This window comes from Molossus molossus, unplaced genomic scaffold (assembly GCF_014108415.1).
Source record: "Molossus molossus isolate mMolMol1 unplaced genomic scaffold, mMolMol1.p scaffold_m16_p_2, whole genome shotgun sequence".
NCBI lineage: Eukaryota > Metazoa > Chordata > Mammalia > Chiroptera > Molossidae > Molossus > Molossus molossus.
Genome location: NW_023425355.1, coordinates 143,775,673 through 143,919,851, shown reverse-complemented (window position 1 = coordinate 143,919,851; position 144,179 = coordinate 143,775,673). Strand labels below are relative to the sequence as shown.

The following is a 144,179-nucleotide window of genomic DNA, read 5'->3' as shown; positions in this document are numbered from 1 at the left end:
TGAATTGGACTGCTCTAGGGACCTCCTGTAATTTGAATGCCACAGTATTTGACATTCTATGTTTGCCTTTGCTCACTCGGCAGAATTTCTATAAGGTCCACACTTGTTGTAGCAGGTATCAGCATTTCTTCTTCAAGCTGAATAACACCGCGTTGTGTGCATGGACCACATTTTTTCTACGCAGTCATCCATGGTGGATGTTTGGGTGGTTTGTACCTCTGAGCTCCTGAGAATAACACTGCTGTGAACATGGATGTACAAATACCTCCTCACGTCCCTGCTTTGCGTAATTTTGAGTACACATCCACCAACCGGGTTGTCGCACCATATGCTAATTCTATGCTTAGGTTTTCTGAGGAATCACCGTCCCAGTTCCACAGGGGCTGCACCGTTTATACTCCGACATGCAATGCACAGTTTTCAATTTCTCAACATTTGTGCCAAAATGTGCTATTTTGTTGTTTTGGTTGATAAAGTATAAGCTTTTAAAGTTCTTTAGTCACACTAGGACCGAGGAGACAAGGAGGGAAGAATTTATACTCTCCCAGAAGCTGCTGTCCTTCAAGATTCACTTTCATTTTTCTGTTGTTGTGGGTAATCCTCACTCGAGGATATTTCCCCATTGATTTTTAGAGAGAGTGGAAGGGAGGGAGGGCCGGGGACTGAGAGACATAGAACCATGGATGTGAGAGAGACTCATCGATTGGTCACCTCCTGCATGCTCTGTGACCGGAGCTGGGGGATGAAAGCAGCACCCCATGTATGTCTCCTTGATTGGAAATCAAATTCGAGACTCATTAGTGTGCAGGCCAACTCTCTACTACTGAGCCACACTGACCAAGTGTTTTTTTTAAAAAATTTTATGGGATATTGAGAAGGCCACAGATAGCCATTATTAAAATTAGCATGGGAGCCCTGGCCAGTTTGGTTCAGCGGTTGGAGCGTCAGCCTGCGGTACAGAGAGACCCGGGTTCGGTTCCCGCTAAGGGCATGTACCTCGGTTGCAGTTTGTCCCCGGCCCTGGTCGGTCGTGCGGGTGGCAGCCACTCGATGTGTCCCTTCACGTCGATGTTTCTCTCTCTCTCTCTTCCTCTCTCTCCCTCCCACTCTATCTCAACAAAAAATGGAAAAATGTCCTCGGGTGAGGATAAAAAATAAATAAAATAAAATTAGCATGGGAATTTTTTTATATGATATTCTTTTGATGTGAATACATGTCACCCAGTATTAGGACAGCAAAAAAGTACTGGGTCAACAGCAAGAACTTTATAGCCTGGGTATGTCATCAATAGCTCTGTGACCTTGAGTAAGTTGCTTAGCCTCTCTGTGCTCAATTCCCTCATCTATTAAGTGGGGACCACCATTGTATATGCACCATTGGGCAGCCATGAGGGCTGAATGTGTTAATATTCATAAGGTGTTGGAAGTAGGGCACAACCCATACAGAGCACAAGATACACGTGTAAGGAAGCTTTGGTGAAAGGAAGGGATACGTCTGGCTTGGTTCAGAGCCCCACATTGGCCCTGACCATACCTCTTCCACCTTAGGTGATTCATCTCACCTTGCGGAGTGTTTCCTGTTGGCTGGACCTTCCCCTCCTGTTCCAGATTTCCTGCTGCAGCAAAGAACACCAGGCATTCTCTGATCCTCCAGACGCTTGAGTCCTTCCACATGGACTGCTGGTAAGTGTCTAAATAACATCTATCGGGACTTTCCAATTTGGTCTTCGGAAAAAACCTGTCCCACCTCACCCGATGCAGACACAGACCCACTGAAACTTCCCCAAACTGGCATGCGTTCTTGCAAATGCCACCTTCTTCTACCTCACTCTCTGGCTCTGTGGAAACTCACTAGTCCTGGGGTCCATTCCCTCTGCCCTCTGCTGGCAAGCAGGTGTCATTCCTTCAGAGTGAGGTAATCAAATTGGCCGCCAACCCCACCCCATCTTGGTAAAGGAACTTCCCTAAGAGCAATACCGCTGGCCTCCTGCACTCAGAGGACTCATCCTCCAGGAGGCTGGCACAGTCGATGCCCTGCTGGGAACATCAGGCTTCCCAGCAGGGAGCTCGAGTCCGGAGGCCCCTAAGATCTGCTGCCTGAGCGCTGCCTACGGGATCCACTCTGAGCAGACCCCGCTTCACTCCCGTGTGTTAATCAGCAGAGAGAAGCCCTGGGAACATCATTTTCTGAGGAGGCCAGCAACTACGCCCAGCGGTTCTAATTGAAAAGAGATCTAAGTACGTTGGTCCACAATCTAGATTTTCTCCATAGTCCACACTTGCTTCATGCAAAATCTTTAGGGATATTGTAATCTTGTACTGGAAAAAAGCCAACATCTAAAGGTGGGACCTCAAGCAAGGCATGGGTATAAAAGTACACAGGGCTGATGTGTTGTGTGCAACATATTATAGATCTTCAAGGTCATGTTTATTTTTAGATAGGAATGTTCATATGCTATTCATTAAAAACATGAAAAATACAGAAAAATATGTAAATAAGAATAAAAGTTTCCCCCTCTCCACTGATCTCCCTAGAATGACTGCTTTTGTGTGTACCCTTCTAAATTAAAAAAATACTTATGTGTATATCTTTTATATATTTACAGAAAATTATATCTCTTTTTCTGTTGATACATATGGAAATAGCATATGTATTATTATTCATTTTTTGATTTTTTTTTTTGTATAATACAGAAATTTCTTCTGATAGTTCATTGTTCTAAGGGCCATATAATAGTCCACTGTATCCTGGATCAATCATAATTTTTATTTTTAATCCTCACCCAAGGATATTTTTCAATTTTACCTTCAGATAGGGATGAAGGAGAGAGGGAGAGAAACATGGATATGGGAGAGACACATCGATTGTCTGTCTCCTGCACAACCCCGACCAGGGCTGGGGACTGAACTCAACGAGAGGTACATGCCCCTGCCTGGAATCGAACCCATGACTCTTTGGTCTGTGGGCTGACACTCTAACCTCTGAGCCAAACTGGCCAGGACATGGATGTAACATCATTTTTAAGCATTCCTCTATCAATAGTCTTTTAGGTTATCTCCCTTTTTTTCTGCGATAAACAATGGTGAAACTAACATCTCATACATTTTATCAATTCCTATAAATGCCTAGGCATTCTCTCTTGGAATTGTAGTTTTTGGAGAAGGGGTATGAACTTTTCAACCTTTGAAAGATATCATCACGTGGTGTTTTAAAAATGCCTTGCAAATCAACACTCTCACCATGCTCATGGATTTCTCAGTATCTTTGATTATTATTTTATTTCTTTATATATTTATTTTTTTGTTTTTATCATCACCTGAAGACATTTTTTAAAAATTATTTTTGATAGAGTGGGAGGGAGAAATGGAGGAAGAGAGAGAGAGAAACATTGATGTGATGAGACACATCGAGTGGTTGCCACCCACCCGACCGCAACCGGGACTGGGTTCAAACTGCAACTTATGTATGTGCCCTGAGCAGGAACTGAACTCAGACTCTTCGGTCATTCTTACATCAAATATTTAGACTGCTAATTGAAGGCCAATATGTACATAGACCAATTAGGAATAACTTTTAAAATACAGAACAACACGTCAATATTTAGCATGGCTAAGCATGGCTCATTGCGTCTCTTTTTCTTTTGTCTTTGGTGTTCCTGCCTTGACTTCGTGATGCCTCAGCCTCGTCTTCAGTCAACCTGGATCGGTGTACTTGTTCTGCAAAAGGCTGGCCCTCATTCTCAGTTATTTGTTCTGGGCTCTCAGTTTAGGCCTAGCCAAGAGCACATCCTGGCGTGTGTGGGAGTTTGACAGCAACATTATTCCCATTATGTTCATTGGACTTTGGGAAACATTTTATTTTCAGACACTTAATGTGTCTGGCTACACGGTGAGTGTGTCCACGTACACCATGATCAACGAGAGCTGGGTCACTCCGGATGAAATCTACTATGCGCAGAACCTGGTCTTGTTGTCCAACTTTGTGACCCCAGTCGCCCTGGTGTTCGCATCACTGGCGGTCTGGGCCAGCTGGGTCAAAGCCCCATACCCAGATTTCTTCCGCCTGTGTTACAACATCGCTGCCTCACATCTTTTCTTCAGCTGTTTTTGTATCGCTCTCGCAGTTAGCTGGAATTTTGCTGTAGATATTTATGGCCAAACCACCCTTGAGTTTCCACCTAACTTTCTTGTCAGAAAAGAAATGGTGAACACTAAGCGCATATCCTACGTGCTGCCACTAGGTGTCACAGCGGCCTGCCTCTCGCTCATTAGTGCTGTTATCTTCTCTGTGGATAGGTGTTCCATCAAACCACTTCGTGAAATGAAAGTCAGAGCTATAGCCAAATATTTCAAAGCTGAGGTTTGAATGAAGGGCCTGCTCTTTGGAATGGCTGGCTGACGTTTCCTTGAGGGAACGTCCCATGTGCACGTCACCTTGTTGTATTCATCCAGTCATTTCCAATAAAACAGACTTGGTTTTCCATGGCGTGTGTGAAGCTTATATTCTCCTCTGCTGCTCAGTTCTGCAAACCTGCCCCTTTCATGCTCCAAACATGAAAATAATCATGTTTGGAGCTTAGAGATCTTTAAGACATTCTAACTGATTAGGTTACAAAAAGAGTTCTCCACCTCTGCACTAGTGACATTTTAGGCTTCCTATTTGGGGCTGGGGAGCCATGTGCAGGTGTAGGGTGTTTAGCAGCATCTGTGGCCTCCACCCTCTAGATGGTGATATCACAGTGGTAATGTAGAAACTTCAGACACAAAGAAAAATTCTTAAGGAAACCAGAGAGCAAACAGAAATTCAAGATAAAGAATCAACAGTTAGACCAACAAACCCCATACTTCTCAACAAAGAGCAAAAAGAGTAAAACAAATTTTACAAGTGCTAAAACAAAAACCAAAACCAACATAATGGCCAACCAATTTTATACCAAACAGAAAACAAACAAGAGACAGAACTTAAAGCAACCAGTGTGTGAGCAAGCTCAAATTCTTAGTATTTCTTTTTGTTAAAAAAGAGGCTTAATCATAGGTAAGCAGACCAGGAATCAAGTATCAAAACAACCTTCAACGTGAGCACTCAAATCGCCTGAAGGTTGAGTATGAGGAGAGAATGACCTCACCTTGATCTTTCCATGTCCCCTGTGCAGGACGCCGAGTCCCACACCAGTGGCAAAGAAGATGCTGGGTTGATTTTTGTCTTTCTTTGTTCTCTTCCGGGTACTCCACATTTTCTAAGCATAACATGTATTAATTTTTGATCATAAGTTATATGTAGTGTCTTTATCAATATGTAAAGAACACATCAGGATCCTGCTTTTCTACATTCCAGGACCATTCTTCTATTGTTCCGCTAGGTGGCAGCATAACACATCAAATAACAAGCAAAAATGGTTTCACATTATTTGGTCCGGAAGACAACGTAGCTGTTATATAGTTCAGTGATTTAAAATATTTTATTGGTTGATTGATTTTGTAGAGTGAGGGCGAGAGAGAGAGAGAGAGAGAGAGAGAGAGAGAGAGAGAGAGAGCGAGAGAGACAGCGAGCATGATATACATAAATAGAGAGATTTGTTGTTCCACTTATTTATGATTCATTGGTTGATTTTTGTAGGTGCCATGACGGAGAATCAATCCCTCACCTTGGGCAAAGCTCTAGACAACTGAAATACACAAACACATCAATACCTATTAAATTCATAAAAGCAAGTAGCAGTTGAGCATGGCCCTGTTTGGAATCTACACATTAGAAATGGATATGTAAATTCATATATTCATGTATATATATTATTCATTACAACATTTTTATCATAACAAGGAAGAAAACCAAAACTTGAAACAAGAGGCAGAGCTTAGAGCAACCAAAGGATCTGAACAGTCAAAGCACTAGTGTTATTTTTAAAGAGGCTTGATGATAGGTGAGCAAAGCAAAAATTAAGTGAGAACTAAATTCAATGTGATCACTCAAATAGCGGAATCATTGACCATCCGGAGAGAACAGCACCTTGATGCTTCTGTGTCACCTGTCCGGGAACTCAGCATCCTGAAGCAATGGCAAGTTACTGGTGATGTGTTTTTCTTTCTGCTTTTGTGGGCACTCTAAATTTTCAAAAGTGATCATGTATTAACATTAATAACAAATTATATATAGTATAATTATCAATATATAAAGAACACATCTGGATTTTATTATGTCTTCTCATTCCCAGAGCATTCTTCCATTTTTCCACTAGGTGGCAGCATAAGCACAACAAATACAGAGCAAGAATGGTTTCACTGCATTTCGTCAGAAATTGAACGTGGTTGGTATATAGTTCCATGTTTCATTTTTTAAATTATTGATTGGCCCTGGCCTATTTGGCTCAGCGGTAGATCTTCAGCTCAGGGACCAATGAGTCGTGTGTTTGATTTGGGCCAAGGACAAGTACCTCAGTTTCGGTTAGTCCCCGGCCCTGGTTGGAGCCGTGCAGGAGGCTACCAGTCGATGTGTCCATCTTATGTCGATGTTTCTCTCTCTCTCCGTTTCCCTCCCTCTCTCTCCTTTCCACTCTATCTTAAGATAAATAGAAAAATATCCTCAGGTGAGGATTAAAAAAATTATTGATTGATTGATTTTGGAGAGAGAGGAAGGGAAAGAGCAGGAGAGAGAGGCAAAGAGACAGACAGACAGACTGACAGACAGACTGACGGACAGACACAGGTAGACAGACAGAAACATTGATTTGTTGTTCCACTTATCTATGCATTCATTAGTTGAATCTCGTATGGGACCAGATGAGGGATCAAACCTGAAATCTTGATATATTGGAATGAGGCCCTAGCCATCTCAGCTACCCGCCAGTGCATTATCTATAAGTTTATAAATCCATGTAACTGCCCTGGCCGGTTTGGCTCAGCGGTTAGAGCGTCGGCCTGCGGTCCCGAGAGTCCCGGGTTCGGTTCCCGCTAAGGGCACGTACCTCGGTTGCAGTTTGTCCCCGGCCCTAGTTGGTCGTGCGGGTGGCAACCACTCGATGTGTCCCTTTCACATCGATGTTTCTCTCTCTCTTCCTCTCTCCCCCTCCCACTCTACATGAACAAAAAATAGAAAAATGTCCTCAGGTGAGGATAAAAAAAATAAAATAAAGTAAAAAATAAATAAATCCATGTAACCATTCTGCAAGACCCTGTTTGTAATTTATTGCCAAATTAGTTATTTATTTCACCAAGATATATATACATGTATGTGTGTGTGTGTGTATATATATATATATTCATATATTGTATATAAGATGTTCATTGCAACATTTTTATCATAATAATAAAAAAAACAAACAAAAGAGATAAACCAAAGAACCTATATACATATATGCATAACCAATGGACAGAGACAACAGTATGGTGAAAGGAGGGAGTGTGCGGGTTTGGGGAGTGGGGTGTTAAGTGGAAAAAAGAGGGACATCTGTAATGCTTTCAACAATAAAGAGAATTTTTAAAAAGTAATAAAAACAAACAAAAAACCTGAAACAAGTGACTGAACTTAAAGCAACTAAAGTACCTGAACAGGGTTAACTTGTGATATTTTTCAATGTCTTTATTGATTTTTTTGGCAAGAGAGAGGAAAGAAGAGGGAGAAAGATAGAAACATCGATTGGCCGCCTCCTGCACGCCCCCTACTGGGGATCCAGCCCACAACCAGGGCACATGCTGTAACTGGGAATCAAACCTTGGACCTCTTGTTGCTGGGTCGATGCTCAGCCGCTGAGCCACTCCGGCTGGTCTAAATTTTAATTTTTAAAAGTGGCTTGATGATAGGTGAGCAAAGCAAGAATCAAGTAAAAACTAAGTTCAAGGTTAAACCCAAAGAGCAGTGAAGTTGACTTTATACAGAGAGAACAAGTGCACCTTGATGTTTCCATCTCCCCTGCCCAGGAACTCGGAATCGTGAAACAATGGCAAAGTGACATTATTGGTGAGTTTTTTTCTTTCTACTTTTCTGGGTACTGTAAATTTTCTAAATTGCGTATGTATTATTTTAAAATAATAATTTCTATGTAGTAACTCTCGATATGTAATACACATGTGGATTTTATCCCTTATTCTACATTCATACAGCATTCTTCTAATTTTCCACTAGGTGGCAGCACATTAAATAAATAGCAAAAAGGGTTTCTTGGTATTTGGTCTGAAATTGAACATGGCTGTTATGAAGTTCAGCGATTTAAAACGTTTTTTCATTTATTGACTGATTTTGGAGAGAGCAAAAGGAAAACACACACGCGCACACACACACACACACACAGTGAGAGAGAGAGAGAGAGAGAGAGAGAGAGAGAGAGAGAAACAGACAGACGTCCATCTATTGTTCCAATTATTTATGCATTCACTGTTTTATTCTTGTATGTTCCCTGACCAGGGATCAAACTTGCCACCGTGGCCTATGAGGATGATTCTGTATCCAACTCAGCTACCCAGCCCAGGCTATACCTATTAAATTTATAAGCACATATACTATTTGAAAACAACCCTGTTTGGAATTTACACTATAGAAAGAATTGTGTAATTTCACCGATATATATGTATTCACATACTATATATAAGATGGTCACTGCAACTTTTATTAATCATAACAGAATACAAAATTAAAACCAAAAACAAAAGAAAGAACTTAAATGCAGTAGCTGACAGGTCAAATGACTAGTGACTTTGAGAGAGAGAGAGAGAGAGAGAGAGAGAGAGAGAGAGAGAGAGAGAGACAGAGAGAGACAGAGAGAGACTTGATAATAGGTGAGCAAAGCAAGAATCAAGTATCAAAAACACATTTAAGCCCTGGCCGGTTTGGCTCAGCGGTTGGAGCATCAACCTGCGGTACAGAGAGACCTGGGTTCAGTTCCCGCTAGGGGCACATACCAACCAACCAACCAACCAACCAACCAATTTTTGCCCTGGCCGGTTTGGCTCAGCGGCTGGTTTGGCTCAGCGGTTAGAGCGTCGGCCTGTGGACCAGAGAGACCCGGGTTCAGTTCCCGTTAAAGACGTACCTCGGTTGCAGTTTGTCCCAGGCCCTGGTCGGTCGTGCGGGTGGCACCTACTCGATGTGTCCCTTCACATCGATGTTTCTCTCTCTCTCTCTTCCTCCCTCTCCCTCCCGTTCTATCTGAACAAAAAATGGAAAAAAAAAAAGGAAAAATGTCCTCGGGTGAGGATAAAAAAAAAAAAAAAAACACAACACATTTAAGCCCTGGCTTGTTTGGCTGAACGGTAGAGTTTGGGCCCACGGACCAATGAGTCGCAGGTTCGATTCCCGCCCAGGGCATGTAGCTAGGTTGCAGTCTGTCCTGGCCCTGGCAGGAGGCAGCCAGTCGATGTGTCCCTCTCATGTCGATGTTTCTCTCTCTCTCCCTTCTTCTCCTTCTCTCTCCCTCCCCTTCTATCTGAAGATAAATAGAAAAATATCCTCACGTGAAGATTAAAAACCCCCGCACATTTAAGATTTGGATGCAAAAGGTAGAAAAGTTGACTTTATACGCAGAGAACAATTGCACCTTGATCTTTGTATTTCCCCTGGGCAGAAACTCAGAATCCTGAACCAATGGCAAAGTGAGATATGGGTGATTTCTTTTACTTGCCTGGGTACTCCATAAATATTCTAGAATGAGCATCTATTAATTTTTAATAACAAATTATATATAGTATATCACTATGTAAAGAACACTTGTGGATTTTATTCTACATTAACAGAGCATTCTTCCTTATTCCGACTGGGCAACAGCAAAAGCACATCAAATAAATAGCAAGAATGGTTTCATGGTATTTGGTCTGAAATTGAACGTCGCTGTTATATAGTTCAGTGATTTAAAAGAATGATTTTATTGAGGATTTGTTGATGTCCGCCATTCTGGCAGGTGTGAAGTGATATCTCGTAGTTGCTTTAATTTGCATCTCTCTGATAATTAGAGATGTTGAGCAGTTTTTCATGTCTCCTGGCCATTTGTATGTCCTGTTTGGAGAAGTGTCTATTCAGGTTCTCAGCCCATTTTTAAAGAAATGTTTTTTCTTGCCCTGTCCAGTTTTGCTCAGCAGTTAGAGCATGGGCTTGCGGACCAGAGAGTCAAGTGTTTGGTTCCCACTAAGGGCAAGTACCTCGGTTGTGGATTGTCCCCAACCCCAGTTGGGGTTGTTCGGGTGGCAACCAGTCGATGTGTCTCTCTCTCCCATCGCTGTTTCTCTCTCTATCTTCCTCCCTCTCTCCCTCCCGCTCTATCTGAAAATAAATGCAAAGATGTCCTCGGGTGAGGATAAAAAAAAATATATATATATATATATATATATATATGTATTTTCTTTATTGATTTTAGAGAGAGAGGAAGTGAAAGGGAGAGAGAGAGAGAAACATCAATGAGAGACAACATCGATTGGCCACCTCCTGCATGCCCCACACTGGGGATCGGGCCTACAACCTGGGCATGTGCCCTGACCGGAATCGTACTGCTGACCTTTTGGTTCATGGGTCAATGCTCAACCAGTGAGCCACACCACTGAGCCTCTGCCCATTTTTCAATTGGATTATTTGTTTTCCTTTTGTTGAGTTGTATGAGTACTCTATATATTTTGGAAATTAACCCCTTTGGCAAATATGTTCTTCCAGAGAGTGGGTTCCCTTTTCTTTTTTTTTTTTTTTATCCTCACACGAGGACATTTTTCCATTTTTTGTTCAGATAGAGCGGGAGGGAGAGAGAGGAAGAGAGAGAGAGAGAAACATCGATGTGAAGGGACACATCGAGTGGCTGCCACCCGCACAACCAACCAGGGCCGGGGACAAACTGCAACCGAGGTACGTGCCCTTAGCGGGAACCGAACCCGGGTCTCTCTGTACTGCAGGCCGACGCTCCAACCGCTGAGCCAAACCTGCCAGGGCCCCTTTTCATTTTGATGCTTCTTTCTTTTGCCATGTAGAAACTTTTAACTTCGATGTAGTCTCATTTATTAATTTTTGTTTGTTTGTTTCTCTTGCCTTAGGTGTTGTATCAGTGAAAATCCCACTACATATGGTGTCAGATTTTTCTGCCTACCTTTTCTTTTTTTTTAATTCTGTTTAAATTTTATTTTTGTTACAGACGTTTCTCCTTTTTTACCCCATTTCTGCCTACCTTTTCTTCTAGGATTTTTATGGTTGCACAGGTTACATTTAAGTTTTTTACTCATTTTGAGTTTATTCTTGTGTATGGTGTAAGTTGGTGGTCTAGTTTCATTTTTTTGCATGTAGCTGTCCAATTTTCCCAACACCATTTATTGAAGAGACTGTCTTTTCTCCACTGTATGCTCTTGCCTCCTTTGTCGAATATTAATTGTGCATACTATCTGGGGTCAATATCTGGGTTCTCTGTTCTGTTCCATTGATCTATATGTCTGTTCTTGTGCTACTACCAGGCTGCTTTGATTACTATGGCTGTGTAGTAGAACTTGATCTCTGGTACTATAATCCCCCCACTTTGTTCTTCTTTTTCAAAATTCAAATCATCAAACAAGTGTTGGTGAGGGTGTGGAGAAAAGGGGACTCTAGCACACTGCTGGTGGGAATACAAACTGGTGCAGCCACTATGGAAAACAATATGGCGTTTCCTCAAAAAACTAAAAATGGAACTGCCATTTGACCCAGAGTTCCCATTTCTAGGAATATATCCTAAGAAGCCTGAGACACAAACCTAAAAGAATATATGCACCCCTATGTTCATAGAAGCACTATTTAAAATTGCTAAGATCTGGAAACAGCCCAAGTGCCTATCAGTACATGAGTGGCTAAAGAAGCTGTGATACAATTTACACAATGGAGTACTATGCATCTGTAAGAAAGATCTCACACCCTTTGAGACAACATGGAGGGACCTGGAAAGTATTATGCTAAGCGAAATAAGCCAGTCAGAGAAAGACAAGTACCACATGATCTCTTATTTGTGGAACATAATGAACAAAATAAGCTGTTTACCAAAAGAGATCCAGAGTCATGGAAATAGGGAACAGACTGACAAACCTCAGAGGGATGGGGTGTGGGAGGGGTGGGAAGAGATAAACCAAAGAACTTATATGCATATATGCACAACCAATGAACATGGACACTAGGCTGGGGAAGGCAGGAGGGGGTGGGAGCGGGAAGGAGGAGGTCAATGGGGAAAAATGATATCTGTAATACTTTCAACAATAAAAGTAAATAAATAATTTTTTATTGATTGATTGATTTTGGAGAAAGAGGAATTGAGGTAGAGAAAGAATGAAAGAGAGAGAAACATTTTTTTCCCACTTATTCAATGGTCTTAGGCGACCCCTGTGAAAGGGTCGATCAACCCCTAAAGGGTTCGCGACCCACAGGTTGAGAACCTCTGCCTTAGGCATTGTATCAGTGAAAATTTTGCTGAGTGTGATGTCTGAAATTTTGTTGCCTACATCTTCTCCTAAGATTTTCATGAATTTAAAGTCACATTTAAGTCTTTTATTAATTTTGAGTTTATTCTTGTGTATGGTGTAAGTTGGTGATCTAGCTTCATTTTTTTGCATGTCCAATTTTCCCAACGCCATTTATTGAAGAGGCTGTCTTGACTCCACTGTATGCTCTTGCCACCTTTATCAAACATTAATTGAGCATATTGTCTTGGGCCAATTTCTGGGTTCTCTGTTCTGTTCCACTGCTCTATATGCCTGTTCTTGTGCTAGTACCAGACTGTTTTGATGACAATGGCTTTGCAGTATAACCTGATATCTGGTATTGTGATTCCTCCTACTTTGTTCTTCTTTTTTAAGATTGCTGTGGTTATTTGGGGTCTTTTTTGGTTCCCTATGAACTTTTGAAGTATTTGTTATAGTTCTGTGAAATATGTTGTTGGTATTTTGATGGGGATTGCATTGAATCTATAGATTGCTTTGGGAAGTATGGACATTTTAGTGATGTTAATTCTTCCAATCCATGAACAAGGTATATGCTTCCACTTTTTTATATCTTCCTCTATTTCTTTTTTCAATGTCCTGTAGTTTTCTGAGAAGCGGTCCTTTACTTCTTTGGTTAAGTTTATTCCTAGGTATCTTAATTTTTTTTGCCACAATGGTAAATGGAATTTTTTTTTCTAGTTTCTCTTTCTGTGTGTTCATCATTGGTGTATAAGAATGCCATCAATTTCTTTTTTGTTGTTGTTGTTTTTGTTTTTTTTTATCCTCATCCGAGGACATTTTTCCATTTTTTACTCAGATAGAGCGGGAAGGAGAGAGAGGAAGAGAGAGAAACATCGATGTGAAAGGGACACATCGAGTGGCCGCCACCCACACGACCAACCAGGGCCGAGGACAAACTGCAGCCAAGGTACGTGCCCTTAGAGGGAACTGAACCCGGGTCTCTGTGGACCGCAGGCCGACGCTCTAACCGCTGAGCAAAACCGGCCAGGGCAGAATAAGTCCACTTTTTTTTTCTTAATCCTCACCTGAGGACATTGTTCCATTTTTTTTTTTATTCAGATAGAGAGGGAGGGAGAGAGAGAGAGAGAAACATCGACGTGCCCTTAGCGGGAACCGAACCCGGGTCTCTCGGGACCGCAGGCCGACGCTCTAACCGCTGAGCCAAACCGGCCAGGGCCATCAATTTCTTGATGTAAAGTTTGTATCCTGCTACTTTGCCAAAGTCATTTATTAAGTCTAGAAAATTTTTGATGGAGTCTTTAGGTTTTTCTATGTGCAATATCATGTCATCTGCAAATAATGACAGTTTCACTTCCTCCTTTCCAATTTGGATCCCTTTTATTTTTTCTTCCTGTCTGATTGCTGTGGCTAAGACTTTCAGTAGTATGTTAAATAACAGTGGCAAAAGTGGGCACTATCTTGTTTCTGTTCTTAAGGGAAATGCTTTTAGTTGTTGCCCATTGAGTATGATGTTGGCTGTAGGTTTTTTGTATATGGACTTTTTTTTTTTTTATCCTCACCCGAGGACATTTTTCCAGTTTTTGTTCAGATAGAGTGGGAGGGAGAGAGAGGAAGAGAGAGAGAGAAAAAAAACATTGATGTGAAAGGGACACATCGAGTGGCTGCCACCCGCACAACCAACCAGGGCCGGGGACAAACTGCAACCGAGGTACGTGCCCTTAGCGGGAACCGAACCCGGGTGTCTCTGGACCGCAGGCTGATGCTCTAACCGCTGAGCCAAACCGGCCAGGGCAATATATATGGACTTTTTTATGTCCAGATATGAACCCTCTATTCCCACATTGCTGAGTGTTTTTATCAGAAATGGATGCTGGTTTTGTCAAATGCTTTTTTTTTTTTAGCATCTATTGATAAATCATATGGTTTTTATCTTTAATTTTGTTTATGTGGTGTATCACATTTATTGATTTGTGAATATTATACCATCCTTGCATCCCTGGGATGAATTCCACTTGGTCATGATGAATAATTTTTTTGATGTATTGCTGGATCCGATTTGCTAATATTTTGTTAAGGATTTTGGCATATGTGTTCATCAGGGATATTGGCCTGTAGTTTTCTTTAGTTCTTAGTGTCTTTATCTGGTTTTGGAATTAAGATTATGCTGGCCTCATAAAGTGTGTTTGGAAGTATTCCGTCTTCTTGGATTTTTTGAAAGAGTTTGAGAAGGATGGGTGTTAGATCTTTGAATGTTCAGAAAAACTCCCCCATGAAGCCATCCGGGCCTGGGCTTTTGTTTGCTGGGAGTTTCTTAATTACATCTTCAATTTCCTTTGTTGTTATTGGTCTGTTCAAGTTTTCTATCTCTTCCCAGTTCAGTTTTGGGAGACTGTGTGTTTCTAAAAATTTGTCAATTTCACCTAGATTGTTCTATTTGTTGGTGTATGATTGTTCATAGTATGTTTTGAGGATCCTTTGTATTTCTGTGGTGTTAGTTGTTATTTCTCCTCTTTCGTTTCTGATTTGGTTTATTTGGGTTCTCTCTCTTTGTTTCTTGGTGAGTCTGGCTAAAGGGCCATCAATCTTGTTTATCTTTTCAAAAACCAGCTCTTTGTTTCATTGATCCTTTGAATTGTTTTTTCAGTCTCTATGTCATTTATTTCTGCTCTGACTTTTACTATTTCTTTCCTTCCACTTGCTCTGGGTTTTTCTTTTTGTTTACTTTCTAGTTCTTTAAGTTGTAGGGTTAGAAAATCAATTAGAAATTTTTCTTGTTACTTGAGGTAGGCCTGTAGTGCTATGAACTTCCCTCTCAGAACTGCTTTCGCTGCATCCCATAGATTTTGTGTTGTTGTGTGTTCATTTTCATTGGTTTCCAGGAAGTTTTTAATTTCTTTCTTGATCTCCTTGGTAACCCATTCATTGTTTAATAACATTCTATTTAGCCTCCAAGTGTTTGAATGTTTTTGTTGTAGTTGAGTTCTAGTTTCATGTCATTGTGATCTGAGAAGATGCTTGATATGACTTCAATTTTCTTGAATTGGTAAAGACTTACCTTGTGTCCTAACATGCAGTCTATCTTCAAGGATGCCCTGTGTGCACTTGAATAGAATGTATATTCTGCAGCTTTCAGGTGAAATGTTCTGTAAATATCAATTAAGTTTAACTGATCTAGTTTGTCATTTAAGGACTTTGTGTCCCTATTAATTTTTTGTCTAGAATATCTATCCAAAGGTGTCAATGGGGTGTTAAAGTCACCCACTATAATTGTATTGCTATTGCTCTCTCCCTTGAGGTCCTCCAGAAGTTTTTAGATATATTTTGGTGCTCCAGTATTTGGTGCATATATGTTTACCAGGGTTATATTTTCTTGTTGAATTGATCCTTTTAATATTATGTAGTGACCTTCTTTGTCTCTTATTATGGCCTTCATTTTGAAGTCTATCTTGTCAGATATGAGTATTGCTACACCAGCTTTTTTTTCCTTTCTGTTTCCTTGGAAGATTTTTTTCCATCCCTTCACTTTCATCCTGTGTGAGTCTTTGTTGTGAGGTGGGTCTCTTGTAGAGAGCATATATATGGGTTGTGTTTTCTTATCCAATCAGCTACCCTCTGTCTTTTGATTAGAGCATTTCAGCCATTTACATTTAGGTTATTATTGATAGATACTTATTAGTTGCCATTTTTATTTTATGCCTGTGTTCCTCTTTCTCTGTGTGTTTCTTCTCCTTCTTACAAGAGTCCCTTTAGCGTTTCCTTTTTAAAAATTTTTTTCTTTATTGATTTTAGAGAGAGGAAGAGAGAGAGAGATAGAAATATCAATGAGAGAGAACATCGACTGACTGCCTCCTGCATACCCCCCACTGGGGATCGGGTCCACAACTTGAGCATATGCCCTGAACAGGAATCAACCAGCAACCTCCTGATGCAGGGTTGATGCTCAACCACTGAGCCACACTGGCCGGGCAGCATTTCTTGCAGCGCTGGTTTGGTGGTGGTATATTCCTTTATCTTTTTTGGTCTTTGAAGCTCTTTATTTCTCCTTAAATTTTGAATGATAGCCTTGCTGGATAGAGTAATGTTGGATTCAGATCCTTGCCTTTCATTACTTTGTACGCTTCAGAGCATGTATTAATTTTTAATAATAAGTTATATGTAGTATGTCAGCGTGTAAAGAACTCATCTGGATTTTATAAATTATTCTATGTTCATAAAGCATTCTTTTATTTTTCTACTGGATGGCAGTATAAGGACATCAAAGAAATAGCAAGAATGATTTCACAGTACTTGGTCTAAAATGAATGTACCTGATATATAGTTTAGTAATTTAAATTTTTTTTAATTTATTGATTGGTTTTAGAGAAAGGCAAAGTGAGAGACAGACAGACAGAGAAACATCAATTTGTTGTTCCACTTATTCATACATTCATTTGTTGATTCTCATGTGCCCTGACCTGGGATTGTACCCATAACCTTGGTTTATTGGGATGATGCTCTAACCAACTGAGCTACCTGGCCAGGGAAATATTTAATAAATTTATAAATGCATATAGCCATTGAGCATGACCCTGTTTGGAATTTACACTATAGACTATAGAATTAGTTATGTAATTTCACAAGATTTTATATATATACATATATATATATATATATACACACACACACACACACACACATACACACACATAAGATGTTCATTCAACATTTTTTATTATAGCAAAAGAAAAAAAATTAAAACAAGAGACAGAACTTGAAGCAACCAAAGTATCTGAACATGGACAAATTGTCAGTATTTTTTAAAGAGGCTTAGTGATAGATGAGCAAAGCAAGAATCGAGTATCAAAACCAAGTTCAAGATTAGCACCCAAAGAGCAGAAAAGTTGACTTTATACAGAGAGAACAATTGCACCTTGATTTTTCCAACTCCCCTGGGCAGGAAGTTAGAATCCTTAACCAATGGCAAAGTGAGATGGTGGGTGATTTTTCTTTGTTTGTTCTCTCCTAGGTATTCTACATTTTCTAGATGGAGTATGTATTAATTTTAAATAAGTTATATATAGTATCTTTACTGATATGTGAAAAATACAGGGTTTTATGTTATTCTATGTTCATAATGCATTCTTCTTTATTTCCACTTGGTGACAGCATTAGTATATCAAATAAATAGCAGAAATTGTTTCATTGTATTTGGTCTGAACAGAACGTGGCTGTTACATAGTACAGTGTTTTTTTAAGTTTTTATTTATTGCCTTGGCCGGTTTGGTTCAGCGGTTAGAGTGTTAGCCTGTGGACTGAAGGGTTACTGATTCAATTACTGGTCAAGGACATGTACCCGGGTTGTAGGTTTGATCCCCTGTCCAATTGGGGTCGTGTGGGAGGCAACCAATCAATGTGTCTCTCTCACATGGATGTTTCTCTCTCTCCCTCTCCCTCCCTCCCTTCTACTCTATCTAAAAATCAATGGGAAAATATCCTCAGGTAAGGATTAACAACAAAAAATAGTTTTTACTTATTGATCGATTTTGGAAAGAGGAAGGGAGAAAGAGAGAGGAGAGGAGGAACATTGATTTGTTTTTCCACCTATTTATGCATTCATTGGTTGATTTTTTTTTCTTTTAATCCTCACCCAAGTATTTTTTTTCCCACTGATTTTTAGAGAGAGTGGAAGGAAAGGAGGGAGGGGGAGAGATATAGAGAAACATCTATGTGAGAGGGACATATTCATTGATTTCCTCCCGTGCAGGCCCAACCACCCCAACAGGGTGGGGGATGGAACCTGCAACCCACTTAGGTGCCCTTGAATGGGAATCAAACCAGCCACCCTTAGGTGGGCAGGCCGACACTCTAACTACTGAGCCACAACAGCCAGGGCATTGGTTGATTCTTGCATGTGCCCTGACTGGGGATCGAACCTGAATCTTGGCTTATTGGGACAACACTTTAACCAAGTAATCCACTGGCCAGGGTAATATCTGTTAAATTTATAAATGCATGTAGCCATTGAACACAAGCTTGTTTGGAATTTACACTACAGAAATAGTGATATAATTTCCCCAAGATATATATATATATTCATATACTGTATATAAGATCTTCCTTGCCAATTTTTTTTATCATAGTATAAAACAAAACAATAACCGAAAACGTGACAGAATTTGAAGCAACCAAAGTATCTGAACTTCGTCAAATTACTATGTTTTAATAAAGAGGCTTGATGATAGGTAAGCCAAGCAAGAATAAAGTATGAAAACCAAGCTCAAGGTTAGCACCCCGATAGCCAAAACGTTGACTATATGGAGAGAACAACTGCTCCTTGATCTTTTCATTTCCCCTGGGCAGAAACTCAGAATCCTGAATCAATGTTCAAGTGAGATGATGGGTGATTTTTTTCTTGGTACTTTTATTGGTACTCTAAATTTTTTAGAATGTGCATGTAATAATTTTTAATAATAAGTTATATGTAGTATCTTTATCAATATGTGAAGAACACATCTGGATTTTATGAATTGTTCTCCATTCGTAAAGCATTCTTCTCTTTTTCCACTAGGAGGCAGCATAAGCACATTAAATAAAGAGCACAAAATAGTTTGAGATGTCTTTGGTCTGAAATTGAACACTGGTATTGTACCTATAGTTTAATGATTTTGACATGTTATTTGCACAAGCAAATTATTCATTCAATTTTTCATTTTTCAGATAAAATTACTATATACTTGTTGTAAAAATTGATCTATGGGAGAAAGCACAAGTCATCTGTAGTCACGTTACTCAAAAGAAGCCAAGCTTGCCAATCTGGTGTTTATCTTAATGTTTATAGCTATGTGATGAAAAGAAGAAAGCTGCACATTTTAAAAGAAAATGTACAATTGTTTTCTAATCTACCCTCTCACATCAAATATCTCTCCAGCATTTCCCTGTTTCTCTAAATTCTTAGATGTAGTGGTTCTTCAAGGTTGCCTGGTATTCTAGTCTGTGGAGACATTTTAGCTTGTTTAACTGATTCAAATTGGCCAGTTAGGCCATTTTAAGTGGCTTTAAATTATAAAAGCTTTCCCATGTTTAATATATGCATGGAAAAATATATTGGTCATCCAATGAATCACTACTCAAATTTGATATATTTCAATTTTTACTCTCTTTGCTTCAGATATTTAAAAAAAAATTTTTTTCCTTCTTTTATTGATTTCAGAGAGAGGAAAGGAGAGGGAGAGAGAGAGATAGAAACATCGATGAGAAAAAACATCGACTGGCCGCCTTCTGCATGCCCCCCACTGGGGATGGGCCCACAACCTGGGCATGTGCCCTGACCTGGAATCAAACCGGCGACCTTTTGGTGCAGGGTCGATGCTCAACCACTGAGCCACACTGGCCGGACTGCTTCAGATATTTTTAAGAAAGAAAAATTTACAGGTGGGGTTTACGGTCCCTCTATCCAATTAATTCCTGTCTTTCCATCCCAAAGTCACCTCTAATCTGAAGTTGGTATTTATTTTTCCTATCCTTGATCTCAGGCTTTAATTAGAAAATCTGTTTCGTAAGCAATATAGTATTGTTTGAGCTTTTTAGTTCTACACCTAAGTGTAATCCTGAGTGCATGTTCTTCATTCACTTAACATTATGATTTCAAGGTTTACCCATATTGATCTAGACCTAGTTCATTTTGCCTGTTCTATTATCACTTATAAATATAATTTATTAACACTCTACTATTGATAACCATATAGGTTGTTTCTAAAAATATGGGAATCTCTGCTCTTATGATGGGGCAGGTGTGCGAGGAGAATGAATGGTCCATTCAAGAAGGTGAGCCTTCTGTTCGCTGCACACTGCTTAGTCGCCCTCCCAAACGACTCCGGTTTATAATTCAGCCAGTCGTGAAACGAGCTCCATTTCCTCATATCCTCTGTGTGGTATGAGGCATGGCTTTCAGTATTTTCGAGGTTAAGCATCTGTTCGTGCTCATTAGCCAGCCGAGTTTTGTCTTTTGTGCATTTCCAACTCATAGCCTTTGCTTATTATCCGCTTGGGTTGTTTGTGTTTTTCTTATCGATTTGTAGATTTTTAATATATATTTCTGATTCAGATGGCGTCTCCACAGGAAGCACGCGGCATGCGCAAACCCGGTAATTGAAGGTGAACTTAATAGAGGGATTATTTACAAAAGCATGTGGGCAGGTTGGGAACACGCTGCTTGGGGTGGGGGTGGGGGGAGGGTGCAGTACCCAAAGTGGGCAGCAGGCAGCAGTGCTTAGTTCCTCGGGCCTGAAGTGGCCGTGCAAGTGTTGGGCAACAATTTTCCCAGGGTTTCTGGGCGTTTCCTCCTGGTCAGACTCCTCAGAGCGAAGGGCGCTGAGAAGCTTTGTTCCAGGATGATTGGTTGGCAGCCAGCCTTGAGAGCTGGAGATAGTGGACGCAATAAAGATAAAGAACGTAAAGAACGTGGCCCTCGGGGGGAAACACTGCAGGATCCAGAAGTCTCCTCCTTCTCATCCCGGAGACCTTTGCTCACCTTTGGGGAAAGAGACATGGAGAGCCCTCCCCTCGGCCCCTCGGGAGATTTGCCTGCATTCCGGATGGCGGCATCAGTCTGCAGGGGAGGATGGGCAGGCCTCAGCAGCCCTGATAACAGCCCGCTTCCTAACTCAGCGCTCCTCTCCCGGGGTGCCTCCTCCCACCCCGGCAGATGAACATGGGGCCCTGGTCACGTCGTCCTGTGGGAATCGGGGAGCTGGGTACCAACTCAAGCTATTGCTCTGGCTGCTGCTTTCTGCTGTAACAGAGTCTGTGTCTCTGACCAGGGCTCTGGTGCCTTCGCTCAGGCTGTGTCCCTGAAACTGGGCAAGCTGACTGGGTAGCTGGCAGGAAGGCAAAACCCCAGAGCCTTCGTAGTTTCTGACTTGACAAAGTGAGCAGAGCCCGGGAAATGTGAACAGGAGCTAAGTTTTGGTGGCGCAACCGGCCAGCTCTGTCCACAGGCAGGAGCCAGGGCAGTAAGCACACCCCAACTGCCTTCTGGGCCCCCCTGGGTGCTTTACCTGGAAACCAGAGGGCACAGGAGCACTGACTCAGTTCACACAGGTTGGCCTCGCAGGCGCAGAGCAAAGGGGGAGGAGGGCTAGAGGCACAGAAAAGCCTTTAGGCACAGTGAGTAGTTTGGTGCTTTGCAAATTTCTTCTCTTGCCCTGTGGTTTGCCTTTCCCACACAAAGATGGTCTGGTCGATCTTGGCTTTTTGGTACGTGATCAGACCTGCTGTATGTACGTACCTGTCCATATTGGTATATGTTCCATGTGTGTATTGACTAATTATTGTATGCTGGCTTCTGTGTACCCCCTGTAGCTCAAGGCAAACAGTAACAAGAGTAGTGACTAATTGGAGCAGGGTGTGTGTGTGCACGTGTGTGTGTGTGTGTGTGGGGGGTTGGATGAAAAAAGAAGAGTGGAGCTACAATAGTCCACAATAACAACAGGCTGTCGCAAGTGTTAGAAACCATGATTTCTTTGTTTTTTTTTTTTTGTTTTTTTTTTTTACCCTCACCCGAGGACATTTTTCCATTTTTTGTTCAGATAGAGTGGGGGAGAGAGAGAGGAACAGAAAGAGAGAGAAACATCGACGTGAAAGGGACACATCGAGTGGCTGCCACCCGCACGACCGACCAGGGCCGGGGACAAACTGCAACCGAGGTACATGCCCTTAGTGGGAACCAAACCCGGGTCTCTCAGGACCGCAGGTCGACGCTCTAACCGCTGAGCCAAACCGGCCAGGGCGAAACCATGATTTCTCTGGGTCAAACAGTCAGGTTGCATAGGTCTCTGTTCATAGGAAGACCAGATGCAGCTGTCTCCAAGGTTGGTTGGATCATCAACTTCATGATGGCATGATGGATCTGGCCTTGGCTATTTCTCTTCTCCACTATCCTTCTGACTTTTGATCATGTTGGGAGCGGGACATTTGTAGTTCCTGGTACTTCATCCAACCTTGACAATGTCAAGGGGAAGAGATAAATATCGTTGGAGGATTGTGTTTTTTGTTTTTTTTAATCCTCACCTGAGGATATTTTTCCATTTATCTTCAGATAAAGTGTGATGGAGAGAGAGAGAAAAACGTCAATGTGAGGGATACACATCGATTGGCTGCCTCTCACATGACCCCAACCTGGGCCGCGGACCAAACCGCAACTGAGGTATGTGCCCTTGTCCAGAATGAACCCAAGATTCTTTGGTCGGCGGCCCAACGCTCTAACCACTGAGCAAAACAGCCAGAGCTGGATGACTGTCTCTTAAAAAGAGAGAGACTTCTGCCCTGGCCAGTTTGGCTCAGCGGTTAGAGCGTCGGCCTGCGGTCCGGAGAGACCCGGGTTCGGTTCCCGCTAAGGGCACGTACTTCGGTTGCAGTTTGTCCCCGGCCCTGGTTGGTCGTGCGGGTGGCAGCCACTCGATGTGTCCCTTCACGTCGATGTTTCTCTCTCTCTCTCTTCCTTCCTCTCTCTCCCTCCCACTCTATCTGTACAAAAAATGGAAAAATATCCTCGGGTGAGGATAAAATAAAAAAAAATTAAAAAAAATTAAAAATAAAAAGACAGAGACTTCTTGCAGAAGCCCCATTCAGACTGCCATGATCCGTCAGCAGCTAAAGTTGGGTCACACTGGCTTTCCTGTAAACATTACTAACCAGCAGAAGTGACCAGCATGAGTCACGTTGAGTTGATTCTTGAAGCTGGAGAAGGAGTTGGCCTTCCCTTCCTCTTACACGCTGTGCAGTGCAGGGCTGCTACCCGAGCTACAGTGGGACTCTTTTAGGTAGAAAGGCAAGTGAGCGGATGCTGGGTAGGCAACCCAAAGCCTTCTCTACAGGGGTGACCGGACTAAAGTTAGCTCTCAAAACTAAATGGTAAAAACTGACAATCCAATTGGAAAACAGACAAAACACACGAAGAGATTTCACAGAAGAAGATCAACAGATGGCAAACACATGAAGAGATGTTCAACATCATTACCCATTTGGGAAATACAAATTCAAACTACAATGAGCTATCATTGCACACTTATCAGAAAGGCTAACATAAAGAAAAAAAATAGTGCCTCGGCTGGTGTGCCCAGTAGTTAGAGCATCAACCCTCAGACTAGAGGGTCATAGGTTTGATTCCTGGTCAAGGGCATTTACCTGGGTTGCAGGTTTGATCCTTGGCCCCGGTTGGGGTCGTACAGGAGGCAGCCATTCGATGTGTCTCTCTCGAATCAATGTTTCTCTCTCTCTCTCTCTCTCTCTCTCTCTCTCTCTCTCTCTCTCTCTTTCTCTCCCTCCCTGCCTCTCTCCCACTCTATCTTAAAACTCAATGGAAAGATATCCTCTGGTGAGAGTTAAAAAAAATAGTGAAAACACCAAATGCTAACTGGGATGTGGAAAAACCAGACCATTCATACATTAGTAGTCAAATGTGAAATGCTATGGCCACTCCCTGGCTTGGTGGGTGAATGTCATATCTTTTATTCTCATGATGGTATTAAAACCCCAGCCCTCAATAGTGAGGGTCTATATTGGGATACAGTCCCCTTCTGACTCAGGAAAGTGACGTTCCTCTCAGGCTAGTTCGTGGATTTCATATTTGTATTATATTTTATACAACATGTCTATGTATTTGTGGAAATATGAGGGGCATGGGATGCATTACTCAATCTGCCCAATCGCCAGAACTGAAAGTTGTAGTCTGTTTCCAATTATTTAATATTATAAATAATGCTGCGATGAATATCCTTGCCCATTCATCTTTACGCACATCTCTGGTTATTTTCTTTGGAGAAAAGCCTAGAAATGGTCAGAGTATGAACATTTTTAAGGTGTTTGATATATATAACGTCCCATTGCCAACCCCAAAGAATGCCCCACTTACATTCCCTGAGAATTCCTGTTTTCCTGCACCCTCTCTGACACTTGGGAACTTAAAAAAAAAAAGTACCATTTAGTTAGATAAAAAATAAAGTGTGAAAGCAGTATTTTTTACATTTTAACTGGTTAGAAAAAAAATCCAAAGAAGAATAAAACTGTGTGACACATAAAAATGAGATGAAATTCACATTTCAGTGCCAATAAAGACATTTTATTGGCACACAAACGTATCCATTCCCTTGTATTTTGGCTGCTTTCAAGCTCCAGCAGCAGATAAGTAGCTTCTACAGAGACCCATGGTTGCAACACCTAAAACAGTACAACCTGACCATTTTCAGGAAAGTTTTGCCAACCTTCGTTTTAGATGGAATCAGCCCATACACAGATGCATTGGAGTGTAGTCAGACAATGGCACTACCCATCGTGGAGACCCCATGAATGACAACTACACATAGCAATGGGAACGAATCTCCCAAATATCAAGTTGGAAAAAAGAAGCCAGATACAAAACAATATGGGTAGCATGCATCCTGTTGGTAGGACTTTTTGAAACAGGCGTGACTGACCTGCGCTGGTAGAAGTCAGGAAAGGGGTAACCGGGTGAGGGAGAGTTCAAGGATCGGAAGAGGCCATGGGGGCATCACAAGTGCTGATCTGGGCACCAACAAGATGGGGAGATCAATTCATGCAAATTCACTGAGGTCCACATTTGTGATTTTCTCATTTACCTGTAGGTAAGTTACACTTCGACCGAACTTAGAGAAAGAAACAGAAGTGAAGGGGGAGGAGGCACCCCTTGGCTACATCTGAGAACATATAGTCAAATAGAAGCCGGCCCGGATTGCTTCTGCATTTTCTCCCTTTCTGTTTCTTAGTTCTGAGTTAGGGGGAGGAACTCCTTAGAAAGCCCTCTTGGTGTTGGTAGGGCTATTCTGTGATGATCAGGAGGTAGGTTGGTGTTATACAGGGCTATACATTTCTCACAGATGTTTACTGCTGTGTAACAAATCACCTCCCAGATCAATGGCTTGAACAACAATATTTGATTGCGTGCCCGTGTTTCTGAGGGTCAGGCAGGGCTCAGCTACGTGATGGTCCTGCTCTGTGTGGTATCAGCTGCAGTCATGCCCTGCGCTGCACAGTTGTCCAGGATGGATGGTGCAGAAGCCTGAACTTCCAGAGTTTGGCTCCTCAGTGCTCCTTTACCCGTGGCTCCCTTGGGCGGCCTTTAGCACAGCGGTCACAGAGCAATCAGGCTTCCGACACAGTGGCTGACTTCCCGGAACAAGAATGTGAACGTACCAGTTCTCTGAAGCCTGGGGATGGAAGTCCTAGAACATCACTTCTACCATATGTGATTGAGCAAGCGAGTCACGTGGTATGTTCATTCCATGTGAGGAGAAATAGACCCCCCTTTCTTGATATGAGCAACAGAAATGAATTGGCAACCTTATTTAATCCACCCAGAACTTTATCTGGGGTGATGGTAACTGAGCTGGCTGGAGCTCACCGCATTTCCTAGGGTACTAGGGCCTCAACCAATTACCGTAGACACCCCCTGTCCCTCTCCATGTTATGGGAGACTTCCATCGACCCATCAATGTAACATGTTTATGTTCCAGTTACCCAAGTGCCATTGGCATGAACTCATTAACAAATACACACATCATTGAATAATCTGTAGACAGTTTATGGAACTAATTGAATTGGAACTGGTCAGCTTTTCATTTAAAATAAAGAAATGCTTCGATGTACTCTGTCGAGCATGAAACTCAAGCAACACAACATTACCATAACAGTGCTTGCTGTTACCTGAGCTGTGGTCTGGACCGATGCTCCCTAAACTTTAATGTGTCTGGGAGTCACCCGGGCTCTTGTTCAAAAGCACATTCCGAGTCCGTAGGTGCGGAGCGAGGCCTGATTGTGCTGCTCTGTGGACCACAAAGTGTGACGCTCACCGCATCGGGCACAATCAGACCACATTGTAATTCAGTCGGTCGGAGCTCAGTACCTTGCAAAGCACACACTGGCGCAAACACCCACTGGTTCAGTTGGCTTCGAGCTAAGCGGGTTCTTTATAAGGAACATAAATCAGTCTGTTAGGGATGAAAGAATTTCTTCAGATGACAACCAATCTCACACACAAACCTATAAATGGATGAGAACGTGACAAAGGCAGAAAATGAGATTCAGGTCCCTGCACAAAACCAGAAAGGCAAGCACTTTAGGAGGAATGTGACGTGAATCATATCAGACCTTATCAGCTCTGAGCAGGCTCTGGAGGGCCCAGCAAGGTTTCTGAGTTTGGGTGGAATGTATTTGATAAACAGTATTGGTATTTGATCATATTATTGACATAAGGTTGCAAAGATGGACTTGTGATTTTTTTTTTTAATGTAAGCACCGTAATTTGGACATTGTACGGCCCTTCAGAAGTGGCGATTACAGCTCTCAAAAGGGGTGTGTGTGAGTATGCACAAAAGAAGATTTATTCGATTTTACGCATTTGATAGTCAACTTATTTAAGTTACAAAGTCAAATGCTTAGTTTTTCGGTAACCTTTTAAGTTAGCCTAGAAACTTTATTATTCTTTTTGTTTTTAAATTTGTTTTTAAGCCTAGCAAATAACTGCAACCCCTTCTAAGGGGCCTTTGGAAAATACTCGATCCTACTTGAAAACTTAGGTAATTAAACACTTCCATAAATTTTAAAGTACACTGAAAACTCTTGGTGTACTGCACTCAGTTCTTTTAATCATTTCAGTTGTCTCAATGAACAAATACACTCCCAAGTATGCAAAGAACTTTTAAATCCAATACATCAAATTTATAAATATAATGAAACTTAGTTCTCTTAAAATCTGCTACTAGTGTATATAAAATTAGTTCTCAACTAAAATAACTAGCTTTTACTAATTGCCCAATTATACATTTGCAATGGCTTCCAAAGCTCAGAAATTCTTTGAAACTTTACAAACGCACCAAATGTCAAATAGACACGCATTCCTTCTTCGCCTCACACGTAAACCTTACGGTTTTGATTCTCTGAAAAGAAAGCTTCTGTACTTTTCCTAAATCCTCCTGGAGCTGAGAGACTCGCCCCCAGTACGATGGTAGTCACCATCTCGTGACTGACCTGCTTACACACCCTGGTTGGGGCTGGCCCCTGGCTAGATTCTTGTCAGTGACCCTAAGGGACCACTTGAAGCCTATTAATGATTGCTATGTCCACAATGCTCTGCTTCCCAGGAGGTGGTCTCAAGACCCTGACCCTTAGTTTAAAGCTGTACACATTATTGATTCTTCTGTGTACCCAGGGACATTTGTGGGACTGGCAGCTTGACCCTTGATTGGATTTTGCATTGATGTGATTCTCAAAATATGTACTTTCCCTCTAGCTCTAAAGACCTTTGCACTCCAAGAATCCTAAGATATCCTTTTATCTGCTAATAAGACCCTTGGAATCCATGGAACCTTTCTAGATGCTTTGATGAGATTGGGTTTGGATCTTGAGGCAGAATTTCCTCATAGTTGATGGTGTTTTCTTCCTTAGAAGGACTTCGTGTCTGGATGGCTTTTTTTGTGATTGCAGCAGGGACACATACTTTTTTGGACATTCCAAATTATACAGCAGTCCCTGCTCCCCCACCCCCATCCTTAGTTTTGCTCACTGAGCTGGGGGCCTTTGGCAGGTGCTTATGTCATGATGGTGGAGCCTCATGATGGGATCAATGTTCTTTTAAAAGAGACCCCATGGGGCTCTCTGTCCCCTTCCACCATGTGAGGACACAACCGGAAGTCTGTGACCCAAAACAGGGTCCTCAACTGGCCATGCTGGCACCTTGATCTCGGACTTCCAGACTCCAGAACTGTGAGAAATAAAATTCTGTTGTTTATAAGCTGCCCCGTGTGTGGTGTATAGTGAAACCAGCCTGCAGGACTAAGACAGGACCCCATCTTTTCATTTTATACTGCAAAATGGAGACCCCCAAATTATGTAGTCGGTCCTGAGTGGAGACAGCAGGAAAATCAAATCCAGCAAAAATCAAACTTTGCTTACAGTGTGATTGGCTGGGGGCTAGCTTTTTGTCCATTGGTACCTCTGTGCTAGGTGAGTCGGGCTGAACTTCATGCAGACATGGCCTAAAGCTGAGTGACAAACAGACCCAGGCTCTTTTTTCTTTTTTTTAAGGTAGCAGTTTGCTTCCTCATTTTATTTGATTGAATGACTGATTTTTAGAGAGCGAAGGGAGAGGGAGAGGGGGAGAGAGAGAGAGAGAGAGAGAGAGAGAGAGAGAGAGAGAGAGAGAGAAACATTGATCAGCTGCCTCCTGACATCGCCCACTGGTGATTGAGCCCACAACCCAGGTATGTGCTCTGGCTGGAAATCGAACCTGCAACCCTCTGGTGCATGGAACCCAGACCAACCAAGTGAGTCACACAGGCCAGGACCAGATCCAGGCTCTTAAATGTGCTTATGCTGGGTTAGTGTGAGCGTTTTTGCTCAGTGACAGGGATAGGGCTTAGCACCTCTTAGCTGAAAAATATGCCTCTATTATGAAGTTGAGTAGCAAGGACATGACCCAGATGGCTCTTTGAATCAATATTGTCAATCACTTTTCTTCTATGTCACACCCCACCCTCTTCTGTGTATGTTAATACTGTGCTTCGCAAGCTAATGGGGCTGGGCTGGACCTTTCAATGAGCTCCCCCACGATGCCCATGCTGCTGGTCCACGAACCACTCTGTGAACAGTATGAATCCTAGAGACAGAGCAGCTGGTGATGGATTTGAGAGGTGTGACGGGCAATTCATGTGTCAACCTGACCCGGCTATGGAGGGCCCAAACATTGGGTCAAATGTGATTTTAGCTGGACCTTTGAGTCAATAGACTAAGGACAGCAGAGGTGGGTGGGCCTCATCTGATCTGTGGAAGGCTTGATTAAAGCAAAAAGATCCCTTCTCCCTCAAGTGAGTGGGAGCTGCTCCTGCCTGACTGATGGAACTGGGCCATCAGTTTTCTCTTCTCCTGCCTTTGGACTTGAACTGAAATCTCAGTTCTGCCTGGGTCTCGAGCCTGCCTGCCTTGGACTGGACCTAGGCCATTGGCTGCCCCAGGTTTCCAGTTTGCTGACTGCAGATCTTGGGACTTGTCAGCCTCCAGAGTCACTTGGGCAAATTCCTTATAATGAATCTTTTTTTTTCTTGTTGTTGTTAATCCTCACCAGAGGATATTTTTTTCCATTGATTTTTAGATAGAGTGGAAGGGAGGGAGGGAGAGAGAGAGAGAGACAGAGACATCGATGTGAGAGAGACACATCAATTGGTTGCCTCCCACACACACCTCTACCAGGGCCAGGAATCAACCTGCAACCCAGGTATGTGCCCTTGACTGGGAATTGAACCCGCGACCATTTGGTGCTTGGGCCGGCACTCTAACTGCTAAGCCACACCGGCCAGGGCTCATAATGTATCTTGATATATATACACCCTATTGCCTCTGTTTCTCTGGAGAACTCTGACCACGACAGATGTCCGCTGGGATAGCCAAGCTTCAGTGGATGCCGGTAGGATCCCTCCCTTCAGTCGTGACAACTAAAAATGTCTCCAGACACTGCTGTATGTTCCCGGGGGGTCACAGTCACCCCAGTTGACAACCACTGATATATAACCACCATCTAGGATTGTTGCTCTAGGATCTAGTGGGGTTACATGTGTTCCATTCATGCTACGAAAGAGACTAATTTATAACGCTAGTGTCATCAAATGAAAAAAAAAAATTGTTAATGACCCAGAGACTGCTCATGTCTGTGTCGGCTAAATCTTCCTCCTTGTTTCTGTAAGCCTGAGACTTCCAAGCTGCTCTGTTTGGCTCATAAAGCAGAGGTCTGCAGTTTAAGAATCTGTTTTTCCAAATACACAGGGGACCAGAGTCATAATCCTAAACAGGAGAGAACGCAGCCAGGAGGAAGCGTTTTGTAGTAGGCTGGCTCATGGCAGCTGTGTCTTTCTGAAATCATGGTTCGCCTGGAATACATTTCCAATTGGCTCGTTAGCCTTTTGTTGAATATAACCCATGGGTTGGGAAGGAAAAGAAGTAAAAATGTAGCTTTGGGAGAGGAGACCTGGAGAGGAAGGAAGTGGGTGACTCCGAGTGTTCTAAGTTTGGGAGAGAAATTGGTCTAACATTTTTTAAAATCTGAATTTGAATAACCCAGGTACACATGGAGTCTGCCTACAATAGGATGGCCATGAACCGATTCCAAGGACGTTGCTTTGTTGAGAAGCCCACACAGCGCAGGACAGAGCACTAACATGGACCAACCGCACACTGCCTGTTTTTTTTATTCTCGCCCGAGGACATTTTGGGATATTTTGTTCAGATAGAGTGGGAGGGAGGGAGAGAGAAAAAACATTGACGTGAAAGGGATGAGTGGTTGCCACCCACACGACTCAACCAGGGCCAGGGACAAACTGCAACCGAGGTACGTGCCCCTAGCAGGAACCGAACCCGGGTCTCTCCAGACCACAGGCCAACGCTCTAACCACTGAGCCAAACCGGCCAGGGCCACACTGTCTGGTTTAACCACAGGGCTGGCTCTGCCGGAATGCCCTGCCTCTCTTAGCAGTGGATGATTAGGAAATGAGAAAAACTCTTAATCTCAAGACTGGACGCATCTACACAAATCAAGGAAGTCCCATTTGAGAAAAGCGCTCACAGTCTCCCTGTCCACACACAAGATCTAAACAAAGGCTTTTCCGATTACAAGTCAAATAAGTGTCTAAAGTTAAAGAGATAAAGGCATGCAATAAAGGCTAAGGAATAACCTCGCCTCTTCCCCATTCCAATACCTGAGCTTGGGGAAGGTGTGGATTTAGGGACCTTGGTATTTATCTCTTCCTTTGCAGTCCCTAAACCATCAAGACAGGAATTAGCAAGAATTACATCTAATCTCCTCCCAAGTGTGTGGATTTGCATTATTTAAATATATGGGAAGCGCCCATAACCGAGTAATTATTCCAGCATTTGAAGAATGCCAAACAATGAGCTATTTCTTCTTCAGACCCAATCTGGCCCATTTCCGTTTTCCTCTTAGCACATTGTACAGAATTACCCAATGTGTCACTTCCTAGAACACTCGATTGTTTACACAAGTAAGCAAGACTTCTTTGGCAGTATTTATTTCTCTCATTTTAGATGTGATGATTGCAGCCTCCACGGTGCTCCCTTTTCTAGCAGCCTCTCAAGCACTGAATGTCTCTAGATGCAATTTTGTACCTTCCTTTTTCAAACAAAGGTTACCCTATGGTAAGAGGGGTGGGGAGAGAAGGCCTAATCTAATTGAGAGTAAAAATCTTCAAACTCTGTGTTTGCTTGTCCGGCATGCAAGGAGTGTGTTGGATTTACTCCTTAACAAGCATTTGAAAGAAAATATTCTGCAAGGGGATTTCCCAGAGGGTCTGCAAGGAGGACAAGTATTTGCTATTTGCGTCTCCATTACCCAGAGCCTAAGTGGATTTTTCCTGAGCTGTTTTTCCATCAGAAGTTTTGGTGGGAGAAGAGGTCGCTGCAACGTTTGTACTTTTGCTGTTGGCAAGGCCGAGGTTTGAATATGGAGGCAATAAAGAATGCATAATTGTGCATTCAGCTAAGACTAAAGATTCCTTCCCCTACAGTGTTTTGTGTGCGTATGTGTTTTTTGTCCAACATGGAAAGCCCCGCTTCACTGTAAGAAAGACAGGCCTTATTCTCCCTAACAACACACACACACACACACACACACACACACACACACACACACACACGACTTCCTAATTTATAGCAAAGCTGGGGAGTTAAGAGTCCCTTCAACCCCCTACCAACTTCTCTTCCATCCCAACCCCTGCACAGGTCTCTCTTTTTTTTAAAATTACTTTTTCTTCGTTATTGATTTTAGAGAGAGAAGAAGTGAGAAGGAGAGAGCGATAGAAACATTGATGAGAGAGAACATCGATTGGCCGCCTCCTGCATGTTCCCCACTGGGGATGGGCCCACAACCTGGGCATGTGTCCTGATCTGGAATCGAACCGGCAACCTCTTGGTGCATGGGTCGACGCTCAACCACTGAGCCACACTGGCTGGACCCCTGCACAGGTCTCTAGGGACAATCAGCAGCTGCCTGGACAAACATTGCAAGTCAAAAGGACTAATGGTGTAATAGACAGGACTTGGTCACCCCAAGTTCTGGCCTCTTCCAAGTTCGCTCATTTCAGAAAGACAAATGCAATGGACCTCCTTAATTTATCTGAATCAGAGCAGTCCAGGGGCTGTGGAGAATGCTTCTTCAGTGAGGGCCTCAAATCTGTTGTCTCTGGCAGGCCATGTCACCCTCCTGAGTCCTCTATTCGTGTGCAAATGCCATTAGGGATACCTGCAGATGACGTTATGATGGTCAACAATTCATATTTGCTAAGTGCTTGGGAGAGAGCCAGCACAACACACTCTCTTAGGTCAGGCCTCCTCGAAGCCATGCCTGAGGTGGAGGTTCTCATGGGGTGCTGGCTGATGGGGGTATGAGAGGCAGACCAGGGCAGGGAGGAGCTAGCAAAGCCATGGTATCCCATGGCAGTTCTGGATTTCGAGGTGCACTAGAGTGTGTCCCACCAAGGAAAGGGGGCTGGGCTGCCAGAGTACAGACTGAGTCCCTGGGGAGTGGGCTGCTGTCCCAGACATCTGTCAGCCACAGCTAATCCTCTGAAAGGGTGCAGCCCCAGACTAGGAGATCTGGGTGGGGCGCTGCATCAGCTACGCAAATTGACAAGTGTTTGATGACAGCTCCTTGTGCCAAGGAATAAGGTCTCTAAACTTGGGGATCTGAAGAGCTCAACGTCAGTTTCCTCATCAAGATGTCTTCCTTTCGGTGTCACAAGGCCTCCTGAGTCCCCAAGCTGAGGTTGGCCCCTTGGCTTCATCTGTAGACAAGTCACAGTCATAAGTGCCTATTTCTTTGTCTAGTCTCGGACTTGGGCAGTGGGGAGTACACAGGCTCTGTCCTGTTTCCTGCAGCACCCCAACACCAGGACAGTGCCTGAACATAGCAGGTCTGCAGCGCGTCCTCGTCCTCGCTGCCAGTCTGGAGGACTGCATCACACCTGTCACCCTCAGTGAAAGACCTCAGCTCCTAATGGATGGAGCCTTCCCCACCCCTTCCTCTTTATGGACACTTTTTGTCTTGCCTTTCCTTCTGGGCGTTGTTGCCTGTGTGGGGGTGTTCTCTCTCTCTCCACCTCCCTCTGCAGAGACTGGCTGCACTCCAATACACTCTAGCCCCATTCAGGGCCATTTCCAGGGAAAGCGCCCAGATTTGTGACATTCTGAGATGACATGATGCCTGGGAGGGCCGGGATCCAGCTTCAGCCGGGCCATGTCGGGTGGTAAGGTGTCTGCAGGGGGGCAGGAAGAGAGGGGGAAAGAAGGCAGTGGCAGCCCTCTAGGTCATAAATCATGCCAATCAGCAGGGAAGATGTCAGTGCAGGGGCACTCGACACTGGGCATTCTCTGGAACTACAAAATCACTAAGTATTTGCTTTTCTGATACTCTCCCCACTTTCCCTTGGACATTTCCTAACCGTCCAGGTTTCACTAAAAGGACTCCAGTGATGGAATTTCCGGCCCAGAACATGCGGGTGGGGGCAGATACTTGCGCAGCGAGGGAGTTTCTGTGTTGTGGTGGGAGGAGGGGAGGAAAGGCCTTCCTTGGATAGGTCCCAATTAGCAGTTTCCATGCCTCCACATTCTTCTTTTAAAAACAACTTTCCCCTTCTAAAAGCAATATTACCATTTTACAAACAATTTGGAAGGTAAATAATTGTTTAAAAATCATCCCTCTGAAAGAATGCAATGACTGTGAGAATTTTGGACCGTTTCCCTCTAGTCTCTTCCCTTGTGTATCTCTCTTTGGATCCCTGTTAGTTTTTACTAGATAGTTTTGTGTCACTGTTAACAATGTTTTATAACCTCCTTGATATTTTCCTGCAGTTCCCTACTTTAAGTCTTGCGGCCAGGGATTTGGAGCACTAAGTAGCTGGGGGATTTGGAGCGAGAGAGAACCTCAACTTTGGACTTCAGTTTTCCCAGCTATGAGATGCGAGTGGAACATAAATTATCACTGAGGTTTCGTGTTTTAGGACTTGACCTGGCTTCCTCCCCAGCAGGGGCCTACTTGGGTCTGTGCTTAGACTATAGGGTCCTCCAGATTGGAAGATGAAAATGCTCAGGGCAGGTGAGGGGGCTGGGCCCAGAGTGGTGATTCTGGATAAGCCCTTCTGGGGCCCTCCCGGCAGGGACACCAAGTGCCCACCTGCCCAGCTCCCCACTTCCAGGTGGTCCTCTCTGCCCCACTCAAGAGGACCAGTCTCAGTTCCTCCTCCAGCTACCGAGGTCCCTCGGTCTCCCCTCTGGGGAGACCATCGTGGGTATTCTGGAGACCCAGGACACAGCTCCACTGCACCCCAAGAGGGCAGAGGGGAGGACCCCAGGCCTCGGGGAGTGGGTGAAGTGAGGTGACTACCCTCTCCCCCGGGAATTGTTTGGGCCCCAAGGAGTCAGCCCCAGACAGGCCGCGCCTGCATCCCGGGTGGGGCGCCGTCCTCCCGGCCCCCCTTCCTCTCCGCGGTGGCCCGGGGGCGGACGGACGCGGTGGCGCCCATCCTGGCCCCCGTGCGGTTTCCCGGCGAGGCCGGAGGAGGTGGTGGAGCGGGAGGGGAGAGGGAGGAGCGCGCGGGGTACTGGGGGGAGGAGTAGCAGTGGACGGGGGGAGAAGGAGCAGCCGGCACGGCGGAGGAGGAGAAGCGGCGGACGGGTGGGGGCTGAGGGTTGAGGAGTGGAGAGCGGAGGAGCCCCGGGGCAGACTGGAGGCGGAGCAGCTGGCGGAGATGGAAGAAGTCGCAGCGGGCCTGGGAAAGGAGCAGGAGGGGGAGGGGCCGAGGGCGGGGCGGGGGCGGGACCCGCGAATGCCCCGCCCCTCCCGGCCGGGCCGCGCCGCGCCGAGGAACGAAGATGGCCGGGCGCACCGCGGGAACTGAGGAGTCGCCGGCAGCAGCGGCAGCGGCAGCTTCGGGATTGTGACTCCACGCACGGCAGCGACTCCAGAGACGCAGGCAGAGCGGGCCGGCTGCGCGCACCGCGACGCGCCGGACCAGCGGGCGCCGGGCGGGCGCCGGTGCGCGGGCGCCGGGCGGAGGATGCACCGGGCGCGCCGGGCGGTTCCCCGCGGCCGCCCCCGCGCCTCGGGCGCCGGGCCTTAGTGCTGGCTGAGGAGGCGGCACGCGCGGGGCGGCCGGGCGGCGGGGCCCGCGCCGTCATGCCGTGGTTGAGTGGCGGCCGCCGGCGGCGGCGGGGACAGGCGCGCGAGGCCCCGCGGGAGCCGCCGACGTCCGCGCAGCCCCCGCGGGAGCCACCGCAGCCCGCGTCCCCCGCCGTGGTCCCCGCGACTTCCGCGCCCTCCGCGCTGCCGCTGCGGGGCCGGGAGAGCTCGGAGCTGCCGCTGCCCGCCGGCTGGGAGGAGGCGCGCGACTACGACGGCCGCGTCTTTTACATCGACCACAACACGCGCCAGACGTCGTGGATCGACCCCCGAGACCGGTAAGGGCGCCGGCGGGGCCCCGGGCCGGGACCTGGGCGCCCCATTCCTTAGGCTCTGGAAGAGGCTCGAGGACACCGGGAGGTCTCGGGTCTGGGCGACAAGCGGGGAGTCCCCACGCCCCCATCCCGGGGGCCTTGGCCGAGGATCTAGGCACCTCCTCTCCCGGCCTCGAGCCCCGGAGCATGCAGCCCCGGTCACCTCCTGGTCCCCACCGCGGCGGACACACGGACTGGGTTCCCTCACGTCACCCGGTGACCGGAGCCTGGGAGCTGGGCGCCTGGAATTTCCTCTCCCGGGGCTGACGGATGGCCCTCTTTTCCTTTTTCCGCCGCGGCCTCGCCCATCCCTGCCGGGCCTCTGCGGCCCACCGCCCCCGGCTTTGGCCCCGCAGGCACCGGCCCCGCGGTGGCCAGATGAGCTGTCACCTTGGAGCACAAACTTGCGCCCCAGCTGGGTGGTGTGGGCTCCTTGTCTGGCGGGTTCAGCCTAGTTTCTATCCAAAGATGAACGCCAGACGGGACACTTCAGGGGTTCCCAGTTCTTGGGGAGTTGGGAAAGCCTCTTCCCAACTGTTACTGGTTTTGTGGTTTTTTAACACACCCTGGTTAGTTATTCTCTAGCGCCTTAAACATCAAGTTAAAAATTCTGATCGAAACAGCCTTGTGTACTGCGGCCAGAATGGATTATGATTAGACCCAGATGCTTTGGGAAAAAACGAAAAACAAGAGTTGAATTTTAGGTTTCCTCTTTGTGCAAGATATGAATAGGGCACCAAGTTGTCTTATTATTCATGTAAATAAATCCTATGGAGTCAAAAAGGGATCCTTGCATTTAGGTAAGTTAATGTAATGATGCTTTTCTTGAACTTTTTCAATGGTTCAGCTGCTTTGGGAGAGATGCATTTTTTCCTGGAATTGGGAATTCTGTTGAAACGGAGTGTTTCCAGTGGTTATCTGATATCTTGTCCTGTCTGGAGCAACTTTTGGCCGTGGCCTGAGTGCCAGAAAGGAAATACTCTAGGCTTCCCAGTGATTTTTAGACTTGAAAAGGCCAAGTGTGGTGACATTGCTCCTGCTTCCTCCTACCTGCACAGGAAAGGCAGCGCTGCATGGCACTGGTGTTTGAAAATAAACTCGGGAGGAGGGAAGCTGCTGAATTGTTGTTTGAAGATTTTTCTGGGCTCAGATAGGGAAAAACAAAACAAAGCAAAAGCATTTCGGTTCCCTAACATTCTCTCTGAACATTGCAAACTCTGGACTCAGAAACTTAGATAATCCTAGCACAGTTATATGGGTTCAAAGGATGCTTAGTTATTTTGAAAATCAGGTGAGATCATATTATAATTTTAACCAGAGGCCAGAGCCACAGCTGTTTGATCAAGCCTTGGATGGTTCTGGAATTGCTAGAACTGCTTGGAATGTGGTGCCCTTTTATTCTGTGTGTGTGTTAAAAACCCAAACAACTGGAAAATGAACCAATTAAGAATACCGTTTTGCTTAGAAAAGGCTAAAGCTCATTTTATGAGGGTAATATAAAACAGTTGTGGTTACATTGGAGTGGGGATTCATGATGAAAAGTATAAACATACGATTTTCCCTTTTTATGATATGACCCAGGACATAGGTGAGCAGACCCTACAGAAGTCAGCTTGTAGAATTCTCCTTTCAGTGCATTTCGGCCACATTTCCTGTGTCTCTCCTTCCAGAAATCTGTGCTACTCAATGACATTCCCCCCCTTTGCAGACATCACTTACGTTAGAGATTTTTAAAAAGTCTTGTTTCTAATGCTCAAAGTGTCGTTTGAGTGAACAAAAGTGGATATTTTACATTTTTGGTAAAGTAAAAACATGTGTATACTTTTATGAGACATTGTTTTTATAGTGAGTGAAAATTCAGCAGGGGACAGCTTGCACTTCAGCTCCCATAATACCTTGCCCGAAATATGTATGGAATGTTCGGCAAGCCACAAACATTTAAGGGGAGTCTCTGAAGGGTGTAAATGGTGTAATAGTCATTCTTCTTCTTCTTTCAAAACAGAACCCTGCCGATTTTTATAGGTGACCGGTTATCCTTTCAAGTTGGAATTGTTTTATTATATGGAAAAAACTGTGTTGGAGCACATTTTCTCCATATGCATCTGACAGTTAAAACCCCCTTTGAGTCGCCTTTGATTCATATGATCAGAAAACGGTGTTCAATTATGCTGAGTGAAATAAGCCAGTCAGAGAAAGACAAACATCACATGATCTCACGTATATGTGGAATCTAATGAACTTAATAAACTGATGAACAAAACAGGTCCAGAGGCATGGAACAGACTGACAGATCTCAGAGGGGGGGGGGAGAGATGGGAAGAGATTAACCAAAGAACTTACGTACATATATGCATAGCCAATGGACACAGACAATAGTGTGGTGAAGGCCTGGGGTGGGGCAGGGACTGGGAGGAGGGGGTTAAGGGGGGGGGATTGGAGGACATCTGTAATACTGTGAACAATAGAATAAAATAAAATAAAAATGAAAAAAAGAAAAGAAATGAGGACTTTCCCCAAACTGCTTCCAAAGAGAGAACTGACGGGAGAGAGGCAAATAAATAGGTTTTTGAAGAAAACGAAATGGAAATGTTGGAGGCATTTCAATGGAGTAGGTTAGGTGCAAATTGTTGCTGACTTAAAACGGTTCATATATAATTTAGCACGAACTGTAATAGCATAAAATATACTCTGTAAGCAAAGTAACTGAAGTCTAAAGGTGGTGAACAGCCTCTTCTAGAGTTTTCTATTCACTCCGTTTATTGTTGTGTTTAACAGCATTTGATATCACTAGCTCAGGGTGTGCTGCTGAATTCCTGTAGCTGTGCTTTCTTTTTCAAGTCACAGCAGAGAGGTTGCCAGCCGAAGGAAACATCTTCACAGATGTGGCTGTAAACATCTCAGTATTTTCCAAACAATTCTTTTATTTTGATTCTCAACCCACCTTAGGTTTCAGCTTACTATCTCTGCAGATTAGTACTGGGAGTATAATTTTCATAGTTTTTGGAATCATTCCCCCAAACTTTCTTAAAACATATAGAGTTAACTCACCATTTCTGTGGCTGGTAGTTTCTGTGGGTGAGTCTTAGGTAGTATTCTACATATATTAACTCAGTTCAATGACCACTTTATGAAAAGGTATTTACCATTTAGGTGGAAAATATGGGAAGAACATTTTAGCCTCTTTTGCAAAAATCCAGTGCCTTGGACGGTTATAAATACATATGGGTGCGTCCTGAGGGGTTGTCCTATAGATGGACTCAGTGGGTGAAACTTCATGTTCTGTTGGGTCTAGCTCAATTTTTATTGCACCTTACTGGAAATGCCAACCTTGAGCAGCTGAAGAATGGTGGACCACATCACATTTGAGATTCAAACAGAGTGTAAATGATCATGATGAGGGTGGAAGGCCCAGATGATATCATAAGAAAAGCTTTTAGGGACCCATTTGTTCACGAGATGGATTTGACCTGTGCCACATGGAGAAATTTTGTGGTATATTAAAAGTCCTTTGGACAGGCTATTGCTTTATGGAGAAAACAATCCATGGTTTGGGAATTTGCCAGGTTGGAGCCCCACAGAACAGAGCCAGGTGACATCATTGATTGCTACCTTCTTGGAACGCTTATTTAGTATTAATGAATAGAACGTTTGCTATATTTACCCCGGAGAGTCTATTTTAGGATTATATAAACTTTCTGATAAACAAGTCATGATTTCTCCATTTTTCATTTATAGGTAGTGTTTGTAGGAACATGGGGGAGGTCTTGATTTTAAGGACATAAGGAGTGGACTCCTGCAAGAATGTCCTTCCATTTAGATGATCAACAAGCACTTCTTGATCTATTCTTGGTCTAGTATCTTTCTTTTTTTTCCTTTCCTTTTTTTTTTTTTAAGTGAATGGAAAAGTCATTCATTTCCAAAAATAGCTCCCGGATGTTTGGAAATCTCTTAAGTTTCCTTTTCTTCCCTTTCACTCTGATTTTGGAAGTGGAAGTAATGGGCTTCACCTTCTCTGATAGGTTCTACTTCAGGAGCCCTTGGGTCAAATGATGTGTTAAAGGTCACCTGGTGAGCCTGGTTAGCTGCTTCTAGCCCAGGTACTTTTGCTAATGTTGGCTGCCTTTAAATTGTACTGAGTTCAGTTATTCCGGGACTTGGAAGGACAGGAACTTGAGCTGTGCCTTCTGACCAGGAACCAGTGCTCTTTCCACTATGCCACATAATTTCCCAATCCCTGCTCCATCCATCCATCCATTCATCCATGCATCTGTCTCTCCATCCATGGATCCACTCACTGTTGTAAGCTTTTCAGTCTCAGGTACTCTTCCAGGGTTCAGGACTCCCATGATGAGCACCAGCAGACAGGTCCCTGCCTCCATGGAGCTTACCGTGCACTTGTGCCCTTCCCCCTAAAGCCTCACCATGCTGTTGCTGCCTCCTGGTTTCTCCCCGCTGGAATCCTTTGGGTCTGTGGTTATTGTGGACATATGTGGAGTGCTTACCAAGTGCCAAGTGCTCTAGGCATTTGTGTGGATGCTTTTACTCTGAAAGCTCACAAAAGGCTGCACAAGTATAGGTGGACAGGTGATGAATCTAGGCCAAGGGTGGGTGATTTAGTAAGCTTGCTTCTCATAGCCAATGAGGGGCAGCGTCTGTCCGACTCCAGAGTTCCGGCCTCCCTTGGCTAAGTCTGTGCCCCTTGCACCATGTTATACCCACTGGTTATTTTTTATCTTGCATTCATTGCTGTTTGATATTTAACCCCTTCCTATGGTAGGTAGAACAGTAACCCCCCCAAAGATGTCCATGTCCTAGACTCTGAAACGTATTAATAAGTTACCATCTATGGCAAATAACATTTGTAGGTGGGATTAAGTTATGAATTTTGAGATGAAGTGATTATCCAAGATTATCTAGTGGGCCCAGTGTAATCACAAGGGTCTTTACAAGAAGGAAATAGCAGGGTCAGAGTCAGAAGAGGAGACGTGACAGGAGAAGCAGATGTGGGGAGTCACGTGGCCATGAGCCGGGAAGGCAGGCAGGCAGCCTCTAGAAGCTGGAAGAGGCCAGGACCTAGATTTTTCCTTAGAGCCAATAAATAGAGTACAGCCCTGCAGACACCTTCATCTGAGCTGAGTAAAACTGACTGCACTTCAGACCTGTAGAGCAGTGAGATGATGCATTTGTGCTGTTTAAACCACTTGGTTTGTGGCAGTTTGTCACAGCAGCAGTAGAACACTAATGCACTGCATGTGTGTCTTCTCAGTGAGCGTGGAAGCATGTGGTCAGCTTGGTGTCTTTGATAACAACCCTAGTCGCTGACATTTATTGTGTACTTAGGTGGTATCATACTAAGCATTTGATTCCCTCTTTCTCCCAGGCCCCTCACAGCACCCCAAAGGGTCCTTATTTCTTGTGGACCGAGCCTGGAGTCTTGCTCACATTAGGCACCAAGTCGGATCTGATGAGTTTGCCAAATACAGGACGGTGGGCGGGGTGGATTTCCTAGAGAAGAGGCCAGTTGGAAACCATCAGCGGTTTTCACAGATGGTGATGGGCCTGAGCTAGAGAGATCTGGGGCACGGAGCCTAGAAAAGGCAAGGATTATGTCAGAGGAATTGTGAAGGAAACAAGAATTGCCCGGTATTTAGCTGATGCTTGAATTAAGGCAGGTGAAACCAGGAGGGGCCAGCGGAATCTTGCTGACACCTTAGGAGGAGCTGAGACTCCCCAGGGGTCAACCTGGAGGCTTCTATTAACCCCACTCATAAGCCTTGGCTGTTTTGGCTGCTACTGTTGGTTGTGTGTGTTCAGTGACTTGGGTACATAGAGAAGTGTGTTGAGTTGCTCACCTTACTGTGTTGATGATGGACAGGATCCTAAAAGGTATCCAGACTGGGCAGGTCAGGGCTCTCAGCCTTGGCACTGTTGACATTTGGGGCTGGGTATTTCTTCGTTGTGGGGTCATTCTGTGTATATTCGGATGTTTAACAGCATCCGTGGTCTCTGTTCATCAATGCCAGCAGCACACCCCTCCAAGTCACGACAACCAAAAGTGTCTTCAGATAGGGTGGGGCAATATGGCCTGGTTGAAAACCTTGAACTACTTCTGTCTACTTGGTTACATGATTCATGTTTAGGAGGTGGGTTTGTTTCAAGTGGATTGACAGTTACTGAGCTGTTACAGAATAGAGGGGAAGACCACAGAGGCCTGATTTCTGTGTTTCCATGAAGAACGAATGTTAAACATTTTTATATGAAAAACCCTGAATTTACTATGCCATAACAAATAGTAATACCAACATAGGAAATGTTGGGGATATATTTTAGTCAGAGCATATTCTTTAATTTGTAGAATAATCTCAATTGATAGTTACTCAGTTTAAATGGGTACACGTACACGGTAGAACAGAAAATGAATCTGAAGACTCCAGTGTTCTGCAGCAACCTAGAGAGCCGTCCTGGCCTTCTGAGTGTGTGTGGGGGGTATCAGTCTGCCTGAGATGCCCCCAGACATTCCGATCCCCTCTGCGGACAAAGAGTGGTGGGAGGATCGTGTCTGCCTTTGCTCAGACGCTTGAGAAGGACAGGGCAGGGCTGTCTTGAAGGCTGCCCATAGAGCTGTGGGTCTCTGGGGTTTTCCATCTGGAGGGTCCTCTTTTTTTTTTTTTTTTATCCTCACCTGAGGACATTTTTCCATCTTTTGTTCAGGTAGAGTGGGAGGGAGAGAGAGGAACAAAGAGAGAGAGAGAAACATCGATATGAAAGGAACACATCGAGTGGCTGCCACCCACACGACCGACCAGGGCCAGGGACAAACTGCAACCGAGGTATATGCCCTTAGCGGGAACCGAACCCGGGTCCCTCGGGACCGCAGGCCAACGCTCTAACCGCTGAGCCAAACCGGCCAGGGCTGGAGGGTCCTCTTTTTATTTCCTTAAAGCTCAAGGATCTGAGGGGGAGAGGGAAGGAGGAAGGGAGCGGGCTGGGCCAAGCCCTAGCGGACAAGGCCTGCAGTTCGCTGGGTGGGTCTTGAGCCAGGCCCAAGGTCTTCCTTCCGGTGACTCCCATGCACCAGCCTCAGTGCCAGCAGGAGGCAGAGGCAGAGGCAGAGGCAGAGCATGGCCAAGGCAAGAATGTTTCCAGGGCGCATGCAACTCAGGCAGGACCGCAGGTAGCCACTGCATGGGATGGATTCTTTCTGCCACTCAGAGCTCTGTTTGTGGGAAGGTGTCTGTCTCCAGTGTGGGGGAACCCTGAGTGTGTGGGTGGACTGGCTTTGCCCTGAAAATGATGCCCGTTTAAAACAATTGAGATATAATTCAGATATCACAAAACACACCATTTTAAAGTACTCAATTTAGTGGTTTTTAGTATATTCCCAAGGTTGTGCAACCATCGCTACTATCTAATTCCAGAATATTTCTATCATCCCCCAAAGAAACCCTGTACTCATGATCAGTACCTGTCCATCTCCATCAGCTCTTGGCAACCCTTCTCTGTTTTATGCCTCTCTAGATTTGCCTCTTCTGGATATTTCGTATAAATGGAGTCATGCAGTCTGTGGCCTTGTGTCTGGCTTATCTCACTAAGCATAATATTTTTGAGGTTTATCTGCATCGCAGCCCGGATCGTGCTCTATTTCTCTTCATTGCCAAATACTGTTCCACTGTGTGGCTACAGCCGCCCTGAGGTGCCCTCCCTGTTGAGGCGTTCCCTGCAGAATACAGGAAATAGCCATGTCTTGGATTCCATGATGTCAACTCCCAACTGTTTTACTCACAGAAAAATGACCATTCATATGTTTACAATGTCAAAATATAAACATGACCTCGTGTACTCTATGGAAAAAACGAGGTCTGGGCTGGCCATGATCAGCTGTTGTCTGCTCCGTTCCTGTGCTGTTGGCTTCGGCTCCTTGATGACCAGGAGTGGGCCTCTCCACTGGGGCGGTACATAGTCTACCTGGCGGGGGGACCTCAGGCATCTTGGCGCCCTCTGCACATGGGGCCCAGGCAGCCCCGTGTTTTCAGCTCTCCCGGGGATTACAGTGTGTAGCCAAGAGTCACAATCACTTTGTGCCAGGGCTAGTGGAAAATTGGTATAGGAGGTGCTGGTGTTTAACAGAATTGGAGTTGGAAATCTTAAAATTGAGAGACTTTATGAGTTTATTAATTTTCCTCTGCAAATTGGGCAAAGAAGATCATTGGTTTATTTCCCAAGGAGAAGGTGCCCTTGTTCTGTGGACCAGCTGGACAGACCTGCCTTAGGGTTATGGCTGTCATTTATCTAACTGGGCCACCTTTTAAACTCTTGGAGTTTCGCTTTCTTCCCATAGAAACCGGGGTCATTGTGGGGTGTGGTGAGGTCTATGAGCGAGGGAGCTGTGTGCAGAGCCTGGGTCCCACATACCAGCAGCCCCAGGTACCAGGCAGCTTGCATGGTTCGAGTGTAGCACACCACATTGCAGCCAGGTTGGAAAGCCGCTGGTCTGGAGGACAGATGAGGAAGCCCACGGCATGTGCAGGTGCAGAAGGAGCGCAGTGTGCATGCCTTAAGAGTGTCTGTATTCAAATTTGTTTGTGTACCTGTTTGGGGGAGATGGTGGTGGGAATGATGAAGATGAGGCCAGGGGTGGGCAATAGGTTTTCTATCCTTTTTCCTTTTTTGAACCAGGTGAATATATGAACTTTGCAAAAAATGAAACGAAGAAAACCGGGGTAGGTGAACAGGGTGGTATTATACATGGTGTGAATTTAAGAAGCCCCCCCCTTTCCTTCATCTAACTCTATGTCAGTTGTGTGTAAATTTCTCTGGTAAGTTTCTATTCCCTAACTTGAGCCTTACTTACACTGGCAATACAATTAAAGATGGGTATTTTTAATTTGTCACTGAAAATATCCATTTCAAAATGGTAACAAACAGCTTTTATTGAATACTGCATGAGAATTGCTCATCCTGTCTTTTTTGAAAAATTTCTCTTGTCCTCTTTTTCCTGGGTCTTCGGTGATTTTTGGAAGTGGCAGTTCCATTGGGACAGGTAGGCATATTTGAGGGAAGCCCGTGAGGGTTTGGAATTTGGGGATGGGGGGTTATGGGCTTCCTGGCCCAGGATGACTGGCAGACCTTGCTTGGAGGTCATAGAGCAGGTTGGGGTCATGTCCAGCCAGCCTGCCAGGCCGTCATGTCCACGATGGGGCCTGCCAGGCAGAGACCGGCTCAGTGACGGTCTGGCTGCGGTGCTCACGTTCACACCCTCCCTCCACTTTTCTTCTGTTCCCAAATATCCTTTGTGCATACTGGCCCACTTCTAAGAGAAAATTAACTTTTTATTTATTTATTTTATCCTCATCAGAGGACATTTTTTCCATACTTTGTTTAGATAGAGTGGGAGGGAGGGAGAGAGAGAGAAACATCCACGTGAAAGGGACACATCGAGTGGTTGCCACCCGCACGACCAACCAAGGTCGGGGACAAACTGCAACTGAGGCACGTGTCCTTAGCGGGTACCGAACCCGGGTCTCTCCGGACCGTAGGCCGATGCTCTACCCGCTGAGCCAAACCGGCCAGGGCAAGAAAATTAACTTTTTAAAAGAGGGAGTAAAGCTGTCCTGATAGGAAGCTCTTATGAAGCCTATTGTACCCATTTCTGAAGTTTAATGCACTTCATGTGACTGATAACCAATTAATGAAGCCAAAGCAGGGAAAAGCTTAGTAAAAATGAATCGTTCAGCATCCTGGTGACCAAATTGCTGCTTTGATTGAGTTTGTTTTTGCCACCAGCTGTGCTGTCTCCTGCTGAGCCGGCTCTCAATCCTCAGTTGGTGCTGCGCTCTGATGCACAGAAGTGTGTGGAACTGTGGGTGTCCTTTATTTTTAATTTTTTTTTCTTTATTGATTTGAGAGAGGAAGGGAGAGGGAGAGAGAGATGGAAACATCGATGAGAGAGAACATCAATTGGCCGCCTCCTGCATGCCCCGCACTGGGGATTGGGCCCATAACCAGGGCTGTGGGTGCCTTTTAAAATGCTCAGGCCCATGCCCTGGCCGATTTGGCTCAACGGTTAGAGCGTTGTCCTGTGGTCCAGAGAGACCCGGGTTTGGTTCCCGCTAAGGGCGCGTACCTCGGTTGCAGTTAGTCCCCGGCCCTGGTTGGTTGTGCGGGTGGCAGCTACTCGATGTGTCCCTTTCACGTTGATGTTTCTCTCTCTCTCTCTCTCTCTCTCTCTCTCTCTCTCTCTTCCTCTCTCTCCCTCCCACTCTATCTGAACAAAAAATGGAAAAATGTCCTCGGGTGAGGATAAAAATAAAATAAAATAAAATAAAATGCTCAGGCCCACAGGGACCAGGGTATTGTTTCTGTCACACAGAGACCCACTGAAGCATCCTCGCCATGTGAGAACGGCACCACGTGCAGCTTGCTTTCTCCTCCTAGCCCCTTCTCTACACCTCTGTTTATACACAAGAATAAACTCAAAATGGATAAAAGACTTAAATGTGACTCGTGAATCCATAAAAATCCTAGAAGAAAATGTAGGCAACGAAATTTGAGACATCACATGCAGCAGAACTTTCTCTGATACAACGCCTAAGGCAAGAGAAGCAAAGGAAAAAATGAATACATAGGACTATATCAAACTAAAAAGCTTCCGCACAGCAACAGAAGCATCAAAATGGAAAGGGAACCCACTGTAAGGGAGAGCCGATGATACATCAGATAAGGGGTTAATTTTGTTTGGGGATTTTACGTGAATGGTATTGCACTATCAATTGTTTTTCCTGTGTCTTGCCATTTTCTTTAATCCTCACCCGAGGATATTTTTTCCATTGAGTTTTAGAGCAAGTGGAATGGAGTGGGAAGAGAGGGGGGAGAGAGAGAGAAACATCGATGTGAGAGACACATTGACATTGATGGGTTGCCTCCCTCACGTGCCCCAACCAGGGCTGGGGACTGAACCTGCAACCCAGGTATGTGCCCTTGACTAGGAATCGAACCTGTGACCCTTCCATCCATGGCCAGCGCTCTAACCACTGGACAACACCAGCCAGGGCTGTCTTGCCACTCTCACTTAACATGTCTAGGTTCTGTTTCAACCATCAGAATAGAGAGCTACAGCATGTGACTATAGTTAACAGTACTGTAGTGTATATTTGAAAGATGCTAAGAAAGATTTTAAAAGTTCTCATCACAACAAAAAAAATTTTGTATCTGTGTGTGGTGATGGATGTTAACTGCCTTATTGTGGTGATCAATTCGCAATATATGCATATATCAAATTATGTTGTACACCTGAAATGAATACAGGGTTATATGTCAATTATATGCCAGTTTTAAAAAACAAGAAGAAGGAAGACACAGATCTACCACCATTCTTTTAAAAAATGTATTTTTATTGGGGTAAAATTTACAAAATGGCCAATTTTTAGCGAACAATTCTGTGACATTTAGTACAGTCGCAATGTTTTGCAACCACCTCCTCTGTCTAGTTCCAAAAATTTTTCTTCACACCAAAATTTTTCTGCACACCAAAAGTGACCCATGAGCAGTCACTCCCCACCCCCCAGCCCCTGGCAGCCAGCAGTCTACTCTCTGTCTCTATGGATTTGCCCGTTCTGGACATTTCACATAAATGGAATCACATGATACATGGCCTTTTGTGTCGAGCTTCTCTCACTCAGCATCGTGTTTTTGAGGTTCACCCATGTTGGAGGGATCTGGTTTTGTGCTTCTGATTTTGGTTTAATGCAGGGGATACACCACCTTGTGATCCTGCCTGAGGTAGCTGTGTGAACTCTGCCCAAGGGAGCAGCCAGAACCCTTTAAGAAAAATGAATTGAGGGTCAAAGAATGAGATCAACGTAATTGAGATTTTGGTTTCTTACTTTGAGAAAGAAGTATAAAATATTTCACATTTCTAAAGTTAGGGACAGGAAGCCAAAAATCGAACACATGGAAAGACAATAATCTAGATGCTATGTGTGTGCCTGTTGTGATGGAGCAAAACAAACCATAGAGATCACCTAGCCCTTTCCTCAAGGAGATGAGAAGGTGCCCAGAAACAAAAGACCGACATAAAATAGTTAACCCAGCGATGGGGCAGGTCAGCCCTGAAGTCGGGATGGGCAGTCAGCTCTTCCTACCTGCACCATGCCACTGTCGAGTCACTGAATTGCTTCGTGGCTAGATTTTTTTTTACATGTATAACGAGAATGACAATGTGTATCGTCATTCGTGGAAACAATATTTATTGAATGAAAACTCTTTCTCAAATGTGATGGCTGGCCCTAGGGGATCTTGGGACAGGGTTTTTCAAATAGTAGTAGCCCATGGGCTGAATCCAGTCCACCATCTGTTTATGTACATACAACCTGCAAGGTAACACTGGGTTTTCCATTTTGAACTGGTTGAATAAGAATCAGAAGAAGAATAGTATTTTGTGACAGTTCTGTCAACTCCATTTTCAGTGTCGGTAAATAAAGTTGTTCACGCATTTATTGTCTGTGGCTGCTTTTGTCCTCTGAGGACAAAGTTGAGTCGTTCAACGGGTGTTTGCAAGCTGAAAATATTTATTCTCTGGCCCTTTCCGCAAAACATTTGCTGACCCCCAGATCTTAGGAGAATATGGGGTCTAACCAAGGTAACCATTGGCCAGTGGGGGTGGGGAATGGATGGGGGAGGGGTGCAGATAAGAAGATCCCAGAGGTAAGTCTAAGCAACTATCGAGAAGGGGCTCAGAATCCTAAGAGCCAGATGGAGACCTTTTTAGTCAAGGAACCTGCAGTGGAATTTCTCGCCCCCATTCCCCCCAAAAGGATGTTGCACTTGTCATAAGACAGCCAGGGGAAGTTAGATCACTTAAATAACAGGCAAATTAAGAGTGCTGTATATGCTAAGGCAGGAAAAGAACCAGTTTTAGAAAAAGTTTCATTAAAAATATAGTTGGTTCTGGGATCTAACTGGGATTATTGGTAATGTATTGTATATTTGAAAGTTGCTAAGAGAGTAGATCTTAAGTGTTCTCACTGCAAAAAATGAAATGATAAGTATGTGATATGATGCTGCTATTAGCTAAGTCAACACATTGTATCCCTTAAACCCTCACAATGGTATATGTCCACTGTATAATTGCATCTCAAGAAAGCTGGAAAAAATGCAGTTACAAAGGTAGTGTTTAATGCTACAAAGAATTTTGGTTGCTGGGAGAATCAGGTATAGGAATTTCGTGGAACAGGGAATGTGTGGCGGCTGTATTTCGTTCTTGTTCTTTTAGCAGCCAAGCTGTGTACCTTAAGAGTATGTCTTTAGAGAAGCTTTAGATATGCTTTGAGAATGCCCATAGAATGTTATCAGTTTTTGTGTTTACAAACTGATGTTTTTTATTATTATTTAAAGGAAAAGTGGTGGGCGGTTGCTTTCTAATGGTTGGGTGGTTTGCGATCTAAACCTATACGGTTCCAGCACACGGTGGCCAACTAACTCTGCAGAGTTTTGTCACATTGTGAGTTTTCTTCAGAAGCGCTGTGACACCATTTTGTATGCTTCGGAAGGCATCTCAGATAGATCAGTCTGTGCTTGGTGTGGCTCAGGTCAATCCCAAACTGTCATCTCGTTAATCTCACTATTAAAAACCAAGACACCAGAAATCAAACCCTACCCCCTCCAATATCATAAACCTCCAAAATGTCACCATGCAGATGGCATATTGACAAAAATGTCAAGGATTACCAAAAATAGCTTCTTGAGTTCACATGTACTCAGGGGAGAAGAACAGAGCAGCATTTGCATTTTAAGTGCGACCGTGGTGGCCAGAACCAATAATTCCTGTTGGAGCAACTCCCAACCCTCAGCTCTATCTTGGGGCTTTAGACATACTTTTAATTTTTAAAGACGAACTCATGTACTTATCATGCCTTTCAAATTATTAATAGAGAGAATTATTTTTCTTATGCCATTTATCACCCAGCTCCTTTAAAAATATGGATCACTATACAGTTTTATATAAACATGTAATGAGTAAAATACTTGTTTTTCCTTAGTCATTGTCAACAACTTAGTACTAAATCTAGTGCCAGCTCAGTAAATATTTGGACTCCAAAGTCTGCATTTCCTTCAGATGGGCGCATTATTATCTTGTTATGTAAAATAGAGAGACATATCACTGTTCTTTCACCTGTTTGGAGTGGTTAGTAGCCACACTTTCATTGGGTAGAGTGGATGTCATCCCTTTTTGCACCATTGAAAATAATAGGCTAGCGTGGCACTTTGCAGGCAGATGCTACCTTGGTCATTTTTGGAGTTATAGAACCTTGTGGATTAATTCCAGCCAGGTGGTGGGGTTGGAGCAAGGGCTAAACTTGGACTCCACAGGAGGTAGTCAGTGTCGGTGGACAGATCATTGATTGTGTAAGAGAAGCAACACGATGCCTCTATGTCTTGTCTTTCTTTCCTGTGCTCTTGGGCGTTTCAGTGGTGTTTGATTGCTTTACCTCTCCACCTGGAGTTAAAGAAGGTGCCCTGGCATGTTCCAAGGTACTAAAATAAATGAAAATTGGGAAATTTTCCGTGAAGCAAACCAATGACATAATGGTACCTCAAGCATATGAGTTACTGGAATTGGTTTGGGGAAGAAGTTGGCTGGTAATGTTTGTGAAGCTAGGAGGTGTTAAGAAGTGGTTGGGTTTTTTTTTTCCCCCTCACCAAAAAAGCAGTCCTACATTCAAGTTCTCATTTTGTATTAATTAATGGGTTTCGAAGAAATTGAAGTTCTTTTTCTGTTTCGTGAAAGTAAAGGTAAAGAAGTGTGGCCACTATTCTATTTTTGTTGTTCTTAATTTTTACTGCAAGATATTTTTCCATTGATTTTTTTTTTGTTTTTTTTTTTTTTCCCCTTTCTCACCCGAGGATACTTTTCTCTTTATCATTAGATAGAGGGGGGGGGGGAGAGAGAGAGAGAGAGAGAGAGAGAGAGAGAGAGAGAGAGAGAGAGATGTAATAGAGCCACATCGACTGGATGCCTCCTGCACGACCTGACCAGGGCCGGGGACAAACAGCAACCAAGGTATGTGCCTTTGACCAGAATCAAACCCATGACTTATTGGTCCTCTGGCTGACGCTCTAACCGCTGAGCCAAACCAGCCAGGGCTCCTTTGATTTTTTTTAAGAGAGAGAGGAAAGGAGGGAGGGAAAGAGAGAGAGAGAGAGAAACATCAATGTGAGAGAGAGACATGGATTGGTTGCCTCTTATACCACCCTGACTGGGGCCGGGATTGAACCTGCAACCCAGGTACGTAGGCCACCATTCTTTTGAATTAAGTCTTACATTTATTGGAAAGTTAGAACAAAAGTCAGAACTCTCCACAAACCAGAAAAGTAAAGTGCAGGAGAAAGAGTGTCAATTGTAGTACAGTTGGTTTATAAAGGAGCAGATGAAGACCATGTACAGTGGATTTGTTGAATGAAACAAGAGATCACCATCTCTGATCAATATGAGTAAAACCAGAGTTCTGAAACACTTACGGGAACTACCTCCAGTGACAGAAATGGAACATCATAGGTTTGAAGCCACAGGCATCATTTCTGTTTCAAGGTCGGTCTTGCTCATCACGTTTCCACAAGAATCACAGACTGAATGTTGGCCATTGGCAGTCAGGTGGCCAGGTCCTTTCTGCCCGATGACATCTCTAACCACAGGTTGTTAGCCAGCTCATAGTTCAGTTATTCTTTTTTTTTCCGTTGAGCTGGCCCCAGCTGCAGCTTCACCTACCCCTTTGGTCCTTGTTGTTTCAAATAAGAGTCTGGTAACATTTGCCCTTCTGTGGTGTTTGTAAGGAGCACAGTATGGTTCGTTACTATTGAGGACACCACTGCGGTTTGTTCTGTGCTCATCTCTGTGGACCAAACTGTGAGTCCTTCCGTTGTTCTTCCGTTGTTCTGGGGGCATGGTTTTGAATTCATATATCGTCCTAGTTAGATTGCACTTGAGGGCTTCCTAGCTGCGATTCCCTTCATTTTCCTGAACGTTAAATATCCATTTCTGTTGTTTTAAAATGCATATATTTTTCAGAGAGAGGACGGGGCAGCATGCCATACTCTTTACCCTCCATACCCGTGGTGAGTGTTGCCTCAGGTAAGCTTCTGAGGTCTCAGCCACAGAAGTACTCTCATTTTTATATCATTTTCAAATTGCATGCTCTTCAATCCTAGATGCGTGTAAGATTCACCTGGGGAGATATATATATTCATATATTTGCATTTGCATGGACACACACACACACACACACACACACACCCTAGGAGATTCTGATCAGTAGGGCCCAGGAAGCTCCCTAATATTCACCTGCCCACCTTAGAAAGATTCAGATGAAATTCAATAACATAAAATTTACCACTAACCAAATGAAATGGTTAATTCAGGGTCATTTAGTACATTCACAGTATTGTGCAACCAGCACCTCTATCTAGTTCCAAAATAGTTTCACCACTGAAAAGAAAAGAAAACCTTGTACCCATTAAGCAGTCACTCCCCATTGCTCCCTCCTCCCCAGGCCTGGCAACTACCAGACTGTTCTCTGTCTCTATGGTTTGCTAACTCTGGACATTTCCTACAAATAGAATCATAGAATATGTGGTCTTTTGAGTCTAGCATAATGTTTTCTGGGTTCATCCCTGTTGTAGCATGGATCCAGGTTCATTCCTTTTCATGGCTGAACCATTGCATTATAACATAGGAAGCACTTGTTATTTTCTGGGGTTTTGGTTGTTTGCTTGCTTTAAAAAAATGGCCATCCTCTTGGGTGTAAAGTGGTATTTCATTATGGTTTTGATGTGTAACGATGGCATCTTCTTGTGTGCTTGGTGGCCACTTGCATATCTTGGAGAAATATCTATTCAAGTCCTTTGCCCATTTTTACTTTGGTTTGTTGGTCTTCTTTGTTGAGTTTTCGGAGCTTATGTATTCCGGTTACTGGACCCTGATCAGATATATGATTTGCAACTGGTGTCCATTTTTAAAATGTTCTCCTGGTGGGTTTGATTAGCAACCAGGCCTAAGAACCACTGATCTGGACCAGGGATTCTTGGGGTTTCCTACAAAACGCCCGGAAAACTTTCTTAAAAAACAAATGAACAAAAAAAACCCAAAATGCAGCCCCTTACTTTTAAGCTACCCAGGGTGTTCTGATAAGCCCCTCCTGTACCCCAAAACAAAAAACTGCATGGCAAAGAATGGTTTCATTAAGGTGACTGATGATCGAACTGAATGGGCATTGGAATAGAGAATCCAGCAGGTCCATAGAGAAGCAGCTGGCAGCAGCACTCTGCTTCCCCTTCCCCAGAAAGTTGTGTGCAGAGCGTTTGTGAAATGTGCAGCGGGCATGCTTGCATTATACGATGGCCTGGCCTCCCTGAAACACCACCAAGACTTGTCACGTTGGCAGGCCTCTTAGGACGTGACATTTTGTCCTCTCGTTTCTTCTGTGCCCTTGGGAAGGGCCCTGTGGTATTCACGTGGGACGGTGAGCTGTGCACGTATTTCTTTTTGGCTTCTTCTGATGGAGAGAGCACTGTTGGTGCTGGCTCAAAACATTGCTTCAATCATGTGAATGTGGAATGTTGCGGTTTTCCCCTCTGAAGAAAGATACCATCAGCCTCTTTCCCCTACTACACGTAGCCTTCGTCCAAAGGATGGCCGAGAGGGTGGGATGATTCTGGGGCTGGTGGGGGAAGCTTTCCAGTGAAGTTCTCATGTGGCAAGAAGCTGGGCATGGGGCAGGAGAGGGTGGGATCCTCAGGGTTCTCTGCTTCCTAGGAATCTCTTAAGAGAAAACACCCCGCAGATAAGGCTGCAGGTCCTGCAGCATCTTTTTTATTTTTTAGATTGGAAGGAAGAGAGGGAGGATGAGAGAGGGAGAAACATTGATGTGAGAGAGACACATTAATTAGTTGCCTCCCTGATGGGCTGGGGATCGAACCTGTAACCCAGGCACGTACCCTTGATCAGGAATGGAACCTATGGCCCTTGATCAGGAATAGAACCCATGGCCCTTCGGTGTGCCGGCCAGCAATCTAACTGCCGAGCCAAACCGGCCAGGGCGCTGCATTCTTTATCACTGCAGTGGGGCCTTTCTGGCGCCTGGGTTTCTACTGGCTGCAGGCCTTTCTTGTGCCTGGGTTTCTGCAGACTGTGGGTCTTTCTGGCGCCTGGGTTTCTATTGGCTGCAGGTCTTTCTGGTGCCTGGGTTTCTGCGGGCTGTGGGTCTTTCTGGCGCCTGGGTTTCTATTGGCTGCAGGTCTTTCTGGCGCCTGGGTTTCTGCGGGCTGTGGGCCTTTCTGGCGCCTGGGTTTCTGCGGGCTGTGGGTCTTTCTGGCGCCTGGGTTTCTATTGGCTGCAGGTCTTTCTGGTGCCTGGGTTTCTGGGGGCTGTGGGTCTCTCTGGCGCCTGGGTTTCTATTGGCTGCAGGTCTTTCTGGTGCCTGGGTTTCTGCGGGCTGTGGGTCTTTTTGGCGCCTGGGTTTCTATTGGCTGCAGGTCTTTCTGGCGCCTGGGTTTCTATTGGCTGCAGGTCTTTCTGGTGCCTGGGTTTCTGCGGGCTGTGGGCCTTTCTGGTGCCTGGGTTTCTGCGGGCTGTGGGCCTTTCTGGCGCCTGGGTTTCTACTGGCTGCGGGTCTTTCTGGCGCCTGGGTTTCTGCGGGCTGTGGGCCTTTCTGGTGCCTGGGTTTCTGCGGGCTGTGGGTCTTTCTGGCGCCTGGGTTTCTATTGGCTGCAGGTCTTTCTGGTGCCTGGGTTTCTGCGGGCTGTGGGTCTTTCTGGTGCCTGGGTTTCTGTGGGCTGTGGGCCTTTCTGGCACCTGGATTTCTACCAGCTGTGGGCCTGCCCCATTCCCTGAGTAGATCTTCTGCCCCAGCCCACCACCTGGACTCCCTCCCCATCTCTTGGTCTAAAATGACTTCCTTGCACAGAAACTTTGGGAACAACACAGGGACTTCTAAGAACAGATTTTGATGGGTGGCAAGGGAAAATAAAATATACCGCACAGGGGTTCAGTCCCATAGACAAGCATGTGTTTTCTGAAATTCCATGTCAGGGCAAAGGGCATTTTTGCCTGGGCAGTAGTTATAGGATCATTTCACTTACATGCAGAATCATGATTAACCTTCGAGAAAGAAGGCAAACGAACCTGTTTCAAATGACCTCCCAGTCAGCCCTACATTTCATGCTTATTCCCACGTGCTCCCTGTGCCAATTTGAAAAATCAATTACCGTTTTAGGACCCCTGTCTCCCTTGGGAGAGGAGAAGCCGACCCTAGGGTAGGTGTTGCACTGCAGCACGTGGAAGGAAGCACACCGTCGCGAACTGTATTTCATCCATGGGGTTCAGTGGCACTTTTCTTTTCTCCCCATCTAGCCAGAACGGAGCGTCCAGGGCTTGTCCTCTCATTTCCCAGAGCGTTCCCTGCACTTGGCAAATAGCAGTGCCATCACTCACCCCTGGGCGGGTGAATCAGTAATTATTTGATTACAGTTCTACAGATAATTTGAAATTTTCAAAGTGGAATTCTCAGTTTGAAAAGCAGGGGCTGGTTAAAATAGCTGGTCATGTGCTCCCAGTATATGGTTCCTGACTCCACTCACCTGTTAGCTTCCCTTCCCATGGAGGTGCCATGTGTGCAGGAGACAGATAACTGTTTACTTTTGAGCATCAGCCTAGACTTCAAGTTACAATAATCTGAAGAGCATTTAAAAAGTACTGTTGCCAGAAAGCCCGCAAACAAACACACGAACAAGACTACTGTTGCTCCTGCTGGACCACAAATCAGTTAAATTCAACTTCCTGGACCATTCCAAATGTCCCCGGTGATTGTCACTACAGCCAGGGTGGACAGCCACTCTCTTTATGGGACTCCATCTTGTTCACAGTAATGGATGACTATTTGTCAGTGGTTTCAACCCCTTCGTGAAACTTGGGCAGATAAGCCTTGACCTTGGAAACTAGAAATATGAAGTTTGTAAAGTGGAAAGAAAGGTCAAAAAGCTTGCCCGGACTGGTTTGGTTCAGCGGTTAGAGTCTTGGCCTGCAGACCCAAGGGTCACGGGTTTGATTCCTGGTCAAGGGCACGTACCTGGGTTGTAGATTCAATCCTTGGCCTCAGGGCCATGTGGGAGGCAACCAATCTACGTGGACACATCAGTGTTTCCCTCTCTCTTCCCTTCCTCCCTCCCTCCCTTCCACTCTATCTAAAAAATCAATGGAAAAAATATCCTCGGGTGAGGATTAACAACAACAACTACAACAACAACAAAAGGTCAAATAGCTCCAAATGCCATTGTTTTGGAGCATGAGATGGGGCTATGGGTTTGATATTTTGCTCACCATAAAAATAATATATATTCATGTTGAATTGCTTCCTCCTCTGAGCTCCACAGTTCTCTGTGCCCCTACCATTCAGGGAATTTATTGAGTAGTGGGCATTTGTTGTTTATTTGCTCCCTGGCCGAGCTGAATTCCTTGAGGTTAACTCCTGGCACCTACCATCTCAAATAGCTTTCCTGCAGTGAATTGTTAAACAAATGAGTAGCACTTGACAGTTTTCATAGTGTTTCTCCTACCGTGGGGTCCCCAAACTCTCTCATCCTTAGCCAAGATTACATGCCTGAGACCGCGAGCATCATTTGTACCAAGCTTCGTGCCTGCCTCTGCTTGGCAGGAGCTCCCTTACATGCCTTCTGTTTTCTGGGCCATCCGAGGAAGGATTTTCCCACCTCTGTGCCTCACCTAGGCATGGTGATTACAGACTCAAATGCCCACCAGGGCTGGGCCCCCAACAAATGGCCAGATGTCAGAGGTGGCAAGCTAGTGAGGGGCCCTGATCAGCTTTAGCCAGTTTCTGTCTTGGGGGACTATAATCCCTGTGTTCTAGCTCTTCCGATTTTCAGGAGAGTTAGAAATCCAGGTGTTTGTAATCTGAGTTTAAATGTTGGCAGCCTGTTGGAGTTTTGGTAGAACATTCTGAGGGCCAGCACTACAGGCCAGACTGAACATGTCAGTAGGCCGAGATGGCCCCTGGTGCCTTGGAGTCACGTGCTTCTAGCTCTTACTGCCTAGCTTGCCCTTCTCTGAGGCAGAGAGAAGCAGAAACCCAGGAAGTATTCAGTGATGACCACATTTGTCCTTGAGGCTCACAGGAAGAGGAGAAGAGAAGAGATCATGTTGGATTCTGGGTAAACTCCTTTTAAGACTTATTTTAAATAAACAGTTTCATCTAGCCCTCTACCTACAATTACTGCTCTGTTGGGTGTCTTCTGTAGTCTTTTTTGTTTTTGTAAACAAGGGAACCCAAACTTGATCATAAAGCAAGTAATTTTAGAGTCACCCTTTCTCTGTGACCAGTAACCAAAGCACTTATAAGTTATTAAGTACACTTTAAAAATGACCCCAGGTAGGCCTTCCAAGGACGGGAACTCAGTGTAGTGCCTGAGCAGAGCCTGGCATGTAGTAGGTGCTCAGTGGATAACTACCGAATGATTGTTGGTATGCTGTACTTTACTAGATCCTATCCTTATTGTCGGCCACTTGGCATGTTTCCTTTTTCTTGTTATTGCACATAGTACTGTGATACGCCTCTTTATCTATGAAGTTTGTACATATTTTAGGTCATTTTCATAGGTGGTACTATTGCCATTTGAGGCAGGGGAATTCCCTGTGGAGGGGTCTGTCTTGTGCACTGGAGGATGTTGAGCAGTATCCATGGTCTCCACCTATACTAGATGCCAGGAGCACCTCCCCTCAGCAATTGTGACAACCATAATGTCTTCAGACACTGCGAAGTGTCCTCAGGAGGCAAAAGGGCTCCCGGTTGAGAACCACTCTGCTAGTGCGGTTTGTGAACTGAAAGATGCCAATGTATTTGGAGATTTTGAACTTTAAAATTATGTTGCTTGGAGAAAATATTTCAGTGAACTGTTGTTTGCTGCCTCCCTCGACTCCCCTGTTTCACCCACTCTCCTTCCCCTGAGATCTCACTGCCCTTTGATTTCCATAGCAGTGCTGTCCTGTAGGGTGGTCTGTGATGGTGACATTGTTCAGTGCCTGCTCTCTTCAGTCCGGCAGCCACTGGCCACATGTCTCTCGGGTACTTGAACAGTGGTCAGTGCAGCTTCAGAATGGACTTTCCACTAGGCTTCTTCTTCTTTTTTTTTTAATCCTCACCCAAAGATATTTTTCTATTTATCTTCAGATAGAGTGGGAGGGAGAGAAAGGGAGAGAGAGAGAGAAACATCAATGTGAAAGAGACACACTGACTGGTTGCCTCCTGCACAACCCAGACCAGGGCTGGGGATGAACTGCAACCGAGGTACGAGCCCTTGATCGGAATCAAACCTGTGACTCATTGGTCCGCGGGCCAATGCTCTTAACTGCTGAGCCAAACCAGCCAGGACCCGTTGGACTTCATTTTAATGAATTTAACTGTAAATAGCCACATGTGGCACCTGGCTGCCACAATGGACAGTGCAGGAAAGTCTCTCTCTGTGGCACCCCAAAATGACCCACCCTTTTGCAAAGTGGCCCTGCTGAAAGTCCAATCACTAGCAAGTTTTGGGGCAACTTCTCCGTGGTTGCTATATGGTTACTATTGAGTTCGGCCCCTTCTTTTGTTACCTTTCAGTATCTCAGGAAAGTTATCTACAGAAAGAAAGCATGACTGAGATATGAAGGAAGCAGGCTGCCCTCCGGCCCTCTGAGCCTGCCTGGAATGTGTTTGCCTATGAATCCTGAGGGACCTGATTTGGGAATTCTGCCTTACAGGAGAGACCCAATGGGAGGAGGCAGTTCTCTCTTAACTCATAACATTCACTTCCTCCTTTTCAAGAGGCTTCCTCCCCACTGGCCTATCTAGATGGGTTTTTCATCTGTCCACCTGCCCCCCCATCCATCTGTCCCTCCCTCCCTTTCTCCCGCCATTCTTTTGTCCATCCTTCTGTTCATCCCTTGTTCATCTATCCATCTATCCGTCCATCCATTTTTCTTTCCATCCTTCTGTTGACCCACCCCCTGATCTAGCCTTTTACCTATCTATCCCTCCACCCATCCCTTTGTCCATCCTTCAGTTCATTCCTCCCTTCTTTTATTCACCCTTTCATGTATTCTTTTCTTTGTCCATCCTTCTATCAGTCCACCACTTCTTCTCTCCCTCCATCCATCCATCTCTCTATCATGCCATCTTTCCAACTGTTTGAGCCTAGTTCACTCCTGCTGTGGGGTCAGGGCCTGTGCTAGGTAGTGGGAGAGGGGAAAGGGCAAGACCTCTGTGATCCTTGACTTTGTGGTATGCAAAGTCTAGTGGGGGCACCTGAAGACACTTGTCCTTCAGTGGAGATTCAGAGCAGAGCAGAATTTTGAGAGCAGAGTAGCCTGGGCTTGTGGTGAGGTAGCCTCTCCAGGGAAAGGGGGCTGTGGACGCTGGGAGCCAGAAGATTAGTTAAGATCATTTCTGGATTTAGAGTACTGTGCTGGATTTTTGGAGGATACAAAGATAAAGGCCATTGTTCTCACAGTCTCATTCTCTGCAGTTGGATTGCCTGGCCATAATGTCCAAAAGCTAGGCAGGTGGACCCTTTGGTCTTTACTTCTCTCATGTCCCTTCTGCCATCCTGAAGCAGAACCTGTCACATGAGATTTGCTTCAGTGAAAGAACTCACAGTAGAGCCCTGATAGAGTGTGCCCTTCATACAAGGGCCCAAACAGTTCTGCACGGGTAATTAAGCAGTTCCCATTAACCTGTGGGTGCTTTTCCATGACAGTACTGAACTCTGCTCAGATGGCTCAGGCTCCAAGGGGCTTGGTCTTGGGGATGTGCATTGACAAATTTGACAGAACAAGTGTATTTCACAAAAATAGCAGGTTAGTTGTTTTAAGTGTTGCTTTCTGTTTTGGAGACAGTTGAGTGTTATGCTTTTAACAACCCAGAGTTCTACCCAGCCAGACCTCTGGTCCAGGACTTCAGGTAGCATCAACAGAGGGGGGAGACCAGGGCACAGTCATAGGCGTCTCTGCAGGGCCAGAGGGGTTTTAAAGATGGGAGAAATTTTTGGAGGGGCCTGGCCTGGGTCCTCCCAGGGAACTGTCTGTAACCCACGTGCACAGTCCTCCTGGAGGGGCACGGCCCAGGTCACCGAGCGCTAGGCTAGCCTTCGCCGGTTCGGGGCCTGCACACGTATTTCAGTGTTAGTACTTGAGAGGCTTAGTGAGGCCATGAATAGATGCAGAAGTTCAGCCAGAGCGGAGGGGTATGGGAGGAAGAACTGTAGTTGGTGCGCCTGTGGTGACATGCTCTGGCTTCGGTCCCCGTACTGTTGTCATGCAGTGTACTTGCTGTGCTCCTTCAGGAGGGAGACTGTGAGCATCTTTCCAGTCGTGAAGACTTTGGAGCTTACTGTTCAGCCACTCCATGAGGCTGCTCTCTCGAGTGTTGTTGCCCTCAGTCCTGCCCTAAGGATGTGTTTCTAACAATTCTTGTGGTTCCATATTAAGCAAAGTGACAGAGTCCCTGCACCAGTGCCTAATCTTTGGGGGGCAGCTGGCAGTGTTACAAGATATCCTGAGGCCAGCCTGGTCGCACCTGGACCACCTCACTCATTCATTTGTTCATGCAGCTGTGTGTCAGTGTGTCAGGCCCTGCTGGGGATGTGGTGAGAAAGGCAACAGACCCCGCTTCTGCCTCCTTGGGGGGGGGGGAGCGGTGTCTCTGGAGCTGGTGTTACAGATCCCTTTATACCCTTGATGAGTTATCCCTTGAACAGGTATGCATTTGAGCAGATACACTGCAGAAGACCTCAACTCAGTGCCTCATGATGGCTCTTGGAAAGGAAGCTATCAGGGTCATGAAGTATGTAGAAATGGTTCCAGACAACCGCTCATGTTCCCGACACTCTTCCATAGTACACCTGAGATGCTGCTGTGTACCTCGCCTTGCTCTAGGGCCTGGTGAATGGCTTCACAGCGGCTCAGGGATCTGGTCCCTCTCACTGCTTCTCTGGCCCAGCGCTCTTCAGGCCTCGTTTCCTGCCCACCCCTCCAGTCCCTCTTCCTGCTATCCACTTTCTCTGCAGCCCCAAAGGTCTTCCTACAAAGCAGATCTAATGAGAGCGTGCCCTGCTCTTTGTCAGGACAGCCTGTGCCTTTGGGGGTGGGGAGAGGCTTCTTTTGGCCATGCCCACCCTCCCCACCTGCATGGGGTCAAAGCAGGTCCTCAGTCCATCATTGTCATCTTCTGCCCTCCCCGGGCAGGTTAGAAGTGGCTTTGGTGCCCCTCTCTTGGGTGGGTCTGAGACCTTGACCACACCGCTGGTGAAATCAGCCCTTCCCCCAGGAGCTGTGCTCTCTACCTGGTGCCTCTTCCCCTGGGCGGGGAGCTGGGAGCAGGCATCCCGAAACTGGACTTGCCGGACTGGCAGCATTTTGCGAATATATGAGGGCAGCATTTTGGGTGTATGTGTAAGCACATTTTTCTGGGGAGGAGATTGACGGCTTATCTCGGGTTCCCAGAGAGATCCAAGACCTAAAAGAACCGCTGTCCCTGCAAGCTTTCTTTTCCTGGCACGTGTTACTTCTCATGAGCTTGATGGATGACTGAGTCTTAGATGTTCAGGCATCCCCCCCCCACAACACCCCATGCCTTTGTTCACGGACTCAGTTGGTGATGTATGCAAAGATGCATCTATAAAGAGTGGAATGCTCATGCCAAAAAAAAAAAAAAAACAGATTAAGTGACTGCTGAAAGTTGTTTTTGAGGGGAGGGCGGGGGGGGCAGTTAATTAATGCAGAAAAGGGTGGGTGAGAAAATCCTTTTGCTCTTACTCTTAGAAGCCTGGTGCAGGACTTTCTGTAACTGGGTATAACATGCAGGGCAGAGCTTGATCTTGGCGCTATTTGCAAAGCTGAAAGTGCGATCACAGAGCCCAGAGGACTGTGATGTTGCCACTGCTGTGCGCTGCTTCTTGTCTGAACAGATGGCCAGAAGCATCCTGGGTCGCCTCCCCCTGTGATGCCATTTCTAAAGAATGTGATTGTTGGGCCTTTTCGCTCCCCTCCAGGCCCATTTTCCTCCCCCATTTCAGTTGAATTTATTTCTTCCATCAATTGTTACTATTTGCCCCCCCAATCTTTCCTTAAAACCTCCCCTTTTAATTTTTAAATATCCCTTCCTGTCCATTACATTCAGTAGTAAGTTAAGAACCAAACTTTTCTAATGCCTTCTATTTGAAAGGACTGTGTTGAGACCCTCACCTAGCATTTGGCCATATTAAAAGTAAGATGGTGTCATCAACTTACTTACCTGTGCTGTTATGGGAGTAATCATTGGAAATTTATCAGGAGGGCAAAGGAGATAAAAAATGATTAAAACACAGAAAATGGTACACATCTGCTTATTATGGTTTCCTGTAGCATCTTCATTTCTAGTGTTTTCCTCGGGGTGGTGGTTCCTGCCTGATCAGCCCTTAGACCTGATTCATTTTTGCTTGAATGTTCCTCCCTGAGGTCAGTGGGGCTGCAGAGAGCTGCTGGGTACCCGAGCAGGCTTCTTCTGAGTGTCCGCTACCCACTCTTGTGGCCAGGACTCACCGCCTTAGGTGTGCAACCTGGAGCTCAGTTTCCTCCTCGGTAAATGGTGGTGGTGATAATGGACCCACCTCTTAAAATTGTGGTGCTGATGAAAGGAAACTCCCCTTGTCTGGCTGATGGCAACCCGGGCATTGCCCGAGGCTGGTAACCACTTTAGTGCTATGGGACCGGCTATGGCCACCAATAGGCATATCCTGGCCTTTCCAAGTACTGCTGACTGCTTCTGAAAGAGACAGTTTCGTGTCACCCACAACCAAAAGCACATTTCATGACAGTGGAGCTGGGAATTTGTGCATCAAAAGCACCAGTTGCATGTAAATAGCTTAACGTGAGGTGCCAGTGAAGTTGGCAATAGCACTGAAGATTTCTGGTCATTTTCTTCTTCTCCTAGTGTTTCATATGACTTGGAATCCTGAAATGTTTCTTCCAAATGTGAATGAAGTACTTACTAGGAACCTCAATGTGTGTGTGTGTGTGTGTGTGTGTGTGTGTGTGTATAACACAGCTTAGTGAAGTGTAATTTACATACCACCCAATTGACCCATTTTCACATAGTTTGATGAGTTTTACTAAAGGTATATAGCTGGTCGACCATCACCATGGTTTCGTTTTAGAACATTCCCATCTCCCATAATTACCCCTACATGTCCCCTTTCCTGCTCCACACCCCAGTGACCACTGATCTGCTTTCTGTCTGTGTATTTTTTTTTTTTTTAATCCTCACCCGAGGACATTTTCCCATTTTTTGTTCAGGTAGAGTGGGAGGGAGAAAGAGGAACAGAGAGAGAGAGAGAGAGAGAGAGAGAGAGAGAGAGAAACATCGACATGAAAGGAACACATCAAGTGGCTGCCACCCGCACGACTGACCAGGGCCGGGGACAAACTGCAACCGAGGTACATGCCCTTAGCGGGAACCGAACCCGGGTCTCCCTGGACCGTAGGCCAACGCTCTAACCGCTGAGCCAAACCGGCCAGGGCTTTGTGTGTATTTTGAAACACCGGCTTTTGTGGTTCCTCCTTGGAAAGGCAGCTTCCAGAAGTCAGACTCTCCTGGGAGTCCTCATTTCTCTGCCCTCCCTGCTGGATAAACTGCAATGTCTTCCTGGTGGCCAGCTTCCCCAAGTCTGGAGCCCAGGGAGGAGGAACCCCTCGGGTTCATCTGGAGGAGATTGGCTAGTAAAGGCTGGTGTGTGCATGGGGTGGGCAGCTGCGGAATATTGGAAGGTCCACTTTGGCATCTTCTTGTGAGGGCCCTCCAGCTTGCACAGACTTTTCTCCCCTAGCACTGTGCGTCCACCATGCTATTCCTAACTCGACAAGCCTGTATTTCCTATGGTGCTGGTAAACAGATCCTGAGCTCTGGTTACTCCTGTCTCTGAAGAGGAAACAATGTAGCCGTCATGCTGCAGCCCAGTCTCTCAGAGGCAGCCCCTCAAGCACAAATCTGCACACGTGCTCATGAGCACATATTCTCTTAAGACAACATCAACCCAAACAGCTCTACAGCTGCCGTAGACATAGATTTGGTGGAAGCTACACTCGCCATGGATCAGGTCCCGTCTGTGGCTCACCCTGTGTATGCAGTGGAGCACCTGCTGGGGCAGGTCAGAGCTGGAGGAGGCAGGCGCCATTCTAGCCCACAAGTAACAAACACTAGGGAACATGCGACGTCAACAGATAACCACTTAGAGCTTTCCTTATAGTTTTAATACATGTCCTGGGAGGAGAGAAAAACTGCTGAGGCTGGCCAAAGGAAGGACCTGCTTACTTCCCACTGGGGTAGGCTGGCGCTGGGCAGGAGGAGTCTGGGCCACATCTGGGAAGACACCTAAGCATCTGAACAGTAATCAAGGGAAGGGAGCACGGCAAAGGGAAAGAACCAGTCCCCTTTGGGCCATAGTGGCTTTGTGGGTTGCTGGGAATGCAGAGGGACCAAAGGGGGGGTGGGGAGCAAAAACTTCCCTGCCTGAGGTTTTCTGGTCTTAGAAACTTGGCTCTTTATGGTCCCCACTAGGGGCTTGCAGAAGATGGTTCTCAGGCCAGATATTTCTAAAGTGCTCTCAGTCTCAGCTGGCGGATTTTGCTGTGATCCTGCATGGATTCAAGCAACTGTAGGATTAGGTGAGAGCCCGGAGCTGTGCTGTCCGGTGCAGTAGCCAGAGCCACATGGGAGACTGAATGGTCGAGTCGTGGTGAGTCCAAAATGAGATGGACCGTAAGTGTCAAGCCATGCCGGATCTCAAACATTTCAGACAAAAAGGGATGCAAGATATACTCCTGTGTATAATTTGTATAATCATTACATGTTAAATTGATAGTTTTTTTTTTAATATATCGCGTCTGATAAAATACATTATTAAACTTAATTTCACCTGTTTGTTCTTACTCTGTGAAGTGTGGCTACTAGAAAATTTTGAAATAAGTTTGTGGCTCTTACTGTATTTTTATTGGATAGCACTGCCCTAGAAGATTCTCTTTACCAACTGGGCCGAAGTGTGTCTTTAGGTTACTCTAAGTTGTGTCGTTAGAGCTTATGTGTGGAAATGAAGAAAGTGTTTTCAGGACTGGGTACTTGATGAGGAATTCCTGTTCTGTTATTTTGGTGACAGAGGGACTCTGCTGGTGACGTGGTTTCCAGTATCATCATATTGGATATTACGATTTCAGCATATGAATTTGGGGGCACACAGACATGCAGCCCCTAGCAGCTACCCTCTACTGTGTTATCTGTTTTTGACTGACAGGCAGCGGTTAGAGAAAGGGCAGTGGAGGGTCCTGCGAGAAGCTTACAGGACGAGCTTGGAATGGGTGCACGTGACCTCTGCCTCACAGCCCATTGGTTAGAGCCCTGTGCATGAAGCTGCCCGTGAAGCTGGAGAGTGTGGTACATGTGCCGTAGGCTTGCCCTGGCCTTTTGTTTGTTTGTTTTGATAAAGAAAGTATGTTAAGAACCAATGTTTATACTTTTCTCTCTGCTCTCACCATCTGCTGCCCACCTCTAATTTTCTGCCATTTGGTATAGCTAATGGCAGATAGTCCAGGCCCCTGAGCCTGGCTGAGAGGGAGGGCATGGTCTCTCCACACTGGACTGCCACCCACTGCTCTTCCCAGCCTCTCTGGCCCTGAAGCCTCCCCAGTGGCTGTCTGTAGTTGGCAGAGTGATGACTTCCCAAGATGCCCATGTCCTGGTTAGCCCTGGAACTGGTGACGATGTTACCTTACATGGCAGAAGGGACTTTGCAGATGTATCTAACCAATGGATCTTGTGATGAGGAGATTATTCTGAATTCGTCAAGTGAGCCCAACGTAATCACAAGGGTCTTTGTGAGCGGAAGAGGGAGGCAGGAGAGGGAGAACCAGAGACGTGGCCTCCTGAGAAACCCAGCTGGCCATGGCTGCCTTTTTTTTTATCCTCACCCGAGGACATTTTTTTTTTTCATTTTTTGTTCAGGTAGAGTGGGAGGGAGAGAGAGGAACAGAGAGAGAGAGAGAGAAACATCGATGTGAAAGAAACACATCGAGTGGCTGCCACCCGCACAACCAACCAGGGCCGGGGACAAACTGCAACCGAGGTACGTGCCCTTAGCGGGAACCGAACCCGGGTCTCTCAGGACCGCAGGCCGACGCTCTAACCGCTGAGCCAAACCGGCCAGGGCCATGGCTGCCTTTGAAGGTGGAGAAAGCTGCCGTGGAATGTAGGCAGTCTTGAGAAGCTGGGAAGGGCAAGAGAACGGATTCTCCTCTAAAGCCTCTGAAAGAAACATAGCCTTACTGACACTTTGGTTTTAGTTCAGAGAAAGCAACCATTACTTCTGATCTTCAGAGCTGTAAGATAAGTCTGCGTTGTTTAAAGCCAACAAGTTTCTGGTACTCTATTACAGTGGCAAATGGAAACTCGTACAATCTGAAGCAAGTCTACTAGGGCAGTGAGAGGGAGGCAGGAAGGGCAGTGGATGGAGCTGGTCTCTGTGCAGTAACCGAAGAGGCTGTCCCAGCTGACGTAACCCTGTGAGGTTTGTCTGATCATCCCCATTTTCAAGATTAGGAGACTGAGCTCTAGAGAGAGATGATTTCATGGCAGTACATGGCTCCCTTGGAACTGGCACTCATCAAAGTGGCCCAGTGCTACTTCTAAAAGAGCCCTGCAGGATGCAACAGGCGAAGGGAATGAAAAGAAGCCTAGTGTTGGTGCCATGCATCATTCTCTCCGTTCTTGTGGACCCAAACTGATGAGAATTCAAAATGTATTCACTTTCTCTGCTGAGGCCAAGAAGTCATTTTGTTAAGGGGAAAACCGGCAATGGGAATATCTCTGAGTGGGGTTTGGGGCAGGGCAAGTGGGTGACTCTCCTGGTTGATGTTGCTCAGATGGAGAGATGGAGTGAGACCAGTGACAGCGGACCCAGAGGCCTTAAGATACAATATTAGAGCATGCTTTGAAGTGTGGGAACAGTGGGTACTCTGCTTATCAGTTCATTGCTTACCATGTTTTCCCAACTCCCCCACATTCTGAAAATGCTCTTCAATTTACTCTGTACTCCCTACCGACTTGTTCCTTGAAAGTAAAGCATGCTTGTGCCATATGGATTTATTCTGATTCCTTGAACAAATGTGTTAAAGATATCCCCAGAGGGTGATGAAAAAGACCATCACTTATTTCACTGGTAGGCATGTATGCTAATGGTCAAGCGTTTACTGTGAGCTCACATTCATTCTTTACACTAAAAAGCAGAAAATTGGAACATGCCTAAATGGATGACTTGAGGTGCCTGGTAAATAAATTATGGTTTACTGCGCACAATGGAAGGTTCCAGCATGGTGGAAAGTGCTGCTGACAAAGGGTTAAAGGGCTTGAAGAAACACACAAGTGAAAGAAATCAGTGTATGAAATTGTATCTGGTATGATATCAGCTGTGGATATGTATAGGAAACAGAAGGAGAGAAAATAAGCTAAAGTATGAATTCAGGGTTTAGGGATTGTGACTTTATCTCCTTTTCTTCTTACTTTACTGTCTGGATTTTTTACATTAAATTTAAGTTATGGAGAAAGGAGCTTCACATCCTTGACCTTGTAAATTTACTTCTGGGAATCTTTCGAAAAAAGTGATTATAAATACAGATTATGAGCTTTATATGCAGAGATGTTCCTTTCATCGTAGTTTTTAAATTGGGATATAATTTGCATGTTCAATGGAATTCACCATTTAAAGTGTAGAGTTGATTCATTTTTAGTATATTCACAAAGTTGTGCAGCTATCACTATTATCTAGTTCCAGAACATTTTTTTATCACCCCCAAAGGAAGCTCCCCATACCCATTAGCACTCACTCCCTTTCCCACTCTCCCCTAGCCCCTAGTAACCACTGGTCTATCTCTTTATGGATTTGCCTATTTTGGACATTTCTTATAGGTGGAACCACACAGCATGTGGCCTTCTGTATCTGACTTTTTTAACTCAGCACAGTGACTTCAAGGTCCTTCCATGTTGTAGCAGGTGTCAGTACTTTATTCTTTTTATGGCTGAAGATTATTCCATTGTATGGATAGGCCATGTTTTATATATCCATTCATCAGTTGATGGCCCGTAGATTTTTTCACCTTTCGGCTGTTGTGAGTAATGCTGGTATAGACATTCTTTTGTGTGGGCACGTTTCCATTTCTACTGGATATACACCTAGGCATAGAACTGCTGGGTCATATGGAATCTTTGTTTAACTCTTTAAGAAATCGCTGCACTGTTTTCCACAACAGCTCTCGTGAATATTTATACTAGTAGAAATTAGAAAAGAATGTAGCTGTCAATAGTAGGAGAGTGCTTAGGTAAATTAGATTAATCCCCTTAGCAGAGTGTTCATAAAAATGCAAGTTATTTATGCCTAGACTTTATTCCTAAACTGAACTGGGGCTGGTGGATACACTTCCAAAGTGGTTGACTCATATGGCTGGCTGTTGGTGCCAGCTGTTGGCAGGAGGCCTCAGGTCTTCTCCATGTAGGTCCCTTCGTTGGGCTGCTTGAGTGTCTTTACAGCATGGGGCTGGTTTCCCTCAGAGCCAGCCATCCAAGAGAACAAGGTGGAAGCAAGGTGTCTTTTATGACTTTACCTTGGAGGCCACACACTGTTCTTTCCACAGTGTCCTGTTGGTTACACAGATCAGCCCTGTTCAGTGTGGGAGGGGACTACAAGGACACTAACACCAGGAGGCAAGAAGCATTGGGAGCCATCTTTGAAGCAGGCGAGTGTATTGCACAGTGTGACAGATAAATCCAGTGAATGGGCTTATGGGCTCCTCCCTGCTGTCAGCCGCCCCCTTTCTGCATTGGATCCTTGCCCTTGCCCTCTAGTTTACCACATGAAATCCTGCTGTTACCTGCTTTTGGCACTAGGCCACCGGCACACCATTGCCACGGCGTATTTTACCTTCTGTACATGTCTTGATACTGACTCTCATTCCTTAAAAGCATATGTTTAAAATTAAGATATTCCGATCGGTGCCATTCTGATGGTGTCCATCAATTTCTAAATGTTGCTGGAGAGACAAAGCCTTGTTGACAAACCAGTTTGGGGGAGTAACGTGTTTAGCATTTATAGTGGTCTTGTGGGGTTTGGCCGTGGCCATGGTGTCTCACTTTCCTTGGACCAGGAACTTGTGGGAGGATTTGAGTTAGTGAAATTTAGGTTATTGGCTTCCCATGCATGCTAGTCAGTGTGCGTTTATAGAGACTACCGAATACATAGCTGCCCGAATTCAGACAATTATAGGCGTGGCCCGTTTTATACAAGAGCTGTCTTGTCAATCAGCGTGATCATGGGGTGTGGGGAAGAGGGGAGTTCTACTTAAAGAAGCCCATCTGGAAACCTTTCCTTTATCTATCTGTGTCAAACCAAGGATTTTAATCAGCTTTACTTCAAGGAGAGAGGTCTGCAGACAACATGCTTTTGTTGTTTTTCTCCAAAAAAAAAAAAAGACCCTTTGCAGTCTTGATTCCTATTGTATCTGGCGCCCGGGAAGTATTCAGTGGAAATCTCCTCGTGTTGTTACCACGCCTGTCTGGATTTCTGCATTTGGTCAATAGTTAATATTTAACTTTTTACCTTATGATAACTGGTCATAGAAAGATTCCTTTTTGACTAGATGGAAGCTGCAATGGATGGAAAGTTGGGAGGGGGACCATTTTGCAGGGAATGAGAACAAAGCAGAGCTGCTGTCCTGTTGTGGAAGAGCCGCATTCCGCTGTCATCAGCTCATTAAACATACTGCTTGGAAGAAGATGCTTGTCTTACCTGTTTTGTAACTTTCAATATCTGTTTTCGCTGGTATTTAAAGTTGCACTTTGAGATAGCAGTGCTTTAACTGTGAGTGTACTGATATTGTTTCTGATTATTACTTAGGCAAAGCCAGTGACTTCATTTTCCATCCAAAAGTTGGGGCAAAACCTGTCAATTAGATAAGATAATATATAACTTCATATTAAGACCTGATTTTAGAGTCGATTCAGCAGTCACCCCAAATTGACCCGATTTTCAAATTTGTTCTTATAATTTTATTTTGCAGGATAACAAAGCCATTGACCTTTGCCGATTGTGTTGGGGATGAACTTCCTTTAGGATGGGAAACTGTATATGATAAACAAATTGGAATTTATTACATGGACCACATCAATAGTAAGTAGAGCGCCACATTGGAGTTATTACATGTGAATGAGTTTTCATGTTGATCTCAAGGATGCTAAAAACTCTTTTTTGTAGAGCAATGCCATCTTTACTAACCGTTGCAGCATTCAGCTGGATTTTCCTTTTCTTTCCTTTTTTTTTTTAATCAACCAAGGACATTTTTGCATTCATCTTCAGATAGAGCAGGAGGGAGAGAGGGAGGAAGAGAGAGAGAGAGAAACATCGACGTGAGAGAGACACATCCAGTGGCTGCCACCCACACGACCCCAACCAGGGCCGGGGACAAACTGCAACCAAGGTACATGCCCTTAGCAGGAACCGAACCCGGGTCTCTCTGGACCGTGGGCTGATGCTCTAACCGCTGACCCTAACTGGCCAGGGCTGAATTTTATCGATGTAACCTGAAGTTTTCTTTAGCTGAGTTCTTTAAAAATTGAAGCAGTTATGCAGCTCAGGACTGCATGGTGTGTGTTTCATGGAGGCTTTTCATATCTAACAGAAGGAATACATTTCCCGGGCAGTTTGGAACTAGAAATACCTCTCGCAATGAGAAGGTTGGTTATTGCAAAGTGGAGCTTACATGTTCTTGGAATGATGAACTGCTCAAGTAGTTCCCTGAACTTCATTTTGGCTTATATATTTCACTTGAACACACCAAACCTTCTCGGTCTCTGTGAAGGGAGCAAATGGTGTAAGGACTACAGCTAATGGAGGGGGCCTTGACTGTGCCCACCTTCTTCATGCAACTGTTTAGAGCAGTGGTTCTCACTGGGTCTGATTTTGCCTCCCAGGGACACTTGGTAGCGTCTGGCAATACTTGATTGTCACACACGGCAGGCAGAGGTGCTCCTGGCACTTAGTGGGTAGAGGCCAGGGGCACTGCTGAACCTCCTACAATGCACAGGACGGCCCTGCAAGAGAGTGAGCTGACCCCAGATGTCAGTCATGCCGAGGGCGACACGCCCTGCTTCACAGACCCATTTCCTTCTAGTGCTGTTCTCCACCCTCCCTCTTGGCTTTCCGTGTCTTCATTAGCCTTCCTCGACAGGGACTCATTCATCTGGGGATCCATTTCTCTCTCAGGCCCACACTTCCCCACTCTCCCTCATTTTCATTCTAGTGTTTCTGTCATTGACATCTTGCACTACTGGGGACATGAAGCATGGCCTCCCCTTATTGTGTTTCTGTCCTCTGGTTTGTTAACTTCAGGGCACACAGGGAGGGCCTGAAGTTGCACCATGCCCGCCGCAGGAGTGACTTTGAAGCTTTTTCTTCACTCTGGTCCCATGGGTCTTCATGTCCCCTTAGCGTGATGGGCCCAGGTTGGTGCCGTTAGGGCTGATTCCTTCATTGTTACCCACCTCCTGAATGGCAACCTGAGTGGTCCCCCCGGTATTTCATCAGAAACTAATACCGAATAATATTGAATATAAACTATAATTGAAAAATAACAAAACACAGAAACAGTTCAGATGCACATCATTCCCTGAGGGTTAGGGTTTTTGTCAATTCTTCTGGATTAGATAGTCAAACAAGAAAGAAACAAGCTCATTTGTCACATTAAAACCTTAAAAATATTAATATGCATGGTGTTTATTCAAAGTATACATAAAAATGGTCTAATCTAAAGAATCATGAATTCACTCATATTTTCTTCAGTTACAATGGAAGAACAACAAAAAAATGAGTTCTAGAAATTATATTCCTGTTAAATGCATTATATTCCTCTTAAATATATTTCTCTTATATTCCTTTTCAATGAACAACAGTTTTTTAAATAGTTGTTTTCTTTTCCCTTTCAGGAGTGTTCTAACTCTATTTATTGAAATTTAACTTTATGTTCATTGAATCAGATGATAAAAAATTTGAGCTAAAAAAAAAAAAAAGAAAAGAAAAAGAAACCTGAATGGCTAGGCTTCCTGTGTCAGTCCTGGGGCAGTGCAGTTTCTGATACGTGTGGCATCCTAATGTAGCTCTTACCCAAAGGTTGGACACTCGGGACAGGTACTGCCCCAGCCTCCCAGGCAGGGATCTGGGTAGCAAGAGGGCTTCCAGGTGGATCCACCACCCTGGCTGACCCAGTACCTCGAGTCTGTGTGTGTTTGGGGTGTCTGCCCATCTGAGCTTGCTTTCCCAGCTGCTGGTGGGAGCTCCCACAAGTGAAAGCAGCTCCCACAGGTGAAAGCAGCTCCCACAGGTAAGGGCCATTCCCACAGGTGAAGGCAGCTCCCACAGGTGAGGGCAGTTCCCACAGGTGAGGGCCACTCCCACAAGTGAGGGCCATTCCCACAGGGGAGAGCCACTCCCACAGGGCCGGGCCACTCCCACAGGTGAGGGCAGTTCCCACAGGATAGAGCCACTCCCACATGGGAGAGCCACTCCCACATGTAAGGGCAGTTCCCACAGTGAAGGCCACTCCCACAGGGGAGGGCTACTCAGCCAGGTCGCAGAGCTCTGGGCCTGCGCACACGAGGCTTCATCACCTGGGGCCAGAGGGGATGACTGAACAGTATAGGCATCTGCCTTACACAACTTTTCTGGAAAGTCTGCCTGCCTGCCGCTGTGGCTGGGACCTGTTCTGGCTCGTGTCTCATAAACTCAGCTCCCTCATCCCTCCGTGCCCCTGGCTCGTCTGCGTGCTGAGTCACAGCGAGTGGTAGAGAGTACTTCTCTGTTCTGGCCTCTCTGTAGGCCCTGGGGATGCAGGAAAGTGAGACCCAATCTCCACCCTCAAGGACGAGATGGGACACTAGACATTAAGGACTTTCTTAATGCCAGCTTGAGCATAACTGGGACGAGCCAGCACCATGGGGCATGCGGGTCACACCACCTCTTCCCTCTGGGAACTTCAGAAAACCCACCTCCTCTTTGCTTCCTCAGGAACAAGAAAGGTTATTATTGTAACAATTTGTACATCAGGGGCCAAAGACCCCATTCCAGAAAACTTGTTCCTGAGAACCCAACTCTTGATAGCACAGCTTTCAAAAGGCACAGGACCTGAGGAGGCAGTTGTGTGAAATTGGACTGCAGGTCGACAGTGAGGAGAGGGACCCGAGGTACCCTGTGTTGACCACCATCCAGGTGCTTAGGACCCTCCGGCGCAGTGGACAGAGTGTGAACAATGTCAGTGGCCCAGCGGGTCTCACAGCTCAATAAATGTCCGAGGCGCCAGGCAGTTACAAACTGGTGACTGTATTGCCCCAGGCCTGCTGAATCTGAACTTGGGGGTGAGGGTAATACCCTACTTTTTGTTGATTTTCCCCATGTGAGCTTTAAGGCCTAGAGAGGCTTTCTAGGAGGGCTATGGGGTAGCAGTGTGAAGGGTGGTGGTGAGGGGTATTGACAGGAGGGGGTTTAAAAGAAGAACTTACTTGAAACATTCTAGCAATCACTCAGGTGTGGTAAAGTAAACCAGACATAAAATGTACGTTTTTCACCATTTTGAGGTGAAATGCACAGAACATGAAATGAACAAGATAAAGTGTACAATTCAGTGAATTTCGTCCCTTCACACCATTGTACAACTACCACCTCTCTCTAGTTCCAGGACATTTCATCGCCCCAAGGTAAAACCCCAAACCCATGAGCATCACTCCCCATTTACTCTAAACCACCAGTCTCCTTTCCATCCCTATGGACTTGCCTGTTCTGGGCATTTCATAGACATGAAACCACATATTATGTGATGTTTTGTGTCTGGCTTCTTTCATCATGATGATTTTGAGGTTCAATCACGCTGTGGCATGTGTCAGAACTTCATTCCTTTTCATGGCTGAGTATTATTCCATCATGGATAGATTACACTTTTTCATCCATTCATCACTAGATGATGGAATTAGGGTTGTGATAGTGCTGCTCAAGCACCTATTACAAGGATTATTTTGCATATTTGTTTAGGATTTGGTTAGGGGATTTGACCAGCCTTTCTCTCCTATGCACTCTCTCTTACTTTGTTTTGGCTGCCAGCAGCCAGCATGTGTTTATTAATATGTCAACATTATAACAGAGCCACCATAGCCTGGGGACTGTACATTTGGAACAGGGACACTACGTTCCAGTTTTCACTTCTGCTGAGACCTCCACTAGTAGAGTCATTGCCTGAAGAGAGTTAGCCTTTCCTGAGTCTGGGTGTTTTGCTGGTTTGCTGAGTCGGCCCCCTCAGTCTAAGGATCTGATTTTGGGACTGTAGTCCTCTGTCCTTGGAGCAGACTTCCCCTTCTGTCCCTCATTCAATGAGCCTACAGTCAGTAATTGATGGCCTTCTGGGTTTCAGACTGATGAAGGGTCCTGAGAATATAAAGATGACTGAAGCTGTGTGCCTGCCTTCCAGGGCCTCATACTTGATGTGGGAAACAAAGAAATACAAAAACAGTTATGTGCTAAGTGGTAGGAACAGCAGTCCTAGCCATTGCAGATATGTGTATACAATGGGGGACAGAGAAGGCCTCAAAAAAGGGCCATCTCTGCATAGGGACTTAGAAGAGAGTAAGGTTTCCCAGTGGGCAGAAGGCTAGGGGCAGCATAAATAGGTGAGTGATGCCAAAGATGGGCACTTGGGGAAAAATTCAGTCTGTTTAGAGGACATTTGTGGGGAAAAGGGCACAGAACTTGGGAAGTTAGTTTCGGGACTCATGAAACATGTGGAGAATATTGGGCTTTATGCTTTAAAAGAGGTTCATGTGTTCAAGAATATCAAGCAGAGGTAGGAAGGTAGCTTTAGAGAGTAAACAGAGGATGGCTTTGGGTGGATGAGACGGGAAGCCTGCGTGTTTTGGGAGAGAGATCATGAGGGTCTGATTAAACTAAGGGGAGATGGAGAGAAGACTGTGTTGCCAGTCATTATGTCTCGGGGAAGGAGTCACCAGCTCTTGATGGCCCCACAGCATAGTCTGGGTGAGGGACAGGAGCAGGCTTCTCTAGGGATGAGGCCCAGGCTGGATTCCCAGGTCAGTTAAGTGCGCACATCCAGACGATGCCTCTCACTTCAAGAGGGAAGGCAGCAGAGCAGGTGCTTGCTGTTGGGGCATTGTTTGGTTTGGTTTGGTTTCAGTTTGGGGATTAAAAGGCCCCTGCATGAGAATGCGTTCTGGTCTGGACTCAGGATTCAGAATTCCTTTGGGCCTGTCCAGGTAGAGAAGCATCTAGGAGGCAGTTGGGAAGCAAAGATGGGAGCTCAGGAGAGAGGGTGGAGCCAGAGGTAGCATGAGCCCTTACAGAGCTTGTGGGCTGAGGAAGCCAGAGTGGGAAATGGAGTTTGTGGACCGGAGGAGACAAGAGAGTCCACGGGGAATGCAGAAGGGCTGCATGGTCCTGTGTGGGTGGGGTAGGAGCAAGCCGGGTCAGAGGTCGGTGAGAAGAGGGCTGGAAATCTGTTAGCTTGGCAGTCATGAGCTCATTTGGTTCATCTCTGCCAACATTTTTTCACAGTGTGAAAAATTGTCTGGTATTGTCTTCCCCCTCCAACGAACTATTTCATATGTATAGAGTTTTCTGCTCATTTTAACTGTGCATATCAAAATAGAAGGTGTAATTCATTTTCATATCGAGTAGTCCCATAACTGCATGACTATTGGTCACCCTAAAAATTTGCCTTTGAACTCACTTAGGTCCTTTGTGTGTACGTCTGTTTTATTTCACTTCTGTCTTATGCGTTTCATTTCAGAGCTCACCCAGATTGAGGACCCCAGAGAACAGTGGAGGCGAGAGCAAGAACGGATGTTGAAGGAATATTTAATTGTAGCCCAGGAGGCTCTCAATGCCAAGAAAGAAATCTACCAGATTAAGCAGCAGCGGTTCGAGCTGGCTCAGGAGGAGTTCCAACAGCTGCACAAAATGTGTGAGGACGACAGCCGCTCGTATGCCAGCTGTGAGTTGACTGACTTGTTTGGTTAACACATGTGACTTTCAAAGCCATTTCTCTGTTAGGTTATCTGCAAACACCAAACTTGGGCAAGACAGCTTCATAAATTTTCTATTCACGAACCATTAGGTCATCAGTAGGCTGCACTGGAAACAGATAGTTATCTACGAACCACTCCTTTAGAATGCTTACCAAGCGCCTGTGAGAGGAAAGGTCCCTGCCCTCGTGGAGCTTACACTTAGGAGGGGAAGGTGGAAAAGGAACAAGCAGATTTCAGGTAGTGACATGGAACCACCTGGTGTGTCACGTTTGTCAGCGTGGACCAGGCCTTCACCCGGAGACTTCTGCAGTTAGCACTGTGTCGGGTGATCCTTGGGAAATCCACACGTGGTTTTGTTGCTCCTGGGTGGAAAGGTCAGGAGCCTTCACACATGTCCAGTACCTATCTCTTTGTAGGGTCCTTTCTGGGCAGCCACCGAAAGTGGAGGAACTTAGTATAACCCAAGGAGTCGGGCCACTCTTTCTGCCCCTCAAGTCAGATGGACACAGTGATGTTCTCAAAGGGAAGCCCTCCTAGTTTTGGAGGCTGCCGGAGGAGGTCCCTCTGCTTAGTTAGTACTCAGTAGACACTCAGGTATTGAAGGAACCAGGTCCAGTCTCGGAAGTCAATAAATTTTGTGACTGACCCAGACAGTCACTGCTCGAGTCAGACCCTCCCCAACAGTGTCACTGCATAGCCCACCACAGGTGCGCATGGCCATGACAGTCCTGGGTGCCGGTGAGCTTGGGGAGAATGAATGAAGTCAGTACTGCTCGGTTTTCTTTTATAAAAACCTAAGTCTAGTCGAGACATGGAAAGACTTATCTGTGACATGACTGCCATATTGCCAGGTATTTGGCCCTGGTGACACAGCCCTGAACATTAGAGACACGATCAAGGCTTTTATTCTGTGTTGCAAGTCAGAATGGAGTTAAGGCCAAGGGGCCATAGGTCTTAGTAATTGCAGCTGCTGCTGAAGGTGAGGAAGCCGATCAAGCTGCAAGGAAGATAGAGGTGGGGTTTCTCCCGCACCCCGTAACAGGAATTTGAGATGGTTCTCTTAGCACACACCCCGAGAGAATGTAGGCCTCAGGTAGAATGGTATGTGGTTTCCAGGTTGTTTTCTCTCATTCTTCAGATACTGGTATGTCCTAGATTTTTTGGGTTTTGTTTTTTATTTTAACTGCCCGTCAGAATGCAATGAGTCAGCTCCGTGTTGATTTTTAGAGGCTTTTTTTTTTTTTTTTTTTTTTTTTTTTAATCAACAGTTTGTCTTCTCTTCTAATGTCTTTGTCTGATTTTGGTAGCAGGATAATACTGTCTTCACAGAATGAATTGGGAAGCGTTCCCTCCTCCTCTCTTTTTAGGAAGAGTTTGTGTGGGATTGGTATTAACACTTCCTTAGCCATTTGACAGAATTCTGGGCCTGGAATTCAGTCCAAAACTCAGTCCCTTTACTAGATACAGGTGTGTTCAGATTTTCTGCTTCCTCTTGAATCAGTTCCAGTATTTGTGTGCTTCAAGGAATTTGTCTATCTCATCTAATCTGACCGTCAGTCAACTTTTCTCTAAAGGATCAGGTAGTAAATATTTTCAGCTTTGTGGGCTATGTGCTCTCAGTCACAACCACTCAACCCTGTTGTTACAGCGCAAAAGCAGCCAGAGATGTGTGTGGCTTGTTCTGATAGAAGTATAAAAACAGGTAACAAGCTGGAATTAGCCCACAGGGAATTAGTCAAGTTTTCACAGAGCTCCCTTATAATTCTTTTAATTCCTGGAGGCTCTGTGGTGGTGTCCTCTCTCTTTCAGTCCTGATCTTTATCACCTGTGTCTTCTTTACCTCTTAATCCATTCAGCTGAACTTTTATTGATTGTGTTTATCTTTGCAATGAATTGGCTTTTGGTTTACCCCCCCCCCCCCCCAGTTTTTCTGCCTGTTTTCTTGTGTTATTGCTTTCTCCTCTTTATTCTTTCTTTCATTCTACTTAGTTTGGCTTTAATCTATCCTTCCTTTTTAGACCTTTCTATTTTCTCACATCGCCTGTAAAGGTAGACATTTCCCTCTTAAGTCTCACTTTAACTGCATCCTTCAAAAGTTAGTATTTTCGTTTTCAATCCATTCAGAATATTTTCTTAAAAAATTTTTTTTTCTTTACTGATTTTAGAGAGAGAGGAAGGGAGAAGGCGAGAGAGAGAGAGAGAGAGAAATCGATGAGAGAGAACATCGATGGGCCTCCTCCTGCATGCCCCCCCACTGGGGATTTGGCCCACAACCTGGGCATGTGCCCTGCCTGAGAATCGAACCAGCAACTTCTTGGTGCATGGGTCGACGCTCAACCACTGAGCCACACCGGCTGGGCATTCAGAATATTTTCTCATTTCTTTTGTGATCTATTTTTGATCCATGCATTCTGTGACAGTATGTTTTGGGGCCTTTTTAAAAATGTTATGTTATTGAACTCTAATTTAATTCCATTGAGGTCAGAGACTCCATTATGTAAAATTGAAGTTTTTGGGAATCTATTCAGATGACTTTTATTGGCCCAGCATATGGTCCCTTTTAACTGATCTCTTAGGATTTGAAGCCCATGGATTTGGTGCCTTGAAGTCACATTAAGCTGAAGTGTTGACTTTTAACTGTTTCTGAGAACATCTAGTTAATGATTATAACCCTTTCAGAAAGTTACCTGGTAGCAGCTAGGTTGAACCATGTAAAATTGTCATTTCTGTAACTGAAAAAGGGCTGAATATTGATAATTTAATACGATACAACCTAATAGAATGTTTCCTCCCAGTAGCCGTCAGGCACCTTATCTGTCCCATAGTTCCTTTTGGTTCCGCCTCCAAAGAGGCTGTCCAATCAGTGTTTCCAAGCATGGAACGGGAGGCAAGGACACAGCAGAAAAACTTGGAAGGAAGTATCTTGCCAGTGATCAAAAGGAAAAGTGGCCTAGGGAAGGTGTGTCTTACCTACTGCCTATTATACCAGTGCATCCAGGACAGCAGTTGCAGTGAGCTTGGGGACTCAGGACTGGAACCCTTGAGGATGCAAATACAGGAGGACCTTATTGCAGCCTATGGGATTCCACACCCAGCCTGAGGGGAGTGAGGGAGGAATCCCATCCAGCCTCTCAGTTAAGGCATTCATTACTTGTAGTCCTACAGAGCTGGGACATCCCTCAGCATCCATCTTTCTATTTGCATGGGCTTTGCACTCCCTTCACATTTGGGCAAATAGGGAATTGCACTCAGTTACATTCCTTCCTGTGCTCCATGGAATTTTATTAATGCCCAGTAAAAAAAAAGAAATTCTTAAGATGCTGTCTTCAAAGTGGTGTGTGAAGAAACCTTCATTAGAGGAATAGTTAACTCTGTAGTGTTGACTTGAAATTCCATTTCCTGGCCCACTAGAAGTCTCTGCCTAGACACCACCTCTGCATCTCCTCATGTAGGCGGCCTGTTTTCATAAGGGCTGGAGATGCTGGTGGCTCTTGCTGGGTCCTATGTCAAAGATGACGAATGGGATCTAGAATTAATCCAAGTAGTTTATCAGGTTGCTTACTGTCCCCAGGGTTTGGAGCAAGCTCTTTCAATTTACCATTTAACCTGAACTACCAGTAACAATGAGGAAAACTCTTAGATATGACTCAAATGAATTATTTTTGGCCACAGGATAAAGTTGAATACAGTGATCCTGTTTTCTTGAATTGTCACCATCTAACAGATGTCTCCTATAGAGGTCTGGGCCCACTTGGGAGCTGCTGGTGGTAGGATCCATAGCATTCCTGGGCTGTAGTCAGCCACGCAGGTCTCCTAGCCCAGTTTGCTCCCAGTCATCTGAAGTAGGGAGGCATGCCCTTGCTCTGGTCTTAGGAACAGAATAACATTTGGACTTACTTCCCATCATTCCTTCATTGTTAATGACTTGAAGCTCAGGGAAGCAATATTCAATGAGCTAGTGTTTCCTGTGCATTACTCTGCTTGCAACATTATGAAGCACGTGATGTTATTGTCATTGGACACACAAGGTACTGAATGTTGGGGAGGCTGAATTACTTCTTCAAGGTTACATACCCAGTCAATGGTAGAACTTGGACTTGAATCCAGATCTGGTTGTGTATGTAACCTTCAGTGCTCTGTACTGTTTCCTAGACATGGAAGAGGCTGCTCACAAGAGCCGATTGTGTTTTTGGAACTCCTTGCCCTCCCATTGTTCAAGTTATCTGGAAATAAAGACCGGTTGTAAGTTGACAAGTCATCTGACTATTTTGCAACACTAAATGAGGCAAGTGGAAGGCAGAGCACTTTCTACTTTTTGACTTTCTCATGGCCCACGGTAGGATTGCTAAACTATTCATTTAGTTTTCAACCGATATTTATGTAGCACCTGGTGCTGGTATACACTAAATGTTGGGGACCCAGTTTATCCCTAATGGCTGATTATAGGGGGAAATGAGGCAATAGTGGTGAACAGAGGAATGAACTAGAACAGCCATTTCTAATATTGGAGCAGAAGGGTAGAGAGGAGAGCGGGAGGAGGGGAAGCACATCCAGCTCACACCCTTCACAGATTTCTCCAAGTTACGGAAATCACCAGAACAAAACTCCATTCGTTGGAGAGAAAAGATTTGGTGTTAATATTGTACCGTCTTGTACCCAAGAATATCTAAGCCTTGACCTTTTTTGTCCCTGATCCAAAGCAGACTTAGATGCTTTGCTGGACTTGAACATACATGTCCCCATAAGGTTAAGAACCCAACTTTAATTTTTTTTTAAATTAATAAATTTTTCTTTATTGATTTTTTTTTTTTTAGAGCGAGTGGAAGGAAGAGGGAGGGAGAGATAGAAACATCGATGAGAGAGAACATGGATTGGCTGCCTCCTACATGCTCCCCACTGGGAATTGGGCCCACAACCTGGACATGTGTCCTGACCAGGAATTGAACTGGTGACCTCTTGGTGCATGGGTGGACGCTCAACCACTGAGCTACACTGGCCAGGCCCGACTTTAATTATTTTCTAATCTTTATTGTTGAGAGTATTACAGATGTCTCCCCTTTTCTCCCCATTGCCCCCCTCCTCCCGGTTCCGCCCCAGGCCTTCACTACCCTATAGTCTGTGTCCATGGGTAATGCATATATATATATGCATGTAAGTTCTTTGATTAATCTCAGAACCCAACTTTATTTGTGTGAATTTGTGTGCTAGCTGTTCGGTACCCAGTCCTGGTACATTTTCTCCCACCCCAATTCGTCGAGTTTTCTCTTGCTTCTTCATGCTAATATGTTCTTCTATTTGCCTTCCTTTTAACACTGCATACATTCGTTATTTCAGAAACTTCTTTTTCTGGAGTTACTTACTCTTTCATTATTCCTGAGAAACTCTAGCCTCCGGATGTGTTGAGATGAAGTATATGACCATTTGCAGCATCTTTTGGAAGGGATTCTTGCATGGGGTAAATTACAATCTGAACCACAGGTCAACAAATTACGGATGGCTCACAGGCTAAGTACTGTCCACTTGGGGTTATTTGTAAGTAAAATTTTATTGGAACACAGCCACTTCTATTCACATATTTACTACCTGGCCCTTTGCAGAGAGTTCCCCAATCCCTGGTCTACACCAGTGGTTCTCAACGCTGTTTGGTTGCACAGAAAAATCTCCTGGAGGGCTTTTAAAAACTGCTGCTGCATGGGCAGAACTTTTTTATTTAATTGGCCTTGAGTGGACCCAGATATTTTTTTTAAAAGCCCCCAAAGTGATTCCCAGAGTTGAGACCCACTAGTCTAGATGGACTCTTTTAGCAGCAGGAATATGCCTTTATTTGTTACACTGGCTCCTAGGAGCTCCCACAATTCTACATCATAAGGCTCTCTGGGCGGCTGGGAAAGAGTCAGCCTTATCTCTGTTGGGAAAGTGCTGATCCACCCTGAATTCCTGAGCTAGGTGGTGGTGAAGCTTGACCTTATCAGTGATCAGCCCTGCCAACATTCTTTCTGAAGCTCCAAGGCCCTCCCACAAAGACTATCTTCCTTTAGTTCTCTGGTAAAGGGTTTCTCATCTACTATCTAGATGAGGATAAGGGCCAAAGTCCAGTCATTCAGCCTTTTGTTTTCCCTCATGTGAGCATGTTGGAGCAGGCAGGAGAAAAATGGATCACACAGCATTTTTCACAGGTATTAGTTGGCAAGACTCAATCTTGAAGGTTGGAGCAGAGCACACACAGAGATAATCCCCTAGTCTGCTCTAGACAGGGTTCCTGATTTGCATTTGATGGCTTCTTGCGTTACTTCTGTAGGTCTTGACTGGGCTTGATTATTATTATTATTATTTTTTTTGGTCCTTTGCTTATGGTGCTTTTAAAAAAATGTCATGCCCTCCTTCACTGGCCTTGGTTATCGTGGCTCTGGTAATTAGTACCTGTCAACATGGAATCTGTCAGGGCTTGCCTCCTTTTCTCCAGTCTTCCTGGGCTCCCTTGAGCAACCCCTACAGTGCTGATGCCTGGAGGTGCACCTGGTCTTGAGTAGCAATCTCTCCAGAGATGTCTTTGAAGAAGGATGACTGGTCTTTTAAAGCGTATCATCCCCTTGGGGTGTGACCTTAGGTTCTCAGAGCACAGAGGAGGCCTGTGTGGAAGAGAGAGACAGAGACAGACAGACAGACAGACAGACACAATTTCCCCATTTCAATAACCTGGAAAATTGAAATCCACCATAGGTACTGTGGTCCGTAGCATTTTGAGTATTAAATACACAGGTGTAGTTCACTTAGTGGGCATTGGGCTTTGGGGAGCCGAAGGACCATTCCTTCTTCCATTGGAAAAGCTAATCTGATTGAAAGATGTTGGACAACTGAGCCACAGGAGCCCAAGTTCTAGACACAAGTCCCTCTGTGACTTAATGGCATAATGCAGATCAAGTCACTACAAACTCAGTTTTTAATCTCCAAAGTGGGGAAGCAGAATTATCTCTCACAAAGATTTTTATGAGAATAGATGAAATAAATGTGAAAGGCACCCCATAATAGCAAGGTACAATAATTTACATTGTTGTGGTCCCGCTAAATGAAAACCTTGTTATTATATCATCCAAAACAATAGCGTATACCTGAGTGGACTCCTTAAGCTATTTAATACCTGCCCACTCAGCTCTTCAAGAGAGAAGAAAGCTTTAGAGGTGAAAATCTGGTATTTATCGTAAAGCCTGAGATTGCAGACATGTCTTAACAGAGGAGGATAGCTCTTTTTCTAAATGCTGTGGAGTGCATGCTGTTAAAAATTGGGTCCGGAGTCCTTAGTTATTTCTTGGACTCCAGACATGGATTCCATTAGACTTACTGGCAGACAGAAGGAACTGAGAATTTGTATCAATCGAATTATATTATTAAAAATTATGCCAGTGTTCAAAACTCTCCTTAGCATTTGAACATAAGCTGTACTCACTGTCTTAGGTATCCGAATTGACTTTTCCCTCATTCCTGTCCTGGGATTTATAATTTTAGAGACTGTAGCAAAGATAACATGAATGATATCAATATAAGTAAAACCTAGTCTGTTGTTTAGGATGGGCCTAGATAGTAGGGCGTGCATTGTTACATAACAGTCCTCTAGGTGGGGTGGCTTCCTCTGAGTGGATTTGGTGGCTCGGGGATGTCATGTTTCATCAGGCTGTACTTCCAGGACAGGCTAGTGCTGAGTCTCCTTGGGGAGAGGTGGACACCTGACAACCCAACCTTAGGGTACTGGTAGTTAGAAAGGAGGGGGCAGGTTGCCATGTGTTTGTCCAATTATACCCGCTACATCTCTAACATGCACTTCAAGTTTTGTGGCAATGATTTCAGATCATTGTTACTGATGTTTAACAGTGCAGTTAACTTCCCTGGACTTTGGTGGTAGGGTTACTCTCTTCCCCAGTGGGAAAAATCCCAGTTTGTAACTAAGGGCGTGGTCTTTCTCAACTGCAAGGAGACAGTTAACATAGCGGAAGTGAGGAGTCAGCAAATTCTGGGCTCATTTGCATGTTATCTGGGTCCCAAGTGGAATCCCCTTAAGCTCAGATCTGAGAAACTTAAGTCCCAGGAGTTTAACGTGGAGATTTTATAGAAATGATTCATTGCTGCTCTTCAATGAAACCAAAGAGTCAGACAAGACAGAAGTTGCAGGATTTGGAAATAGACATTCTTTGTCTAAGAATTCTATTTTTAAAACATTTTACTCCATGTCTTGAGAGGTTACGATTAGAAATATAAGAACATAAAGTTGGCAACACTTAGCTCCTCCAGATATTTATTTCCAGTGGATTCTTGTGGTTGGAAATTCCGACTGATGGGGGCTTACATAGTAGATTTGCCATGGAACTGTTTTTTTAAAAGGAGGTATCTCAACTGCTCAAATTAATTTTGAATATAGTTGGGGCTGTTAAATAATCTTGCTGTTGAAGCCCCTTGTTGGCCTGAAGCCATCCTTTCCCGTAGAAGACAGGACATGGTTTTGAACTAGTTTCTAGGTGTTGGCAGCTAGTTATCTGAATGACAGCCTTCGGTCTATAGATCAAAGGAGTAAAAGAAAGGATGCTGGCTGTGGATGGGTCTTCTGAGCGGGTGACGTTAATGAAAATGACCCAGAGAGAGATGAAACCAGTGTGGGGCGACCACAGATGAAGACAGAAGAGCATTCCACCAGCTAAGGAAGAGATAGAAACCAAGTCACTGCAGCCCAAAAGCTGGTGACTGCAGAAGCCTCTGAGCAAGGAGGCAGCATCAGGAAATAGCCATGCACAGGGGTGACAGGGGCGACAGAATTAGCAGTGGCCACTAGCTGCTACAGCTGCTGAAATAGCAGAAGGGGCTTCCACCTCTTTTCATAGACAGGGACTGGCTAACTGCTGAGCAGACACAGGCGAGCAGCGTTTCTTGTCTCATTCACCCGAGGTGCCGGCTACTCATAGCAATGCTGTGTCTGTAATAGGAGCTTGTCATGTGCACCACACTCTTTAAGAATACATTTAGCTCTGTGATGTGCTTTTAGTCGAACGGCCACCAGAAACAAGCTGCTGGAATACAAGGCTGGGTGTTTCGCTTTAGTTTGCGTGGAACAAACAGCCTGGAAGAATAGCTTTTTCTCAAGCCTGGCACATTCCTAGAAAGCTGTATTTTTCATTTTATAGATCTTTAGTATTTTTTTTCCTTTCTTATGTCCAAAATTGTTCATCTAGAGACTATAGATATGAAGAAAATAAAAATAAAATATTTTGTAATGAAACCATTGAAAAGAACCACAGTTGACTTTTTGGCTCTATCCTTCTCAAGACTTCTATGTGTGTGTATTTTAAAAGAAAGTAAACATGATTCATAGTGTGCCCTGGCTGGTTTGTCTCAGCAGTTAGAGCGCTAGCCCGGGGACCAAAGGGTTGTGGGTTGGATTCCCAGTCAAGGGCATGTACCTAGATTGCAGGTTCGGTCCCTAGTCCCAGTCAGGGTCGTGTGGGAGGCAACCAATCGATGTGTCTCTTTCGCATTGATGTTTCTCTCTCTCTGTCTCCCCCTCCCTCCCTCCCTTCCACTCTATCTAAAAATTAATGGAGAAATATCCTCGGGTGAGGATTAACAACAATAACAACAAAAAAATGATTCATAGTGTGTGTATTATTTACACAGTCAGAGCAGTTTTCCATACTTAATCATACCTTTCCCTCCCCACGTGTATGTGGTATTTAAGCCTCGGAGTTTTGCAGTCGAAGTCAGCACAGTTTTGATTGACCCATAGCCATCTAGTTGGTTATGTGGAATCCTGTAGACAGGCCTCATGCAAAAAGCAAACACCCAGATCTGAGGCTGTGGAATGTTGATTCTTTAGGAGCCAGTGCCAACTTGTAAATTGGAGACTTAATCATTTAATGTGGTGAATCAGAAGCTCCTGTCTATGTGCATTTGTTTATTTTAAAGGACCCATTATAAAATAAAATCTTTTCCTCTGTTTAGCCTTCTCGGGATATTCAACAAATACAAAGTACGACCCACACCAAATCAAAGCAGAAATAGCAAGTCGTCGGGATAGGGTGAGTAAAAGGAGTGTGTTCACAACTAGATGCTCCATATGTACTTTTATGTAACATCCCTTATCATGGTTCATTTTATGGTAGTCAGTGTGTCTGATGGTCATGTTTTAGTAAGGTTTTCTATTTCATTTATTATTATTTTATTTGGTTGTACTCTCCACTTTTTTTCCAGTAGGAGGGAAAATGTTTCATTTTAAAACCTCAGCCCATCTAAAAAGGGTTGCCTGGGTTCCTGTGTGGACAATCCTTTTACCCCTTCAGCCCCTTGTCTTGGTTGTCTGGGGAGGGGTTCATCTGTTTTGTTGCATTTGCATCAAAATATGGGAGACCCCTTGGAGATGCAGCCTCCTGCTGTCGTGTCAGTCCCTAAAGAAGAGTGTACCTTTTGGGGCAGCGGTTCCCATATTCTAGTGCACCTAAGAAAAACACCTGGGGAGTTGAATGACCAAATAAGCACCCAGGCCCACCCCCTGAGCTTTAACACAGGCCTGGAGCAGGTCCCAGAATCTGTTTAAATAAGCCCCTCAGGCGACAGAGACCACGCTCTCAACAGCAGGGCTTCAGTCCTTGGCTCTGTGAGTAGCAAGTAGAAGGGAAGATGGACTGGGTGTTACACCGTTTGCTAATTGTAATGAGCAAATCAATCCCTTGGAAAAGACAATAGTTGCCGTCCCACATGGGTGGGAAGCTCTGGGACTTTGGTATATAAGCAAGGTGGTTAGTTCTTCCAGGGTGGCTGCTTTCCACGTGTGTGAATGGAAGTTCGTGGAGAGAGTAGGTGATTTCGTGAATGGCAAGCAAATGAGAAACTTCAGTGACCGTGGTAACAACTGGAGAAATGATTTTTCGCAGCTGTGTTTTGAAAAAATGTTATTTGTCTTTAGCTTTCCAGATTGAAACGAGAGCTGGCCCAAATGAAACAAGAACTGCAGTACAAAGAGAAGGGGGTGGAGACCCTGCAAGAGTGAGTTGCCTGCGGTGATGGGAGGGAGGAGGGTTCCTGGGGATTCCCTTTTGCCCTGACCGCTTTGGTGCCTGGACATGAGTCCCAAAGCTTCCTGGACACCCACTTCTGTGATCTTGTTTATGCTCGTTATGTCCCAATCCTCAGCATCAGAATTGCTTTTCCTTGAAGATACTTTATTTCTCGAAATGGAACTACTTGGAAACAAGACCTTTATTTTATATTTACGCACGTTCTCGATAGCCGTGCTCTGCACGACACATGTGTCTGTTGCCATTTGAATTCCAGTTTTGTTCCTTTTGGTCTCTTAAATTTTTTTATTCTAAAAGTTAAAATCAAATTCATTAAAATGAAATAAAAGACAAAATTGCATCCCCCAATCTCAGTAGCTGCATCTGGAACACTCAGTAGTCCAATGTGGCTAGTGTGGATTTTCTCTACCTCTGCGATGTTGATATTTTGGACCAGAGAACTCTGTTGTGGCTGTCCTGTGCGTCATAGGATATTTAGCAGCTTCTCTGGCCTTGGCCCCCTAGATGCCCGTAGCACCGTCCCACCCATTTGTGACAGCCAAGAATATCTCCAGACTTTGCCAAGTGTTCCCTGGAGGGTCCAGCTGCCCCCAGTTGAGAACCACTGGGCTAGCCATTGCACAGTTAATTGAATATTTCCATCATTACAGACTGATCTGTTAGATAGTCTGGTTTATGGCTTCCTTCTGTTGGCATCTTTACAATGAAAACTTCATTTCTAAGAGTTTGGGGATGAATTTCTTATCATTTGTGAGCTATATTAAGTCAGCAAATTCAATGACAAACAAAACAAAACAAAACAAAACACACGTACTTTATAAATGGTGATATTGTTGATCTGAAAGAGTTAATTTTCTGAAGTAAGGGTATACTTGTTGGTCAACATTCATCCTCTCTCGCTTCAGAGCCTGGCTTTACTTGCGGAACTTGGGCATGTGCTTTACATCTTCTGTGCCCACTGTTCTCACTGTCTGTGGGGATTGTCTTAGCCAGCTTGGTGGCTGGCATGAAAATACATAGACAGGGTGGCTTAACCAGCAGACTTTTACTCCTTGAATTTCCAGAGGGTGGAAATCCAAGATCAGTGGACCAGGCCAATTCAGTATCTGGTCAGGACCTGCTTCTTGCTGTGTCTTCACTTAGCAGGGCTTGTGAGGGAGGGAGATCTGGTTTCTGGTGTCTCTTCTTTTTCTTCTAAGGACACAAATCCCATTATGGGGCTCCATTCTCATGACCTCGTCTAAATCGAATCGCCGCACAAAGAGCCCATCTTCAAATTCCACTCCATTTGATGGGGGTTTGGGAGTGGGAGGATCAGTACATAGAAACAGTCACTGGGCTAAATTGCCAAGAAAACAGCACCAGTGTCTGCTACCTAGTCAGCCTTCAGCAGATGGCAGGAATCACGTGGCACTGTTCTAAGTGAGGTGGGCAACACGCCTCTCTCATTCATCCTGTGTGCAGATGCATGACGATGCCACATATGACTGCAGTATTGCTCTTCATAGGGAGGTGCGACATGAATGTGAGCGTTGGACAAATGGAACCATCTCTGCCTCACATAAAGAACATCAAACCCAGGAACATCAAACCCTGTGGTTTAACACTGGGTTGAGCTTCGCTTTCTTGATTATCCGGGATTGGTTTGGTTGATAATTCACTGTTCATTTCTTTATTAAGGGCATATTATAGGCACCTGGGGAGACACAATAGAAAGGTGAGCTGGGGTCCTGCCTAGAGGGGATTGGCTTTCTCTGGCACTGATACCCTGCCCTGCCCCCTGCAGGCCCTGCCAGGCAGTGGGTTTTGGTCATGCTCAGTGTGAGCTGGAGGCTTACCCTTACAGCCAGCCTTTTGCTTTCTCTACCATTACCCAGCAGTGCGTGTGTGCTCATTCTCTGTCCATTTGGATCCGCAGTGGGACTTCCTTTAATTAGCTCTAGTCACTACAGCTTTTTTGTATTTTTGTTAATCCTCACCCGAGAATATTTTTTCATTGATTTTTAGAGAGAGTGGAAGGGAGGGAGGGGGGAGGGGGGGAGAGAGAGAGAAAAGAACATCACATTGATGTGAGAGAGATACATCTACTGGTTGCCTCCTGCACAACCCCGGCTGGAATTGGGGATCAAACCTGCAACCCAGGCACGTGCCCTTGACTGGGAATTGAACCTGAGACCCTTTGGTTTTCGGGGCTGACGCTCTAACCTCTGAGCCAAACCGTCCAGGGCCTGCAAGAATTTTTAAAACATGCAACACCTGACTATTTAGTCACGGGCGCTAACCTCCTTTTTTTCTTAGATTGTCAAGTAAAAAAAAATGACAACAGCTAAGACAACCATTGCCATCTGGTGTGAATAAATCAAATTTATACCTATTTTGTAATGTCAGATCGGCAAAAAATAGAATCTATTTTGTGGTGTGCCGCAGAATTTTAGTAATTAGCTTATGTGTGCCATGAGATGAAAATGATCAAAAAATCACCGCTCTAGGAAATAAAGTGCCAGGGCTCAGGTGGCTGAGAAAGCCCCCTCCCCCTTGGCATTGCTAGGAAGTAAGTTCAGCACTTGTAGGCAAAGTAGTTTTAAGAATAGGAAAAGGTGGCCTCGGTTTGTCCAGGATTGTTGGACAGGAAGCAGCAACCAGTACGGGGGGAGTTGTAACTTTACACCTGCAGCCAGCACGGAGTCGGAACTGAGCTCCTGCAAAGACGAGGGCTGATGCGGTCTAGGTTTTCTTTCCGCTTTTCGTAGCAAGATCCCACGTCTGGGAGCAGCGATGGTTAATAGGCCCCCGCCAAGGGGACAGTCCCCACTCCTTGCCAGAGCCTGGCTGAGGCTGAGGAGTGGTATGGGGGAAAGTTCTGGACCTGGCCTCGATCCTGGGAGACCCACTCCAGCTTTGCAGGCAGAGCTGCCTCAAAAGGCCGTGTTTAATCAGATGTTGCGCGTGTTTCCTCGATTCTGTGACAAACTCACAGGAAGGAGAGGAAACATGGGTACTCATACCCTGCTTAAAATTTTCAGCAAGTAAAAGTCATTTGATCCCTTCCTCGGACTTTCACAGGCTGTACGTGAGACTGAGACAGCCTCATTATTCTTTGGGTACTTTGAAGATGGGCTCTTGTGTTTGGATCGAGTCATGCAGCTTGGTAGTATTTATTGAGAAATTAAAAAACCCGCCTTGGCCGGTTTTGCTCAGTGGTTAGAGCATCGGCCCGCAGACCAGAGAGACCCGAGTTTGATTCCCACTAAGGGCATGTACCTTGGCTGCAGTTTGTCCCTGACTCTGGTTGGGGTTGTGTGGATGGCAGCCAGTCGATGTGTCTCTCCCACATCAATGTTTCTCTCTCTATATTCCTCTTTCTCTCTCCCGCTCTATCTGAAGATAAATGCAAAAAAAAAAAAGTCCTTGGGTGAGGATAAAAAAAAAAAAAACCTTTGGTAGACCTTGGTAAGGTGATTACCCCGCCCCTACTGTCCAATTTTAACGCTAAGCCCAGAGAATCCATGCGCTGTTGTCCATAATTGGGCTTCTCGGGTATTGTTGCCAAGCTCGATTTAAGGCAGAGACCCTAGGTTTTCCTCCAGAAGCATTTCTGCTGTTCCTGCTTCCCAGAATATCCAGTGTATTCTTTTCCAGAGCACCTCACCAGGAGTTTGGCTGCTTATAACATTTTAAACTCGACTTGTTTATCTTGGTGAATTTTCCTGGCTAGCAAGAAAATCCATCATTACGCTTGGGTCCAAGTGAGGAAAAAAGAACCTTTTGTATTTTTTTTTTTTTGAGTCTGTGTGTGTTGTTAATTTTTGTAGATGGGAGCTGGCTATGAACACAGTCTCTGGGTTAATGATAGAATATGTACGTGTGTGTGTATGTTATATATATATGTGTGTGTGTGTGTGTGTGTGTATATATATATATATATATATATATATATATATATATAAACTTTTAATGATGGAAAATATCAAACACACAAAAGTAGAGAGAACAGTATAATGGACCCCTCCAGTATCCCTCATCCCACTTTAAAAAGCTAACACACAACAGCCCATCTTGTTTGGTCTCACAGCGCCTCATCCTTTAGAATCATATTTAATCCATTAATCTCTCTCCTAAATGTATGGACTCCTCTGAAAACATAACTATAATACCTATACCCTGCCGAATGGTAATCTCTTTGTTTTTTTTTTTTTTATCCTCACCCGGGGACATTTTTCCAATTTTTGTACAGATAGAGTGGGAGGGAGAGAGAGAGAGAGAAACATCGACGTGAAAGGGACACATTGAGTGGCTGCCACCCGCACGACCAACCAGGGCCGGGGACAAACTGCAACCGAAGTACGCGCCCTTAGCGGGAACCGAACCCGGGTCTCTCCGGACCGCAGGCCGACGCTCTAACCGCTGAGCCAAACTGGCCAGGGCCGAATGGTAATCTCTTAATATTGTCCCTTCTCCAGCGAGTTTGCCCATTTCTCTCATTTGTTCGGGTCCAGTTCAGATGAGGCCCACACAGTGCATTTGGCTTGTGTGTCTCTTAATCTCTACTCCCCTCTCCTGTGTTTTTCCTTCTGACAAGCTTTGTTGAAGACACTAATTTGCTTTTCCAGTAGAATTTCCCTGACAGTGGGTTTTGCTGCTTGAATGTGCACGGTGTCCTTTAACATGCTCCCGCTATTTATGCAAACAACATTGTCATTAGCTCGAGGGGCTTCATCTGATTTCCATTTCTTTTCCTTCCCTTTTCTGGGGGGTACGTATGTTTTGTAGGGGGTGCTGTTACTTCCATTTGGAGATACACACTCTCCGGCTCTCTCTTTTTGTGGGGTGAAGATGATGGGTGGGTTCTGGCATTGTCTGCCTGGTCTGTCCATTTATAATGTTGCCCATCAACTTTTCACTTAATGCTGTGCCCATGTAGATGTGAAAGACTTCTGCATAAGTCCCCCAAAATGGGTTTGTTGGGTCAGAGGGTAAATGCATTGGGGGTATTTTTAGATATTGCCAAATTCCCTTCTCGAGGGGTTGCATCATTTTGCATCCCCAACACTGACAGGTGAGTGTTCCTATTCTTATGGCTTTGCCAACAGAATGTATCGTCAAGCTTTGCATGTTTGCCAGTGTCACGGATGAGAGAGAATCTCAGTGTAGCTGTCACATGCATTGCTCTCGATGCCCTTTATGAACGTCTTCAGAAAATAGGAGCAACATTTTTTTTTTTTTAATCCTCACCCGAGGACATTTTCCCATTTTTTGTTCAGATAGAGTGGGAGGGAGAGAGAGGAACAGAGAGAGAGAGAGAGAAACATCGACGTGAAAGGAACACATCGAGTGGCTGCCACCCACACGACCAACCAGGGCCGGGGACAAACTGCAACCGAGGTACATGCCCTTAGCAGGAACCGAACCCTGGTCTCTCAGGACTGCAGGCCGACGTAAGAGCAACATTTTTGATTAACGAAAGTCTTCAGACACATTGAGCTCTTCCAGTGTAAGCTGCTGGGCGGTGCTGCTCTGACGTTTCTGAACCTCGTTTGGCAGAACCATCTTACTGTAACTCGTTACTAGCACCCAGGGGCAAAGGGGGAGGACTCAGAACTAGTCTGCATGCAGTTTCCCAGATAGGTGATGTGTAAGAACGTGCCAAGTGTGCCAATGGGTGTGGGGAGATTTCCCTCTCTAGTTATTCTAGATCTCTCGCAGATCTGGAATGTACCTCGTGTTAGATTCCGAGTTGTCCTGCAGCCAGGAAGCTCATTTAGCATTGCTTCACCCCGAGTTTCCCACGCTGCTGTGCCATTGAAGCCTTTTTCTGCCATGACACCTGTAATGTCCCTGAGTGCTGGCACGATGGCTCAAGGCGCTTTGGGGGGCACTGTCCGGACTGCCTTCTTGCTGTCTGTCCGTCACGGTGTGCTGTTTCCATCCCTGGCACCGAGTTTATTACACAGCCTCCACCTGACCGCTCAGCCGAGAGAGCGCTGTGATGGCTTACCGTTCATTCTCCTCTCTAACCACGGGGGTTCTTCTGAACAGTCTCCCTCGCTGGCCAGGGACTTCCTCTCTCTTACATAGAATACAGTCTAGACTCTAGATACAGGGGCCCCCTCTCCTGACCGCATTTCCCCCAGAATCACCCTTGCTTCACCTACGTACGCCACCCCCTGGCCACCCTGCTGGTCTCCACAGTGGAGATTGCCTCTCCCTGTGCCTAGAACACTCTTCCCCCCCAAATGTTTGCATGCCTGTTTCCTCCCTTCTAGTGACATCTCCACAAGACCCTTGCTTAACCACTATATCTAAAAAAGAACCCTTTCTGTCCCATTCCACTCCCAATCTAGCTTCGTTTTTCTTAAAACACTGATTGCTGCTGGACACAGTCATTTATTTTTTTGTTGCCTATCTCTCTGACTAACATAACGCTGCATGAGGACAAGGAGTTTGCCTTGGTCCTTGCTTAAGCCTCAGGACCCAGACAGGTCCAGGCACAGGGCGGGGCTCTGTGGAATGAATGAACTGGCCTGGTGCTGTGCAAAAGTGGCTGTTGTCAGGAGTGGCTGCTGTCACTGCTTCTGCTTGCTGGGAGCAGCCCCATAAGTCACTTCATTCTTGGACACTGGGACCCTCAGGGTGAGGGCCTGGGCTGCAAGGATCTCGGGGGTCTCTGTAAGTCGGTCAGTCACCTTCTTGTCAACTGCCCTCTCGCATTTCCTTCCCTGCTGCATCTTGTGTTTTAAGAAATCCTATGCCATATTACTGCTATTCAAGGCACAGAAAAGGGCTGTAAATGAAACGTTCCAGTAACCAGTTTCCATGAGGTACATTCTTAGCCGGGTGGCCTCTTTGCTTCAAGCCTTTTAACTGCTTGATGAACTTCTTTCCTATTGGAGCGGTATGAGTGGACTTAAACCCACGTCTCATTAAATAAAAGTGACTACTCTCTTCTGAGCACGTGATGCCAGAGCGAGGCAGTGTTCGATATTGGAATTAGCGTTTTCTGTCCGAGGGGATTTAATGGTTTCAGAGGAGAGTAAGATTGTTCACAGTTAGAGCAGGCTTAGACCAACAATATCCCATTAACACAGCACATAAGGTCCAGCCCGTGCGAAAACCCCGGCACTACTCAGATAACAGTAAAACATACAGAAATGGGGGCGGGAACAAAAAGAGCATTGTTCCTGCTGTGGGACAGGTCTGGCTCCACACAGGACCTGCTGTTGATAGAAAGCTGCCGGAAGCTTTCTGAGGTTCATTCAAGGCCCCCTGCCAGAGTTGGTGATGTAAAAGGTAGAGTTGTAACAAAACTTCTCATTCTTTGGGGTTGTAATGTGTGGTATTAACATGGAATATCTTTAGAGGCCTGGCAGCCCTTTTCCTTCAAGATGTGGGTTTAAGAAGTCGTTCGGTTTTCCTTTTGCCAGTGCAATTCTCTTGACATCTTCAATTGAACAACAAATATGGAAACTTTAGGGCAGCGGGAGGAAGAGGGTGATGGTAAACATCTCCAGAATGCCTTCTCAATAGTACTACGGTCATCATTTGAAGTTGTGCCTTCTTTTCTCTTGTACCATTTCTTTCGAGAGCAGACCATAAAAAGCACCAGTTTAGTTTGGGACAACATTTGACTGGCTATGTGGGTGGCCTTCAGGTTTGACACAGTGCGAGTTTGGAAGCCTTGACTTTGAGTGTATTGCTAACCTGGCGATGAAAGGGATGAGTGCTGGTGTGAGGGGCCTCAATGTGAACCTCACTGTGCCTCTTCCTGGCTGTGTGACCTTGAGCAAGTCACTTAACCTCCCCAAAGCTTCTGTAAAATGTTGAGAGGTGAAAAGTAAGGACTGGATTCTGTGTACTGGGTTTTTTTTTTTTTTGTACTGTGTCTTAGTCCATTTGTGTTGCCATTATAACAAAATACCCCGGACTGGGTGGCTTATAAACAACAGAATTGTATTTCCCGCAGTTCTGGAGGCTGGGAGTCCAAGATCAGGGTGCCCTCATGGTCAGGTTCTGTGTCTAGTGAGAGCCCACTCCCAGTTCATAAATGGCCACCTTCTAGCTGTGTCCTCACATGGGGGAAGTGGCAGGGGAGCTCTCTGAGGTCTCTTTTATAAAGACAGGGATCCATGAGAATTTCTCTCTTGTGCCCTGATCACCTCCCAAAGGTCCTACCTCCTAATACCATCACACTGGGCATTAGGATTTCAGCACGTGAATTTTGGGGCAGGGGGTGAGGGGGAGGTGGACGTAAACATGCAGATCATAGCATAATAACGTATCCTTCTAGTACCATCTTTTGTTGAGCAGTTCTCAATTTTCTGTCATTTCATTTGAGATGTTTAAGTACTGTCTTGGACTCTTAATTAAAATTTTAAGAAGAAGAAGTTCTTTGGCAGCCACGGATGTTATATTTTCTCTACGAAATGGACTATATTGATATATTAGAAAATACCATATCATTGAGCATATCTTCATCCTCTGAATTTGACCAAAGTTTTAGAGGGAATTTGCAAAAAGAGAGAAAACTCCTAAACAAATTTAGCAGATGTGAAGGAAGAACTTTCTTGTCCTTTGAAGTGTTGGTGAGATGAAAATCTGTCACATGGGGAAAATGGACATGGCTTGAGTTCTGGGAAACGTTGCTTGCCCATGTCTAAGCCTGTGGACTCCACCTTGGCCATTCTAAGTAGCGCTCCAGCTGTGGTATCGGGGCATCCAGTGCAGACTTGAGAATTAGGAAATGGGGGTTTGAATCCCGGCTTTGCCACATCTGAGCTTGTCATCTTGGGCCACTGAGTTAATCCTCCCCCTGAGCCTCAAGTTTTTCATTTTAAAATCTGAGAAGATTATGCTTATCTTGTTGCGCTTTTGAGGGGATTAAAGTGACAAATGGAAAGCACACAGCAAGACCCTGTCACCTAGTAGGTCCTTGACCCACTGAACTATTTTCATATGCTATTTATATAATTATATAATGTAATCAAATAATACATACTACAAACAATGTATAAGGTTATACCTATATGATATATACTGTATTATATAATTATATGTTCTATAATAATATATAACTATTTAAAAAAAATTTTCCTTTATTGATTTTAGAGAGAGAGGAGGGGAAAGGGAGACATAGAAACATCAATGAGAGCCCTGGTCGGTTTGGCTCAGCAGTTAGAGCATCAGCCTGTGGACCAGAGAGTCCTGGGTTTGGTTCCCATTAAGGGCACGTACCTTGGTTGCGGTTTGTCCTGGACCCCGGTTGGGGTCGTGTGGGTGGCGACCACTCGATGTGTCTCTCTCATGTCGATGTTTCTCTCTCTCTCCCTTCCTCCCTCCCTTCCTCCCACTCTAGCTGAAGATAAATGCAAAAATGTCCTCGGGTGAGGATAAAAAAGAAAAAAAGAAACATTGATGAGAGAGAACATCGATTGGCTGCCTCCTGCATGCCCCTGACTAGGGATCAGGCCTACAACCTGGGCATGTGCCCTGATCTGGAATCGAACTGGCGACCTCTTGGTTCAGGGGTCGACACTCAACCACTGAGCCACACCGACCGGGCATATGTAACTATTTTTAAATTACAGTATTTCAGAGATTCCTAGAACATTGAGATAATAGTCTTTAATAGCTTTCGCACTTTATTTTTTAACAGTAGAATCTCCCTTTTCTTCCCCGCAAACAACATCTTCTGTGGAACCAGAATAGCTGAGACAGGAAAGGAGGGAGGTGCTGCTGAAGCAGGGCTGAGGGTCCCCAAGCCCTAGCAGGCTCTCCCTTTAGCTACTCCTGCTCACCACGTGGGGACACCCTCGGAACTGATTGAAAACAGCTGCTCTAGGCCAGTCTTCATTCTTCTTCAAGGTCTCAGAGCGCTTGGGTAGAGCTAAGGCCAGAGCGCACATCTGTGGCCTTGAAGTTGAACCTCTAGGCACTGTGCAATGTTACAGGGCTGCTGATCCCACTCCCCAATGGGAATTACAGCCTGGTTTCCTCCACGAGGCAGCCGTTCCCAGTGTAGAACCCAGTGCCTTGAGAGACTGCTGGCTCCACCCCTGGATTTCCTGGTGGCCACACTCAGGGCTTTAGAACTGTGCTGACGTGGTCAGCATCTCCCAGTGCAGCCCGAACCATGCTGTGTGTCTGTGGCTGTTTGACTTAGCATTGAGTTTTGTTTGTCTGCTCAGGTGTCAGGGCCAGGTGACAGTCCGTTTGCCGCCTTCTTCATTCTGGAGGAGCCAGTAGGCCTGGGTGGCAGAGGCCGTGCTCATGGACTGTTACAGAGAAATCAGACTTTTCTGGCCTTAGGGTTTTTTGGTCTGGAAACGCTGTAATCCTTTTCTACAGACTTCATCAGCCTGTGTGGGTTGTGGTTTGTGACATCAATGAGCCGTATTAGGAAGCCTTTGATCAGAAGATGAATCCAAGAAGACATTATTATGTAAATGAGACTCGATTTTTTTTTTTTTTCTACAGGAAAAGTCAGGCCACTTCCTTGGCAGATGTGAGATATATGGCCCTTTCCTTCTGTCTTGCGTTAGAGACTCTCAGGTCTCCATAGAATAGCTGAAGTGGAAAAACACATGGTCAGGCCATGTTGGGATTTAGGGGTGTCACCATTTAATGTGTGGGGTCCCATGGTGCGCCTGCATCCGCTCTCCGCTGAAGAGGACTTGGGACCAGTTTTCATAAATATTGCATTTGTAACTGATGGCAGGCACAGCACTGCTGCTGAGTCCAGGAGCCCATTTCCAAAGGGAGGGGAAGGTTTCCTGCTCGTTCTATTTGTCCTTCTCTTATTCCAAGGGCGCCGACAGCTCAGATCAGCTCCGGTGCTCAGTTTTGCTGTGAGTTGTGACGCATGCGGCCAGGAATTTGTTAATGATAATAAAGTGCCGGAGTTGGTGAATTATTTACTTTTTCTCCCGTGAGTAAGTAGATTCAGCATCGTCCTGATAATGGTAATAATCACCACAAACATTACACACCAGGCCTTGGCCAGGTCAGCCCCTTCCTTACATCTTCTCGTTAAATGGGAAAAACATTGTAAGTATCCCCATGTGAGACATGAGGAAACTGAGGTTTGAAGAGGTGAAGTGACTTGCCCAGGGTCCCACTGCAGAGCTGGAGCGTTACTTGTATTCCTCAGCATGCCTGGATGCTTTTGTGAGTGAAGTCAGGGAGTTTGGGCTGGCTGTTAAGTATCCAGATTTTTAGTTAACGTGGGGGCAACAACTTAGAACCAGAAGCTGTGTAATGGTGGAGTTGGAACCTGAAACTCAAGCTCTAATGATTTTCCAGAGGAGTGGATTGCACTTCTGGACGAAAGTATCCCAACTTCTTTAGCCCTGAGGGCTTCTAGGACTCAAGACTTAGGTATGGAGGACGTGACAAAGGACATGCTGCAGGAGACTGCCTGCTCTAAGAAGGCCAGCACCGAGCCTCGTCTTGGTCAGTGCTCTTCTCCCACCAGCCGGAACCAGGCCTTGTGTCCACAGGGGCGGGCGGGATGGCAGGAAGGGTGAAAAGGAAGGAAGGAAGAAAGGAAGGGAGGGAGGTTGAGAAGGAAGGGGAAAGAAAGGAAGGGTGAGAAGAAAGAAGGAAGGAAGTTTGAATGCATGGAAGGAAGGGCGAAGGGACGTTTGTTTATTTATTTATTTTTTTAATCCTCATCCGAGGACATTTTTCCATTTTTTGTACAGACAGAGTGGGAGGGAGAGAGAGGAAGAGAGAGAGAGAGGGAAACATCAATGTGAAAGGGACACATCGAGTGGCTGCCACCCGCACGACCAACCAGGGCCGGGGACAAACTGCAACCGAGGTACATGCCCTTAGCGGGAACCGAACCCGGGCCTCTCCAGACCGCAGGCGGACGCTCTAACCGCTGAGCCAAACCGGCCAGGGCGGGACGTTTGAATTGAAGGAAAGAATTGAGGAGGTGAGTGGTAGTGGCACTAGTAGTTGTAGTGGTAGTAGAGAGAGATAAATTAGAACTAGGGTGAGGTCAAAGAAAGAGATACATAGAGAAGACATAAGCGTTTCCAATTTTTTTCAGGCATCATTAATGGAAATTCACTACTTTTTGCTGTTTCCCATATATCCTCCTTGCATACAGAACTGAATTGTATGTTTATTTAATGGACGTTTTTGACCAGATACTGGGGTAAACGAGTAAGGCATGATCCTCCTATCAGAAAGGGGAGTTTAAAATCTCAGGCAGTTACCCCAGCTGATGATCTTGTTGCCTTATCATTAGTAGAATCCCACTGTAACGTCATCCTCGCCTGCCATGACGCAGGTCTCATCTCTGTGTTCATCATAACAAGCGGGTTGTGTGTGATCTTTATCTTCCTTTGCCAAAACATCGTTTAAACTGTTTCCCACCTTTCTGTGAAGCTTTTGAGTTGTTTGTTATGTTGTTTAATGGAGTGTGATAATCTCGCGTGCAATGACAATATTTTTCTTTCTTAACCAGAATTGATCGTAAGATGTCCAATGCACACACCAACTACAAACTGGACGAGGCACAGGCTATAATGAGTGAGCTCCGGACCATCAAGAAAGCCATCTATACAGGCGAGAAGGAGAGACGGGAACTGATGCAGGTCCGAGGCCACGGTTCTTCAGAGCCCGTGTCCATTTGTCTGCCTGCTTGTCTGTCTTTCCTTTATTTAGAATTTTAAAAATGTTATGTATGTATTATATGCACAGTTCATATATATTCTAACACAAGCATGTATATATAATATTGAGCATGCATGTATATCTTTTACGTGTGTGTCTATATGTATTTAAAGTGATATGTATTAGTTTCCTAGGGCTGTCATATCACAGTACCACAGACCAGGTGGCTGAGAACCAAAGACATTGATTCTCTCAGAATCTAGAGGCCACAGTCTGAAGTCAAGGAGTCCGCAGGGCTGTGCTCTCTGAAGCCTCTAGGGGAGGCTTCCTGTCTCTTCTAGCTTCCGGTGGAGGCTGGCAGTCCTTGGCATTCCTTGGCTTGTGTCTTGGTCATCACATGGGGTTCTCCCTGTGTCTCTGTGTCTAAATTGTTTCTTCTTATGAGGACACCGATCCTTGGATTAGAACCCACTTGAATCCAGTATAACCTCGTTTTAACTTGAGTCCATCTGCAAAGACACTATTTCTAATAACTTCAAATTCACAGGTTCCAGCGGTTAGGACTTGAACCCAGCTTTTGGAGGACACGGTTAAAGCCATAACAGTGGGGGGATGCGTTTATATTGTGCACGAATCAAAATCACTCAAAAAGTCTTTGTTAAGAAGTTTTGCATTCTGCCCCTTTCCTTACCACCCGTTACTACTTTTATTAGCTATGGCCCCTTTGCCGTGTCTCTGCAGACATGTGACAGGGTGAGCATGTGCTCAGCAGCCCCACAGACAGCTAGCACTGTGCCTGCTGTACCCGGGACCTTTATCCATGTCTGTACACAAAGAGCTTCTTTATCCACAGTGTTCTGCCACGTGCATAGATTACATTATATGGCTGGGATCATTGTAGCTTTATGTTGCTATTTTTTTGCACCTTCAATTCTTGTAGTTTCTGTTATTTTTAGAAAAAGTGGATTTTGCAAATGGATGCATGCTGGTCTTTTGTTCCATGCTGGCATGCATTCAGTTGTTTCTATTATGGCTTTTATTTTTTGCTCAACATACTAAGTGAGCACCTAGTGCCTGGTAGGCATTTGTCTTGCTTCTGCTGAATGTAAGACATAGAAGGCTGTGGGAAGCAGAGCTCAAATTCATCAGCCAAACAAGCCAGGTGCACATGTAACTGCCTTGTAGGCAGAGACTTGTGGAGTGTCCCCATGGTGCTCACTGAATTTCAGATTACCTAGCCCCACCCCAGGCCTACTGGATTGAATTTCTGGCCGTGGGACCCAGACATCTGTACTTTCAGACACCCTCTCTAGGCCATGAGAGGTCAGAAGTCAATTGACAGGTTTTCTCTGAGCACTGGTAGCAAGGACAACAGCTGTCATTCACTGAGCCGGGCAGGCTCCATCACGGGGACACAGAGGCCTGGCCCCAGGAGGTCGAGCTGTCCCCCTGCCCTGCCCTTTCTTTTTTAAATTTTTTTAATCTTCAGATGGAGGAAGAGAGAAAGATAAGCATCCATGTGAGAGAGACACATCGACTGGTTGCCACCCACACGATTGCAACTGGGGCCGGGGACAAACTGCAACCGAGGGACATGCCCTTAGCGGGAACCGAACCTGGGACTCCCTGGTCCACGGGCCTATGCTCTAACCACTGAGCAGACCTGGCCAGGGCTGCCCTGACCTTTCTGAGTGTGTAGGGCTGGGGCACAGCCACCCAGTTGCCTCAGTTGGGTTCCCCACTCTGGAGGCTGGAGATCGAATTTCTTGAGGAAGCTTCAGATCCCAGCATCTCTTCTCTGAGAAGATCCAGAGAGAGGCCTAGGCAACATCATCTTATAGTAAAAGCAACTAAGCTGTTTTGTCTTTTTTATATGAGCTTAACAATCGACCCATTCTAGAGCCAGCTACGTGTGTTTAGACGGCACCTGGGCATCTTGGTGTCTGCAGAAATAGTCTTTGAAAAAATTGTAGAAAATTTAATTTCTTTTTAACTTTCACCCAAAGGGGTTCTGTGTGCCAGAATACGTACTTCCTCTGATTTTTGGCCAGCTAACATACATATGAGAGGACGTTTGACCATGTAGAATTATGCTTGAAAAGTCAGGTTATAAAAATGTGTAAAGATCACCTGAGAGCTGTTTTCACCTGTGTGGTTTACAAAGATTGCAGACTTATTTATTGATAGAACATTTGGTATGTGAATGCCCTCACCCCCCGCTTTATTGAGGTACAGTTTATGGACAAAATTGTATAAATTTAAGGTGTTTAATATGAATATTTGATACATATATATATTGTGAAATAGTTACCACCATAAAGTTAGTTAACACCTCCATCACCTCACATAGTTACCTTTGGTGTGTGTATGTGTGTGTGTGTTGAGGACTTTTAAGATCTACTCTCAGCAACTTCCAAGTATATAATGTAGTATTGTAAACTATAGTCACCACGCTTTAATTTTCCACTTTCTCTTCAGAAATGTTTGGCTTTTGTGCCAGGACTTATACATTCCCAGAACTTATTCATCTTACAACCGGAAGTTTGTGCCCTTTGACGGACATCTCCCCAGTTCCCCCTCCCCCCAGCCCCTGGCAGCCTCCATTCTACTCTCTGATTCTATGAGGTCAGGTTTTAGGAAACACAAAGGTTTTGAAAAATAGTAAAAATGGTGCCACAGTTGTTCTCTATGTTACATTCTGCCCAGAGGACTCAAATGCTAGGTGATTGAAATCACTGAGAATTGTATTAAAGGTGTATGGGATGCCGGACGTTTCTTTGAAATCGAATGAGAACAGGTTGGGGTGGTCAGCGCTCCAGTGATGAAGCTGCCGCCCTGGACTCGGAGTGAAGTGACTGCTTTCAGAAGGAGACACATCAACATGTCCGTTCAGGTGTCTTGTTCATTTTGTTGCAGAGCCTGGCCAAGCTCACTGACGGCTTCAGGAATAACTTTTCTCTGACTGAACCGCAGCAAGAGTTCCTTCACCATCCAGGTGCACTGGGCGATCCTCAGCAGTTCTGCGATGCTGGGTCTCAGACCGACATCATTGGCGAGGTATTTGCACCGAGGGAAGGATGGAGTGGGCCGAGGGACAGGGCTGCTCTTGTGTGGCCAGCACTCATTTGCTTTAATTTCCCACTTTCTCTTCAGAATCGTTTTGGCTTTTGTGCCATTACGTTTGAAGGAAAAATACCGTGAAGGTTCTGTGGCCTGGGATGCAATTAAATTGCTTATTACCTTTAACTTTGTGATTCAGATTCTTACAAATGGCAGCATCCTTTTTTGAGAGTTGAGTTTTTTTTTTGTTTTTTTTTGACAGACATAAGACTTTTTAGAGCATGGAGCAGCTAACCTTTTCTGGAAAAGTCTAGATAGTAAATATTTGCGGCCTTGCAGTCTCTGCCACACCTACTCAATTGTGTTGTTGTAACACAAAAGCAAACATAGGGGAGATGTGAACTAATGGGCAAGGCTGCCATCTTTGGGTTATACTTTGGTGCTGTTTCTTTTCTTTTTTTTAAAATTTTTTATTCTCACCTGAGGATATTTTTCATTGCTTTTTGACAGGATGGAAGGGAAGGAGGGAAGGAGAGAGAGAGAGAGAGGGAGGGGGAGAGAGAGAGAGAGAGAGGGAGGGAGGGAGAGAGAGAGAGAGAGAGGGAGGGAGGGAGAGAGAGAGAGAGAGAGATGTGAGAGAGACACATCGATTTTGTTGCCTATGGCACAACTCCGACAGGGGCTGGGGATTGAACCTGCAACCCAGGTGCAGTGTGCCCTTGACTAGGAATCGAACCCTCCAGCCTTCAGTCCACAGGCAGATGTTCTAACCACTGAGCAAACCTAGTCAGGGTGGTGCTATTTCTTATTCTTCTAAAAGAATGTCACTAAATTGAATTGAAGTAAAATTCATTTTGTTCGGGACTTGAAAGAATTTCAGAGTGCCCCTTTTGGACGATTAGTGAAACCTTGAGTTAGCCACAAAAACAAAGTTGGCGGTCATCGTTGGAAGTAGAGTGGCAAATACTTGAAGACACTACTACTGTAATGTCAGTGAGTGAAGTTTATCATTTATTCATTACAAATGGAAAAGCAGTTTGGATGGCTTCCTTTTCTTTGGGCTTAAAAATGAAATATCAGTGGAATGCAGAATGCCCTCCCCCAAATTAAATAAAAAGAGAAAAAAGAAAGGGAAAAACCATTGACAAAAACCTCTGGGTTTTCAAGAATTAGGTAATATTTGGAAATTTTGGCAGATAGTGCCTCTTTGAGGGGACTATGATATTAATAAATAATGCCTTCTTCTGTCTTGGATGTCCTGGAATAGCCTTATTGTCAGTGTTTCTCACATTGTTTTGTTTGTTTGCTTGCTTGTTAATTCTCACTCGAGGATCTTTTTCCATTGATTTTTAGGTAGAATGGAAGCCAAGGAGGGGGAGAGAGAGAAACATTGATGTGAAAGAAACACATCGATTGGTTTATCTCCTGCACGACCCCAACCTGGGTTAGGGATTGAACCTGAGACCCTTCGGTCTGCAGGCCGACGCTCTAACTGCCAAGTCAAACTGGCCAGGGCCCCTTCATAGTTTTTAAAAGTGAGAGCAGACATTTTGACCAGGCATCTTTGGTTTAAAGAATATGGTCACCGTGAGAAGAATCTGTAAGTAAAAAATGTCTGGCATTTGTTGCCCAAGGCAGGAGGGAAGGAAAGAAGTAGAAGACTCAGTGAAGTCCGTGACTAAGTCATGGCTGCTTATCCTAAGGTTAGAATTCCCATTTAGAGACTCCTAACTAGTTTGAGAGAGACAGATGAGATCGAAGGTTCTCGAATGGTTTTCTGAAAATGCCAGGGGAGAGTGACTGGTTACACTGCTGTGCTAACTGCAGCAGGGAATCACTGTGCGTGAGTTCGCTGGGGCTGGCCCGGGCTGGCAGCTTAATGGCTGTTGGCTCGATTGAAGTAGTTGTTTCCATCCCCTTGTGACAAATGAGGGGATCAAGGTGCCAGGTTACCTAAGGTCATGTAGTCAGGGAGAGGCAGGTGTGAGTTTGAACCAACATCTCTGGTCCCTAACCCCTGCCCTCCCTCCCCTGTGCTTTCTACTACATTGTGCTGCTATAGGAAAATAAAGTTGACCCTTGAACAACGTGGGTTTGAACTGCGTGGGTGCACTTACATGATGTGTATCGATAAATTCATCACTAATCATTCACGTAGAATAGTTTCAAATATTTGTTGACGTGAGGTTATTTTTAAAAAATAAAACCTTAGTGGCCATAATATATGGTCTTGTAAGGTCAGATCTACAGATGCAGGTGATTTATTGATACTAAGTCATGTATTTCTGGGGATGAAGGGAGAAGTAACCAAGGAGAGCTACAGTTGCCTCCCATACGGGTCTTTTATTCCTTTGTTTAGGGATTTGTTCACTTCAGTGTAATTAGTATGAAAACATTTAGGTATAGCTAGTGATCAAGGCAGAGCATACCATTTCAAGTCTGGCTCCTACGGTAATGTACCCCAATCTTGGGCTTTCTTTCCTTTTCCTTTGGTTCTTTAATAGGCCATGAAACATTCGGAAGAGTCCTACAACCCATACCTCACACAGCTAGTCCGTCATCTTAGATCTGGTGACTTCTTAGGAGAGCATCATTTTGTATTTGTTAAAGAATGAGAAAATATACTTGCACAAAATGGGATGAAATTTTTAGCCTTTGCATCAACTTTTATCATGTAATTCCATATTTCTTTTAAAACTTAATTTGTGGTTTGGAACACATTGTCACCGTTTTAAAAGAAATCCACCAATGGTGAGAAAGCAAAGGTCTCCCCAGCCCCACTCTCAACCCCACTGGTCAGAGGTGGCTGTCATGTGTTTCCTTCCAGACCTTTGAAAAATGGAAACTGAAAGATGAATTAAAAGATTATTGTTACCGAAAGTTTAAATGAATTTTCTAGTTTGAAAATATGTTTTTAATATGCTTTCCTTCCCCCTCCTTCTGTTTTGGAAGTTTGTCTTCGACGATAAAACAAGACTTGTGGACCGAGTCAGGCTTAATTGGCAGTATGAGGAAGCCAGAAAGAGGTAAGAAGCTCTCTTTTCAAATCTTGCTTTCTGCTGACTTCCTTTCTCCCGTGGAAAGACTTTGTTCAGCATTCCTATGTGTGATGGTCCACTTTTTATTTGGAAAGCGGTATCCGACAGAATAAAAGGTAAACTATCTCCATTTATCTGTAGCTTCTTAATACATAGAATTTCACGTACATTTAAAATGATGAAATTTCAAAATTGCAAATAGTTATGAAGACATGATTCGATAAAAATAGAGACTTTTTTGGCTTTCCTTATCCTCTCAGGTAGTTCAGAACGGCCTCCCTGCCTCCCTGCCTCTGTCCATCCCTTCAGCCCCTCCCCTCCTGCATCTGAGCATCAGACCCTCAGACCAGCTTAAAGCAAAAATGGTTTAATCTTTTAATATGTGGCTTCTAACTTCATAGGTTAATGGAAGAAGTCCTGTATCTTGGTTTGAAAAACAGTTTACTGAGGATGAGGTCAACAGGTGACGGCAGTACCTAGCCTTGACGGAGAGAATGGAAAGGCAGTCCTTTCTGTTAACCTGCATTGTAGCTCATCTGCTTCCTGAAAATTGAGACTTGACCTTGTTTGTGCATTTTCAAATTTGTCTCCCCCCCCCCCGCCCTAGTCTTAACCATAAGGCATGGGCAAAATTGAGGGGTGGTCTGTGGTCCTCGCAGGTGCGGGAGTTTTAGCATGTCATGTTCCCCCTATGTACGCAGGGTCCCCACCTTGCCCTAGCTTTCATGTCCTTTTTTTCCGAGACTCTTTTTTTGCATTCTGAAAAGAATCTGAAAACCAAATGATTTCAAAATATGTGCTTTGGAAAGCTAGAAAACATATCGTTTTAAAGTTTCTTTTGTCACATAGGAACTATTATCTTGGGGGATCGGGGAGGAAGAATGGAATGCCAAGCGCGATGAGGGGGTCCATTCTGGAAGCTCAGTAGTTGGGCCTGCTCAGTATACTGTATCGTTCATGGATGTCTGTGAATCCACTTTGTTGCCTTTTTAGAAAATGTAAAAATAGCAACAAAAGCAGATCATCTGACTCCCTGCTGGAGGGCCAGCTTGGGCTGACATGGGCCTTTGTTTGCCCAGGCGGTCGACCCGGTCCTTCCTGGCTTTCCCCGAGGTCTCCGTGGTGGGCTTTCCATGGCACGTGGACCGCGGCCAAGCCCAGGCAGCCACGCCGATTATCTCCGGGCTCAGATTCCCCATGTGGGTTCATTCCTTCTCCGAGCTGGCAGGGTTGGTCAGGGCGATTGTCCTTGCGGAGCAGCCCTGTGCTCATGCTTGCATGTTTCTACCGGCACTGCACGACGTGGGTGCTGGAATGTGCTGTGTTGTAGAAAACGCAGAAACTACGTGGTTGCTACACTTGGGAACATAATTGTTATGTGTTTTGCTGTGTCATTTACCAAACAGAGCAAGTGATATCTTTGTTTTCCAGAGATGGTATGTCGAGATAAGACATTTGGGTAAAAAGTCGATTATCTGAGATGATTACTCGGGGGAGGATGGCCCTTCATCGGTATCTTTCGCTGAAGGTAGTATTTCAAGGTTGCAGTAGCCATAGTAGGAAAGACACTGTGGCTACAGAGGAGGGGCCTGTCCCTAGTGTGTCAGCCTTTGTGGGCCAGTAGGGGCTCCTCAGAAATACCTTTCGGGGCTGCACTGGCAACATTTAAAAAGCAGGATGCGGAGTGCAGATGTCCTGGGTTGGCTGGCACAGCACTGCCTGTCCTTTTCCCATGAGCGCTGCTCCCCGCAGGGGACAGGGGCCCTTCCAGGGGACTTCTGGCCAGGTCTGGGGACATTCATGGTTGTTACAGCTCTGGAGGATATTTGGCATCTCATGGGTGGACACCAGGGGTGCTGCTCACCATCCTATAATGCACAGGACGCCCCCACGCAAAGAATGGTCTCCCCCAGATGTCACCAGTGCCAAAATGAGGACCCCTGCTCTGTGCTGCAAGACTGGGATGTCTTAGTGGGGCCATCCCTGCGTGATTTCTCAGCAGCTGATCTGTGTGGCTGACCCCAGTAGTTTCATCCCCACAGAGACGCTGCTGGGAAACTGGAAGATGCTATTCCTACCCAACACCTGCCTTGTTCCGGGTGTTTTGAAGAAATGTGCTTTGTGTGGTGTGATCGATCACATGTGGTCTTTAACCTGTTTGGGAGATAAACTTCTTCACAACTAACACAAATATGGACCAGGGACGCTCTCGCTTGTGTATGAGTTTGTGTGTGTGTGCACGTGTGTGTGCACGCACACATATGTGTATACACATCAGGGTATAGATGTATGCTTGAACACATAACCCATGCACATTTACATATATGTGCATATGCACATGTGTATTTTTTTATTACGTGAATAATACATGCATACATTGTTTTTGTCAAAGGCACAATCAGTAGAGACCATCCATCTTCCCCCTGTCTAATCTCACCTCCTACCGTTAATGGTTGAGTGTGAAACCATCCAGTCTTTTATGTAAACATTTAAATAAATTAAGACCAGTGGAGTTCAACATGATGTAGAGCTTCTTTAACTGGTGTAACCCCCTCCATGGATGGGCATCTAGGTGGTTCCGGTTTTCCCTTTTCACAAACAGAGCACATCTGTTAACAGGCTCAGCCTTGCATAAGTGACCATTTCCTCAGACAGATACTGAGCAATGAAATGTCTGGGTCTTCAGACATGTGCATTGAAAGTTTTGACAGATGTCACTAAATCACCCTCCGAAATGGCTTAGCTGCTGTATGCTGCCACCAGCAGTGACCGAGAGTCCTGGTTTCTGCATCTCCTCAGCATCGTTATGATAGAGATATTGGTTAATATTTATTGGTTAAAAATTTTGGAATTTTTCAAGGCCAATTTGGAAGAGCAAGTCTTCTTGAAGCAATCTCAATGACGCAGATACCTCCTTATTTTTAACCTAAGAGCACTTGTTCCAGAACTGTGCACAAACTGTAGCTGTTGCCATAGAAACACTTGCAGTCCAGATAGGAACAAAACATTCGGCCCATCCAGTTTCTCTGTGTCTTAGTGTTTGTTGCCAGGATGGGTCCTGCTGTTCATTCGTTGTCAGGAATCAGTGTGCTGTTGGGATTCCAGTGAAATTTGATCAGTCGCTTGGATTTTTTCTTCATTTCTCAAGTGACCGTGTATCTGGGATTTGGGGGTGGGGCACAGCTATGAGAAACAAAGAAAAGCACCCCTGACGTTGTAGCTCCCTCTTCCCCATTCAGACCAAGAGAAAGAAGCCTGCAGACGGTCTGCTTTTCATTTAAAGACGACACTCTCTGAAGACCTGTACGTTCAAAGGGGAAAAGATGTGAGGGCAGACGGGAATGTTGGGGTATTAGTAGACTCTAATGCCACACATTCTAGATTCAGACTTCTTGAGTTTCCAATGTAGAAGAAAGAGTTGAGCCCAGTGGACAATGGATTATCGATATTTAGTTCAATAAGCTGAAGTGACCTCATCGTTCGTCTTAGATCTCAGCTGAGATTTTCTTGAACTTCGCTTTTCATTTAAATGGACATTTACGAAAAGAAGACGCAGGAGAGCAAACTTAAGGAGTATCAAGTCTGTAGCTGTGATCGCAGTCTGAAGGCCGAGGCTCTAGGCTGACACTGCGTCCTGGAATGTGGCATTGGGATCCGTCACGTCTCATCACTGTCACATGGGCCCGTGGCTGCCTGGACTCCCATTTCTGTTCCAGAAAGCAGCAGTATTTTAGGAACATGCGAAATTATAGAGTAGACTGCAGAATTTAGCCCTAAGTCCAATAATTGGGGATTACTCTGGATATGGAAAAATGCCTCAAAACTGTGTCATATAGAAAGGGCATTTTTTTTTTCTTGGAAAAATTCAAATCATATTTAAGATTTTCCTGTGAAATGTGAGGGTCCGAATAGCATCTGTGGCAAAAATGCAGGCTCACATTCATGGTTTCATGGTGCCTGGCTTGTGACAGAAAAGGTATTTGGGCAAAAATAGTAAAGGCAAAATGATTCCTATTTTACTTCTGTCCATGTTAGACCCATTCAGGGAATAGAATTTGGAAGTCACATAATAAATATGAAACCTGCATGCTTGGTGGAGGATTGGCTTTCATTTCCTCACTACCACGAGCACAGGGACATAGATTTTAAAGCTTTTAAAGGAATTTGTGAGAGATTATACACAGGCCATAAAATGTATTACCTATCAAAAACAAGAATCAATAAAAAATACAGTTGACTTGTAGGGGAAAAAAAAAAACCAACCTCTCGACAATTTTAAGTTGTTCCCAGTTCTCTTTAAAAATGAACTTGGAAAAGTTTTTTTTTTTTTTGTAAACTTGAATCATGACCTCACTTTGCTTCCATGTATTTAATTTCACTGAAGTGATATTTCAGAAAAGAGCCTTTCTGGAAATTCTTTTTTTGTGTGTTATCCAGAATTGGAATGACGCCACTCCCAGGAGTGGGGTTCCAAACATGGGGTCAGCTTTTTGGTGTGGATGTAGACGAAGGGGCGTTGGAACCGTGCAGTTGTATTTAGCATTAGGTGGAAAGTCTGTTTCCTCCAGTAACCCTAACACAGTAAGGCTGCTCCTCGGGATGGCTTGTTCCCAGGCCAGCAGCGTGGTAGAAAAGGCATATTGTTTTAAGGGCAAAGCTGTCTTGTCTATCCCTTAACGAAGGTACAAGGCATCATTGAAGGAATAATCCTTCTAGAGCTTTTGGCTTCTAGCACAGACAGACAGACACATGTGCTTCTCTCAACCTGGCTAAGAGCGGGTCCCAAGTGGCTACATCCAGAGTGTGGATACAGGGAAAGAAGTTGCATTTTGCAGTACATGCCAATATTCGTGCATGGCTCTGAAATGGGCGTGCAGTCATTTGCATGACTGTGAAATTGAATTATTTTTTTAAAAGTACTATTCTGAAGCACAGAAATTCTTGCCTCGTGTTTACCACAGCCCAAACAGCTTTTCCAGATGGGTTGCACCCAGGCAGCTTCATCCAGATTTTGTTTCTGCTTCTGAGGTTGTCCCTCGCTGTATGTCCTTGCATATTTTTCTCGTACGCTGTGGAAAGTTCTGGGGCAGTGTTTAAGCTGGGCCACGGTACTACTTGTTTGATGCCCACAGTGGGCAGACCTTTTGAAATTTGCCTTTTGCCTTTCCTCTCTCATCTAATTCCTTTCCCCCCCACCTCATTCTCTTTTCTGATAGAGGTGTTCCTTGAGATTTTCTGGGAAAGACTAGGATTACTAGGCTTGCCTCTTCTGCCACCCTCGGCAACTCACATCCTTGTAGTGTGACAGCTAACCTAGAGCCGACGCAAATGGAATCTTGATCGAATGTGTAAACCTCAGAAATCTCAAAAGGAGTGCTTTTCAAATATGCCTGCTCGCAATGTATGTATGAGAATTGGTACATATTACAAGGTAATGCGCTGTCTTTAGCTGAGCCCAAATAGGCTTTCCTGTGGGTCCGCTAAATTGAAACAAAAAGTCATGAGGACACAATGGATTTGCTCATTGTTCTTCATCTCTTTTTTATTTATTCCTCACCTTTGACTTGTCTTCATCTACAGTAGAATGTTCCTATACATTGAGTATAGTGTTTGATTTAGCACTAATTTATTTATGGGTCTGCTTGGAGTGTATTTTCCTTGGGCTTCAGTTATATGACTGCCATAAATTTTAATTAGACTAATTAGACATCGGTGGACGCCTAACCCCAGTTGGATTCCTAACTCCATTCAGCTGCCTCTGTCATTAGTTTTTGCAGTGACACGATTTGGCACCATTTTCCAACACATTTTCAGGAAATTAGTTTTAAGTTAGAAAAGAACTTGTCTAATAAAGCTACTGACATTCAACTATTTTCTTTACTGTCTAGGGAATTTGGACGTGAGTAAAATGCATACATTTACACTGTAACTTGTCTACTCCGGGTTTTCTCATTGGTTTGGTACTTGAAAAAGGAGTCGTGCCGGGTCCTCTGGCTGGGCTGACTGGTGCCCGTGCTCATGTCCAGTTCAGGAGGAGCCCGACAGGCCTGAACACGTGGGCCAGAGCCAGTTGATTGGTGCTACCTGCAGGGAGCACAGTATTGAGAAGGATTCTGAAGTCTGGATCCAGCAGGCAGGATGCCAGCTTTGATTAGTGACATGTGCCCTGGACACAGGAGCCAGTGGTCTCAGGAGCACTCCAACCATCCCATTTCGATGAGGATCATTACATTGGTGCCTAATACAAGCCCTAAGGGCCCCAAGGCCAGTGAGGATCCTCCAGACCAAGCCAGGCTGCCTGAAAGCAGGGGGTCTCAAAATTAAGAGGGCTTGTTGAAACTCAGATTGCCCATCCTGTTCCCAGAGTGGCACCGCCAGCAGGTCTGGGTGGGGCTTGAGGTTTGCATTTGTAACCAGCTCCCAGGTGATGTGGAGGCTGTGGGTCAGGGACCCCGGCATGAGAACCGCTGCCTTCGAGGCTGCAGGACTGTGCGCGCCTGCCATCTACCTGACCTCACAGCTCTCCGTGACCTCGGAGAAGTCTTTGGGTTTTGTTTTGGGGCATGTGTGCCAACCTCTGCCTTCTGCAGCACTGGGTTCGGGACGAGTCTGCCGTTCCTGGTTTCTGCCTGGAAGCAGATAACGCTCACACTTAAACTTACAAACATTCTACTCCGGCTTTGAAAGGATGTTCTGAAAATTCGAGCCACATCTATTTCACTTCATCTGCATCTGCGAACGCCACAGAACACAAGAAGTGGTGCAGTCGGTGTGCTGGGCAAGCGCATGGACAGTTAGGCACATGGAAAGTGATGATAGAGTCTGTATTCTTGCACCTTGAGGGTGGTGGTGCTGACACATTTAGTGAGGCTCATTAGCTCATGCCCAGCTCACCAGGACTGACTCTCACCCTTCCATACATTTGCTGGCGTGTGCATTCACTGCTCCATGCATTCAGCTTTTGTCAACTGTCTGCTCTCTGCACGGCTTTTGGAAGTCCACGCACAGTCAAGGTCTCCAGGGCAGGAGGGAGCCCACAGAGCACTGGCCTTCGGGGCTCCTCATTCAGGAGTGCTGTGACGGGCACACAGCTCTCCTGTACTGTCGCAAGGTGGGTGCTCACAGTTAGGCATGGCAGAGCAGGCAGGAAGCTGGAAGTCTGCTCCCGTGTCCGGCGGCGTTTGAGCTGGTGTTGATGGGAGATGGGGAGAACAGAGCCAGCTCCCTCCTGCTCTGGGATAGGACCATGTAGGAAACCACGAATCCGAACCCACAGAGCACATGGTTGTGTGAAGGAATGCCACCTTTTTGTCAGCTCTGTGACACAAGCAGGCTGTGTCAGACCAGGGGAGATCAACGACAAGGACTTACATGTCATTTTTCTACACACCATTTCCAAATGATTTATTTTTGTGATTGAAGGGTCACTCTGTGCAATAATTTCAGTATTCACCTAGCAGCTGAGTGACTTTCCAGAATCAGTGTAATGGTGCTGAGAAAGTGTGAAGACAATTGTGTAAGTTCCTGGATTTTTCTCTTTCTGTTTCTCGCAGAGTCTCAAATATCCAGCAGCAGCTGGCCCAGCTTGATAGTGAATCCTGGCCGGGCATGGCCGAGGCTGACAGGGACCGGCTGCAGCTCATCAAGGAGAAGGAAGCCCTGCTGCAGGAGCTGCAGCTCATCATCCAGCAGAGAAGGCCGGTGGAAGACGTGGCCCGGCTAGAGGAGGAGAAGAGGCGCTTGGAGGAGGAGATCCAGCGCGCACGGGCCACCTCTGTGCAGGGCGCTACGGAAAGGTGGGCTTGGCCTCCGCAGGCCCAGGAGCAGCACCTGGCTTTTAGTGAAGGACCAACTCGAAAAGCTATGTTAGAGAACTTGTGCGTGGCTTGAGAAGGGTCTTGGTTAGGGCAGCCACTGCCTGGCCTGCTTCCTCTCCAAGCGGAGAGAAGGTGGAGGGAGTGTGTGCCTTCCCTTCTGTCCATCCACCTGTCCACCCACCTGATCACCCATCCACCCGTCTTTTGGGCTTCTGTAGGGTCTCAGGCACTGTTCAGGGTGCTGGTGGTACATTTTCAAGGAAGACAAAAAACAGTCTGTGTTATTTGGGCATTTATGGCTTAGATGTGCTTTACAGAATTTAGCCATTCAAACGGAAATCATTTGCGGGCGAATTCATAGTTGAATTTCTTGTTAGGAAAATATACTTGGTGTCTTTGAAATTCACTGGTGGACTGTTTTCTTACCTACAGGATTCTGCTTCAGGAAAAAAGAAATTGTCTACTTATGCAGTTGGAAGAAGCTACCCGCTTAACATCCTATCTCCAGTCCCAGTTGAAAAGGTAGGTACCTTTAAAGAAAGCGTTACTTCATTTTCATGTTGTGACTGTCATGTTAGAATGACATATTTGTGAACTTCATAATTCCCTGTAGCTTGGTTTTCTCCACCAGAACTTAGAACCGGAAGGGGTGTAAACACAGAACAGAAAAGTGGGTACATGGTTTTTAAGAGGAGCCGCTAATACATGATTCGAGGAATATGAGGAGATGGTATTTGGCTGCAGAATAACAAGGCTGAAGTCAAATTTTCCCAAGGATTTTGTAATTCCCAGCTTCAGAAGTGTGTATATCCATCTACATACATGCGCCCGGACCTTTTTTCCCCCTTTTTTTCTGGTAACACAATTTTTATTTATTTACTTATTTTATATTAATTTATTTTTGTTACAGATGTTTCTCCTTCTCCCCCCATTGACACCCTCCTGGACTTTTTAATTTTATGTTATTTTATTGATTTTTAAAGAGGATATGGATGTTTTAAAATAAGATTTGGCTGTTCAATAATATCTCCTGTTTGCAAGTACTTACTGTATTGCGAAGCATGATGGTAAGGGCTTTGTATGTCTAATTTCCTCAGTGATTCCGTGTAAGAGTGCCAGGAGGTAGGACTGTGCGTCACCGCCCCCAGTGAGAAAGTGGGAAGCTCAGAAAGGGCAAATAAGTTGACCACCTGGACTCAGCTGGTCCGCCTTCGAGCCGGACCTTGAACTTAGGCATGACTCCTTGATATTAACTACTGCTCTCTACAAACAGATAAAGGAACTATTCATGAAGGTGCCGTACAGTGCTTGCAGGTGTCTAAAGACATGTTCCGGTCCATGGGAGAATGAGGCAGGATTCTGTTCCCTCGGGAACAGACTGGCTGCTCAGCTTTGCCATGAACAGCAGGGCTCCAGTGCCGATCTTTGGGCTACTTTTCTAGGGGCGTGGGCTCTCTCGTTTCAGCCTGTCTGCCAGCACCCTGACAGTGTCTTCGGGGAGCAGCCGTGGGTCTCTGGCCTCCAGCCGGGGCTCACTGGCCTCCAGCCGTGGTTCCTTGAGCTCCGTCAGCTTCACCGACATCTACGGCCTTCCACAGTACGACAAACCCGACGCTGAGTGCAGCCAGCTTTTGCGCTTTGATCTGATTCCCTTCGACTCCCTGGCTCGAGATGCCCCTTTCTCAGACCCCCCGGGCCCCTTGGGCTTCCACAAGCAGAGGCGCTCCCTGGATACGCCCCAGTCCCTGGCTTCCCTGTCCTCGCGATCCTCCCTGTCCTCCCTGTCTCCACCCAGCTCGCCATTGGACACGCCATTCCTCCCAGCTTCTCGGGACTCGCCCTTGGCCCCACTGGGGGACAATTTGGAGGTGCCAGGCCTAGGCACACTAGACAGACTTCGGGCTCAGGCCTCTGCTCTGGGAGAGGAAGACTTGCAGGGTGCAGCGTCCCTTCCGCCACATGCATTGCCAGGAGATGGCGAAGGACCTCGAGAGCGAGGACCCCAAGTGGCTCCCATTGCTACCGGTACAAGTAAGTATTGACAAGTCCTGTGGGTTCCCCTGGTCCTGGGAGGAAGGCTTCAAATTCTGGGAAGAAATCGTGTGTAAGGGCACTGAGACCAGATGGCTTTCCAGAGACACAGTGAAATTCAGGACCATTGATTGGATGAGGAGGGGCGCTGGCCCACTGTCATGTGGGTCCTTCCCTGCTCTGTCCTGGAAAGGTCACTGAATTTAGCAAAGGAGTCCTTCCCAGGTGTTTGACTTGTTTCCAGGATGTGCTTAATTGTTGAAGATGGGTGGGGGGAAGAACCGCCTAGTCTTCCACATTCCGAAGCTGACAGGTACCAGGTTCCCAATGAGCTCTCCAGGTTGGGTCCAGATGAACGGTCCATGTGTGCCACTGGTCCCGCATGTAGACCAGTGTCTTCCTGTAACCCAGGGAAATCTCTACTTCCTTTGTCTCTATGACTTCATCTCTTTATCCTTCGCCCTTATGCTTTTCAAGGATGTAATTCTATCGAAACTGGAAATGAAAATAATTGGCATAATTTCAAAGATGTGCCAGGAAGCAGCAGTCATTTCTACCAGATCAACTTCTTTGGTGGTCTTCAAATCGAGAAACGGGGAGCATCATCCTCTCAGTCGCTGTTAATTCAACTTCTACCTGGTGCCAGGGTCTGTCAGCTTGTAGCCCCCATGGAAAACCAAACTGCTCTTCCAGAGAATGTTCCAGCTGGTGGCTTGTGCACAAAGCAGCGCCTGGGCTTCAATTTTCCTCATCTTGACCCCGCCTGCTTTTATGAGCCAACCTCTAGCAACTTGAACTTCCTCAGGTTTGAGAGAAGATCGAGAACAAGGCCTCTCATTCCTGAAGTTGAGCCCATTGAATTCACTTTTACTTGCACAGCAAAACTGCGTTAGGCATTTTATTAGGTGAGCACTGGGTAACTTGTATAGCATAGTGGATGTCAACCAGGGGCCTTTTGCCCCCAAAGAGATACTTGGCAATGTCTGGAGATATTTTGGTTTTCACAACTGAGGGGGCTGGCAGGGAGGTGCTGCTGACATGTAGTGGGCAGAGACGAGAGATGCTTCTCAACACCGCAGTGCACAGGACGCCCACCACAGAGAACGATCCAGCCCCAACGCCAGTAGTGCTGAGGTTGGGAAATCCTGGTCACATGCTGTTGAATAGTTTAGCAGCAAAGGGTAGAAGTAAAATGTGAATACAAAATCAGGGTGGTGTAGTGGAAACAGCTTCGGACCGGCAGCTTAGAGACCTGGAATCTGTTCCCTGCCCTGTTGGCTTGCTAGCTGGGTGACCTTGAACACATCCCTGGATGTGACTGAGTCTTCGTTTCCCTGCCTTCAAATGAGGTTATCTTTATGGGCTCTTCCATTCACCACTATCCCCTTACCCATGAGTTTTCTTTATATATAACCACGCTGGTTAATATATATATATATATATACATATATATATATGTATGTATATATATATATATTTATATATATATATATATATATAATATATAGTAGTCTCTGTTAACTCTTACATACTTAACCACGCTGGTTAATGTATATAGATAGATAGATAGATAGATAGATAGATAGAAGTCTCTGTTAACTCTTACATACTTAACCAGAGGCCCAAGACCCATTATGTTCTGAGACAGCCCTGGGCTTTTTGGCATCTCTATCATTTTGTGTCTTCTCTGTGTTTGCAAACACACTTTTCAGGTCCCCAGATACAATATTTCTGCAATTTACATATACAGGTGATCTTCATTCACTTTGCTGTTCTTTATAATCACAGGTTCAGGGCTCCTTGTTTACTTCTTTCATTTCCAGAAGAAAATACAAAATAAGGACCGAGTTGCACATCTGTTTTTGCTTAAGCTTACTTTCTCAGTGCCCCTGCCCTCCATGCCAACTTCTCTTTAAAAGTTGAGATGCAAGCCTATCAGTCTCATTCTGCAGAAAATCCACACAAGGCCCAGGGGCCCTTTGGGTCAGGAGAAAGACTGGGTAGGAAAGAGAAGAGTTGACTTAATTTCTGATCCTGCTTTCTTAATTTTTTCTTTCCCCTCTGTGGCCGACATTATAATGCTTCAAACTTCTTAGACAGAGATGTATTTGTTTAGGCTGTGGTCAGATACTGCCATCTGGTGGTCTATTTCTGTATGACAGTGTCAGTTGCCCGATTCTCACAAACTAGAAATGACCCAGCAGTGGGTCCTGGTGGGTGCTCCCAGAGGGCTGGGTTGGATAACCAGCTTCAGACATGGGCACAGAGTGATCCCTAGCTTCCCTAGGTGCTTCTGGACACGGCGGATCCCAGAGTCATTGTAACTCTATAAAGTTGGCCAGGATCTTAGCACTTGTTATGTTACCCTGCCCTTCATTTATGAAGCCCAAGGTCACATAGTTCCCTCTGACTTTCCATTCCAGTTTCGCAAGGAACAGTACAGTCTACATTTGACCTCAAGCAAGTTTTAGTTCGATGAAATTTTAGTAAGATAAACTTCAAAATTGCCCAAGCCTACAAGGCAAGCCCTAGGATATGATCTTCTGTTTTGTTTTAACTCAGTTTGAGGGAACAAAACATGGTACAGAGAAATACGGCAATAGGTTGTAATCTTAAACATTTTTTACGTTTTTACTGGTTTTATCTTCCCTGAATTTTAAAAGTCAAATGTCATCATTTTCAAATACTTTTCAGATTTTTATTTTTCATTGGTATTTGCTAAACTAAATCCATGAAATCTTTGACTTTGCTTATCTCTCCATTCCTTAATGTTTTTATTATAGTCATACCCTGTTTAAAATTGTTGACTTGAATTCTGCAGTTTTTTCACTTTGTGTTTTTTTTTTTTTTATCTCTTTTTCTCATGCAACTCGACAGAAACGCTCACTGTAAGTGACCTTGGAATTTTTCTTCACCTTGTGGGTCAGGCTGTGGCACATCTTTGTGCAATGAATCAATGTATCCATGATGGTCGGGGTGTGGCCAGGAGGACATAGCTCATAGTTGTACTTTAATAAAGTTCAACAACGATCATTATTGTTATTTCAACATTAATATTTATCATGCCTACTACAGTTGTGTGAGAAAGACCTTTTCTAAAAGGTTGAAGGCTTTATTCTGTATATTTTCCCCCCAGATTTTTATTTATTTATTTATTTTTCTTTATTGATTTTAGAGAGAGAGAAAGGGAGAGGGAAAGAAAGCTAGAAACATTGATGAGAGAGAACATCGACTGGCCATGCCCCCCACTGGGGATTTATTTGGTCCACAACCTGGGCATGTGCCCTGACTGGGAATCGAACCGGCGACCTCTTGGTGCATGGGTCGACGCTCAACCACTGAGCCACACTGGCTGGGCTCCCCCCGGATTTTTAATGGCTTTCTTTATTTTAATATGCTATGGCAGCTTTGCTCACAGTGCGATTTTTGTGATATTTTCTTCCTTTTTGTCAAGCAGTGTTGATGTCCTTAGGTCTCAGTGTCAGTGTTTGTCTGTCATTAATGATGAAAAGGCCAGAGATTTAAAAAATGACTATTCGGAAGTGTGTTTATTCCCGACTTCATTGGTCTTGCTCCCATGGTGCATGTTGTTGCCTTGAAGCCTTACTGCAGATGGCTTGGGTCTGAAGGGGGGTGGTCTGCTGTAGGCCTTTTTCTCAGCCTGGGCAACTGTTGAGCGCACTTCCTTCCATCAACTCTGCTTCCGGTTGCTCCATGGTTTCAGTGGCTGAGCCTGGGATCACTGAGGCATAATTCCTTCATTTCCTTTGTCTCTTCATCCACTTTGCAATGAGAGAGAAACTTGGTCAGAGTTGCACGAAAGGCATGTCGGAGCCGTGCCGAGTGTCCGGGCGGGGACTAGAAATAGCAGTGTTCATTTGCCGGGATCCGTGCATTCACCCGAGGGGTGCCATCTGCAATTCAGAGCTGGGGACTTTGGGTCCTTCCAGGTGGCAGGGGTGATGAGACGAGCTGGACTTGGGAACCCTCAGCTACAGTTTGAGAGTCAGTGCCTCCGGCCACCCCACAGTGGACACGGCTTCTGGCCCTAATCACAGAAGGAGCTGGTAGTCCCCAGGCTTCACACTGCAGGCCTTCAGGAGGTCGGCTTTCGTCTGCAGTTGAGGTTGTGATGCCAGGGACCACAGCCCCATCTGTTTTCTGTGATGTTGAATGTGTTTGGATTTCAGTGGTGTGTGAATAGTAATTTGGTTGGAAAGGGAGACGGTCATAGGTGGACTCACCATTTCCCTCAACTTGAGGGTACACAGATGTCTAAATTTTCAACTTCTAGAACAGCGCTTCTCAACCTGTGTGTTGTGACCCCTTTGGGGGGTCGAACGGCCCTTTCCCGGGGGTTGTCTGAGACATAACAATAGCAAAATTACAGTTATGGAGTCGCAACGAAAATAATTTTATGGCTGGTCACCACAACATGAGGAACTGTATTAAAGGGTCGCGGCATTAGGAAGGTTGAGAACCACTGTTCTAGAGCTTAGAAGAAAAGCCAAGAGACAACAGAAAGGACCTGTGTCATTAGCAGGAGGCATCCCCATGTCAGAGTGAGGCCCAGTCGGCATTTGGGGTAACACGTCTTTCCTGGTCTTTTAAGTATGACAGTCTCTCAAAGTGCGATGCGAAGGGGCTCCCCCTATCATCTCATGTTCTCTGTTCTCATTCAGGAGGTGAAAGAGATTTATAACAGCTTAAGGAGCTTTTAAAGAAGTAGCCAGAAGTCTATTTCTTCACTTTTTGAATGTTTAAAAAAAAAAAGTCGAGAGCAGCGTATTTAAACATATGCATGTCCATAATGGCGTGTCTCTGGAACCCAGTAACCATGTCTGTGCGCTAACTTAGAGTGTTCATTTCTTGGCCCCACGGTCCCTGCGTCCCGCGCTGTCTCCTCCTGACCTCGGCATGCTTCTTATTTGTAGCAGTGACTCTTCGAGAAGACGGCGCCAAGAGGTCGGAGAGAAGAGCACGCCGTGTTTCGGTGTGCCTGTCAGATTACTCGCTGGCTACTGATAGCGGGGTATTTGAACCTCCAACCAAAAGGTTAGAAGCTGATCTTATCTCCTCCTTCCTAAGCAGCTATCCCCTAGTGTTGCTGGTCAGCCCCAAAGGGACCATACTGAGACTTCCACATGCTGAGATTTGGTGTACACCCAGTGGTGGGTCTTTCTCTGGCTTCTTTACACATTGGAGGTTGGGCCTTACCCCCTGCACAGAAAAGTCCTCTGGCTTCAGTGTGGCGTTGGAGGCTGGTCCCTGTCCTGTGGTTCCAGGATGACTTCTCTCTCTGGCCCTGGTGGGCTTAAGGCTTAAGCCCAGTAGAGCTAGAAAAGGAAGCTCCATACGAGAGAGACCTGCTCGACCTGCTCCTCTAGAAGGGACACTTATTAGAAATGAATGTCCTCATTTCCTGAGCTAGAGGAATCACTTGGCAATGAAAAAGCACCTTTGGGGACTTGGGGTGTTACTTGCATTTGGTATCAACCGTCATTGTTTCATTTCACTTAGTGCAAACTTTTCAGAAGTGCATTTGTGAACTTTGCCCTGAATGTCACATGTGGTTTTGAAAGATATTTTCTAAAATATAACAGTTCATAGGCGGATCCCAGTAAGATGCGTCAGGGACCCGGGGACCTGCTGTGCCCTGCAGTCACTTGAAGAATGTATTTACTTATGTCGTAATTTAATAAAAATCCTCTCAGTACAAAGCACCCCTAACATGAGAGAGCTAAACCTGAGGTCACCAGTGACTGGGGAGTAACCCCTGTGACTTTCTGGTTGTTCTCAGGACTGAAGATGCCGACGAGTCTGCACATGGAGACACTTGCGTTATCGAAGGGCCCCAGATCCATGTTGGGTATTGGTGAGTACAGAAGACACCTTCTCTGATGCTTGGAAAGATGAGCTGTACATTGGGGCACACCCAGCCACTCACACCTCCACGCACAGGCCAGGATGTATGGAGGGACCCTCATGGTTGGGGGGTGGCTCACCTGCCTAGGTACCCCGAGCCTGCTACAGTGGTTATAGGTGAGGGGACACAAGTGGTGGGAAGGAGAGATGGGGAAGAGCAGCTCCATTGCTGTCCTCCAACACAGAGTCACAGCTGGGAACTGTCACCTCATGGAGCCAGGGGTGTGGGGCCATCACGTAGAGGACGTTCTCATTTCTGCGTGGAGCTGGTTCTGTTCGCTGCAGCACACATGGCAGGCCTGCCCTGGGCTCCCCAGAGCCAGTGACTAGCTGGGTTGAAATGTGTGGCTTTTGGTTTCTAGCTACAGTTTCAATAGTGTTCAGACGAGCAAGGCAGGATGTTCGGGTCCCAAGTTCTCTTTTGCTCACTTTTGTCATTTCAGTTGAATGTTCTCGATATTGGCACTAGTGACATTTGGGACCACATCCTTCTTTATTATGGGGGCTGTGCTGTGCACTATAGACCTACCAGCATCTCTGGTCTCCACCCAGTACATGCCAGAAGCACCCTTCTCCCCAGTCGTGACAGTAGAAAATGTCTTCAGACATTGCACATCTCCCGGGGGTGGGGTGCGACAGAATCGCCCTCCATTACTATAGTTCAATCAGAAGCATTTATACAACTTGAGGAATTGGTGGTTTATGAATGAGTTTTATTTTCTAGGCATGACATTGGCAATGAATGTCTCCTCGTGAATGTGCTCCAACTGAAGAACTTCGCCGGGCTGGTTGTGAAGGAAGACTGCAAAATGTAAGCTCCGGGCCAGGGAGGGTCTGGTCCACCAGCCACGGCCTCCCTGGCCTCCTGCCCACGGCGCTGCTCACTGGACCTCTCCACTTGGCAGTTTGCGTTGGGGAAATGACCGGTCTGGAACCTGAATTGACAATAAAACCAGGGAGTGTCTAGTTTTTAAAGCCAGGGCTGTAAGCTTTAATAAGAGTCTGCTTTATTATTCGAGGCAGATGAAGTTGATGGGGTTGGCGATACTAACAAAGTGCCCGTCATTGGCCGCATTTGGGCTTAAAATGGCCATCTGGGTCACTGGGCTGGGTGGTGACGAAGTCACCCTCAGCTCTGTGATTCGATGAGGGGTCTGGGAAGTGGCTGAGGGCTCCCTAAAGACAGGAAAGCAGAACCTCTATTTGACTCCTCTCAAGTCCTGACTACTGCCTTTGAAGTCTTTCCCTTTGTGCGTGAGTGAAACCCCTGACCTCCAGGGGCATGTCAGTGCCTTGGGCTTACTCTTAGTTGAGAAAAGAACTTTCTCTGGAAGACCTGGCAGTTCGGCCGGTGGGCATCTGAAGAGGGGAACACGTGTATATGTGAGCGTGCGGGTGCGTGGTATCGTGCAGACTCGGTAGCTTGACTCTGCTTCTTTCTCCTCTTTGCTTGCAGACACGTTCGTGTCTACTTGCCATCACTGGACTCTGGCGCACCAGACACGTACTGCTCCAAGGCTGTGGAATTCCAGGCCCCCCTGGTATTTAATGACGTTTTCAGAATCCCTGTGCACTCAAGCATGTTGACGTTGAAGTCCCTTCAATTATATGTGTGTTCAGTGAATCCGCAGCTGCAGGAAGAACTGCTGGTATGGCCTGCGCATGCGAGAGCTCCCCCTCCCCCACGCACACATCCTGTCCTCTCCCTTCCCTGCCTCCCTCCTTCCTTTCTTTGTGTTTCCACCATTCTTTCTTTCTTTGTCTCCTTTATCATTCTGTCTTCGGTCATTCTCTTTCTTTTCTTTCTTAGTCTTTGTCTGTCTTTCTATCTTCCTTTGTTTGTCTCTCTCTCTTTCTTTTTGTCTGTTTCCCTTCCTCCCTCCCTTCATTTCTTCCCCTGTCTCCCTCCCTCCTTTCCTCTCTGTCCCCTCCTACCAGTTTCCTGTGGTGGGTTGCTTAGAAATCTTCCCATTAAAGATCTCTGTAAGTGAGAGTCCAGAAATGGATGACAACACCAGTTATATTGTCGCATGTTTTGTATTCTAACTATATGAGCTCAAATAATACTTGCAAAACTCCTATTCGACAGCTTCTAAATTATCCCCATTTTTAGTTGCAGGAACTAAGGGCGGACTAATTTGGCAAATAAGAATATAGGATGGTCAGTTAAACTTGAATTTCAAATAAACTATAGATACTTGTTTAGCATAGGCATGTTCCATCTAGGATTTGGGACACACTGATACTTACAAAACCATTGCTTATTTGAAATTCAGATTCACCTGGATGCCCTATATTTTCTCTGGCAGTTTGTCTTCAATTCCTTGGCCATCCACGGCCCGCTGCCCAGGACTTGGAGGCCAGAGTGGTTTGTTTCCAAGGTTGGAATATTGCCCTTTGGTCCTGGCCCCTCAGTAGCCAAATTAGAGATTGCAGAGTTCAGCCAGGTCTCTCTGATTTTCAGAATTCCTGAGAACAAGTGGCAGACCCTGAGCCTGACCCACTATTCCAGGTTGGCTGTTAGGCCCCTGTTCCCCTTCTAGCACTATTTGATTGGGCTGAACACACAGTCAAGGTGCCGTCCCTGTCCCCATCCCCATTAGGATCCTTTGTGACCACTTTCATTTCACTGCATTCATTTGAAAGGCAATGAGACATTTTACTTCGTGTCCTGTGAGGGTTGAGAGGTGACCTCGATGTTTTAGAAGATTCGCGTTGATTGTTACAGTGAAATCCCTCATTGCCTGTTCTGTAATTTTTTTTTTTTTAACACCCGTGCAGGGCATTGCTCAAATTAACTTGGCCAACTGTACCAGTCCGAGCGAAATGCAGCTGCGCTGGTACTCAGTCCAGGTGTTCACCAGCCCCGAGCTGCCCAGGGCGAGGGAGAGCCAGCGGGTTGAGAAGAGCAGCACCCGGGAACCCGTGCTCGGTCCTGCTGCCACCGTGGCTGCTGCAGCTGCGGCCGCGGCTGCTGCCTCTGGGAAGACGGTACGCATGTCTGGGCCACGGAGCTGCTCTGTCCTGCTTCCTGGCTTTGAGACTGACTTTTCCTGGGGCGGGTCCTGTCTCAGAAGCATCTGTGTAGACTTAGTCTTAGAACCTTAGAACGTGGTGGCGAAACAGTGCAGTTTCAAGGGAAGTCTTAAACATGGAATGTATGGATGCGCACGGCCATTCATGAGTGTTTTTTTTTTTTTTTTTATCCTCACCTGAGGACATTTTTCCATTTTTTGTACAGATAGAGTGGGAGGGAGAGAGGGAGAGAGAGAGAGAAACATCGACGTGAAAGGGACACATCGAGTGGCTGCCACCCGCACGACCAACCAGGGCCGGGGACAAACTGCAACCGAAGTACGTGCCCTTAGCGGGAACCGAACCCGGGTCTCTCCGTACCGCAGGCCGACGCTCTAACCGCTGAGCCAAACCGGCCAGGGCATGAGTGTTTTTTTTAACAGAAATGTGGTCATGATCATGGGTGGCACGCTGGTTGTTTTTAAATCTGAGCCTTCAGCTACAGGAAAAGGCCAGGTTCCTGCCTTGCTGTTAACAGTGGGGTGGACTTCGTTGCAATGGAGAGCAGAGGACAGCTGCCAACCTGGAGGAAGGGACCTCACTGTGGGGTGGGCCCCACGACTATTGGTTGAGCTCATTCTCAGACATGTCCTTCTCCTCCCCCAGGACGCTGTGACGGTGTTGCTGGCGAGAACCACAGCCCAGCTGCAGGCAGTGGAGAGAGAGCTGGCCGAGGAGCGGGTAAAGCTGGAATACACAGAGGAGGAGATTCTGGAGATGGAGCGGAAGGAGGAGCAGGCCGAGGCCGTGTCCGAACGGTAAGGCTCCTTGGAACTGTCAGGGAGGTGGCATGCCGTTGGTCAGGGATGAGGGCAGTACTTTGATCTCTGCCCCCTGCTCTCTGTGTAGGCTTTTCACCTTCTGTTCCAGGATTTCTCTTAAAGAGCGGGACTATTGAATAACTCCATTCTGCCCGCAATGAATACAACAAGATCCCTTTAAGTTTTTTTTTAACAGCTGTATTGAGATATAATCTACCTACCATACAATCCACCCATTTAAAGTGGACAATTCAGTGGATTTTAGTACAGTCACAGAGTTGTGCCACCATCGCCACAATCAGTTTTCATCGGGCCAAAAAGAAACCCCACACCCATTAGCAGTCACCCCTATCCCTCCTTCCCTCAGCCCCTGGCAACCGCCAATCTGCTGGCTGTCTCTGTGGGTTTGCCTAGTCTGGGCATTTCATCTAAATGGAACCGTGTGATGTCCCTTTCCGGTTTGCCGGAAGCGGCCTGTGGGTGAACCCTTGACTCGGTGCAGCCCCGCCTGCCATAGAGGAATAATTCAGATGACCGGCACCTCGTGTGAATTGGCCTCTGTCTGCTCCTTTCCCGAGGCGCTTTCACAGTGCTTCACGTCCACAGTTCTCCATAAAGAGCATCCTATCTCCAGAGCTTCCCAATTCTTCCTGTAGCTCTCCCTGGATTTATTTGCAAGGGGAATTGCTTTTCCTGAGGGAGGCTTGTGGCGGAGGGGAAGAGTACTGTGTTCAGGACCAGGTGGGAAGCTGGAAGGGGTCTGCAGAGGGGGTTCGGGATTCGGGCATCTTCAGTGGGTACAATTGGGTGATGAAGACAGACAGAACCTCTTAAGGAAAGAAAGGCCTTGTAGCATTGTCTCCCCTGGGAAACATAAGTGCACTTTGGTAAGAAAAGCAGTTGTCTGCAATGATTGCAAGCAAATACTGGTGTTTCTGCTGCTGCGCTCTGAATGCAGCCGTGAACCTGTGCCTTTGGCTGAACGCTTTGCGGGCTTTGCAACGTCCACCTTCAGGAGCTGGCAGGCCGACTCGGTGGATAGTGGTTGTAGCAGCTGTGCCCAGACCAGCCCCCCGCACCCAGAGCCCTGCTGCACTGGTGTGGACTCCATCCACGGACACCCATTTGCAGGCCAGGCAGATCCTTACAACTCTGAGAAAGTTCAGCCCGTTCCTCTAAAGGTAAGTAGAAAAGGACAAGGAGTTTGCTGGAACAGCACCTGGCAGACAGTGTGTGTGCCCCGCACCCTTCCGGGGAAACCGAGGGAATCGGGGCGGGGGGAGAAGGGCTAAAGGACACAGAAGCTGAAAGGCTCAGACACAGGAGTAGAACGACAGACGTGGCTGATCAACGGACAGCCCTGGTGACCGTGGCTGTGGGAAACGAGCTGTTGGATTAAGGGATGACAGTGAAGGCGCTGTTTTACTGAGGACTGAGGACAAGCAGGGACTGGCTTAAGATCAGTAAAGAGGACCATGGAAATGTTTCTCAACTTGAAATGAAAAAGAAAGGACAACTACAGCTACAAAGTGTTGACTTTTACGCCTTGACATGTCATCTGGTGATGACCTAGTCCCATCTCCAGGGCCACCCACAGCATAGGCTGTTCCGGGGGTCCCACGGTTTTGGACCCTTGCTTTTCTTGCTCCAGGATGGTAAGAACAGTGAAGTGTCCTTTTTGGCCCCTTCTGTTCACCTGATCTTAGTTGTGTCCATCAGCATGTCTTCAGAGAGGCCATCTTTCAGGCATGCAGTGACAAATGTCTGAAGGGAACCAGTGCAGTTGGATGCTACCATAGTGAGGCTCTATTGAAACTTTGTTCCCAGCCCTGGCCGGTTTGGCTCAGCGGTTAGAGCGTCGGCCTGTGATCCGGAGAGACCCGGGTTCAGTTCCCGCTAAGGGCATGTACCTCGGTCGCAGTTTGTCCCCGGCCCTGGTTGGTCATGCAGGTGGCAGCCACTCGATGTGTCCCTTCACATCGATGTTTCTGTCTCTCTCTCCCTTCCTCTCTCTCCCTCCCGCTCTATCTGTACAAAAAATAGAAAAATATCCTCGGGTGAGGATAAAAAAAAAAAAAAGAAACTTTGTTCCCAAACTGTTCAGCTCATCCAAGCAGCTTATCACCATGCCCCCGGACCTCACCCCCAACACAAATGCTGAGAGAAGTGAAATCCGCCCCCTCGGCAGCTTCCTGGGCCTCAGCGTGTTCAGCGCCTTCGGAGAGCTGTGAGGCTAGGCGACAGGCATTGCCGCCGCCCGACTTCCGATCCCCTTCGAAAGTATTGGCCCAGATCATGGGGAGTGGCTGGGGGAAGCTAGTAGGTGTGTCTCACTTCATCCTTTAATTGGAAAATACTTCAAATCTTTGGAAACGTCGCTAGACTAATACAATGAAGACCCATATAGCCTTCACGTAGACTCCCTGGTAGTTAGTTCCTCACCACGTTTGCATTCTCTTTCCATGCACATGTGGGTAGCTGCTAGGCATTGCAGAGGCAACAGTGAAGAAAGCCTGCGAGTCCTGCCCTCGGGGGAGGCAGGCAGCAGACACGTAAATCAGTGACTACAGCAGCGTTTGAGAGTCCAAGGTGCTAGTGGAGGGTGAGACGGTAGAGAATGGGGTTTGCATTTCAGAAAGATTTTCCGTCTTAGAAAGGATTTACACTAAGAAATATAAATTTGCATTTACCTTTTAGAGAGAGCAGGATTGTAAAATGGTGCAGCCACTATGGAAAACAGTATGGACGTTCCTCAAAAAATTAAACAGAACTACCATATGACCCAGCAATCGCACTATTGGATATATCTCCAGAAAAATTCTAATCAGTTGTCCAAGAGATATTTGCGCACCCATGTTCACAGCAGCATTGTTTACAGTAGCCAAGAGGTGGAACCAACCCAAGTGTCCATTGATGGATGAATGGATAAAGAAAATGTGATATATATGTACAATAACGTTTTAGCCTTAAAAAGGAAATCATGTCACATGCTACAAATGGATGAACTTTGAAGATACTGTGCTCAGTGAAAGAAGCCAGTCAGAAAAGAATGAATACTGTATGATTGTACTCATTTGAGGTGCCCTAGAATAAATTCATAGAAATAGGAAGCAGATGGTGGGTGCCAGGGGCTGGGGGAAGGAAAATGGGGAGTTAGTAGTGTTCAGTGGGGACAGAGTTTCCACTTGGGAAGATGAAAAAGTTTGAGAGATCTAAATAGTTTCACAGCAGTGTGAATATATTTCACGTTGCTGAACTGTACACTGAAAAATGGTTAAGATGATAAATTTTTTGTTTTTTGTTTTTTTTTTTACAAAAAAGAAAGGAAGGTCAAGGAAGCCTCATGGAGAAGGTGATTTTTGAGCAGAGGCCTTAAGGAAGGAGGCCCGGGAGCCTTGCAGGGTGGGGAAGGGTGCTCAGGGACAGGAGCACAGGTGCAGGTCTGGGGGTGCAGGAGCGGGAGACTTTGGAGCTGAGGACAGAGGAAGTGAAGGGGAAGATCATGCACTTTTTTTTTTTCTGCGACAGTGGGGAAACTGGTGGAGGGTTTGAGCCCAGGGATGACATGATGTGACTTAAGGTTTTTTTGTTCATTTTTTTCCTAAAGTAATTTGTTGACATGAAATTCACATAAGATGAAATGAACCATTTCAAAGTGAACCAGTTCCCTGGCATTGAGTATATTCACCGTATTGTACAACCACGGCTTTTGTCTGTTTCCCAAACACTTCTGTCACCCCACCCCCATGAACAGTCACTCCCCACTCTGTCTACCCCGGCCCCTGACAACCACCCATCTGTTTCCTGTCTCTGTGGATATGCCAGTTCTGGACGTTTCGTGTGAATGGATTCGTGCAATATGTGCCCTTTTGTGACGGGCTTCTCTTACTCAGCCTAATGCTTTTAAGGTTCATCCATGTTGTGGCATCTCTCAAGACTTCAGCCCTTTTTGGTGCTGGGGAGTATTTGGAGTATCCCCTTGCATAGGCGCCACATTTCCTGGGCTGTTTCCCCCTTTTGGCTATTTGAATAATGTTGCTCTGAATATTCGAATATTTGTGCACAAGTATTTGTTTTGTCCATGAAAAGAAGGCTTGAACCTTTGTAGATTTAAGAAAATACTCTTTTATATGGACCCAACTAAGGATATGCCCAGGAGCAGAGTTCCAAGAAGTCTTAAAACAGCGTGGGAGGGGGGCTTGTATAGGCAGGAGGACCCGAGCAAGGCAGCTGTGTTAGCAGTTTCAGTGAGTTCCATACATTCAAGGAAGCAGCACTCCACCGGGGGAGGGAATGCACAGATAAGGTAGGGTCATCAAGTAACGAGTCAGGGAGTCATGGGAATGGGTCTGGAAGCAATTATTTTGAAACCTTTATCAGGATGTAGAAAGAACAGCTCTGCCTTCTATAATCATTTATCTTTGTAATTGGGACTGTTAGAGAGTGTACGTGACTAGCTCCACGGAAGACCTTGCTCAGGAATTTGCTGTGTTCCCTTGGTTACTGATCAGGTTGGGGCAGCTTACACACCCTTTCCTTTCCCAGTGGCGAACTCTTATGTTCAGGTCTTTTGGGTAGACTCTTAGGAGAGGAATGGCTATGTCTGATTTCAGTTTTTTTGCAGGATTTCCCTGGGTGCTGTGTTGAGAGGAGATTGAAGGGAGGTGGGCATGAATTGGAGAGATGGGTGAAAAAACTACTGTACTAATGGGCACAAGACCATGGTGACCCAGATTGAGGGTTGGTGACTGGTGGTCAAAACATACGTGGTCTTGCATATAGAACCAACAGGATTTGATCTTGGATCAGATACAGGGTGTGTGAAAGAGAACAGAGTTCAGGATGATATGGAGACTTTTTTTGCATGCAAAATGACAAGTAGAGATCCTTGTCAGAGGAGGAGGAGTTGGGCGATATCAGAAATTCAGTTTTGGACGTGTTAAGTGTGAAATGCCAGTTAGAACTCCGAGCGGAAAAGGCAAGGGTATGGTTGTGTTTGCAGTGTATTGCTGTGTTTGAGAAAAAGTCGTGCTAATAAATGAATTACTGTCTAGGTTGATAAGGAAACCAACACAGAAGACCTCTTCCCGGAAGAAGTAGCGATTCTGCCGAAGGAGCGGCCAATCCACAGGGCCCGAGGGTCACCTTTCGTCCGCAGCAGCACAATTGTCCGTTCCCAGACTTTCTCGCCTGGGGCACGGAACCAGTATGTTTGTAGAGTAAGTTGGAATTCCTTTGCCACTAAAAAAAAAGCCCCCCCCCTGTTGTGTTTTACATTTGACTCATTTTTACCTACGTGTACTTACGACTAATCCCAGTAAATGAACTGCGTGCTTGTGTGGCTATGAATCCACGCTGGTTTCATCTCCCCTGCCTCGCCCATGTACATCTAACTGGATTTCCCCGGATTCTAACATGCATTAGCTGGACTTTCAGCGTTGTGTACGCACCATGGGTTGCGACTCTACGTGTCAGTTCACATCCCACTGGTGATGGCAGGAGGTGCTGGGTGGTTTGCAGACCTGGGGGCTCCTTGCAGTCCAGTCACATTGGGGGCCTTTGTAAGCGCTGGGTTCCACCCCCAAGGCTTGTCATTGGTCACAGTGGGCCTGAGCATCACACCTCTGGGATGTTTCCAGATGATTCTAGCATGCACACAGGGTCGAGAACCCTGAATAGATGTAGAGGGAGCCCCAACCCACTGTGGCTCCATTAGGGCAAAGCCAGAGTTAGATCACACTACATAAACAGGCCCTCATACCCGTGCAGGAAACCTGGGGAGCGTGGTTCAGGGGTCCCCAAGCCCACCCTGAGGTTCAGTAATGTGCTAGGACTTACAGAACTTAAAAAGCCATTGGTCACGTTGGCATAGTTGATTGTATGGCTAACTGTGGTCTCCAGCCCCTCCAGAGGTCAAGCTGATGACTAGGGGCACCCACCATAAATCACATTGTCAGAAAGACTACGAGGCTCGGCCCCAGGTTCCCAAAGACACTTACGCAGGACATTCCAGGGCCTTACAGCTCACCTTCCAGGAGCTGGGCAAGGACCTTGCTTGGGGGAAGGTTAATCATTTACCACACAGAATGAGCAGCAGGGGCTGGCGCCTAGGTGGTCCAAGCTGCCCTTCTGCCATGTTTGCGAGACTTGCTGCTCTCCTTTGCACAGAAGTGAGGTGTCGGGGTCACAGCTGCCCTGGGTAGCACAAGGTCAGGCCCAGCACTCTTGCCCCATCAGGATTCAACCCTGAGGGGCCAAATGCTTAACCAGGCAGTCGGTGCTAGATCAAAGGCCACCCTCACGTCCCATCCTTATTCTAGACTCTTGCCGAACACTGGGGAGCAGATTCAAGCCCTCCCATTGAGAAGGGGAGGTGGTGCAGGAGGAAACCCTTTACTTCCCCAGGGGAAGGCGTCCAGCTCCTGCCTGTGTCCTGCATGCTGCCTAAAAGCATGCGTTTACTGACGGTGCTGTCAGAGGCCCCTTTGTTCTTATACACGCCTAACGATCCAGGCATGTCAGCTGCCCCGCCACGGCGCTGAGTATTTCACGTTAATTGGCGTGGAAAATAAGGCCATGAAGGCAAGGACTTTGGCTTTGACACAGATACACATTGATCCTGGTCGAGAACTCGCCACCAAATGAAATACATAATGTCTTGGCTCCTATAAAGAAGGCATTGTTTATTTTCCTTTCGAAAGGCAGACCTTTTCCCTTGACTCGCAGAGCGGGCGTTAGTGAAGCTGGTTTGTCCAGCTCCAGGAATGAGTCCCTTTTTGGAAAGCTGTTTTTTCCCCCAGATCTTGCCCAAACCAGAAATACAGCAAATGACAATGATGAAAGCTGAGAACCTCTGAGGACAGTGCTGGCTTTCCTGAGTGTCACACGTCATATCAAGTCACAGTTGCTGGTGATGGGACAGAAATTTTGTTGACTTGATTCTCCTGGACAGCTCCTATGGTTCAGTTGATGGACATGAAGGAGGGCTGGGTTGGGAGGGGGGTTAGTTTGCTTATTTGTTGTTGTTTTTTTCCTTTTGTTTTACTTAAAAGTCTTGGGTAGGTTTTGTTTTTACTGAAACCAGGAGTCTCTGTAAAAGCACTAGAATTCGTAAATACATTTGAGTGCCTGTGAGGAGAAAGAAAATAATCCAATTCAGAGTACAGAGACAAGGAATGTTGAATTGCCAAGAGAGTGTTTCTGAACCTCATTCTTCTTGCTGCAGCTTTATCGTAGTGACAGCGACAGTTCAACACTGCCCCGGAAGTCCCCCTTTGTCCGAAACACTTTGGAAAGACGAACCCTTCGCTATAAGCAGGTGTGTGCCACATAAGCTAATGTGGAATCTACACTTACCTTAGCAGTTGTTGTTACAAAACTTAAAAAAGGTCATCTTTTGGGCAATATTAGTTAAAAGGTAATGTATTTATTTCCTGTTTACTTACACATTTTAAAAGTATAGTAATGGTGTCAAAATGTTACCTATATTTTTTAATGTCCTAAGATAATATCATGATCTAAGTTGTAAGATAATTCACGTTCTTGACATTTTAAAATATGATAAATTCATAAACAACTGTTCCACATAGAGTTGATTTTTTCTTTTTCCACAGGGGAGTATATATAGTTTAGGAAATTTGTTTTTCAACATAGAGCTTCTTCCCTCATCGGACTGTTCTATAGTTTTAGTTTCCTTTACCCACCAAACGTTTCTCCGTGTCATGCTACTTGACAAAGTTTTGCTGCTTTTAGTTTGTAATCTAGTGGTTCCGTCTTTTCTGGGCAAGGATTCTTCTAAAGATACATATTTTTAAAAAGCCCCAGTTTCCATGTGGCAGTTGTATTTCAAGTAACCACTGGCTGAGAATGGTAAGAAAATACACAAATTCAGCTACAAAAGTCTTTCTCAACAGCAACACTACTGACAACCAAAAATGTTTCTAAACACTGCCAGTGTCCCCTGGGGGGCCAAGTCACTTCTAGTTGACAACTGTTTTTTTTTTCCTGCTATGAATTCAGCAGTGTTTGAAATGCATTTGTTTATCAAGTCACATCATATTTGCATTAAAATTCTGCGTATGTCCAAAATGGTGTTAGTGTTTGTAGAAAGCATGCAGTTATACAGTGTGCCGAACAATGTTCACATGCTCATGGATTTGATTTTGCTGCCATTTCCTGGGTTGCTTCCCATCAAATGACAAGAACCGTTCTCACTCCACATGCAAAATTCGTGTCTTTGGACTTTTCTATTTTTTTTTTTTAATATGTTTTCATTGATTTTAGAGAGAGAGAGAGGAAGGGAGAGGGAGAGGGAGGTAGAAACATCGATGAGAGAAAATGGATCAGCTGCCTCCTGCACGACCCCTACTGGGGATTGAGCCCACGGCCTGGGCATGTGCCCACTGGGACTCGAACCGACAACCTCTCGGTGCACGGGGTAACGCTCAACCAACTGAGTCACGGACTTTTCTTAAACACAGCAGATTGGCTTCCTGGAGGCTTACATGGAGAGGAAAGCGGTGGCTTCATATGGTTTATGACATCGTTTTCCCCCTTATGCAGTAGATTATTAAGATATGCAGTAGATTATTAAGATATGCAGTAGATTATTAAGATATACAGTAGATTATTAAGATTTTTCCATGTCAATAGTGTGTCAACTTTTTCCAGTGGCTGCATTTTATGCTGGCCTTGTAATTAATTTGATAAATTTCCTCTTGTTATATATTTAGGTTTTCTCGTCTCGTGAACCTTAATTGGATCACTTTTTCATGTCATCAATTGTGCCTTTCAAATGCAAGTGAAAATGAAATTTAAGAACTGAAGAAAATACACATATTTTGGCTTTTGATCTATATTGTGAAATAGCATTTTAGAACAATTATGCCCATTTTTGATCCCACCAGCTTCATAAGACAGGGTCTGTTTATCTACACCTTTGCAAATACATAGGTCATTGCTAAAGAAAACAATTTGCTGTCTCGGACTTGATATTGAACTAGAGATTTCAATTAATCTCGCCCAGATCTTTTTATTATTTTTTTTAACATTGGACCATGTGAAGAGAAATACCTCTTCAGTAACTCTGCTTCACCTGTGTTCTTTAATTGGGGAAGAACCTTCTAGAAGACCCGAGCTTGCTGGCTACTTGGTGCCCGCAAGCCTGGTTCATGTGTGTGCTCATGGTAGTGGTCTCCTGCAGTCCTGTAGGTCATCCCTGGCCGAGCTCATGGCCCGCACCTCCCTGGACCTGGAGCTGGACCTCCAGGCTTCTAGAACTCGGCAAAGGCAGCTGAACGAGGAGATCTGCACCCTTCGTGAGCTGAGGCAGCGCTTGGAGGACGCCCAGCTCCGAGGCCAGACCGACCTCCCTCACTGGGTGCTGCGAGACGAGCGATTCCGGAGTCTGCTGAAGGAAGCAGAGAGGCAGGTAAGAGGCCTGGTCACAGTCACTGCCCTTTGCTCCACTGCGTGTGGGTTCAGAAGTAAGCATATCAGATGCTAAGACTCTAATTTCAGCGATCCAAGCTCTCATCCTAAGGAGCTAGGTTTCTCCCTCCACTTTGTGGGGTGTCTTGGATCCCAAGTCTATGAGGTGTGACCCTGAGTAGCTGCTGTGAAGATTCCCTAGAGGGAGTGGGTGGGGCAGATCTTTTTCCCCTGTGTGTCCCCAGAGCTGGGAGTGTCTTCATTCATTCTTCCTCCAAACTCTTCCTCCAAACTTGTTCATCCCATGTTGCTGTTCCAGACAAGACAGACCAAACTTGACTTCCACCAAGAACAGGCAGCTGAGAAGATGCTGAAGAAGGCCTCCAAAGGGGTCTGCCAGCTGCGTGGGCAGAACCACAAAGAGCCCATCCAAGTGCAGACCTTCAGGTAGGCGAAATAGGGCCTCACTTTCCTGCTCTTTACCATCACACCTTTGTTAGCATAAAAACTTATGTAAGTCTTGAAAGAAACCCTCAAAACAGGAATCCCCATGCTATTAGCATTCTGATGTTTTCTTCTAATCTTTTTATTTTTAATCCTCATCCGAGGATATTTTTCCATTTATCTTCAGATAGAGTGGGAGGGAGGGAGGGAGGGAGGGAGGGGGAGAGAGAGAGAGATATGAGAGAGACACATTGATTGGTTACCTCCCGCACAACCCTGACCAGGGCTGGGGATCAAACCGCAACCAAGGTATGTGCCCTTGACTGGAATCAAACCCACAGCTCTTTGGTTCTCAGGCTGACGTTCTAACTGCTGCGCCAAACTGGCCAGGGCTGATCTTGTCTTTGTTGACACTTTTTTCATGCTACTGGTAATAATAATGTGGATTCAGTTTTGCATTTAGCTTTGTTTAAATTAAAAGATCCCCTTGTTTTGACATAGTCTGTTCCCTTTGTCGGCTGTAACGGCTCATCTAATAGATATAATTTACCTGAATACTCTATTTGATAAACTGCTTCTTTCCAAATGTTTGCTATTATAAACACAGTGATTTACATGCGTGTACATCTATGTATCACCTTGGCCTTTTTCATTAACTTCTGATTGAAGCATAATGTACATACAGGGGCGTGTGCATATCGTAGGTGAGAAAAAGTTCAGGGAATTGTCACAGATTCTACATGGCAAGAATCAAACATGAGCAACCTTAGACTTCCCACACCTGAGTGACCACGGCCTGGAATTTGAATACCATAGATTATTTTCCTAATCTATTCACATAGCATAAAATTAACCATTTAAAGTGAACAATTCCATTTACTACAGTCTCAGTGTGTCGCAACCACTATCTCTGTCTAGTTTCAAAACAGTTCCATCCATCACCCCAAAAGGAAGCCCTTGTACCACTTAGCAGTCACTCACCGTTCCCCCTCTCCCAGCCTCTGGCAACTATTAATCGTTTCTGTCTCTATGGCTTTGCCAATTCTGGACACTTTGTATAAATGGAGTCATACAGTATGTACTTTTTTCTGCTTGGCTTCTTAGGATAATTTTTGTTTTAATCCTCACTCGAGGACACTTTTGCATTTATCTTCAGATAGAGTGGGAGGGAGACAGGGAGGGAGAGAGGGAGAATGGCTGCCACCCACACAACCCCAACCGAGAATGGGAAAAACTGCAACCAAAGTACGTGCCCTTAGTGGGAACCAAGCCCAGGACTCTCTGGTCCGTGGGCTGATGCTCTAACTCCTGAGCCAAACTGGCCAGGGCCTTAAGATAATGTTTTTGAGGTTCATCTACATTGTAGCATATGTCAGAACTTAATTTTTTATTTTATTTTATTTTTTACTCTTTTCCACCAGAAGCTAGGTCAAAACACATTTCAATTTCTTTTTTTAATTAATTTATTTTTTATTAATTAATTTTTGTTACAGATGATTCTTTTTCCCCACTGATTCCCCCTCCCCTCCCTCCCTGCCCTGTCCCCAGTTTGTTGTCCATGTCCACTGTTCATGCATACGTGCATATACAGAACTTCATTTTTAAAAAAAATGTTTTTATTGATTTTCGAAAGAGGAAGGGAGAGGGGGAGAGAGATAGAAACAGAGATGTGAGAGAGAAACATTGGCCGACTGTCTCCCACATGCCCCGAGCCCGTAACCCAGCATGTGCCTTGATTGGGAATTGAATTGGTGACCTCCTGGTGTATGGGAGGATGGTCAACCAACTGAGCTGTACCGGCGGGGCAGAATTTCATTCCTTTTTATGGCTGAATAATGTGTGCCTGAATTTTACCCTTAAATTTTTTTTTATACCTTGAATTTTCACATTGCCATCATAATCATAAAAGAACATAAATCAGTATAACTATTTTCCTTCAGTTATGATTTGGAACACCTTCATTTGTATGTGTAGTTCTTATTTATTCATTTATTAATAAAGCAAATATTTACTGAGCATCTACTGTATACCAGGCACTGTTCTAGGCACTAGAGACAAACCTTTGGTTTCGTAACTTCTGTTCAAATTTCGAGAGTCTATATACAAATATATTTGTTGTTGGCATTTAAATTCAATTTGTTCTATGAGTAAGCAAAGCTTTCATTGATATTGAGAGCCTCCAGGCAGCTTTCACTGGGTTTATATCGGCTTCTAACCTGTCATTCTCTCCAATCCCAGGGAGAAGATAGCATTTTTCACAAGACCAAGGATTAACATACCTCCTCTGCCCGCCGATGATGTTTGATGTAGTGCTTTGTACACATGAAGTATTTATCTTCCTGTTTTATTTTCATGAAGTTCTTAGACTAGCTAAATTCGTCTTTAAAATATTTGTGCAAAGCTATTAATATACACATTTTGTAAAAAAAAACACATATATCTATACATATATATTTTATAATAGTGACGGCAACAGGGCTTGGTTTTTCCTTGTTGTGAAATTGACATCTCTGAAGACAAGTTATTTTATAAAAGATCAACTATCATGTTAAGAGTGTACAGTTTTTACGCTGTTTTATTTGACTTAAAGGCTGGAAGACAGAAACGAAGTGAGTTCAGGCAAATTCACTGTATTGTAATTTATTTATAGTACTTTTTTTTTCCTTGAAGGAAAATACTGACTTGAAGGTGTATTTTAAGACTGAAATTTTGTTCTTCAGTATTTGTCCTGCAGTAGAATGGAACTTTGGGCCCGGTTTTGTTTCTGACACGGAAATGCAAACACTTTGTGCTAAATTCGTCACTTGTACCAGTTTGTCATGTGTGCCTTTATCATGTATATTGTCCACTGTCACACTCTTTGTGTTCTGTTCAGATCCCACTGGGGGCTCGGTCGTAGCTGACCCCTGTGCATCACAGAACTCGGTCTCCCACGGGGACTGCTCACTGAGAGCGCCTCCTTTCTGTGGTGTGTCAGCACGCACGGTTCTGTGCTCCCCCCAAATCTGAAGCGGGCCACCGAGCCCCCGGCGCCCTGGCTGGGGCTTGCGTGTCCGCGGCGGCTGTTTACACTGCCCTGCACCAGACCCGGGCCAGCCCACCCTTCCGGCGACCACCCAGGAAGGTGGTGCCGGGGCTCTGTTCTACTGCTCTGCCATGAAGGAAAGTGAAAAGGACCCAAGAACTCGCACTGTCATCAGTCAGGCAGCAGTTCTCACCATAGGCATAATCTCTGAAGGCGCTTTTCTGGGGAAGGAAGCGCATGCGCGTGACTGCAGTTACCCAGCGAGTCATTTACAGGAGAGGACATGAGTTATTTGATTTCAATCAGAATCCTTCCCCCCAATACTGGAATCTACCCAATATTTCTTAAGAAATCTTAGAAGTAGTTCATGAGAAATTTTTTTTTTTATGTAACAAAAAATACCATTATTCTTTTAAAATGCCAAATGATATAAATATTTTGCCTGATGCATATTTATTATATATGGAATGCACTCTCCTTTTTGAGACCTCAGAGAAGTAAATGAGGTAGTCACATGAAATAGAAAACAGAACCCCTCTTCCTAGATTTTTCTGCCCCTCCTTTGGAAATGCCCCCATTAATCAATGTTTCTCTTCTAAATCATTAGTCTGTAATCACCCCCTTGTATAAGCTACCTTCCTCTTTGCATTTATGAAAAGTGAATTTTGTAAAAGCATTTCATTGACACGCGACCTGTCACGGGCAATGGAATTTGTCAGTGGTGGTAAGACTGAAAACTTTATGCTTTTCACAGTTGTCATCTCTTGCTATGTATTTGTGCCTTGGCTCTCGCTGGTTTTTTGTTTTGTTTTGTTTTGTTTTGTTTTTTTGGGCTAATCTCTCTGTGTACATACCCACAACAGAGATGGAGACACGCAAAGCATCGCAGCCCGGCAGACAGCATTGCGGAGCACTGAGGACAACGGCGGCCCTCTCCATGCCCCCGCTGTTGAAACTTGAACCAAAGACTGTCTGCCGCTGGACTCTGGGGGTGTTGTGGGCAAACTGACGCCTCGGGTGCATGACTCCCTCACGTGGTAGAGTCCCCTGGCCACATGGCCTGGCCACTTCTTTTCAGCAGCTGCTACAAGAAACTGGCTCTGAGTGGGCCAGTGGGTTGAGGCCCCTTTTCTGCCAACCTCAGTGGCAGCTGTGCCCATGCGTAAAGCTCTCAAGCAAGGGTTTCCAATAACTCTCAATGCCCAGCGTATACAGATTTACATTGGAATGCCTCCCCACCCCAGGGTTTCACAAAAATCCCAGAAGCAAATGCAAGCCTGCTTTGATATCTGTCTGAGGAGTGCTTGTGGCGGTCCTCCCCCAGCCTCCACTGTCCTGGCCTGAAAGGGCACATAGCCAGTGACAGCCGACAGCCAGGGCAGTCACACGGGAGGACTCAAGTACCTAAAAGACTTCTCGTTCATCACTTGATTTTGCAGCTTCTGACTTCGTTAAGACTGCCACCCCCCCCCCCCCCCAAATCCACGCGTCAGAAAGTGAAGTCCTATCGTCTTAAGGGGTATTTTCATCTTTTTTAAAAAAATTTTCTATACCATGCCTTGTGATAAAGAACACTGTGCCATGCTCATCAGCAGTTCTAATCCACACACGGGGAAAAGGGAATTTGATCTTCACTTCATCTGATTATTGAATTGTCACCGCTGAAATCAGTAACCTTCTATTGTGGGAATAAGTTCCAATCAGTGGTCATCTCTGTTCTGATTGTGTCATTTGTATTGCTTGAAAGTATTTCTTCTATAAAATTAAACTAATCTGCCTTAAGAACCAAATGGAAATGTGTGATTTTTCAAATAAAAATTTAATTGCAGGGACTTAGATATATGAAAGTGTATATCATCATTTTCAACATAAAAATGGAAGTATAAAAACAGTCAAATGAACACATAAGCAGCCGTCCCCCGGTTCAACATGGATCAGTCAAGGCTGATCATGTCTCGTCTCCACATCCACCTGCCTCCCGTCCTCATGTGTTAACATTTACTAAGTCCTTAATGTCATTATCCAGGGATCACCTTCCCAGTTGTCTCATAGGTCATTCTTTTTAAAGATTTTTAAAAATTGATTTTTAGAGAGAGAAGAATAGAGAGGGGGAGAGAAACACTGATGTGAGAGAAACTGATGGGCTGCCTCCTGCACACTCCCTACCGGGGATTGAGCCTGCAACCTGGGCCTGGGCCCTGAATGGGAATCAAGCCAGCAACCCTTTGGTGCATGGGACAGTGCTCCAGCAACTGAGCCACACTGGCCAGAGTGGTCATTCTTTTTGAAACTGAACAGAATCCAAGTATGATCCGTTTATTGGGATTTTTTTTTTTTGTTTTCATATATTTTTTGAACGCTTCACCCGTTTCCCCCATGCCCCTACCCCCCACGTCTGGCAACCATCAATCTGTTTTTTTGTTTGTTTGTTTGTTTGGTTTTTGATAACAGCTTTCTTGAGATAGAATTCACCTACCATACATTTCCTCCTTTTAAGGCATAATTCAGCAGTTTTTAGTATATTCAGAGCTGTGCAAATACCACTACAATCAATTTTAGGACTTTTTCATCATCCCCAAAAGAAACCCTATACCCATTAACAGTCACCCCCCAAGTCTCCCCTCCCCCTGGCCCCTGGCAGCTACTATCTGCTTTCTGTCTAGATTTGTGTGCTCTGGACATTTCATATCATTGGAATCATACAATATGTGTGTCTGGCTTCTTTCACTCAGCATCATGTCTTCCGGGTTCACCCACATTGAGTGTGTGTCAGAACTTCATTCCTCTTTAGTGCTGAGTAATACTGCATTGTGTGGATGGGCCACATTTTGTTTATCCATCTACCAGATGGATATTTTTAGCTATTATGAATAATGTTGCCATGATCGTTTGTGTTCAAGTTTTGGACAGATGTTTTCATTTCTCTTGTGTCTCAAACTAAAAGTGGAATTGCTGGGTCATGTGGTAACTCTATGTTGAACTGTTTGAGGAACTGCCAGACTCTATTCCAAAGCATCTGCACCATTTTACATTCCCGTCAGCAGTGTATGAGGGTTCCAATTTCTCCACATTCTCTCCAACACTTGCTATGTCATTTTGATCTTAGCCATCCATGTAGGTGTGAAGTGGTGTCTCACTGTAGTTGTGACTATGTTTAATCTACAGGATAACCCCCCCCCCCCCCCATCATTTGTCAAAGAAACAAGGGTGGGTGTCCTCTTAGTCACCCGTATTCTGGACGTGAATCGAAAAGCTTGATTAGATTCCACTTCATGTTTTTCCTTTTTCTGAGGGTGGGGAGTGGGTGGCAAGCCATTCATATGTTCATCTATCAGGCAGCTTATAATATCCTTTTGTAATGTTTGCAATGCCCATCAATGCCCAGATCCATTAATTCACTAAGGGTTGCAAAATGATCATTCTATTCTATCAAATTTTAAACATGATTACTATGAAATACCCTTGTAAAGAGAAACTTCATCTATTTGTTTACCCAGTGATAGTTTGTATGGGAAAAGCAAGGTAAATGCTCGATTCTTTTTTTTTTTTTCTTTTAATCCTCACCCAAGGATATTTTTCCATTTATCTTCAGATAGAGTGGGAGGGAGGGAGAGAAAGAGAAACATCAATGTGAGAGAGAGACATCGATTGGTCACTTCCAGCACGACCCCTACCAGGGCCAGGGACCGAACCGCAACAAAGGCACATGCCCCTGACTGGAGTCGAACTTGAGGCTCCTTGGTCCGCGGGTCAACGCTTTAACTGCTTAGCCAAACCAGCCAGGGCAAATGCTCAATTCTTATCTTTATTGACCAGTTTCAAAAACAATGGATTGTTTCCCTACATTGTACAGTGGTGACCACTTTCTTTTTTGATTTTGGGGGTTTTTATTTTTAGTATGTATCATTAACACAGAGATCAAAATACATTTGGTGTGCTTTAATCCATTGGAGTTGTTATCCTTAGTGGTGCTCAAATTCTTCCATCTTTGGCTGGGGAACCTCTCCTGGTTGGCTCCTGGGCCCTTTTGTTATATACCTAAGAGTCTCAGGTGAGCTTCTTGCTTTCTGTCTGACTAGGTATTTCTGACCTGGAAATGATCATGTCCAGGGACACCTGGTTTCTTGGTTATGGGGGTACTCATTGCCACTGGGTTGTTCATTGTTTCTAGGCCTTTTCAGATGCTAGACAATATTTCCTTTTTTAAAGGTAGGATCAAAAAGGGATGATAGAAAGAGAATCTCACATAATTACTCCTGTGCTTTATTCCGTATCACACAGATACAAAATCATGTCAGAAAAACACTACCAATATGGCCACCAATATATAGTTACTGGAAACGGACATTTTTCTTGCAGTTATTTTAGACCTTAAGGCATATCTCACTAGGAATATGTCATCAAATTACTGTGTTTGAAAGTAACTCAGAATTTTCTTTTCTGTGTGGTTAAGCTGTCAGACATGTATTTCATTTTATTTTTGATTCTGAGTTTTATTTTATAATTATGTAAAATATGGACATGGCTCCAAAGACAAACTTGCAAAATGAGATATGTCGAAGGAGTCTAGTGTTTATTCTGGTCCTGCTGCCCTAACCCTCCCTCTCCTTACAGGTAACCATTTAAGAAATATTGTTTTTCCTTGCATTATTTTTAATATAAGTAGATATACAAATATACATATATATAAATACACACACATATATACACACACATATATATACATATATATATACGCGCACGTGCACACACAGAAATGGACACACATATACAAGTGAATATATGTGCATATCTATATTTGTATTTGCTTCCCTCTCTCCGATAAATCGTAGCACACCAAACATACTTTTCTCTACCTGGCCTTTGTCACTTAAAGATACATCCCAAGAGACCACCAAAATATGTATTGGCTGCTCTAACAGTGTCCCACAAAGTTGGTGGCTTAAAACAAAAATCAAAAATTTATTCTCAACAGTCCCAGAGGCCAGAAGTCTAAAACCAGGGTGATGGCAGGGCCGCGCTCCCCCAAAGCCTCTAGGGGAGACTCCTTCTTGCCACTTCCCACCCCTGGGGCTGCACCCCCACCAGCCTTTAGAGGTCCCTGGCTTGTAGAGCCATTACTCTGACCTCTGAAGCATCTTCACACTGCCCCCTTCTCTGTGTTTTTCACTTTTCCTCTTCTGTGCGTTATGAGAACACGTCATTGGATTTAGGGTCCACCAATTAATCCAAGATGATCTCATCTCAAGATCTTTAATCACGTCAACAAGACTCTTTTCCAAATAAGGTCACGTTCACGCATTCCAGGTGGACATACTTTGGGAGGGTCATCCTTCAACTTGCTACCATCTTCCCTCTGGCTCCCCTCAATTCACATCCATCCCGCACGCAAATTCCATTCACCCGCGTCCCCCTCCTCAGAGTGGTGTGTGCAAGCGATGTACATTTCTCTTCCCCTTTGCACTTCGCATTTGGCACTTTGGTTTCTTCCACCATCTCCTGGTGTTTCTAGCTTTCTGCTATTAAAAAGAATTCAGCGCCCTGGCCAGTTTTGCTCAATGGTTAGAGCGTCGGCCTGCGGTACAGAGAGACCCGGGTTCGGTTCCCGCTGAGGGCATGTACCTCGGTTGCAATTTGTCCCCGGCCCTGGTTGGTCGTGCGGGTGGCAACCACTCGATGTGTCCCTTTCACATCGATGTTTCTCTCTCTCTCTCTTCCTCTCTCTCCCTCCCGCTCTGTCTGAACAAAAAATGCAAAAATGTCCTCGGGTGAGGATAAAAAAAA

The 144,179-nt window shown here is 45.4% G+C and overlaps 1 protein-coding gene across 3 annotated transcripts; it reads left to right on the top strand.

Annotated features, from left to right (window-relative positions):
• Positions 1–35,774: 35,774 nt before the first annotated feature.
• Positions 35,775–137,796, top strand: WWC3 (WWC family member 3). 3 transcript variants are annotated; one of them, XM_036271624.1, is made up of 24 exons: positions 70,105–70,209; positions 75,881–76,084; positions 80,271–80,360; positions 86,100–86,176; positions 87,061–87,140; positions 99,642–99,771; positions 102,707–102,847; positions 105,803–105,876; positions 113,442–113,684; positions 114,138–114,227; positions 115,171–115,302; positions 115,501–115,736; positions 120,671–120,791; positions 121,537–121,611; positions 122,386–122,472; positions 123,118–123,310; positions 124,443–124,652; positions 125,343–125,494; positions 126,513–126,678; positions 130,552–130,716; positions 132,723–132,815; positions 134,700–134,927; positions 135,246–135,373; positions 137,609–137,796. In XM_036271624.1, exons 1-24 carry the CDS (start codon positions 70,194–70,196, stop codon positions 137,673–137,675), a joined length of 3,198 nt encoding a protein of 1,065 aa, XP_036127517.1. In that variant the 5' UTR covers positions 70,105–70,193; the 3' UTR covers positions 137,676–137,796. The 3 variants fall into 3 exon arrangements, with proteins under 3 accessions (XP_036127515.1, XP_036127517.1, XP_036127516.1); XM_036271622.1 differs by lacking the exon at positions 80,271–80,360 and adding an exon at positions 35,775–35,892 and having other exon boundaries at positions 70,100–70,209; positions 115,171–115,736; XM_036271623.1 differs by having other exon boundaries at positions 115,171–115,736.
• Positions 137,797–144,179: the final 6,383 nt, after the last annotated feature.

Bases quoted from the DNA above. Each gene is read 5' to 3' on its own strand.
- WWC3 (XM_036271623.1), top strand. The intron at 87,141-99,641 runs GTGAGTTGCCTG...TTTCTTAACCAG, and splicing joins GGGGTGGAGACCCTGCAAGA to AATTGATCGTAAGATGTCCA. The intron at 134,928-135,245 runs GTAAGAGGCCTG...TTGCTGTTCCAG, and splicing joins TGAAGGAAGCAGAGAGGCAG to ACAAGACAGACCAAACTTGA.